Raw genomic sequence first — 144,179 nt, forward strand, 5'->3', positions numbered from 1 at the left:
TGGCTGCTGCCTCGCTTTTCCTTCAGGGTGGGGCTTGTTATTGCGGTCTCTTGGCCGACCCTGCCTCACAGCAGCCGCTACGGCACCTCGCGAGAAGGAGGAGGCGGCGGCGGCGGCGGCGGCGGCGGCGTGTGCAAGGGAGAGAAATGCACCTCGCCGTTTTGCCTTGACCCCGCGCTTAGGTTCCTCTCCGGGAAGCGAGCGCGCGCCGCCGAGGGTAGGTGGGCGGGCTCGGCTGTCTTGGCACCAAGCAGCACCCCCCACCCCGCTTTTGTCCGGCGGGGCAGCGCCGACAGGCCTGGGCAGAAGCAGCAGCAGTAGTAGTAGCGTGGCGGCGGCGGCCTCCTCCCTGGGCAATCCCGCCCCCTCCGCCTTGTCTCTGTGGTTTCGTCCCGCCTTTTCCCTCGCTCCAGCCCCGCGGCCGACCAGCTTTGCGCGCCCTAGCCGAGGCCCAGGTGAGTCCTTGCTCCGCCTGGCCAGGCGCTCCTCCTCGGCGGCTGCGGCGGCGAGAAGGGGCGGGGAAATTGAGCCGAGCAGGCCCGGCCTTGCGGCCTCGGCAGGCTTTTGTTTCTCCCTCCCCCGCCTCGTGCGGGGCTGCTGCGGCTTCCCCTCCTCCCTGGAGCTGCGGAGGTAAAAGCGGTTCTTGGGGGTGGGGGGCTCGTGGGAAGGGTGGGCGGGCGGGCGAGTGCGGGGTGTGTGTGTGTGTGTCCAGGGCGTCTGTCCCCAAAATGCATGCCCCGTGGGACGGGGCGGGGGGCCGCATCCATCCCTCGCGAGTCTTCTCCCTCCCTCCTTCCTTCCTTCTCTCCTTCCTTCTCTTTCCAAACGCTGCCTCCATTTTCCCACCCCAGGTTGACCATTTGTGCCCTGTTGTTTCTCTTTTCGTGGTGGCAGGCGAGGGTCCGCATGCAGCAGCGGCGGCGGGGCTTCTTGCTCTCTTCTTCAGCCCAGCCTCCCTCCTCCTCAATTCCCCATCTCTCATGCACGCCGCTATGAATCAAAGCCCGTCTTTGAGATCAGAGCAACAGGTTTCTTCTTGCAACTTGCATCTATATCCATGTATATTATCCGTCCTATGAAGCGCGGCGGGACAGAGTCTGCCTCCCGCCTCTCCGCTGCTTTTCCATTGCTCCCAGGTCTCTCCTTCTTCTTCTGTATTTCCTTTCCCTTTCCCTTTGTGTTGTCACTTTCCCAACCCTGCCTTGAGTGCAGGCGGGTGAGTGCCGAACGGCACCAGCCGATCTCTCTCTCTCTCTCTCTCTCTCTCTCTCTCTCTCTCTCTCTCTCAGCATGTTCTGCTTCTAAAAAAACCCAACACATTTCCTTCTTCCCTATCCAGACTTTAAGCTGGGTTGTGAAAAGAAACGAGGAAAAAAAACAACAGAGGGAATAGTTGGTTTTGAGAGAAAGAGAGCCTTGCTTCGGGGGAGAGAAGCTTGCATCGTCGGTAGCCTGGAGGTGGCTTTTTAGGAGACCTTCACTGTGACTTGCAACTGATAGTAAAAATATAACCCAGAGCACTATTCTCTGGCCATCTTGTGACTTGTGGTGTAGTAGTCAGGGCTTTGTCATCCTTTTGGTTTTGCAGAAGAAATGCATGACTGGTGCGGTTGATTCAGCACAGCATTCAGTGTTGCGGTTACTGCTATAGCCATTGGTTTGGGAAAGGTCCATTATTTTTACAGTTTTGTCTTCCCACTTATCCTACCTAGTGAAAAGGTGGTCAATTTAAAGCTCTTTGAATGCATTTCCGTGTATTGTGTGGCAAATTGAAAGACAAGAAAGGTGTATGTGTGTGCATATGTGTATTTCTTTAAAGATCTGGGATAACACCAGATCTTATGACTGTAATGATTAAAGCCAGGTCTGTGCTCCATGTCAAGCAGCAAATTTGCCTGTCTCCTTACTCTAAGAACAGGTAACGGAGCTTTGCAGTCAAATGAACATGTAAAAATGGTGGCTCTGCAGAGACCTCCTCATATCAGCATTTGTGTTGTAATTTAGTGAGCATTGATTTTCTTCTCCCTTTGCTTGCTCCATAATTGTTGAGGGGAAACCAGTTACAACTACCTTGTTCTTTCATTGCCATGGTGAAGTTTTAGTTTTGCACTAAATAATTGAGTTTTCTAGTTTGCAGAGGGCATACATTGTAAGATGCATTGTAATGGATACATTATAAGAGGAAGGTTGACTGCAGGTTAAAACTGAGAAGCCATTTTCAAAGGCCTAATCCTGATGTTGCATTGGAGATCATACCATGTTTTTGCACAATCCACTCCCCACATATGCATAGGTAAGGTTTGAAAGCATATAAAATTATGCAGATCATTATAAAAGTCCACATTGTGATTCCATGCCTTCAATATAACTACAATGTAACTTACCTTGGGTTAAGAACTTAATTCATTCTGGAGGTCTGCTCTTAACCTGAAACTGTTCTTAACTTGAAGCGCCACTTTAGCTAATGGGGCCTGCTACGCTGCTGCTGCACAATTTCTGTTCTCATCCTGAAGCAAAATTCTTAACCTGAGGTACTATTTCTGGGTTAGCGGAGTCTGTAACCTGAAGCGTCTGTAACACGAGGTACCACTGTATGCCTCTAGGCCTTGGGATCTGGTCTGCACCACAATATTGGATCACATTCTTGGATAAATTCTGTGCCCTTTTAGGTGTTGAGAAAGGTAGGAAACGCTTCATGGAGAATTATGCTTTATTCAAACATTTAAATCAACAGAAATCTGAGCTTTTTCTTTTCCTGAAACTTTAGGTATAGATAATTCCTCATTGAATTTGTAGGCTGATATTTGCAGTGGTGCTCACTTCAGTTGCTTATTTGTAAATAGCTGGAGGCATCAGGATGACTTCAATGCTAGGTGATCAAAAGCGAATAATCTTGTACATCTCAGTTTGCTGCTTCTTGAGATATCTTTTTTCAAGCCACCAACAGAGGAATTGGTCAGGAAGAGAAGAAGTTATGAGTAGGCAAGGAATAGCAAATGACATAGGGAAGAAAACAGTTGTAAGTGTCAGATATGACAGAGTTGGAGTTCTGATACAGGAGCAAAGAAGTGCCTCTGAGCAAGTTGTAGTACTTTGTACCACTTAAACCTTTCTAGGCTGCTTTTTGGTGTGGGTGGGTGTGACTTTTTGAGTGGGTGGGTGTTTCTTTGGTGAAGGCCAGTCTATTAGACTACTTTTGCATACTTCTTCAAGCTCTAAGGTTAAGGGTGCAATCAAGACTCTAAAGAACATCAGGAGAAGCAAAATTATCAGTTCCTTTATCCATTCCTATGGATCTGGGAAGCAGCATTTCTATAAGTACAATTTAGGCTTGAATCCAGGGACTAGAGCCTTCTGGGAGGAGAAACTAGAAGTATAGGTCAAACTGATGAATTTACTGAACAGAAAATTATTATCCCTTGCCATAGTATTTTTCTGTAGCGTTTAACTTTTGTTGCATTTGGTAAGCTTTGGAGGTTTATACTTTGATACAAATCAGCCTTGCATTTAAGCACTTGCCTGGTAACTACTACAGACAACAAGGAATTCCATGCAGGCAGGTCCATGGAATTGTATGCAGGAGAAGGAGTTAGCTGGTGGAGGAGGAATAGAGCACTGTGTCCATCCTCTATGCCCAACATAGATACTGTGGGCTGCAAGAGGAAGAAAGCCCCTTCCTCCACACCCTGCACAAAAATGCAGTGGACTATTTATAGCCTAGTATAGAAGGCCTATTGGAGAATTGTACCTTCTCTTTTTTATAAAAAAAATCAGACTCGGTTGGGGAAAAATCATTATCGAATGTTATTCATTTAGCAGACAGACTTTTTAAACGCGTTGTGCTTCATATTCTATGCTGGAGAGCGTCCTAGCTTGAAACATGTATGGAATTAAAAGGTAAAGGTAAAGGTACCCCTGCCCGAACGGGCCAGTCTTGACAGACTCTGGGGTTTGTGCGCCCATCTCACATCTATAGGCCGGGGGCCAGCGCTGTCCGGAGACACTTCCGGGTCACGTGGCCAGCGTGACAAAGCTGCATCTGGCGAGCCAGCGCAGCACATGGAACGCCGTTTACCTTCCCGCTGGTAAGCGGTACCTATTTATCTACTTGCACCCGGGGGTGCTTTCGAACTGCTAGGTTGGCAGGCGCTGGGACCAAGCAGCGGGAGCGCACCCCGCCGCGGGGATTCGAACTGCCGACCTTTCGATCGGCAAGCCCTAGGCGCTGAGGCTTTAACCCACAGCGCCACCCGCGTCCCCATGTATGGAATTACTTTCTATGAAAGGAATTTTGATTCTCATTTACTGAATTATTGTTATTGCTCCTATTTTACAGCTGTCTTCAAAGCTACCATCCTTTGTTGATAACTCCCCAACTATCCTCTTTCCTTCCTCCATAGTCTTAATGGCCTGATAATAATTTAGTGTGCTGGCCCAATTTTACTTAGGTTTGTGGGCCAGGTAAACATTGGAACCCGCATGATTGGAACCTTACAGGCTGATGTGTATTTACTGTGCCCTCTGTTGAGACTGCTATAGACACTGAGTTGTCCTTTTCTAAGATGTTAGTATTTAAACCAGGGGTCAGCAAACTTTTTCAGCAGGGGGCCGGTCTACTGTCCCTCAGACCTTATGGGGGGCCGGACTATATTTTGAAAGGGGGAAAAAATGAACGAATTCCTATGCCCCACAAATAACTCAGAGATGCATTTTAAATAAAAGGACACATTCTACTCATGTAAAAACACGCTGATTCCCGGACTGTCCACAGGCTGGATTTAGAAGGAGATTGGGCCGTATCCGGCCCCCGGGCCTTAGTTTGCCTACCCATCATTTAAACCCATGATTGTATTCTGTTGTAAAAGTGGACTCCTTGCAACATTAACACATAAGGAGGTGCAAATGTGGCTGTAAGCTGTTGTTGTTTAGTCATTTAGTCGTGTCCGACTCTTCGTGACCCCATGGACCAGAGCACGCCAGGCACTTCTGTCTTCCACTGCCTCCCTCAGTTTGGTCAAACTCATGCTGGTAGCTTCAAGAACACTGTCCAACCATCTCGTCCTCTGTCGTCCCCTTCTCCTTGTGCCCTCCATCTTTCCCAACATCAGGGTCTTTTCCAGGGAGTCTTCTCTTCTCATGAGGTGGCCAAAGTATTGGAGCCTCGGCTTCAGGATCTGTCTTTCCAGTGAGCACTCAGGGCTGATTTCCTTAAGAATAGAGAGGTTTGATCTTCTTGCAGTCCATGGGACTCTCAAGAGTCTCCTCCAGCACTAGCATCCAGTTATTTCTGTAGTAAGAATTGGCATGGTATCTTCAAGATTGGGACTAGAAAGCCACATGTAAATTCAAATTCTGTATCTAGCCCTTAGCCACTAGTGAGTATAACTACTCTTAAAACCGTTTTTATTGTGTAGGGAAATGTCATGAGGGAATTGTGATGCCTGTGCACCTACTTGGTTTGCTGATAAAATAGCAATCCGAAACCACTGATTTAAGAACGACATTGAAAGGGGTCTTTATTTAAGGCTCTACTGCTTAAATTTAAGACGTGTTTGAATGGAGTGCCATCTGTTGATTTGCGTCCTAGCGTGAACTTGGCTTGGAGGAAGAGTTCTGAGGTATTCACTTTCACTTCTGCTGAACTGCTTACCTTTTCCAAACCACGGACTGTAGTTTAACACTCACTATGGTTAGTTTCAGCAAGCCAGACTAATAGCCTGTGATTTGAAGCTGGTTTGCTTTGGCACTAACCATAAATGGTGTTAAACCATGATTCCTAGTTTAGATGTGTGCTTCCCCTTCCTTCTTCCTGCTCGAGCAAGCCCAGGTTCATTCAGGTAGCATTAAATCATCAAATCAAAGTGAATACTTTGGGAAATGCCTTTTTGACAGTAACTGTTATAGTTTTCAATCTGCTGTGCAGCTTTTCCCACCAGTTCCTATCACTTGAGAATCTGGAAGCAATGCCTGGCTCTGAAGTGTAAGAAAAGTTTCCAAACAAATCTGTACATTAAACTGTGAGAAGAAAGCACAGTTGTAAAATTCTAATTTAAATCCACAGGGCTTGAAAAACTGAATCAAATCTGAAAACGATTTTGTCAAGGGACATCAATGTTTCCGGATACCACAACAGACACAGTAAGTAAAACCATTCACATTTTGAAGCCTTCTTTCGTTGTGTGGGATTGGCATGGGAGTATAGATATGTTCAAAATATCTAACTCAAATCATGCTACAGCAAGAGATGTATTTGTGTAATGTGATATCTTCTCAATTGATAACACAGACTCCCTCTCAGCTTAAAGCATTTGTTTATGCCAGCCAATGAAATTTACTAGCCTTGCATTGCCTTGTGTGTAACCCAAGTTCTTTAGTTCGAATTTTGTTGTGAACAGGTATATTAATAACTGACACCACAATTGTGTGTTTAAGAAAGTCCCATTTTGTTCAGTATGGCTTACACTCAGTTTAGAGTGCATAGAATTGTGATGGAAAGTACTTAATGAAAATATGAGGCATTATGTAATGGATTTGGAGTGTAAAGGCACAAAGCTCATATTTGGCTTTTTTAATTCCTCAGGGGACATTTATTTTTCTTCCATCCTTCAGTATAGATGTGTTACTTTTATTTTTAAAAGGACCCTCTGTGAAGTAGCTTAGGCTTGCAGGTAATACTAAAATGGTGGATGAAGAAAAGCCTAGGTATAATGAATTGTGTTGCATACTCTATATTATGATTTAGGCCAGTGTTCCTTTTAAGCTGAGAAGGAGTTCCTCAATGGGAGACTCAGTACAGTGGAACCTTGGTTCTCAAATGCCTTGGTACGCGAACATTTCGGCCCCCGAATGCCAAAAACCTGAAAGTAAGTGTTCCGGTTTTCAAACATTTTTCGGAAGCTGAACATCCGATGTGATAGTTGGCGATTGCTTCTGGGGCACCTGCGCCAATTGGAAGCTGTGCCTTGGTTTTTGAACGTTTTGGAAGTCGAACGGACTTCCGGAACAGATTACGCCCAAGAACCACAGTACCACTGTAATTGTAAACAGGCCATACTGGGAATATGGTAGAATTACAGTCGTGGTTCACGTGGTGAGGCACAACAGATAGGTCAAGGGTCTTGCTTGGCGCGTGGCTTCCCCTAGAACCTTCTATAGTATGCATGGTTTCTATGGCAGATATTTATTGGAAGATAAGTCAGTGTGAAATGTTTCCTGGCAATAGAAAATATGAAGACCACCAATTTACATAAAATAGCAATAAGAGTTGGAAAACCAGGCTGAGGGATCTGAGGCATTTACAGAGGATAGTATTGAGTGTGCATGTTTCTAGCAGTCGTAATGCCTCAGGGATTTTAGAAGATGTCTGGTTTGGACGGACATGGGCAGATGTAGTCATGGATGCAGGAGAGCCAGTTGGCTTTGTTTACCAATGATGCAGTCCTAAGATTTCAAGCAAATAAGTGTTTGGAACATTGCGAAATGCTGCATTGACAGATCACTGCAAAACACGAGTGTTGGCTCACAGATATCTAATGCTAGTGCAGAAAAGTGTATGACAGTACAGTGGTACCTCAGGTTAAGTACTTAATTCGTTCTCGAGGTCCATTCTTAACCTGAAACTGTTCTTAACCTGAAGCACCACTAACCTGAAGCTAATGGGGCCTCCTGCTGCTGCCGCGCGATTTCTGTTCCCATCCAGAAGCAAAGGTCTTAACCCAAGGTAATATTTCTGGGTTAGCGGAGTCTGTAACCTGAAGCGTATGTAACTTGAAGCGTATGTAAGCCAAGGTACCACTGTAGAAAGAAGAGAACTAGCATTTAATTTGGACTGTGAAGTTTGTCTTCTGTAAAGAGATAAATAGGGGGTATTGTCTTCTGTTTTTAGGTGAGAAGATGAGTAACTACGATTCGGAAAAACTGAAGTTTGCGATACAGTGGTACCTCAGGTTACATACGCTTCAGGTTACAGACTCATCAATTGATGCTGCAACCATGAGGTGAATACAATGGTGCTGGTTCACATGAGGTCATTGCATTGTGTTTGCTATACAGTGCATGCTCTTGATTCATCTTTGCTATGTAGGTTCAGTATGATACTTTTCCTTCTTGTGGGAGTTTATGTGCAAGGCATGTTGAGCAGTATAGAGAATAAAAGGGTCTGTTCTCATGAAAAATTAGTCCATTCGCGGTTGGTTCTTAATTATGTGCCTAGGGATATGGAAAAGATTTAGAAAGTAAGTGAAAATTATGGATATATTCAGAATGGTGTTCTGATCCCAGTTACAGTATGGACTTCATTAGGCAAGTCTTTTATCCTAAAAATAAAAATGTCCAGGGTTCAAATTAATATGCTGGAAAAGTCAGCCTTCATTATTTCATAGGATTATATAAGTTTGGCTCCTATCTTTTGGTTCTGTGAATGGAAAGAACTGCTTACAGAAGGAGGGTTGTGCTTATGAAAGAAGAGTTGCACTTGAAAAAGTCCTTCCAGGAGTGCAGATCGTCTGTGAAGAGAGCGAAAAGTTAGGATCAAAGACATCAGGTTGGCTCGAGACTTAGTTGTGCTTAGAGTAGACCCACTGAATTTAGCAGGGCTGAAGTTACTCATTTGCACCACTGATTTCAGTAGATCTGGATCCAATTATTGGCGTATACAGCAATAGAAATGTAAAGTTTTACTTTGATCTGGAAGTGGTTTGAAATTTAATAAGCAGATAGTGGAAAATAAACATTTTAAGATGTCAGTGCATCTGTTGAATGTTTTGAAGTGGACAAACTTCAGATTTCACTAGGTTGATCCGTGCATCTATAATTATTGGCATTTTGTTCTCTTCCTGATTACAAAGAACCGATGCACATATCATAAATTTCGCGCATGAACAGGAAGCTACCATTGAGAAAGGAGCTTTTAAAAGTACAGAAGGTCTCTCAGGGCACTAGCTGAATTGCTCTTGAATTATGTATACAAAGAAATGCAGTAATAGGTATCAAAACCCAGTGCTGTTTATACTTGCACTCGGCCTTCGTGCCAATCAGGAGAGTCAGATTTTCTTGTTCTGTTTCTGATTTTATCCTCTCCCCCAAGGATCAACATTTTACATATCCCTGTTGAGACTAATGTTGGCCCGTGTCAGAAACAGACTGCTGGACTTAGAGGAAACTTCCATCTGATCCAGCGGGGGCAGTTCGTATGTTTGGGATTCAGCGTATAATCATTGGCTGCAAAAACCACATTTCATATTGTTTCTGGAAACAGTTGCCTGAACCAGAGTCGTACATGATAAGGACATTCAGCTTCTACGTGGGTATGAGTGTTAAAGCAAAGGCGGAGAACTTTTTTTCAGCCCAAGGGGCTTATGAGCAACCATCCAGGAAACCAGAGGCAAAACCGACTCAACATTTGTACAGTAGGTTGAGTAGGAGAAAACAAGAGCTTTCTATACACATGGTCCCCACCCCTTTTCACATTTCTCCATTCAGGCAAGCAAGAGTCGTCATCACTGCTCAATGACTCATTCTAGCCAGGCAAAAGCACTCAAGGGTGTTGGGTAGTGTTGGTTAGGAGCATGTCCTGGGGGAGTCTTAAGGGCCAAATAAAGGCCTAGAGGTCTGCATTTGGCTCCTGGCCAGGGGTTCCCCAACCCAGTGTTAAGGGGTAAGGTAAGCATTAATTTTAGTGTGGGTATCTGATCTGCATGTGGAAGAGAATATGCATATGGCTTGGATCTCGGAACAGATTGTTTGGAATAGGACAGGTTTATATGCTTCATTGTACCTGGAGAATTATTAGTTTTATAGAAGTATTTCTGAAGACTGTGTTTGAAGCCAGTGCACCCATTTTCATCTGTAGCAAATATTCATTTACTGTGTTTATATGACTGTGTATCAAAATATGTTTTCTGGATGGCTTATAAATGACAATAAAAAGCAATACAGGATTAAGATACAATGCAACAATAAAACAGTACAAATACAGTGGTACCTCGGGTTACAAACGCTTCAGGTTACAGACTCCGCTAACCCAGAAATATTACCTCAGGTTAAGAACTTTGCTTCAGGATGAGAACAGAAATCGTGCTCCGGTGGCACGGCAGCAGCAGGCGGCCCCATTAGCTAAAGTGGTCTTCAGGTTAAGAATAGACCTCCAGAACGAATTAAGTACTTAACCCGAGGTACCACTGTAGAAAAATAGAGCTGGAGAAAATCTCTTCCTTTCTGGCAGCATATTCCATGTTTTTACTGTGTGGTTTGTTCGTTTTTACAAATATATATCTTTCCCATTGTAACATGATTTCTTGCTGTCAGTAACCAAACTTGTTTATATTTTTGTCTTTCTCCATCAGTGGATGTGCTTAGGCTTTTGTGCTATCTTTGCCGTTCCCCCTATTCAGTCTTGCCCTCTGTTATTTCACTAGGACTTTGTGGCCTCCCTTAATCATTTGGGTAGAAAGATGAAGGTTTAAGGTAGATTACTATGTAGGGTGATCTGTGTTATTTTATCATGGCCTTTCATTTTCCCTTTCTTTAAGTACTTTTAAAAGACATAATGTCTTTCAAGGACATAATGCCAGTAACACACAATGGCTTCTTCAACAGGGTAGCAAAACAAGAACCGTCTTTGTGAAATATAGAGGATATCAGTCAATAAATATGCTTATGTAATGGGCATTTTGGCTGCTGATAGAAGAGCAAAAGCCACACAGGTATAAGGCAAGTATTATGTGTACTCAGCAGCGCTTAAAATGCCCTTAGCAAGTTCATTCTTATTGCTCAAACATGCATAAACCAAAAGGGATAAGGCAAGAGAGGACACTGTGGAAGGTAGGAGATGAAGACTGATAAAACAGCTGGGGGTTGGAATAAAATTCTTGCTCTCCAGCCTCTTTCCTGAAACACTGAAGCTCCAAATTTACACAAATAATGCGTAAAAATGAATATGATAATTATTTTGGCGTGTGCTTACTTGAATTTGGGGCAATATGGAGAAGCTAGGTAATCAAGATAGAATGGAGCACAGAACAGTCGTTTAGCAGTATAAAAAATGGAGAGAAAAATTGACTTCTTGCAAAAAAAAATACTTGGAAATACTAATTGGAGAGATTGGTTGGGTATTTAAGGAAGGCACGCTATAAATGTTAACATTATTTGTTTGTTTGTTTGTTTGTTATATAAAACATTCTGAACTTCTTGCTAGGAAGCAAGCATAAATCTCTCACAATCTGACTCTTGAGCAGCTTTAGTGGAGCACAGTAAATGATTGCCCTTGACTTAGACCCTCTGACACCAACTTCTTGTGTTTCAGAACTCTGAAAGTTAACTGAAGGCAAGATGGATGCTACAGTGATATTACCTATTCTGAAGAAAAAGTTAGCCTTCCTTTCAGGTACAGTTTCCTTGTTTTTTATTCAGTTTCATTGAGATGTCTTGTTACTTGATTCCTTCCCCATCCTTCCTGATAATGTGCCACAAATATATTGTACACCTCATCCATGCTGAAGCTCAGGCTGTTAGTTATTGTGGATACTCGGAAAGTAAGTTTCTTTCTCCATCTTGGATGATTAATCGTCTGTATACAGGTTTTGCTTTGTTATTTTTCACTTTATGTATAATACTGATAAGTAGTGTGAGATCAAGGATCTGCTTACACCTGGCTGGTAATTAATTCTAAAAACACAGGAGGTTCCTGACATCTTTTTCTCCAGACGCTGACCAGAATGAGATTCTCCCTCAGGCTAAACTACTTGGATGTCTTCTCTTATGATGTGCTTGACATCATAAGACAGACAGAAGTACTGTTCTTGGGGGACAGAAGGCGGGCAGGTGTGGAGGATTCCCTGGTCCTGAATGGGGTAACTGTGCCCCTGAAGGACCAGGTGCGCAGCCTGGGAGTCATTTTGGACTCACAGCTGTCCATGGAGGCACAGGTCAAATCTGTGTCCAGGGCAGCTGTTTACCAGCTCCATCTGGTACGTAGGCTGAGACCCTATCTGCCTGCGGACTGTCTCGCGAGAGTGGTGCATGCTCTGGTTATCTCCCGCTTGGACTACTGCAATGCACTCTACGTGGGGCTACCTTTGAAGGTGACTCGGAAACTACAACTAATCCAGAATGCGGCAGCTAGACTGGTGACTGGGAGCGGCCGCCGAGACCATATAACACCGGTCTTGAAAGACCTGCATTGGCTCCCAGTACGTTTCCGAGCACAATTCAAAGTGTTGGTGCTGACCTTTAAAGCCCTAAACGGCCTCGGTCCAGTATACCTGAAGGAGCGTCTCCACCCCCATCATTCTGCCCGGACGCTGAGGTCCAGCGCCGAGGGCCTTCTGGCGGTTCCCTCATTGCGAGAAGCAAAGCTACAGGGAACCAGGCAGAGGGCCTTCTCGGTAGTGGCGCCCGCCCTGTGGAACACCCTTCCAGCAGATGTCAAGGCGATAAACAACTACCTGACATTCAGGAGACATCTTAAGGCAGCCCTGTTCAGGGAAGTTTTTAACGTGTGATATTTTATTGTATTTTTGGTTTTTATGGAAGCCGCCCAGAGTGGCTGGGGAGGCCCAGCCAGATGGGCGGGGTATAAATAATAAATTATTATTATTATTATTATTATTATTATTATTATTATTATTATTATTATTATTTTTAACTGTTTAACCTTTGAAATTATGCACTGAGAAGAGAGCTGACTTGGTAATTTGAAAAGCTGTGAATTTCTGGTTAGTACTTGATAAATTTTGTACTACTGAAATTAATGTTGGACCCTGGAGTGCTGGCTAGCTGCCTAACTGTCTCGCCGGCTTTGTTGTAGAGAAGAATTGTTCCTGTAAAGCAGTTTTTTATTTGATAATTGAGACCTTGTTCATTCCTAATCATTCCTTTTGAGCACGCACAGAAAGCTTTCCTTTCTCCCTTAGAACAATATATATATATATTATTAAACATTTTATGAAATATGATCTAGGCTAAGCATTTGTTACATTGTAGTCCTAGAAAAAAAATCCTCAAGGTTTGCATTATATCTGATTACTAGTTCATTGCTAAATCAGCACATCATGAAACTCTGTCTAAGGGAATAACTCAACTACCATTTATACTTTTGTAGTCTTTAAGGCTATGGAAATGTGTAACTGGTCCCTAAGTGCTCATTAATAGTTGTAAAACTTACTGCATATTTAGAATTACTGCATATACTAAGAACTTTCTCTTGCCTTCAAATGTCTTAGCAGATAGTTATGTAGTTGATTATTCACCATATAGGCTTATGGTGTTGGTGCTTATATAGTGTTGGTGCTGACCTTTAAAGCCCTAAACGGCCTTGGTCCAGTATATCTGAAGGAGCGTCTCCACCCCCATCGTTCTGCCCGGACACTGAGGTCCAGCACCGAGGGCCTTCTGGTGGTTCCCTCACTGCGAGAAGCCAAGTTACAGGGAACCAGGCAGAGGGCCTTCTCGGTAGTGGCACCTTCCCTGTGGAACGCCCTCCCACCAGATGTCAAAGAGAACAAGAACTACCAGGCTTTTAGAAGACATCTGAAGGCAGCCCTGTTTCGGGAAGCTTTTAATGTTTGATGTATTATAGTATTTTAATATTCTTTTGGAAGCCGCCCAGAGTGGCTGGGGAAGCCCAGCCAGATGGGCAGGGTATAAATAATAAATTATTATTATTATTATTATTATTATTAAGGATATGTTGCTGAAGTAAGAAGTTGACTGCATTAAATTCACATATATATATATATATTTGTGTGTGTGTGTGTGTGCGCGCGCGCATGCTTAATGGGCCCCAAGCATTCCCAGCCCCTATGAGCCAGCAGGCACATTTTGAAATGTGTGGGTGCCAGTCGCAACATGACTGCTGTAATGGGTGTAATATAACAGCTTGGCTGCTGTAAGGGGCATGAATGAATGAATAAATTCCTTGCACTCTCACAGCACACACCACAGACACACATGCACCTCTCTCACAGACCACAAATACGCAGGCCACACAGTCATACTCTTAGCTCAGTTGGTAGAGCATGAGACCCTTAATCACGTGGTGGCGAGTTCGAGCCTTGGGCAAAAGATTCCTGCATTGCGTGGAGCCTTCATGACCTCTTACAGCTATGCTTGTTTCTGCCCAAGTGCATTTCTCTCACTCACAGAGCACGTGCCCCCCCACAATTTGGAAAAGTCCCTTCACAGGCAAAAGAAGTGCCTGCCATTTCTAAACAAAAATTCACAATGCGTACCAACCTAGTGCCAGATGGCACCATGATGCCCAAGTCTCGAAGGAAGGCCTTCCTGGGCACCTATGGGTGAATGGTTGGCAATCCCTGCCTTAAGAATTGTCAAGGTGTCAGGTGTGGGCAGTGGCATTGGTCTTTCCTGCTGCCCAGCCTCTTCCGTCTGCTTAGAATATTCTCTGCCCACCCCACTGAAAAAGAAGGGGCTTGAGAAGAAGTGATGGCTCACCTAGTCTACTCCTAATTACTTTAAAACCGTTAAGGGATTAAACACTTGGTTCGCACCAGCCCCAACTTTAAAAATAAACCATTCCGGCCTCATAAGTAAATGCTTAAAATTTGAACTGCACCTCAAAGCAGGAAAATTCCATTGCCAACAACAGGGTTTATGTCGAAGAAATATGTACAGAATTGGACAAGTGGAGTTTTTTGGGGGGAAAGGGCAGAGGAGAGCATTGCCAAAATACTACTTTGATTTCTGATGAAGTGAAATTTCTTTTAGACTCAATTTTGGAATCCACATAGCAAACAAACAGAAGCTGACATGTTATAATTGAGTAATAACTCATTAATAAAAGTTACAGAAAATGAGGAGCAACAATAGAGTAAAGGAAAGAATTTACCAGCAGGGCATCTCTTTCCTGGCAGAGAATTTTTACAGTAACTTTTCCTGGAAGCCATTAAATGGACGTTGGGCAATCATTTTAATTGCAACTGTGAAATATTTCACCTGTTGCAAACGCTTCACTCGACATAAGCTTTTTACTGATGTCTTTAAAGGCTATTTTCTAATGCATATATTATTAATATTTTGCTGGGTTGCGTTCATTGGTGGGTGTGCACTGGCAGAAAGTGCTTCGGACCATACAAGATTGGGTACCAAATCTTCCCCCGATCCCCTTTACTGACTGCAGCCCTCTGTGGCATGTCCCATTAAGTTCCAGGTGATCTATCAACCTTCAGGAGCTGGTAGGGGGGAAGGGGATAAGAGGGCAAAAGCCAACAGTGGATACAACCCATTAGTTATTATTTGGATCTAGGGATGCTTCCAGATGGGTACTGGGTGCTCCTTGTGAATGCACTTTACAGTGGTACCTCTAGTTACGAACTTCATTCGTTCCGGAGGTCCGTTCTTAACCTGAAACTGTTCTTAACCAGAGGCGTGCCTTTGCTCTTGCTGCTGCTGCGCCGCCAGCACACAATTTCCATTCTCATCTTGGGGCAAAGTTCTCAACTCGAGGTAACTCTTCCACGTTAGCGGAGTTTGTAGCCTGAAGCGTTTGTAACTCGAGGTACCACTGTGCATTGGTACCTCGGGCTACAGACGCTTCAGGTTACAGACTCCGCTAACCCAGAAATAGTACCTCGGGTTAAGAACTTTGCTTCAGGATGAGAACAGAAATCGTGCGGCGGCAGCGGGAGGCCGCATTAGCTAAAGTGGTACCTCAGGTTAAGAACAGTTTCAGGTTAAGAATGGACCTCCAGAACGAATTAAGTTCTTAACCCAAGGTACCACTGTATTTTGACTGCATCCACACAATGTTGTTTGCCTTAAAAATGCCAACGTTCATTCCCAATCTAATCCAGGTCTCCCATTTCTAAGAACAAACATGCTCTTGTTGGGGTGTTTCTCCTCCCCCAGCTCTGCCAGCTAAACTTCCCACCCACTGCGAATGGAGTGACAGGAGCATCACTCCATTGGTGCTGCAGCAGAACATCCAAAATGAGATCTTCCAAGGGCAGGCAGTAGGAGAGACTGAGGCAATTTAGGACTCATTGAATCTGAATTCTCAAGCCAGTTTCACTGCTATCATGTGATGGATTCGGGCTCAATCATTGACCGTCTACAAGCTGGCAGAGTGGTTTTCCTTTCTTCTTAGAACCATGTTTGATTTTACTATAAGCATGCTTTAAAAAACACACACAACATTTTTCAAGCTGGATGGATGTCCTTCTAAAATAGTGGTTTTTTCCCCCTATTGTTAAACTCTTGTCTGAACCTTTCTTTACTTCATGCACCTCCCAGAAGCAAAACCACGTGAAGGCGGGGGGTGGGGGATTCCCATTGTCCAAAAAGCGCATATTAAATAGGAAAACATAACATTATTGCAAATGGTACAACAAGAGGAAGGAAAGTACCTTCTCCTTAAGAGGACTCAGCTGCTTCAAGTTAAAGTATGAATGTGATCTTTGTATTCTCCTCAACAATGCTGAGTCATTTCCTCTTCCTTCACCTGCTTCCTTTTGTGTCCATTTATTCTTGGCTGAGTTCCTATTCTGTGGGAGAAGTACTATAATGGCAAACTGTTTGCAGTTTCTGATGCAAAGGCTTGGAAGCTTAAGTCTGGAGAAATCTCAATCACTAGCCTACTTTGTTGATTATTGATCCAGGAAGAGGGGATTGATAGTGTGAGGGAGACTTCTGCATCTCTATACTAGGTGTAGCAAAAGATGATACAGTTGTACCTTGGAAGTTGAGCAGAATCTGTTCTGGAAGTCCGTTCGACTTCCAAAATGTTCAGAAACCAAAGCGCGGCTTCTGATTGGCTGCAGGAAACTCCTGCAGCCGATCAGAAGCCCTGTTGGACGTTCAGCTTCCAAAAACAGTTTGCAAACCGGAACAGTCAGTTCCGGGTTTGCGACGTTCAGGAACTAAGCTGTTTGACTTCCAAGGTATGACTGTAATGGTAAGTAAAGGTAAAGGGACCTCTGACTATTAGGTCCAGTCGTGGCCGACTCTGGGGTTGCGGTGCTCATCTCGCTTTATTGGCCGACGGAGCACCGGCGTACAGCTTCCGGGTCATGTGGCCAGCATGACTAAGCTGCTTCTGGTGAACCAGAGCAGCGCACAGAAACGCCGTTTACCTTCCCGTCACACTGGTACCTATTTGTCTACTTGCACTTTGACATGCTTTCGAACTGCTAGATTGGCAGGAGCAGGGACTGAGCAACGGGAGCTCACCCCATCGCAGGGATTCGAACCGCCGACCTTCTGATCGGCAAGTCCTAGGCTCTGTGGTTTAACCCACAGCGCCACCCATGTCCCTGACTGTAGTGGTAGGGACCTGAAAAATAAAATCAGGTTTGGTGTTTACCAGTATTACTATTCATATGTGGAAGTGGAGCCCATCTACATGTTTTGAAAAAGCCGGAGTCTTGTGGTAGGAGCAGTGGAGATTGGTCCATTAGGGCAAAAGGGGCTCAGCCCTACCCAAGTGCCCAGTAATTTATTTATCCTTCCACAATCCATTTCAAGATCCCGGATATTTTCCCTTCAATCTTGTGTTTCGTAGCCAATCCGCGTTCTCACCATGCAGCTAATCTCAGTCCAAAAAGATTGCTATGATTAGACGATTCCACCTATCTGTCTGACTATCATGTCTACCAGCGCTTTGTTCTGGCTGGGCAGTTTTACGATTACCACAGCACTGTGTTGAACTCATCCCAATGAATTTCTTTCTTCAAACGCCATAGAAATGTTTCCAGTTATGCCAAAATCAGTTGCTGCAGAGGATAGAGAATGATTTTTGTTCTATATACTAGCCATTACAGATTGCTTAATGAGCCATTGAGTTCACCTACCGATGAAGTCAGAAATGTGAGGAAATAAAGTGGTGGCAAAAATAGAATCCCTTTTCTTCTACTTCCTTATAGAACTTGAAAATATATCCTGTGCCTTGCTAAAAAATCTACCTATACACAAAGCTGCTTTAACATAGTTTCTGGTGAAGGTTAGAAATGGAGATTATTAAATCGTCAGATTGAATAAGCTGTACTTAAATACATCTCAGAGAGACACTGGTCCTCTACAGCCTCGGTATTGATCCATATATGGCAAGCTGTAGCCTCTTTCTCTTGCCAATTTATGATGTATCTAGTCATGGAATATAATTTGTTCTCAGCTACAAAAGGCTTGGAAACTGTCCCCCGCCTTAATTTAAAGTTTAAAATTAGTAATGGATGAACTTGTTTTAGAAAATATATATATATTATTTACTGAATAATTTACTGAATTTTTATACTGCCCTGTACCTGGAGGTCTCTGGGTGGTTCACAGAATAAAATCAAAATATAAAACCACAGAATACACAATCAAAACAAAAACAACCTAATAACCCCCCCAAAAAAAAAACTCCCCACAAATTAAAAGGGCATAGGATATATGCATTACATCTTTAAGCAGAGCAAAGCACACCCAATGGGGGATTTTTACCACTGGGGAACTGTGCGTAGCCCCAGAGAAGCTTTATAGCCTTGGGAGAGAGGGAGCTGTGGAATCTTTGAGCATATCTCACCAAGCGCTAGGAAACTTCTCCAACAAAAATTCCCTGTAATTTTTGCAAAGGCTCCCCCCCCCTAATCTTTTAGGTCTATGGTAAGTCCCAAAAAACTTTCCACCTAGAAACCACAGTGTTTTAAAATGCAAATTACAGTTTTCAGACGTTTAGGAGGTTTTTCTGTTGCTGAGTGGTTGGTCATCGTCTTCTGCTAACCAAATAGCTTTTTTGGGTTTACACATTTAACAAAGCTTTGCCCTTCTTATTTATTATCTATACTTTCTTTTTAAGTTACAAACCAGCGCACAGTTAAAAGCATCAAGTATGTAATGTGATCTCAATGTATGTTCTTTTTGAAGCCTATAGGGGAGAATGTGCATTTCATTATGACTGAGTTGTGCACAACATAATGTCCTAAATAGAGTGTCTTGAATGATTATTTTGCTGGCGAATCTTTTGGCAATTTAGGTTATGTGCTTCAGTACACTTGTGAATAATTAAACAGAAGTTAAGCCTGATTTGGAAACATGTGATTAAGTTCGCATATAACTTCTATTTTAGCCCAGTATCTCTTTCACTTGCGTGTACTTTTGCTATAATGCATCCATAGAAAAAGGACACGTATCATATTTCATTACAATATTTTTCAAAAACTGTTCATTTTTTCTATAAAAAAGAAAAACGGTTTTAGTGCCAATTGGTTAATAGTGAATGTTATTTTTAGTTCAAACTAACAATTATTTTATTTATTTTACAGGTGGGAAGGATCGAAGAAGTGGCCTCATTCTGACAATTCCATTATGCCTTGAACAAACAAATATGGATGAGCTGAGTGTTACTTTAGACTACCTGCTAAGCATACCAAGGTGGGCATGCCCTTTAAAGCACCAAATAGTATCATTTTGCTTCTAAACTAAATGGTTTTTTTGATAGATACCACCATATTTTCTTGAGGGGGTGTATCTCATTATGTGATATATGACTTAAATAAAAACTGTTTGCAAAGCTCTTGGAAAGAGCAATGAGTGCCTCGCTAAAGCTTAAGCAAGTAAATAGATGGTGATATATGACGTGATAACTGAACTATGCCTTTTATGTTTTGAATGTGTGTCTTTTTTGCAGTGAAAAGTGTAAAGCTAGAGGATTTACCGTTATAGTGGATGGTAGAAAATCTCAGTGGAATGTTGTCAAGACTGTTGTGTTAATGCTACAGGTAAGATGCCTTCATGAATCTGTAGTGAAGAATTGAGTTCTGTGGAGGTTAATCTGTCTGTATTATAAGACGTTGTGCTTACTTTCTGGGAAAGTAGACCTTGTGTGATTTTACATGTTAAAAATGTAGAGTCTGATTTTTAAAACATATCAGCAAATCATGGTACTTTGATACATTTGAAGCTGAAGTGAGTCTTGAGCTCTTTGCATGTAAAGGGAAGAGTTGATGACCTTTTCATTTGCAGTTTGCAACAAATCAGTTTCCTATTTTGTCCAAGTGCAGGAAACCATGGTTTGTAGGAACTGTGACAAACCAACGTTTTAAAAATACTGCTTTGTGAACAAACCTTGAGAATAAGCTTCCCATCTCTCACGCATAAGGAATTCTGTGATCCTGAGGACGTCCACAGCTTGAAGAAAGAAAAAAAACATGGCTTGTTGCTGCCTCTGAACTGAGTTGTAGTTTGGGAAATTTTTTGAAAGCGTTTTGATTCCCTGGGCTCAGTTCTTAGCTTCAGTAAGGCTGCTGCAGGTATAAGTTAGTTTTTACACCATCCCTAGAAATCCTAGAATTGCCTCTTAACAGTGCAACCCATAAAGGAATAGGATTGGGCTTTGACGTTTATTATCTCAACTCCATGTCATTTCTTTTTTCAATTTCTGGAATAGCATGTGCAATTTCCCCCCGGGATGGCTAGGTTTTAACAGGGACTGAACCTCATTGTGCCAGGTCCTGCCTTTTGGATCACCTGGCCGATAGCAGTCTTGCTGGAATCATCCCTGGTTCTTTTTAATATGGCCTTTGCGCAATATGGTGTGTTGTTTTTTTGTTTTACAAACCAGTTTTTATTGACATGTTATTGGTGCTTTTATTGTTGTTTTCATAGTATTATGTTTTTATGCTGTGTACCACTTTTGTTATATTTTCTATGGAAGTACGTACATAAAATTGGGAAGAGGGAGCAGCAGGTGAGGCTGCATTGGAGATATGACACAAGAGTTGCTCATTATTATTTATTCTACTTGAATGAACTGTCCTCTACTTGAATGTTGCTATTTCTAAATAGACCATCGTTAGAAAGCACTTGGCTTTATGAAAATCTTTAACAGATGTTGCCTTAATGAGATTTGACATTTTGACCCCAAACCATTTTTTGTCAAGTGGCAAGAGATACTGCTTTCTTCCTTTTAGTTCTGTATGAATGCACTTTTACAGGATGTGTGCTGTCAAGGTCATTGAATAATAAGCACTTTGTTCCTGCCGTCTGTCTATTTAATAAGTTGTGTGTGTTTCCTCATAGAGAGGCAAAATTATGAAGGAACTTGACAGGCAGAGGAAACAACTGTGAATCACAAGGAATTTTTAACAGTTTTCATTTGCGAAGAAAGGCTATCCTGTTGCTTAAATGGGTGGAATATAGAATCCAAACTGCATAAAGAAAACTGTCCTTACCATATACAGTCGTACCTTGGATCCCAAACGCCTTCGTACTCGGGACGTTTTGCTCCTGAATGTCGCAAACCCGGAAGTGACTGTTCCGGTTTGCGAAAGATTTTTTGGAACCCAAACGTCTGATGGGGCTTCCACAGCTTCCGATTGGCTGCAGGAGCTTCAGCCAATCAGAAGCCGCGCTTTGGTTTCCCAATGTTTTGGAAGTCAAACGGACTTAAGGAACGGATGCCGTTCAACTTCCAAGGTACGACTGTAATCTGTCATATAGAACAAATCATCTTATAGTTGATACTTAAATGAAATTCATTAAGTTTGAAGGTCTTGGCCTCTTTCAAAAGAGACATTTATCAGACTCTGATATTGAGCGGACTTAGGCTTCACTTATCTGGGAATAAGTCCAGCTGAGCTCAATGAATCTTGCTCCTGGGATAGACATGTATAGTGTCTAACATACATGTTAGTGTATGTCTTGGGTTGCTTAAAACTTTTCTTTAAGGTACCAACTTATTACCAGTTACTTTCTTAGATGTGTTGAGTGGTCCATAAAGACCATCTAGCATTGATGTTGTCCACAGCTTCTGATAAGTGCCAGATTTGCTATCACCACTGTTTCTGTTGCTAGAAAGTTTCCTGTACATCTAAATGCTATCTGTGCAGGTCTAGGTTACCACACAGTAACTAATGAGTTGTACTTCATTTAAGGTTTTGTATCTTTCATCTTCTTAGAACGTTGTTCCAGCTGAGGTATCACTTGTCTGTGTAGTAAAACCGGATGAATTCTGGGACAAGAAGGTTACACATTTTTGCTTTTGGAAAGAGAAAGATAGACTTGGCTTTGAGGTATGTGTGTCTGCTTCTTCATTTGTCAGATGTGAACACCAAAGTTGCACATGCAACTGAGTAAAAATTGATCGCTTATAATAGCTACTAATCTACAATGCAATTACCGAATGATTCATTTGGCATCACAATAAAACTCACTACAGTGGGTTCGCAGTACTTTGTTGTATTAGTTAGTAAGTGTAATTAGTCTGATCATTAGTTCAGACTTGATCATTAGTTCAGACTTACCACGAGACCTTCAAAACATTTTCAATGATTATAGAACATTATCACTTGAAAGATAATACTTTACTGCCATGAATTTAACTAACTCCTGTTATTAACCTATATTATAGTTACTCAGAATATTTAAGGTGGATTTTAATTTGTCTGCATCACAGTTTATTGTAACTATTTCTCACTGAACAACTCCTTGTACCAGCACTTTGTCTTTTGATATTAAGCAAGTGCAAAAGATTTGGACAGATCAAGAACTGAAGCATGTTGACTTCAGACAGATTCAAGTCTTGCTCAAACCAAAGCAGGACTTCTCTGGCAGACTCCAAACCAAAGCCGGGATTGCCAAAGCGATTTGGGGAGATTCAAATGTGCAGACATTGTGCCTGCTAAAAGCAAAACTTTTATTTCCAGTCTTCTCTAAAAGGAAAATGCCAGGGTGGGGAAAAGATGAGGGAAAGTTCCTTTTTGACTGACAGGTCTCACATTTAATCAGAGGGAATGGGTTGTGTGTGTGTTGCTGTGTTGTTGTTTTTTACTAGAGCTGTCCAATCACAGTGCTTTGGGGAAGGGATGCTGAAATAATACATTCCTTGTTCTTGTATGTTCTGTTCTCTTTGCTAGTTTTGTTGGTGGTGCTTGCTTGGCAAATGCTGGGCATTCAAGTCCTTCTGCCTCTATGCCACATACCTGCACATCTACTCTTGCCAAATCAGCTTTGAACTTTTGTTTCCTTGAGTTTCAGTGGCATTTGGGTACCATTCAAGCCTGAAGCTTATTTTTTTCATTGATCATACCCCTTAGCCCCGGCACTTAGCCTTCTGAAATTTTGCAAGCTACTTTCCTAGGGGCCCCTGGGATGCAATTTTCATAATAAAATTGTTTCCCACAAAAAACCCAGGGAGTAGAGTCCCTTTTTGTTCTCTCTTCACACTTACCCCACCCCTAAAAAATCAGTTTTGAAGATGCTAAGCACAAAACCTCATGGAACTGTTGGTGCCTAACTTCATGGGCTTCTTAGTTGGAGAACCTTTCTTATGTATGTTCCCTTCATACAAACAGAACAACAGGAGAGATTCAGTAAATCCTTTATAATTACCCCAGTAGGTTGCAAAGCCCTAAAGTCTATCTCTGCAGAAAAACTGTTGCAACTACCCTTTCGACATGTGACATGATTGATGCTCTTAGAAGATACTAAGAAGCTTCTGTCAGAAAAAAGATGTCGGGCTTGCTTTTTAAAGGTGCCTAGTCAAAAAACCCCGGGACCTGTATCTCTTTAAATTGGCAGGGCTTTTGCACTCGCAAGGGGCTGCTATGCCTGTGAATTTCACCTAATTTCATGAAAAATAATAAGAAATACAAACATTAATAATAATGAGGAGGGAAGTTATAGCATTTTTAAAAAATTAAGCTTCCACGTACAGTGGTGCCTCGCAAGACGAAATTAATCCGTTCCGAGAGTCTCTTCGTCTAGCGGTTTTTTCGTCTTGCGAAGCAACCCTATTAGTGGCTTAACGGATTAGCGCTATTAGCGGTTTAGCGGCTATTAAAGGCTTAGCGGATTAGCGGTTAAAAGGCTATTAGCGGCTTAGAAAAAGGGGGGGAGCGGGGGAAAAATCGGAACACTTGCAAGACGTTTTCGTATTGCAAAGCAAGCCCATAGGGAAAATCGTCTTGCGAAGCAGCTCAAAAACGGAAAACCCTTTTGTCTAGCGGGTTTTCCGTCCTGCGAGGCATTCGTCTTGCGGGGCACCACTGTAATAGTGAATGGGGGAAGCACAAAGCTTAATTTATCTGAATCTGGATTCAGACTCAAACCTAATTAGGTTGTTTTCTGAAATGCTGAATTGGGTCTGACAACATCTGGAATGCACTGTGTTGGCTACCCTTGTCAAAGTGAAATACATATTTTGAAGTTGTTTTGTGGAGGTGTATCTAATGTCATCTGGGCCCTTGGTTTACTTGTAATAATTATAAAAATGGCAACCTTCTGTAGTTTGAAATTTACTTCTGATAAATGTTTTCCCCTATGACTGATCTGTCTCCTACTATGTCTTGGCACTGACAATGTTCCAGACATAATTAACAGAATGCTTGAAGTAAAAATCTGGTGTACTAATGAGCCTGGGATAATATCCAGATTCTAGCACTTTTAAGAAATGTGGGCAGTTTTTATTATTTGACTTGAAGGTCTAATTCAATATCAGTCACTTAATCATAAAAATGTATTCAATTAAATTTATAATGGAGAGGCTTTTAATTGAGAATTTTCAGTGGCCATGTGGATAATTTCTGCCGCTGTAGCTGAACCTCAATTATGAAGATAAAACCTTGTAAGTTTAAATGATACAAAATTACTGCACTGAAATTTACATGTGTTGGTTTCCGTAATTGAGTTCTACTATAGTCTGTTGAAAATGCAACAGGAAACTAGGGAACTAATTGGTGTGGTCTTTGTCTTCATAAGAATGTTACAAATGGATGTGATATGTTCACAATAAGGGATTTTCATGGCTTGAGTATGAACTTGTGACTGCAGTATAAATAGAAAGAAAAATGCTTTCACTGGACCTACTTTTGTGATGTTTGTGTAGATAAGCTTGCTGAGGTAATGCATTTCATATTATCTAGTACAAAAGTGTATCCAATTGTTTTCTAGTGTAAGAAATGTCTATTCAGAATTAAGTCCCACGGGTATTGTCTTCAACAACATCCATGGCTTATCCGATGATGGGGCAGTCATTAACAAAATTGACAATTGCAATGATTTTATGAAATTTCCATTTCTTTCAAGGATAAAGAGCTTGCTTGCTATTTCAGCAGAATTTCATTAACATGAGCGGAATTGCAGCTGTCTGTTGATATGAAGCTCTTGGTAGAAAGAAGGAAAACCACTGGGGAACTGAATAGAGCAGGGTTAAGCCCTATCACCACCGTTCTTGCTAGCCATGAATAGCACCATAGGGGTGGCCATAAGAAGCCAAAAGGGAAATAAGAGCCCTCAGGCATAAATTATTGATGCTGTTTGTCTATACCACCATCTGTCCAGTTATATCTTGATTCTCAAAGAAGCTTCATCTTTTCACTATAAATTGATATTGCACCCAAGTCTGTTGCCAAATAAGCCATTTGCACTCAGGTGTTTTTTCTTTTTCTTTTCACGAATCTCCCCACCCCAAAAATTAATGTAAGAAATGGAAACTGTAATATTGTATATAGCCTTCCTGTTGTTGACACTAAAGCATCTTCACATCTTGTGAAAGGAATGTATAAATTCGCATAAGGAGAAGGAAAAAGCATTTGGCGTGAATGGCTTCCCTTTGGAAAAGATAAGCTCTGGTATAATAGCAGTGGTTAATGTAATTTCTGAGGGGAGAGTAGCTTGAGATGCAGATGCAAAAGATAGATCAAACTAAAAGCTTTTAATGCCTAGGGCATTGTTAACTGAACAGTTTGGAAATTATTTTTAAAAAGCAGCATGGTGTCCAAATTAATTTTTTTACCATGAATATGTTTAAGGATTAATTAGGGGGGAAGCATACTTTCTGATCTGGGACGCGGGTGGTGCTGTGGGTTAAACCACAGAGCCTAGGACTTGCCGATCAGAAGGTCGGTGGTTCAAATCCCCGTGACGGGGTGAGCTCCCATTGCTCGGTCCCTGCTCCTGCCAACCTAGCATTTCGAAAGCAAGTCAAAGTGCAAGTAGATAAATAGGTACCACTCCGGCGGGAAGGTAAAAGGCATTTCTGTGCGCTGCTCTGGTTCGCCAGAAGCGGCTTAGTCATGCTGGCCACATGACCCGGAAGCTGTACGCCGGCTCCCTCGGCCTATAGAGCGAGATGAGCGCACAACCCCAGAGTCGGTCACGACTGGACCTAATGGTCAGGGGACCCTTTACCTTTTATACTTTATGATACAGTCACACCTTGGTTGTTGAACGCCTGTACACATACGTTTTGGCTCCCAAATGCCGCAAACCCAGATGTAAGTGTTCCGGTTTGCGAACATTCTTTTGAAGCCGAACATCCAACTCCACGGCTTCTGATTGAGTGCAAGAATTGGAAGCCGTGCCTTGGTTTTCAAACTTTTTCGGAAGTCCAACAGACTTCTGGAACGGATTCTGTTTGAGAACCAAGGTATGGCTGTGTATGCAGCCTGGCCGTGAAAAAGGGGAGACCATTTGAACTATGAAACATTTTGCTGATGCAGGTTACTTGTAATTGTATTTCACAAGAAGGGTTCCACCTTGTTATGAAGAATTGCTTTCTTTGATCGGGCCAGTTGGTACATACTAGTGCTGGGTCACGTAATAGATTTTATTTTAAGGAGGCTGCTGAAGAGACCATCTTGGCTGTCTCTTAGTGCAGATCATTGAGCCTGAGCTTCCACAGCTGCCGCCCACCATTAAACCGCCATTGGCAGGATTGGCAGCAACAGCAGCAGATACGTTTTGTGCTTATGATAATATTTTCTTCTCTTGTTAATTATGCTGTTTTAAATGTGCATTTTACATTTGACTTCCTTTAGTAATGTTTTCTTTTGAAATCACACACACATACATACAAAGAGAGAGAGACACTGGAACCTCTGTTGTCGCAGGTAATCTGTTCTGGAAGACCGTTCGACTTCCAGAAACATTCGACAACTGAGGCGCAATTGCCGGTTGTCTTCCGACTTCTGAGGCGCATTTGAAAATGGAAGCATTCACTTCCGGGTTGTCGGTTGTCTGAATTGTTCGGCTTCCGAAGCGTTCGACAACCGAGGTTCCACTGTAGTTAACTTTGCTGCATTGAATGTGCATTCTGTAGCTGACTTCCTTTGTAATGCTTTATTTTGAAACCTTGTAATGTTTTATTTTGAAATTCTTAAGATAATATTTTACTTTCCTGTCAAGTATGTTACTTTGAATGTATACTTTATATTTGACTTTCTTCAGTAATGTTTTATTCTGGATTGTTTTATTTGATGGTTGATTGTATTGTAAACCGCTTTGAGTTTTTTTTCTTAAAAATATAAAGTGCCGTAGCTTTCCTGCTGAATTCATTGATAGCAAGGAACCAGAGCAATACTAATGCTAGCATCTCTTACAAATGAAGCGGAATCTTTTATATCACAGAAGTATTCAAAGTGCTTTCAACAGGAAAACGCTTCATTAAATCACTTTTTGTAAAAAATAAATTTAAAAAATCACATATTGTTTGGAGATGTTTAATTGCTACTTAGTGCACATAACTAGAAATTATGATAATATAATTTGGGAGCGCAACATATCCACTAGCCATGCACATGGCATGTACTCTCTTTATGCAGGGAAAATGCAAATCAGTTGCTACCCTCAAGGTTAGCCAGCATTTTCCCAGGTGGTCCTCTCCTCCTTTGAGTCTAACAAAACTGTACTGTTGAAACTTAATGAAGATAAAAACTAGGCTAAGTGTAGATTGCTAATGAAATGTATTTTTAATCATGATCAACAAGTCATTCTGAAATGGCCAGGTGCTCAAATTGGAATATAACAGATCTTGCGTATTACCATATTGGCCTGAATATAAGTCGCACCTTTAAAATTCGGGGGGGGGGGGAGAGAGAAAAAAAGCCAATACCCGAATATAAGCTGCTCCCCTAAAAGTCTGCAGGCACTCACACCCATTCCGTTTTACCGTATGTCTGTTTCAGCAGCGATACCACAAAAACCCACTTCTGTAAGGTTGTGAATTTAAGCCACACTTTAACTTTTCATGGTCGGAATTTTTTTGGGGGGGAGTGCGGCTTATACTCAGGCCAATAGGGTACAACTTCAGTCATCTTGGACCATTGGCCATGTGAACTAGGGGTGATGGATGTTTGTTTACACAGCATCTGCAAGACATCCCCTTGGCTTTCTCTTGAATACATGGTAGCCCTTTTCCAAGGTTAGATTAGATATGTCTGCATAGCTGCTTTCATTATTTTCTTGTTTTATTAAAAAGCCACCACAGGGGAGGGTCTGAGCAGAATTGGGGCCAGGAAGGGGCACTAACCTTTTTTTCTCCTGTTGTGGTCCCTATTGGAATTGGGACACCCTCAGTTCCGACTGTTTGCCCATGGGATCTTTCCTTCTGTCGTGAATAGCAAGGATGGGAGGGAGACGGTTTGATTCTATTTCAGAGAGTGTTGGGAGTACCGAATTACAGATGGGCACATACACTAGTGGCCAAAATTGTGTGGAAAGTTGCATTTCTAAGGTTTGATGGCTCATAACATCAATCTTTTTTTAGACTAATACCATAAAACAATAACATACAATTATATATCATTAGACCGATAATTTAATGCAGAATACAATGCTATAAACCATATTGAATGATCTTTGTTCTATCAAAAGTTATCGGCAAATAACCTATATCGTATCTAGCAAGACATGGAGCGTTGACTAGTCACCTAGAAAGTGATGTAATAGCCCTGACTTGAATCCAATAGAAAATCTGTGGAGCCGATTAAATAAACTTGTCAGTCAGAAGCAACCAAGGAATAAAGCACGTTTGATAGAAGCAATCATACAATCTTAGTTTCACATCAACACCTGGTGAACTTAAAATCCTTGGGTTCACTCCCTGGGATGCTGTTGTAGGACTTTAATTGTGGCAAAAGGTTTCCACGCCACTAACAGAAACGGTGAGAAGTTATGAAAATACCCCTTACCATGGTTTTCTATGTATAATTTCTGGTTATTTGGCTATAATTTTTGATAGAATAAAGGTAATTCAGCACAGTTTGTTGCAATATATTCTGCATTAAATTGTTTTTCTAATGATATATATAATCTGTGGTATTCTAAAAAAGAATGATGTTATGATCCACCAAACCTCAGAAACACAACTTTTTGTAAAGGTTCCCACAGTTTTGACCACTTAGTGTCTGTTGTAGCCTTGGCTTTGTCGCAGTCCCCATCCTCGCTATTTTAATGAAAGAAACAGAAAAGCTATGCAACATCAAACTATGTGATAAATGTCATTTCTTGGTCCTCAGTGTATATATTTGACAGGAAGATTAACTTCAGTAATATTCTAATTGTTGAGTTCTTTGGTCATGCAAGACAAAGGCTAGGCATATCCATCCAATTTCTTGTATAACCTACGGCTCCTTTAGACTGGAGGAATGTTCAAGTTGTCAGAGTGGTTTTTGTATGACACAACTGAGTGAGGAGAGAGAACAATTTCCATTTTTTAATAAATGAATGTTGGGATTCTGTCAGAGTCTTGCCATTACTGGCGGTGGTTGGGGGGGTATGGGAATAGGTTTCTCTCTGTTTCAGAAACACACACACACTTTAACACTGTAAAAGCAACACATTTTTTTAATGTTTGTCTCCAACAAAACTTGTTTCACAATCCGTGTATTAACATACTGAAATATTCATACTTAAATTTGCTTATGCTTTAATTGTAAATATTAATAATGAATCATGGGCACACAACTGAGAGCTAGCAAACTGTAGCTCATAGTTATTTAGTACAAAATGATTCTTTGTATACCGATCAGTAAATGAATTTAGGGATTGTAACATTTCAGGATGGAGAAAAGGGAAGGTATTGACCAAGGCTGGAACTAAATCAGCCCATGGGTCAGCTTATGTTTTGAAACTTTGGCATATGTTTCTCTGCTGAGCTGAATGGACCAAAGGCATTTTGTAGGGGGAAAAGCAGATGATGAGCTACTTACCTCCCCCCGTCCCCCCCAAGATCTCCTCCCCACTCCTGCCACCCATTCCCCCCCCCCAGCCGCGTATTTTTGATAGGAAATACATGCCTAGAACAAGATGGATGTGGAAGATTCTGAGGAAAAGCAATAAAGACAAGCATCACTACCACCCGTCTGCCACTTCCTCCTGCAGGTTGCTACTCCTGATGTTATACTGCATGATTTGGCTGCAGAATCTGTAGTTCCTAACTAAAGTTGCAATCCTAAATGCACTTACTGTTGAAATCAGTGGGAACTCTTTCTGAGTAAACATGCTTTTTGGACCACCAATCAGTAGCCACTGAGTTGATTAAGTGAGTGACATTGTTGTTGTTGTTAATGCCCATTTTAATTTACTTATACAGGTTATTTTAGTATCTGCCAATAAGCTTACACGATACATAGAGCCATGCCAGCTGACAGAGGATTTTGGAGGGAGTCTTACCTACGATCATATGGACTGGCTGAACAAGAGGCTGGTGAGTTGCTTGGCAATTTTTTGTCTCTTCTTTTTCAGTACACTTTCTATGGGAAAGTGGTGGTTGGAAATATTAATAGCTGTGTTAGGTGTGTCCTAGCGGCATCAAAATGCTGGGGCAAAGAATGAGTCACCTGATATCACTGTGATCCCGTTCCCCACTCCTAATATACATCAATTTCAGTCTGACTTCAGTCTTGATTTTGGGATGGCAATTGCTTTGATTGCCCTAGTTGAATTGCCCTGGGAACTGGATAGGAGGAATACATCTCTGTTGGTTCAGCAGTTTTCAATACATCAGCTACAGTATCTTTCTGGATTGGCTATAAAATACGAGACATTATTTTACTATGGTTCTGGTCCATCTAGGGGAGTTACTTTCTGAAGGTGGCAGTGTTCAATAAGCCCCATTGTACCTGTTTCCGGGAAGGTGTAACCAAACCACAGCCACTGATGTTTTGCTTAAATCAGTATTGGACTCGTGTACAAGGAGAGAACTGCCTTTGAAGGGTCTTTGGGAGCTAACAGTCCAAAAAGTAGCAGCAACAGTTCTTTGAGAGCATAAGATGTCCATTTTACAACATGTTCTATGTTGTTTGTATGTGCCTTTGTAACTCGTTATTAAACTGCTATGCCTTAGAGATGATTTCCCAGTGTCAGGGTTGGAGCACTCAGACAGGCAATCCGTCTTCAAGCATGAGACTGTAAAAGTCAATTGCAGTAATGGTAACTCTAAATATTTTACATAGGCATTTGAAAAGTTTACAAAAGAATCTACATCTTTATTGGATGAGCTTGCCTTAATCAACAGTGGAAATGATAAAGGAAACCAACAGGAGAAGGACAGGTAATTATTTTTCTTGTTTCTGTTAACAATTTATTAGTAATTAAATCCTTTGACTATAAACTATAGCTCACGGAAGGGACATAGGTGCTTTCAAAAGCAACATTGGAACGGGGATACTGAACTTTTTAAAAATACAAAAACAAAACACCTCTGTCATACAGAAATCCAAAACCCAGCATCCTAACTTATCTTTCATGTGCAGTGCCAGTCTAGAATTGTGGCTATTTATCTCTGGCTTAAAGCTAGCCAGAAAGTAGGGTTGCTTTTGTCTACACTGCTAAGAAAGTGCTTCAGTGCGGCTGTTGCCTTCTCTGCATTTGTGTTCTATTTTCTGCTCTTTCTGGTGTCCCCAAATTTGAATTTCTGTTTGTATCTACAGGTAGTGTTTATCACTCCCCAGGAATCATTTGTCACTCCCCAGGAATGTATAGCTGTAGTTTCTAGTTCCTGTTATCTTCCTAGGTCTCCTTAAAATGCAGTATTTCGGTCTCTGCCAGGTTGTGAGATGTGTGGCAATGACACTTGCTTTTTCCATGGAGACTACTGGGGTTCCATTTGTGCAAAATATTATTTATTTCTCCTTGCGTAATTGAACACACACACCCCAGCACATCTGCTGCATCTGTTTTGGCAGTCCCCCTGACCCTCCAGGGGTGGTGCAGCAGGAGGAGATGTGGAGAATCTCCTTGAATTAAGCACTAATCCTTGTGCTAATGTAGAAAATGTAGTTGAGTACTGCTATCAGTTAGGTGTGTCTTACTAGTTGTTGTTTTTCAAGATTGAGAATGCCTGGGCTATTTTTATCTTGTATGAAAAGTAACTGAAAAGAAAAATAGCCTACGGTGTCAAGTATGCCAACATTTCTGAAACTTCGATCCCTCTTTGCCTCTCTTTCTTTTTTGACATTGCCAAATATGGTTTTGACAAAGAAAATGATGCCAGGTAAAGAAAAAATGTGAAATTTTATTAGAATGTTTTAGAGCCAGTGTGGTGTAGTGGTTAAGGGCGGTAGATTCGTAATCTGGTGAACTGGGTTCGCGTCTCCGCTCCTCCACATGCAGCTGCTGGGTGACCTTGGGCCAGTCACACTTCTCTGAAGTCTCTCAGCCCCACTCACCTCACAGAGTGTTTGTTGTGGGGGAGGAAGGGAAAGAAGAATGTTAGCCGCTTTGAGACTCCTGAAGGGGAGTGATAAAGCGGGATATCAAATCCAAACTCCTCCTCCTCCTCTTCTTCTTCTTCTTCTTCTTCTATAAAAGTCAAGAAGCTATGTACTTGTGTTCAATGCTTGAAACTTCAGTTATCAACTTTAAGTAAGTAACAGCCATTTGCCTTTCTATTTCAAGGTCTATAGACTTGAATTTCCTTCCATCTGTTGATCCTGAAACTGTTCTGCAGACAGGTATACCCACTATGGCATCATTTTTCTTTACTTCATGGGTTTTGTGAATTGTTGTGGATATGGATAGTGTATAATGCTAAAGCTTTGTTCTTGGTGTTTTAGACTTGTTCTTGGTGGAGGAGTGTTAACGAAACAGAATAATAAATTATGAATATCTTTCTTATCTACTTAAAAGTACATTTCCCTCCCTCCCTCTGCTGTTCTGCTCTTCCATTTCTGGGAACCGCAGCTGTAGAGAAATATTCTGCTCTCCTTTTCTGTTGGAATTACTAATCAAGCTCTGAGAACGCCAAGAAGACAATTAACAATTTAAGTTATTTTATAAATAATCAAGTGGGAAGCATAATGGGGAGCATATACCTCAACATATGCTTACTTAAATTTTTTATTATGGAAAAGAAAATGTAGACTTTGGGCCTACATTAGTTTCCAGTGCAATAATTTTTTGGCTTATCCATTCCTTAGGATCCGGGTACCATTCCTCAAGGAAGTACACTTGTTTATTTAGGGATTGTTTCATTTTTGCAGCAAAAGTTAAGCATATCTGCAATTGGAGTCAGTGGGAACGTTAAACGTTAGCTCTTTATTGTTGTAACTGGTGCTCAGTATCATTTTTTTAAAAAATTTCATATGATGTATATCCCTTGCTTTTACATTAATGGCTTACAAGTTTAAGAAAAGTAAAGAATAAAAATGTTGTAACTTGGACTGCAGCTGTGTGAATGCCTAGGTACCCACAGGATAATGTCTTTGACATCACTGATCAGTGTATCTTCTACCCAGTGTCTCCATATTATACCCTCGCTGAGTTACCATATTTTTCGCTCTATAAGACGCACCAGACCACAAGAGGCACCTAGTTTTGGAGGAGGAAAACAAGAAAAAAAAATATTCTGAATCTCAGAAGCCAGAACAGCAAGAGGGATCGCTGCGCAGTGAAAGCAGCAATCCCTCTTGCTGTTCTGGCTTCTGGGATAGCCGCGCAGCCTGCATTCGCTCCATAAGACACACACACATTTCCCCTTACTTTTTAGGAGGGGAAAAGTGAGTCTTATAGAGCAAAAAATACGGTACATCTCTCCAGTGCAAGGGTTACTGCAAATTTGTGAACCGTTCCATATTTTCATATACAGGAGATTTTTTTTATCATGCTGTTACTGTCACTCCCGAGGGAAAGTTGCATAGGATCTGAACGTGATTTATGATAACCCATAATACAAACAACCCCCCTTTCACTTTTAGCCTACCACAAGCCATCTTCCTTTTATCTCAAGTCTTTTACACCCTAGCTCCTTTTTTTAACCTGACTATGTCACATCTGAGGCACCATTTGAATGCTCAGTTTTCATTCTTCAACCATTCAAGGTCACGAGCTGTTATCTGAATTGCAACAACGCCGCTTTAATGGTTCGGACGGAGGGGTTTCGTGGTCTCCCATGGATGACGAACTCCTTGCTCAGCCCCAGGTTATGAAGCTGCTAGACTCGCTCAGAGAACAATATACACGGTACCAAGAAGTATGCAGGCAACGGAGCAAGCGCTCTCAGCTAGAGGAGATTCAACAGAAGGTAATGCAGGTAAGCTCCACTTGGTTTATATCATTTATTGTTAACTGGGCATCCAGTTGACTTGGTCTAGCAGATTATCTTACTCTTCTGCATCTTCTTCTTCATATGTATGAATACAGCCACATTATAAGTATCGGTAGAGTTTCCCCAATCTCACTTAAAACTCTGGCTGCTCAATACATTCCATTAAATAAGCGGAAGTCTAGCAGTCTATTAAATAAGCGGCAGTCTTGCAGGGACGCGGGTGGCGCTGTGGGTTAAACCACAGAGCCTAGGACTTGCCGATCAGAAGGTCGGCGGTTTGAATCCCCACGACGGGGTGAGCTCCCGTTGCTCGGTCCCTGCTCCTGCCAACCTAGCAGTTCGAAAGCACGTCAAAGTGCAAGTAGATAAATAGGTACCACTCTGGCGGGAAGGTAAACGGCGTCTCCGTGTGCTGCTCTGGTTCGCCAGAAGCGGCTTAGTCATGCTGGCCACATGACCTGGAAGCTGTACGCCGGCTCCCTCGGCCAATAAAGCGAGATGATCGTCGCAACCCCAGAGTCGGCCATGGCTAGACCTAATGGTCAGGGGTCCCTTTACCTTTACCTAGCAGAATGCACTGAGGACTCATGCTACTAGATGTGGTCAGTAGCTTGGAAATAAAGGCTTTTAGCTACCCGTTGTGTGCGCGCGCGCGCTTATACTGCCCATCCGTTTCTTTATTTAGACAGTCTCCCTCACGACATAAGAGCTACAGCCTTGCCGCTGTTGGTCTTCCCCACTTCCAGGTGTGACTTTGTTCTGTCATGTGAGGAAGCAGGTTACCTATAGCTCAGCATTTGGGCTGGTTTTGAAGCTTCCTTACATTGTTGGGATATTACAGAGCAGTCTCAATTGCACCCACTTAACTTGTGGTGTTGTCAAAGCAGTTAATAATGCTGATCTGTTTCTGGTAGATTTTGGGTTCAACTACCAATAGAATTGAACGGAAGCAACTGCAAGCTAGCAAGGCAAAGGTCGTTGGGTGGCTCTTCTTCTTTTAAATAATGATTTAATATAAACAAGATAATTAGTCTGTCTTGTGATTAATAGATAAATAGGGTTAGCATATCCATTGATCAAAATCCAAAAGAACAGTTGTCATACAAGGCTCTTCCTGACTAGAATGAGTAAAAACCCGTGTAATGAATTGTATGCTAGAAGGTCATGAAGGGCTGGGCTGGTGCTTTGGAAATCGGTATGTAATTGATGCTTTCAACACTTCTTCAGACAATGTCTCTGTCGAGATAATAAAGGAAATGAAATCAATTCATTTATTTCCCCAGGCCTATTATTTGAAATTGAATGTGTTTATATTTTAGGTGCTATGCACATGAACCTTCACCCTTTTAAATACTGGAGAGGCAGGAAATCAAAATATTCCACTTCACAGTATTCTAGAATAATCATTTCTTTCACTTTTAAATCTCTTTTTAAGTTTTTTTTTTAAAAAAACAGTCAGACATGGATATTACATAGGTATAAAAGAAACAAAATATTATAACTTGAGCATTCGAGTTATCTGAGCAAATATGGGCTGATTGGAATGAGGTTTATAACCTAGTTTGGCAAACTGCCATCATTAATGCATTTAAATAGACTTGTTTACTGGGGCATCAACCTCAATTTGCATCATTCTGATTAGAAATTGTCATCCATTTGCTCTGCCTGTGTTACTGAAGCTGCATGGTAAATGAATTGAACTTTTGCAGGCAAAGAAATTGAGCATTCATCTGTGTTTTTATTTAGAAGATATCTGCAGACGATATCTAAATGGGGAGCCAGGAGGAAGACCTTTTTTTAAAAAAAATAATATTCTAAAGATCTTTGGAGCAGAAGTGATCAAAAATCATATTGTTAAGCTAGCTGCCCAGGTATATCAGAAGTATATGTCTTCTTGGTGATAAAAAGAAGAAACTGAACTAAGAGAAAGAGAAACAGGACGATGCCAAGAGATGATTTGCAGTATCATTTGCTAATTACTGCAGTAGGAGTTTTCATTCTTGTTGTTTAGTAACTGTAAAATAGATAATCACTAGCTTAGACTAACTGTCCACATATCAGGTGTGTGGTTGAAGTGTCCTCACATGTATTTTTGTTGTGCAAGCAAGAAAAATGCTAGTGGTTGCCTTATTATTACTATTACTATTACTATTATTTGTAGCCTGCCCATCTGATTTGGTTGCCCCAGCCACTCTGAGAAGCTTCCAACATAATACACAGAAACAACATAACAGAACATCACATCACACATTAAAAGCATCTCAATACAGGGCTGCCTTCAGATGTCTTCTACAGGTTATATAGTTATTCATCTCCTTGACATCTGATGGGAGGGCATTCCACAGGGTGGGCGGCACTGCCAAGAAGGCCTTCTGCCTGGTTCCCTGTAACTTCACTTCTCACAATGAGGGAACTGCCAGAAGGTCCTCTGAGATAGACTTCTGGCTTGTATGGCAGCTTTTTGACACTTCCCCCCCACCCCTGCTTCCTTATTAGTAGTTTCTCCCTAGTTCTGATTGTAAAACGTGTGGAAGTTTCAAAAGTACACAGTGCAGGATGCTGCTGTAGAAGTTGGCGAAGGTGAAAAGAATCAAAAGCTTTAGGCCGTATGTTCCTACCAGTAGTGGTGGGGCAGTGGTGCTTACCTAACTTCTGATTGGTGGATGCTCCTTACCTGGAGGTAGGTGAGCAGGGGTGAGGTCGTCATGGTGCAAACAGACCCACGGGAACACCAGATTGAATCCGCCTGTGCATTTGGGCAGTCTCAGGTGAGAACAGCCACCCCACTACACTGACAGCTGCCAGTGCCAAACCTCACAAATGCGCGGAACAGCCTTTGTCATCCATTTTCCTTTCCATATTTAGGAGATACAGCCTGCATGTTATTAGTGTCCTAGTGTGTTTCCTCTTGAACACCTTTATCTCTTGTGTGTCCATTGGTTGGAAGCTGATAGTTCTCATTTTCTGTTGCCATACATGTAGGTTAGGCCAGAAGGATCATTATGATGGCTTATGTAGTGCAAGGTAGGAAGCCATCGCTCCGAAACCAATTCTGACAAATATTTATCCAGCCCCATCTGTTCTGTTTTGGCACCTGCCATTTAAGACCTCTGTTAAGCAACTTGCAAATATCCTGTAATAAAAGAGCAGCAAATAGTGTAGCAGATACTGATATTTATCCCTAAACACACAGTCAGGTGCTGTAGTTCTGCAAGTTAGAACAATTTAGATTTCAGCAGGGGAACTAAAGAATCCACACACACACCGGCTTTCTTAAAGAAGCCAGCTTTTCATCTTACCTACTAATACAGATATGAATTGACAAAACAGTGAATGAGCCAGATATCTTCATGCTCTGTTTCTAATTAAGGTTCACAAAGAAGACATTCTTCCCCCGAAAAAGCATTGGGAAATGTTTGATCAGCCTTGCCTGGTCTGCTAGCTTATGCACCTAAAAGGAAGTAAGGACCCCTGCTGCCTTTATTTATCTTGAGGTAGCAAGCACGTTGCCGTTAAAAGCGAACTTTATTTTAAGCAAAATCTGAATAACAATAATTTCTTTTAAAAATCAGTCTCGGCCGCGTGGGTTTAATTATTTGCTGTGGTGAAAATGTTGCTGTTTTGATCAACAGGTAGTGAACTGGCTTGAAGGACCTGGCACAGAACAGCTTAGAACCCAGTGGGGGATAGGTGATTCAATTAGAGCCTCACAAGCTTTGCAGCAGAAACATGAAGAGATTGAAAGTCAACACAGTGTGAGTTTTCATTTTCCCGAGGAAGTTACTGCATGATTGTTCTTATATATAATTCATTATGTGCAACATTTTCCAGTGACATTTTTCTAGCGAATTTTAGGCAGTGATTTATGAGCTATATCAAACTGCACCTATTCTTCTGCAACAGACTGTGTTGGTGATCTTAATCATTGTTAATTAAATTCTAATGTCATGGCAGTATACTAATTTTTATACTTTTAAAGGAGAGCGATCGTGTTTCTGATGAGATTGGAAACACAAAAAGGAAGCATTGATTTAGGAGCAATATATGTCATCTTTTCTTTCTATCTGGGAGCCACTTATTGTAATTACTTGAATGCTCAGTTTTAAGATCATACATAATCTCGGAGCATAGATTGTTTGATGACTGGCAAAGGCAGATTTTGTTTTTCCAGGAGTTCAAACACTGGACTATAGAACATATTGGGGTTAATGTGAACTGAATGGAGAATTGGTAAGGAGGAGACTACTCTGACCACTGTCTACATTCAAAAGACATCATGTTCTCTACTAGGAGGATGTAGGGAATGGCATTCATTCTCCAGTCAGTGTGTATCACCTCCATATCATTGTGAATGACAGTAGCATTGCACACACTGACCAGTAAACATGCATCATCTTGCATTGAATTATATGCATAGTGAGTGGACAGTGTGTGATATACCCTGTTAGTATCCAGGGATCTTTATATGTTCTTGTTGTTGTTTAGTCGTTTAGTCACATCCGACTCTTCGTGACTCCATGGACCAGAGCACACCAGGCACTCCTGTCTTCCACTGCCTCCCGCAGTCTGGTCAGACTCATGTTGGCAGCTTTGAGAACACTGTCCAACCATCTCATCCTCTGTCATCCCCTTCTCCTTGTGCCCTCCATCTTTCCCAACATCAGGGTCTTTTCCAGGGAGTCTTCTCTTCTCATGAGGTGGCCAAAGTACTGGAGCCTCAGCTTCAGGATCTCTCCTTCCAGTGAGCACTCAGGGCTGGTTTCCTTCAGAATGGAGAGGTTTGATCATCTTGCAGTCCATGGGACTCTCAAGAGTCTCCTCCAGCACCATAATTCAAAAGCATCAGTTCTTTGGCAATCAGCCTTCTTTATGGTCCAGCTCTCACTTCCATACATTGCTACTGGGAAAACCATAGCTTTTACTGTACAGACCTTTGTTGGCAAGCTGATGTCTCTGCTTCATATATCCCACATCATTTCACTGAGCAATACAAAAAATGCCCTACTGGTTCTGTTCATCCACATTCTCCACAACATCGAGATCACATGCCGGTGGTCAGTTCTACCATTTTATTTCCTGTCTTTGGAAAAAAGTTTAAAATTTAATATTGTTAAAGGTTGGTATAAAATGTCAGCTTGTTATTCATTTACTGAAATGATTTTTAAAAATTGCAATGCAGTTAGTTGCTGACCATAGCACCTCACAGTAGCTGAAGCCTTGTGGTCTGTGGCACCAGTTTCACAGTGACTAGAAAACGTTTTGCAATCCACAGCAAGTTAGGTGGTTCATTCTTATTTAGTCACCTGGCTCCTAACTTGCCTGTGAAGGTGTTGGATGAAAAGGAGGTTCATGGCCACAGACTGCAATGAAGCATCGTGAATTGGAGGTTTTGTTACTCCTGATATACTATCCCAAGTGTCTCCCATTTTTCAGCCTGTATGGCCAGCACTATTTTTTTCTATCTTGTGCCTCGTTTACTCTTCTCTGGAATGAAGTGATCAGACCAGTTCCTGAAATCACAGAGCCAGTTTCTTCTTGGTACTTTGCCATAACAAAGAGAGATTCAAAGGTACCCTTGACCTTTTGAAGTAATAACATTTCATAAAGCCCAATAAATTGCTGGTAGTTTTCTTAGCCAATAATATTCCTTCTGGGCAGAGTTTCTCCCTCTCTGCTTGTTCAGCAGCAGTCAGAGTTGCTAACCTTTTTTGACACAAGGCTTACATTCACTTTTGGCCACTTACTAGCATGTGTGGTCAAGACACACAGCCCCACCACCTCAGCTGATTGTACAGATCAGATCAGGAGGGTTAGCGCATCCGCCCCACTCAACAAATAATCAGTATGACTGGGTTGGGGTAGTTTCATCCTAATCAGAGTGCTCAGCTGAGTCTCCTACTCCTTTTTTTCCTTTGCTATTCCCAATATTAGTGAGGTCTTAAGAGGTAAAATAAAAAAAATTGGGGTGGGGCTGATCCAGTCCTCATGCCAAGACTTTTTAATTACTTGCTTATTTATTAAATTCGGAGTTGTTTCCAACTAACTCATTCCATGAGTGCAAGGATTTTTGCTTGCACAACAAAACTCTGTGCCATCCAAACCTGTTCTGGGTTTTCCCCCAGCCACATGGTGCAGATTTGGTGAGGGTGCAGCGCACGTGAGGGAAGGGGGAGTTCTGTTATATTTCTGCTGACAGAACCAATTGATTGGATATTGCCCCTTATTTCCCGCCCCTCCTCCCAAAGGGGTTATCCTCTCAACCAATCAGAGTCTGATTTGGACTACATAGTAGATCCAGTTCATTACTTAAAATACTCAAGATGGGTTGAGTGAGGATTAATGTAGACTCCTTTGTTAGCTTGGTCAATAAATTATATTGTTTCTTTAGAAGTTGTGTTGCATCCAGTATCTTGTGTTTTTGTACTTCAATCGACATTAACTGCATTGATTTTTGTAAAGTGAGTTCTTAAGATACTGTCAAGTTCTGACATTGCATTTCAGCATGACCATTAGTAGACACAATACTTATGTCACAATACTTATGTCATCAGGGACTCATTCTGCTGGGGCTGGGCTTCCAAGTTTGATTCTGCTGCTAATCTCTTAGTGTCAACACACTCACGGTCAATGATAGCAGTGCACAATGTTCTGCCCTCTTCTTTTTGTACTTTTTGGGAAAAGGTTATCATGGCTACCAAACTTCGCAATAAGCAGGGGGGCTTCTTGTTGTGGGCCTACACAAATTAGTGAGAGGAGAGTCCCATGGACTGCAAGAAGATCAAACCTATCCATTCTGAAGGAAATCAGCCCTGAGTGCTCCCTGGAAGGACAGATCCTGAAGCTGAGGCTCCAGTAGTTTTGCCACCTCATGAGAAGAGAAGACTCCCTGGAAAAGACCCTGATGCTGGGAAAGATTGAGGGCACAAGGAGAAGGGGATGACAGAGGACGAGATGGTTGGATAGTGTTCTCGAAGCTACTAACATGAGTTTGACCAAACTGCGGGAGGCAGTGGAAGACAGGAGTGCCTGGCATGCTCTAGTCCATGGGGTCATGAAGAGTCGGACTAAACAACAACACTGAGGACAATACTTCATAAAATCATTTGAAATACAAAACACTAAAAGAAATCACTTTCACACACAAGCATAAAAATGCAGCAGATTAAAAGTTGAGTCTTTTCACCTTCTCTTAATTCTTTTTCTTTGCGATGTCAGCAAACACCAAATCTTCTGCAGCCAGGAGATGTCCTAATGGAGGGGAACATTTTTGTTTTTTGAAGAATCTACTTCCAAAAGTAGTGCACACAGTGTCCAGAGATCATGTCAGTTGTGTCCAAATAATTTTGTGGTGGCCCCAGCAACCTTGATTTATCTCCATCCAGTTATTATAGCAGCCTATTCCTCTCATCCTTGGGACGCGGGTGGCGCTGTGGCTTAAACTACAGAGCCTAGGGCTTGCCGATCAGAAGGTCGGCGGTTCGAATCCCCGCGACGGGGTGAGTTCCCGTTGCTCGGTCCCAGCTCCTGCCAACCTAGCAGTTCGAAAGCACATCAAAGTGCAAGTAGATAAATAGGTACCGCTCCAGCGGGAAGGTAAATAGCGTTTCCGTGTGCTGCTCTGGTTTCACCAGAAGCGGCTTAGTCCTGCTGGCCACATGACCCGGAAGCTGTACGCCGGCTCCCTCGGCCAGTAAAGCGAGATGAGCGCCGCAACCTCAGAGTCGGTCACGACTGGACCTAATGGTCAGGGGTCCCTTTAGCTTTATTCCTGTCATACCTGCAACAAAGTCCCCCAGAAATGCTGGGAAACTATCTAGATCTGGAAGTCTTCGAGGAGGAGCATCGTAACAGGTCCCCTATACCTACAGAGACCTTTACGCAGCATATATACTGAAAGTGACAAATGTTAAAGTTACACATTAGGTCCATCCGTTACCTTCTCCATTATGGATTTATAATGGCGTTAGAGGACCACCAGGGGAAGTCTTTGGAACCTCATGAATTTCTAATTGTTTCAAAAGATTCCTTAGTAAATAAAGCATTATGGCAGCATCAGTCAATCTGTCTCTTGCTGCCAGATTTTGGAAATTGACACCAAGGCTACGCAAGGCAGCAATTAGAAGTTACTGCCTTTATATACATAAAAGCTTTTTAAATAACTCAAGTGTTTCTTTAATCTGCTGTCTCATTGATTTACTAGCTGATTACTTTTTAACTGTGTTTACTAAAAAGGATTCTGACTTTATTGCAGGCAATAGTCTTACTACAGATGCCATTTATTCCACTGGCACTGCATAATAGTTTAAATATTCATTTAACACTGAGTCATTGCCTTCCCTTCCACCTTTTAAAGGCCTGAGTCATAGTCCGTTTCGAAAAGTGACATTATTGCTATTTACTGCCTAGCAATTTTCAGACAGTGATTAAGTTCAAACCATGATAATGAGTGCATATATAAGACAGGCTTTCCCCAAAAAAGATTTGTCACTAGAATATGTGACTAGACAAAACAAAGTAGAAAAGTGATTAAGAACGCACACAGAAGTGGTGAAATTTTACCACTCTAGCTGGAAAGGGAAGTCAAGGCACAACAGCCTGTTTGTTTGTTTGTTTGTTTGTTTGTTTGTTTGTTTGTTTGTTTTCTGTTTGTCTGAAGGGCAGCAGTTGAAGAAGGAGCAAAAAGGGTTTTCTTGTGTGTGTGTGTGTTTCTTTGTGGCTGGTTAGCTGTTTTCCCTGTGTAAAGGTCAGAGGGGGCAGGGTTTCTGTTGAGGCAGGGGATTAGCTGTGGGAGGAGCTTATCAGAGTCTGAAGGGCAGCAGTTGAAGAAGGAGCAAAAAGGGTTTTCTTGTGTGTGTGTGTTTCTTTGTGGCTCATTAGCTGTTTTCCCTGTGTAAAGGTCAGAGGGGGCAGGGTTTCTGTTGAGGCAGGGGATTAGCTGTGGGAGGAGCTTATCAGAGTTTGCAGGGCATCAGTTGAAGAAGGAGCAAAAAGGGTTTTCTTGTGTGTGTGTGTTTCTTTGTGGCTCATTAGCTGTTTTCCCTGTGTAAAGGTCAGAGGGGGCAGGGTTTCTGTTGAGGCAGGGGATTAGCTGTGGGAGGAGCTTATCAGAGTTTGCAGGGCATCAGTTGAAGAAGGAGCAAAAAGGGTTTTCTTGTGTGTGTGTGTTTCTTTGTGGCTCATTAGCTGTTTTCCCTGTGTAAAGGTCAGAGGGGGCAGGGTTTCTGTTGAGGCAGGGGATTAGCTGTGGGAGGAGCTTATCAGAGTTTGCAGGGCATCAGTTGAAGAAGGAGCAAAAAGGGTTTTCTTGTGTGTGTGTGTGTTTCTTTCTGGCTCATTAGCTGTTTTCCCTGTGTAAAGGTCAGAGGGGGCAGGGTTTCTGTTGAGGCAGGGGATTAGCTGTGGGAGGAGCTTATCAGAGTTTGCAGGGCATCAGTTGAAGAAGGAGCAAAAAGGGTTTTCTTGTGTGTGTGTGTTTCTTTGTGGCTCATTAGCTGTTTTCCCTGTGTAAAGGTCAGAGGGGGCAGGGTTTCTGTTGAGGCAGGGGATTAGCTGTGGGAGGAGCTTATCAGAGTTTGCAGGGCATCAGTTGAAGAAGGAGCAAAAAGGGTTTTCTTGTGTGTGTGTGTGTGTGTGTTTCTTTCTGGCTCATTAGCTGTTTTCCCTGTGTAAAGGTCAGAGGGGGCAGGGTTTCTGTTGAGGCAGGGGATTAGCTGTGGGAGGAGCTTATCAGAGTTTGCAGGGCATCAGTTGAAGAAGGAGCAAAAAGGGTTTTCTTGTGTGTGTGTGTTTCTTTGTGGCTCATTAGCTGTTTTCCCTGTGTAAAGGTCAGAGGGGGCAGGGTTTCTGTTGAGGCAGGGGATTAGCTGTGGGAGGAGCTTATCAGAGTTTGCAGGGCATCAGTTGAAGAAGGAGCAAAAAGGGTTTTCTTGTGTGTGTGTGTTTCTTTGTGGCTCATTAGCTGTTTTCCCTGTGTAAAGGTCAGAGGGGGCAGGGTTTCTGTTGAGGCAGGGGATTAGCTGTGGGAGGAGCTTATCAGAGTTTGCAGGGCATCAGTTGAAGAAGGAGCAAAAAGGGTTTTCTTGTGTGTGTGTGTTTCTTTGTGGCTCATTAGCTGTTTTCCCTGTGTAAAGGTCAGAGGGGGCAGGGTTTCTGTTGAGGCAGGGGATTAGCTGTGGGAGGAGCTTATCAGAGTTTGCAGGGCATCAGTTGAAGAAGGAGCAAAAAGGGTTTTCTTGTGTGTGTGTGTTTCTTTGTGGCTCATTAGCTGTTTTCCCTGTGTAAAGGTCAGAGGGGGCAGGGTTTCTGTTGAGGCAGGGGATTAGCTGTGGGAGGAGCTTATCAGAGTTTGCAGGGCAGCGGCGCGCGCCTAGCGGCGCGAGCAGTTAGATCCATCTTTTAGATTTAGGGGAGCTAGTCTCAAACGTTTGTTGGGGGAGATCTAGGTGCTTTTTTGTGTGGGGGAAGTTATTTGTCCTGTCTTCAAGCTTTCTATGATGGAGGACCTCTGTAGCCAACCCCAACAACACGATCTCAAGATGGAAGGGGAGGGAACAGCTGCAGTCGCCTGCGATTCCTGCGCAATGTTTGCCATCTTGCCAAAGGTTGCAGGCAGCTTTACCTGCAGCAATTGCATGTTGATTGCCCTCTTAAAAGACAAAGTCCAGCAACTGGAGGAACGTGTAGCTACGCTCCAAAGAATTAGAGAACTGGAGCTCTTCTTGGAAGCAACAGAGCACACCGTCTCCACCAAGGAGGAGACAGGGGACTCCCCTGAGAAGGAGTCTAGTTCACCAACACAGGAGCCAGATATATGGAGAAACGTGACTCAAAGAAGTAGGAGGCCCAGGGTTCACTCTGATTGCTTAGAAATACACAATCGCTTTGAGGTCCTCTCCCCTAGCATGGAAGACGAAGAGCAGACTCCATTTGAGGATCTCTCCCTCATTACAGTCGATCAGGTATATGAAGACGAGCAGCAAAGTCAGTCCTCAGGGATTGTGCAGGCGACCTTGGAACGGACAGCTCACGGAAGAACCCCGACCAAACCCAAGAGGAGGCGTGTAGTGGTGATAGGGGATTCCCTACTGAGGGGAACAGAAGCAGTGATCTGTGGGCCTGACAAGATGTCTCGGGAAGTGTGCTGTCTCCCCGGGGCTAAGATCCAAGATGTAACTGAACGACTGCAAGGAATCATAAAACCCACTGACGAATACCCCTTCCTCTTGGTTCATGTGGGAACCAATGACACTGCAAGCAATAGCCTCCAGAAGATCAAAAGAGACTACGAGGCTCTCGGCAGGAAATTGAAGCAACTAAATGCACAAATTGTCATCTCATCTGTCCTCCCAGTTGAACGACGTGGCCCAGGGAGAGAGGGGAAAATAGTGGAAGTGAACAGCTGGCTTCGCAAATGGTGTAAACAGGAACGGTTTGGATTCTTAGATCACGGACTGCAGTTTCTTGAAGATGGACTTCTGGCAAGTGATGGGCTGCACCTCACAACGATTGGGAGAAATGTTTTTGCCAAAAATCTCAGAAACCTCATCAGGAGGGCTTTAAACTGACTAATGTGGGGGAGGGAGACAGTGCTCCTGAAGGTAGGAGTCTATCAATTAATGAAGATGATCATCCAAATGTCATAGACCAAATGGAGCAAACAGCACGCGGACCTAGTGGTGGGAGGAAAAAATCCTTAAATAAGAGACACAGGGGAATGATTAATGGACTTCAATGTCTGTACACTAATGCGCAAAGCATGGGAAATAAACAAGATGAGCTTGAGCTCTTGGTACAGCAAACTAAATATGACATAATAGGCATCACTGAAACCTGGTGGGATAAGTCCCACGATTGGAATGTAATAATGGGGGGATACAATCTATTTCAGAGAAACAGACCAGACAAGAAAGGAGGAGGAGTGGCGTTATATGTCAGGGATGTGTATACCTGTGAAGAGATCCAAGATTTAGATCCTCAAAGCCAAAGTGAGAGCATTTGGGTCAAAATTAAGGGAGAGAAGAATAACAGAGACCTCATTGTGGGAGTTTACTATAGATCCCCAAGCCAAACGGAGGACATAGATGATGCCTTCCTGGAACAGATGGCCAAGCATGCAAAAGGAAGGGAGATAGTAGTAATGGGCGACTTCAATTACCCGGATATTTGTTGGACGTCAAACTCAGCCAAGAGCATAAGGTCAAACAGATTCCTCACTGGCCTTGCAGACAACTTCATTGTCCAGAAAGTGGGAGAAGCAACAAGAGGAACAGCCATTTTAGATCTGGTCCTAACCAATGTTGATGACCTGGTTAGTGGGGTAGAAGTGGAAGGATCATTAGGCGCGAGTGATCATGCTCTTCTGAAGTTTACTATACAGCGGAAAGGAGCAGCCAAGCATACTAGGACTCAATTTCTTGACTTTAAGAAAGCCGACTTCATAAAACTTAGGGAAGTGCTGGGTGAGATCCCATGGACAACAATACTAAAAGGAAAGGGAGTTCATGATGGCTGGGAGTTTGTTAAGAGGGAGATACTAAAAGCACAACATCAGGCAATACCAATGAGACGGAAACATGGAAGGTGCCTAAAGAAGCCAGGGTGGCTATCTAAAGAACTTTTAACTGAATTAAGATTAAAAAAGGATGTGTACAAAAAATGGAAAAGGGGGGAAACCACCAAAGAGGAATTCAAACAAATAGCCAGCACGTGTAGACACAAAGTCAGAAAAGCTAAAGCACAGAATGAACTCAGGCTTGCTAGAGAGGTTAAAAGCAACAAAAAAGGCTTTTATGGGTATGTTCGTAGCAAAAGGAAGAACAAAGAAACAATGGGATCACTCAGAGGAGAAGATGGTGAAATGCAAACAGGGGACACAGAAAGGGCTGAACTACTCAATGCCTTCTTTGCCTCAGTCTTCTCCGATAAAGAAAACAATGCCCGACCTGAAGAATTTGGAGCAAATGATTCAGCAAAGGAAACACAGCCCAGAATAACTAAGGAGATAGTACAAGAATATTTGGCTAGTTTAGATGTATTCAAGTCTCCAGGGCCAGATGAACTGCATCCAAGAGTATTAAAAGAACTGGCAGATGTGATCTCAGAACCACTGGCAGTCATCTTTGAGAATTCCTGGAGAACAGGCGAAGTCCCGGCAGACTGGAGGAGGGCAAATGTTGTCCCTATTTTCAAAAAGGGGAAAAGAGAGGACCCAAATAATTACCGCCCAGTCAGTCTGACATCAATACCAGGGAAGATTCTGGAGCAGATCATTAAGCAAATAGTCTGTGAGCACCTAGAAAGGAATGCTGTGATCACCAATAGTCAGCATGGATTTCTGAAAAATAAGTCATGTCAGACTAACCTGATCTCGTTTTTTGACAGAATTACAAGCCTGGTAGATGAAGGGAACGCAGTGGATGTAGCCTACCTTGATTTCAGCAAGGCATTTGACAAGGTGCCCCATGATATTCTTGTAAAGAAGCTGGTAAAATGTGGTCTTGACTATGCTACCACTCAGTGGATTTGTAACTGGCTGACTGACCGAACCCAAAGGGTGCTCATCAATGGTTCCTCTTCATCCTGGAGAAGAGTGACTAGTGGGGTGCCACAGGGTTCTGTCTTGGGCCCGGTCTTATTCAACATCTTTATCAACGACTTGGATGATGGACTCAAGGGCATCCTGATCAAATTTGCAGATGACACCAAACTGGGAGGGGTGGCTAACACCCCAGAGGACAGGATCACACTTCAAAACGACCTTGACAGATTAGAGAACTGGGCAAAAATAAACAAGATGAATTTTAACAGGGAGAAATGTAAAGTATTACACTTGGGCAAAAAAAATGAGAGGCACAAATACAAGATGGGTGACACCTGGCTTGAGAGCAGTACATGTGAAAAGGATCTAGGAGTCTTGGTTGACCACAAACTTGACATGAGCCAACAGTGTGACGCGGCAGCTAAAAAAGCCAATGCAATTCTGGGCTGCATCAATAGGAGTATAGCATCTAGATCAAGGGAAGTAATAGTGCCACTGTATTCTGCTCTGGTCAGACCACACCTGGAGTACTGTGTCCAGTTCTGGGCACCACAATTCAAGAAGGACACTGACAAACTGGAACGTGTCCAGAGGAGGGCAACCAAAATGGTCAAAGGCCTGGAAACGATGCCTTATGAGGAACGGCTAAGGGAGCTGGGCATGTTTAGCCTGGAGAAGAGGAGGTTAAGGGGTGATATGATAGCCATGTTCAAATATGTAAAAGGATGTCACATAGAGGAGGGAGAAAGGTTGTTTTCTGCTGCTCCAGAGAAGCGGACACGGAGCAATGGATCCAAACTACAAGAAAGAAGATTCCACCTAAACATTAGGAAGAACTTCCTGACAGTAAGAGCTGTTCGACAGTGGAATTTGCTGCCAAGGAGTGTGGTGGAGTCTCCTACTTTGGAGGTCTTTAAGCAGAGGCTTGACAACCATATGTCAGGAGTGCTCTGATGGTGTTTCCTGCTTGGCAGGGGGTTGGACTCGATGGCCCTTGTGGTCTCTTCCAACTCTATGATTCTATGATTCTATGATTTGATAATACTGCATTTCCATTAAATTATTGGGGCAGGTAACAAAACAACAACATGAAATTATAAAAATATACAATAAAACCTAAGCTTGCCTGAAATAAAATAGTTTTTAGGTTGCTCATTTAAATGCAGGATAGAGAGCTTTGGTAGGCTATTGCAGGGACAGGGCCAGCTCACACATGAGGTCAGGCCAGAAGACCGCCTCAGGCCGCAGGATCCACAGGGGCCACATATCTCAGTATAGATCTTTATCCCTCCCTTGTTCCTGATGTACACCTTGACTCACTCCTTCTTCCCTGGCAGGGGTGGGGCACCATTTGGTGGTTCGCTTCAGGTGCTGAGATGTCTTGGGCCAGCCCTGTGCAGGGAGGTGGGTACCCATCAACCAACTTTTCATGATCAGACCTCTGAGGAACGTCCTAAGCTGGCGGGTTCATATGGGAAGGGGTGGCTCTCAAGGTATCATGTTCATCCATTGACAGGCTTTCAAGTTAAATTCCTAAATTGGGTGCTAGCAGCATAGCTGCATGTAGTAAAAAGTGCAACGGGTGTGTGATTGGGAGCCTGTATGGCCTGATGGTTTGAGGATATCAACCTAGAAATTCCACCTTGGGTAGAGGCTGTTGGAAGAAGAGGAGCTTTAGAATAAGGCAACACCCAGAAGACGATGTTCTTTTGTGTTTTTTGCATGTTCACAGATCTCACGCAGGGTAGAAGTTCAAAAGTTGTATGCGCCATACATTCGCACTGGCGTGCAAGGGTTATTAGAGCAGAAGTGTGGAGGCGCTTGTCTGCTTTTGTCCTGTGTATCCTGTTGCTTCTCTGGGCCCTTGGTTGCATCAGCAAGTTATCCGTGAGCTAAATGTGATCAGTGGTGCACAGTGTGCTGAAGTATAGAAATGCCGTATAAATAATAAACTAGTAAGATAACTGATGTGCGCTCCTGATAATACTGAAGGAAAAGAGGCTGCTGAAACTCTATGAAGCTGCAGAGGCGATGGAAAGGAAAGTTGCAGCAAGGAGGGGAGGGAAGAGGGATGTGATCAAGGGAACAAGAGAAGACGATCAGTTGAATCATGTTGCTGTGTGCTAAAAATTTTATTTTTTTAAAAAAAAATATTATTTTCACATTACAAATTATTTCAACAATTATATGTGTGCTAAATAGATACAAGTTTGTTTTTAAAAAGCCCACTGGGCTAAAGAACAGGATATTGCAGAAGGGGACAAATTAAAGAGACCGGATAACGGCATAAGCTTACAAAATGAATGAGAGGCTAGATTTTGGCAAGGCGGCAGGGGAACACCCAGAAATTCTAAGATGATGAGGAAAAGAGGACTTGCTGAAAATGGTTCCAAGGGTCCACGACTGATTTTCTAAATGACAGAATTGCTCAGTTGAAAAAGACATGACATTTTTTACTTGATATGGACGGAGACTTGAGCAGGTCTGTGTGCTACTGGTTTTAATGCATTACTGTTAGACAGAATCATATGTCAACCTGTGTAGTAAGTTGGTTGAGTGTGCGTGTGTGCGCACACAATGTCTTAAAAAGAACATTAAAAAGCATTGCAGTTCTGATATACTTTCTGCTTTTCTGCTTTTGCAGGAGTGGTTTGCAGTGTATGTGGAACTTAATCAACAGATTGCAGCTTTGTTAAATGCCGGGGATGAAGAAGACCTTGTGGAACTGAAAGCATTACAGCAGCAGTTAAGTGATGTTTGTTACCGGCAAGCCAGTCAGCTGGAGTTCAGGCAGAATCTGTTGCAGGCAGCACTTGATTTCCATGGTGTTGCCCAAGAAGTAAGTCAGTATACATTCTTACTCACTGTACAGTCTTGCTGTGTGATGATTACTACAGATGGCCAACAGGTTTTTAGGAATGAACAAATTCCAAATTAACTTTCAGTAGCTAAAGCCTTCTGTTTTATGAGGATTTTTTTTTGAATGAATGAATGAATCTTTATTTGCATCAGCCATTGGCTATAGCAATAAAAGAACAATATGATATACAAAGAATAGAAATACAGTGGTACCTCTGGTTACGTACTTAATTCGTTCCGGAGGTCCGTTCTTAACCTGAAACTGTTCTTAACCTGAAGCACCACTTTAGCTAATGGGGCCTCCTGCTGCTGCCGCGCTGCCGGAGCACAATTTCTGTTCTCATCCTGAAGCGAAGTTCTTAACCCAAGGTACTATTTCTGGGTTAGCAGAGTCTGTAACCTGAAGCGTATGTAACCTGAAGCGTCTGTAACCCGAGGTACCACTGTAAAAAAGTCAGTTATATAGGGTTTTGAATCAGTAGTCAAATAGCGGATCTTACTCTGATTGCCCCAACTAAAATTTATTGCAATGCTGTAGAAAGATTCTGATGTGTCTATTACTTATGCAAAATTGAATTTATAGTCATTGAGGGGGACTTATTTTTATTGCTCTTGAGAGAAGACATTGGGCATTGACTACTGTAGAATGTTGTGACCACAGTGCTTAGTGTCTGTGCTTATCTGACATTTTAAAGCACATCCTGCTTCTCCTGTTTTGTAATGCTCAGAAGTGATGACTTTTCTTCATCTAAAACTATTGGCCCTCTTCCACTCTGTACCTGGGGCCCTTATCGATGTCTGCACACACACAAAAAGAGGCATATCAGGTCTTGTTGGGAGTCCACATCTTGATCATTGGAGATTGGTAGAAAGTGTGGCAGCAGCATTCTTGATGAAGGGTGCTTGGTGAGGAGTGTCTGCTGTTCAGGTCATCTGCCTGTGAGCTTCCCTATCCCCTAGGTTTATCTCCCGTTACAGCTCGTGTGTGTGTGTGTGTGTGTGTCACAGGACACCCGGCCATTGCAGCATATCCTTGGTGGAAACATGAGAAACACAGGTTTTTGAAGTAATATGATACCTGGGGTTTTTCTTGCTGTCTTTTTCAGTTGTCTCAGCAACTAGACGGCCTACTAGGGATGTTGTGTGTCGATGTTGCACCAGCAGACGGGACGTCAGTTCAGCAAACTCTAAAGCTACTGGAAGAGAAACTGAAAAGTGTTGGTAAGCCCAAACATTGTAGAAACCTCAAAATCTATAAAACAGTGAACAATTGGGAAAAAATAAATTTTAAAGTATACATTGATGTTTCTCTCACGTTCGTAACTAAGTATAGAGGGGAAAACGGACCTTTCTGGCCACAAGTCAGCAATGCATGCAGAAGAGATTGGGTGAGCATGGCAGGCCTTTTCTCAGATTTTTCTCAAATCCCTTTTGTTCTCTGGGGGATAATTACAATTCCCTTTCTTTTAAAAAACAACAACAGTGCAATGGGGGAGGCACAAGCCTAATTGAATAATTGGATTTGCTTTACAGTTGTTTGGATTTTGGATGCAAACTCTTGGCTTCCTTTTGCAGTTGGCTCATATACTGTTGGGACGTAAAAGTCTTAACAGTACATTTAAATTCCTTTGATTTGCAGCAAGGAAACATCATAAACAGTGTACGTGAATCCCTGAAAAGCCATCTGCTTCCAAGGCTTACGAAGCTGCTTTCGTGTATTAAATCGCATGTAGAGAGGGACGCGGGTGGCGCTGTGGGTAAAAGCCTCAGCGCCTAGGGCTTGCCGATCGAAAGGTCGGCGGTTCAAATCCCCGCGGCGGGGTGCGCTCCCGTCGTTCGGTCCCAGCGCCTGCCAACCTAGCAGTTCGAAAGCACCCCCGGGTGCAAGTAGATAAATAGGGACCGCTTACCAGTGGGAAGGTAAACGGCGTTCCGTGTGCTGCGCTGGCTTGCCAGTTGCAGCTTTGTCACGTTGGCCACGTGACCCGGAAGTGTCTCCGGACAGCGCTGGCCCCCGGCCTCTTAAGCGAGATGGGCGCACAACCCTAGAGTCTGTCAAGACTGGCCCGTACGGGCAGGGGTACCTTTACCTTTACAGGGAGTCCATGTGTTGAGACTGGACATTGCAGATGGGCAGCCTCTATGCATAGACCTCTTTACATTTTGGACCTCCATGCAGTTGGGGTTCCAGCTCTCTTGGAAGTTGTGCATGTAAAGGTCTGTGCATTTAGGCTTCCCTCTTTCAGACACAAGTGTTCAGTGTTTGAACATTACAGTGAGGGTGGAAAAAAACACACCACATGTCTTCAGCCCGCTGCCCCTTGTGATCATATGGATCCCCTTAGCTTAATTAACAGTTATCATGTGGAGGACGCTTATGATTAAGCTGCATAATATGTCCAGACTTGGAAGATTTGTGCCAGTATTTACAGAGCTTTAAGAAGAAAACTAGGGATGTGGATGGCGCTGTGGTCTAAACCACTGAGCCTCTTGGGCTTGCTGATCAGAAAGTTGGTGGTTCGAATCCCCGCGACGGGGCGAGCTCCCGTTGCTCGGTCCCAGCTCCTGACAACCTAGCAGTTCGAAAGCATGCCATTGCAAGTAGATAAACAGGTACTGCTGCGGCAGGAAGGTAAACGGCGTTTCCGTGCGCTGCTCTGGTTTCGGTGTTCTGTTGTGCCAGAAGTGGCTTAGTTATGCTGGCCTCATGACCCGGAAAAATTGCCTGCGGACAAATGCCGGCTCCCTTGGCCTGTAAAGCGAGATGAGTGCTGCAGCCCCAGAGTCGTCTGCGACTGGACTTAACTGTCAGGGGTCCTTTACCTTTACCTTTTAAGAAGAAAACTAATCTCTTTCATTTTGAAAAACACCTGTTAAATGTAAACTGAGATAATGCATACAATAGTCAAATTAAGAAAGAGGGGAAACTTCAAAATCCCTGCTATGTGATAGCAGTTCATAAGACTGGAAGGGACACAAATAATTAACATATAAAGCTGCCTTATACTGGGTCAGACAATTGGTCACTGTCTTCCACTGTGTTTCAGTCTTTCTTAGCCCTTAGTATTTCTTGTTTAACTGGTGACACCAGGGTTTCAACCTGGGTCATTCAGCATGCAAGTTGTACGTTTTGCTAGTAAGCTGTGACCTCTCCCCATAATAAATACTAACTTTGTGACTGTAAGAAATTATACTTTAAAAAAAAAGATGCAATAGGAAACTACTAGCTATCTATATGTTTGCACAGTTAGGGTTGACTGGCAGCTTTTGATTGCCAAACTTGCTCATTTTGAAGTCTAGTAAGTTACGTGACATATCATTTATTGAGTGAAATCACTGCAACTAAACTTGCACATGGATGAAGAGAGAATTGGACAGAAATTAATGAGTAGAGGGAATATGTCATTTGTTCACATTTGCACCTGTTTGAGGGTGGGAAATGTACTAGTTCTATGAAACAAAGAATTTGGGTTTTTTGTACCTTAGACTTAGGTCTGCAAGGTTTGCGTGAAAAAGGTCAAAGTCTTCTTGATCAAATATCTAACCAGGCATCTTGGGCTTATGGAAAAGATGTAACCACGGAAAACAAAGAGAATGTTGATCACATCCAGGGAGTGATGGAAGACATGCAGCTCAGGAAGCAAAGGTAATAATTATGCTGCCTAGCAGCCCTGAAAAGTTCCCTCTAGCTGAGAAGTTCTCTTAACTATGCCATTTTGTGTGAAAATTCTGTATGACTTTAAAATTGCTTTAGTTCACTTGATGCCTTTTGATAACTCAGCAACTGCAGTTGTGGTATTCCTTTTAAAGAGAACATTAAGATGTCATAATGTGCCATATAGTACTGCACAAAAGACCAAAGGATCAGGCTGAAAACGAATAGAGTTAATCATGAAAGAGAATAACTTAATAATGAACAAAACCCTGATCTGCTTATATCTGAAAACTGAAAAAATGTATTCTTTACAAGTTATGACAAAGAAAATGAACTGAAACCAGTCTTGAAAGTCCTTAGGATTTATCTATCAGATGATTATCTTGTAGTGTTTAAATATTAAATCTTTCTCCCCTGATATTAAGACTCAGAGGCTGCCAATCTCAGTCTCCATTTCCTGCTTCTCTATGAGCAAAACAGGCTCTGCTGCTGCTACTTTGTCTTAACCCCAAGAAATGTCCACTGCAAAAGCCACACAGAGATGGAGGTTGGCTCCCAGCAGAAAATTAAAAGCACAAGAAAATGTCAAACATTAAAAACTTCCCTAAACTGGGCTGCCTTCAGATAGTTGTTTATTTCCTTGACATCTGATGGGAGGGAGTTCCACAGGGTGGGCGCCACCACTGAGAAGGCCCTCTGCCTGGTTCCCTGTAACCTCACATCTTGCAGTGAGGGAACTGCCAGAAGGCCCTCGGCGCTGGACCTCAGTGTCCAGGCTGAATGATGGGGGTGGAGAGGCTCCTTCAGGTATACTGGGCCAAGGCCGTTTAGGGCTTTAAAGGTCAGCACCAACGCTTTGAATTGTGCTCGGAAACGTACTGGGAGCCAATGTAGCTTTTTCAGTACTCATATGTTATATGAGAATAGCAATAGCTAAAAGAAATTATATCCCTTCACAAGGCAATGGTTTAGGCTTTCCCTCCACCTGCCCTGGATTGTGTGCTATTAATTCATGATAAGTATTTAAGTGACCAAAACTGGATATGGACAATTTTTAAAAGGTCAGTTTTTTTGGGGGAAATGCAGTGTTTTTGTTGGGCCAGAAACCTCAGTTAAACTAGCAGTACAAAATACAATACGATAACAGTACTTACATAGGTATATCAGGTGATACCTAATATTAGTCATACTAAGATTAGACCCATTGAAACCAGTGGACTTATTCAACTATATTGTAACCCCAGAATATTGCCCATCGTGTATGAAGTTGGAGAACTATGTTGGCCAAGAAATGATGGTGCTTATCAAAATTTTGCTGATTTTTCAAACAATTCTTTTCATATATTTATATATTTTCATGGTACGTTGTAGTAATATTTTTACCCAACCTTAGGGTTGCCATATGTCCAGAATTTCCCAGACATAGCCAGGATTTTTGGCCATTGGAAAAATTGTCTGGGTGGAAAATCGCTAGATGTGCAGGAAAATCTGGATGAATGGTATGTTGGAAGTGTAGTTTTTGGCAAATTTCCTTAAAAATAACTCAACAAGTTTGCCCCAAAAAGCTCAACTTTTTCACTTTTTGAAATATGGCAACCCTACCCAATCTTTAGTGGCACATGAAAGAAAGAAAGAAAGAAAGAAAGAAAGAAAGAAAGAAAGAAAGAAAGAAAGAGGAATTGTTCATGTGTTGCATCTACGATGGGAGTGATGGGTTGAGTTCTAGGCAATAGTGTTTAGCTTTCTGATCTGATGTGGTTGCTTATTATTCCGGCTTTCACAGATGTGAAGACATGGTAGATGTCAGACGATTGAAGATGCTTCAAATGGTTCAGCTCTTTAAATGTGAAGAGGATGCCGCGCAGGTGAGATTGAGCTGCATATTTATTGTGGCCAGTGTTGTTCATATAAACTTGCTGCAAAGGGAGAGAGAGTGCGTGCCTAGTCAAACATGTTTTGGAAATTTAATCGTTTTGGGTGTTTGGGCACCCCTGTAAAATACACTGCAGACTTCTTATTACTTATTGAGCACATCTGTGACAGATGGATTGTGTTAGTTTAAATGTTTTCTGTTTTACAGTCTGTTTCTATTCTTCCCTCTAGGCAGTAGAATGGTTAAGTGAATTACTCGATGCTCTACTGAAGACCCATACCCGCCTGGGGGACGATGCTCCAGAAACCAAAATTTTGTTGGAAAAGCATCGGAAATTTGTTGATGTAGCACAGGTATATGAAGGGTTTCTTTCACTCTGTAAGCAGGCTAGGTGGGTCACTAGAAAGCTGCCTCTAAGCCTTCTCATTGATATTTAAAATTAGCATTTTCATTTAGACTATTTGCTGAGCTTGTTTTCTGAGTACAGTTCTGATTGCCAGAAACCTTGGCTAGATCTGACAAGATTATTCTATTGGAACATCCCCTTGGGGACAACCACAGTCCCCCCCCCCCTTAAAGTGTTTTCATGCGTCATAAAATGTACAAGATTGGTTTTGAAATGCTTGAATTCACTTCATATCTGACAAATGTGGAGTGGTTACTCCATGTACCCTGGGCAATGCTCTGCATTATTATTTTTTTAGAAGTTACTTCCCTGATCAGCTATTTGATTTGATAAAGGAACTAGTGTGTTCAGACAAGTAAATGATAAACAATAGGACTACTGTGTCCAAAAGCAGGGGACCAAAGGTTCTGGCATGGTTTTACTAAGCAGATGTTAATTGCTGTGCAGATCCAGAGAAGGGTGTTCCTCTGTTGCTACTCAGGGCTTTTCCGGGGGGGGGGGGGCACTCTCCGCACCTTAATGACCTTCTGGAAAGGCCCAGCAGGAAGAGGGGGAGACAGCCATAGGGTCCCTTTTTCATGAAAAACAGAACGGGGACAGGAAGCGAAGACGTTTACCCTGTCACTGTGCTCCTTTACTCCTTTGTAGTTCACAGAGAACACAAAGGTGGCAGAATATGGGATCTTTGTGCTGAATATTTGAGACCTAGGCAGGGGTGCAGGCCAGAGAGTCTGGTACAGTCACACCTCGGGTTACATATGCTTCAGGTTAGATACGCTTCAGGTTACAGACTCTGCTAACCCAGAAATAGTAGCTTGGGTTAAGAACTTTGCTTCAGGATGGGAACAGAAATCGTGCTCCGGCGGCGCGGCAGCAGCAGGAGGCCCCATTAGCTAAAGTGGTGCTTCAGGTTAAGAACAGTTTCAGGTTAAGAACATACAACGGACCTCCGGAACGAATTAAGTACTTAACCCGAGGTACCACTGTACTTGCTGTTGTTGTGCAGGCGAGTGGGTTTTTTTAAAAAACAAGGTGGGCTTAGTGAGGGGAGAACGTTCTCTGTTCTCAAAGCACCTGTATGGGTTTGTGCAGCAGGTCTCCATCCATAAAAGTGTGTGCATCCCCTACCTCCCAAGTCAGTTGTTCAGACCAAGCAAACAAACCCCCAAAGGGTTAGCTTTCTGTTTCCCTCGCCTTTCATCGTTCAGTTGGATTTCCCAAGCAAGGCCATTGCAGTTCGTTCCTGCGTTTGGAAAAGTAGGCCGATGTGTTAATAGTCAAATGAAGTGCAAGAACGCCTTGTGACTTACATTTGAGGAATTTTTGTTTCTTGCCGCTGTGTCGCTCTTCTGTAGTTAGATCTGTCCAAGGATTTGAGATTGAAATATTGCATCTTTCTTCTTTTTCCTTTTTATAGAGTACTTACGATTATGGAAGGCAGTTACTACAGGCGACCGTCGTTTTGTGTCAGTCTCTGCGATGCACTTCTAGGTCCTCAGGAGACACACTTCCAAAGCTGAACAGAGTCTGGAAACAATTCACTATCACTTCCGAAGAGCGAGTAACTAGGCTGGAGATGGCTGTCGCTTTCCATTCAAATGCTGAAAAGGTTAGTTGCTACCAGCTACCAACATATGGATGTTGCTCTGTTGTTTTAAGTGAACTCTGGAAGCAATTTTCTTTTTCTTAATACCACTTTGTTACAGGTTTTGCAAGAATGCCCAGACCAGCCTGAATCTATAAATGACCAGGAACAATTTGATGAGATTGAAGCTGTTGGAAAATCACTTCTGGATAGATTAACAGTACCTGTTGTTTATCCTGATGGGTATGTAGCTTATCCTTAGAATATGATTATTCTAAAATGTTTTAGTTTGCAATACAAGTCAAACAGATTTTACATGAGGGAGACATACAAATACTGTAGCTGAAATATTCAGTTTGGAAAAAGAACAAGTACAGTGGTGCCTCGCAAGACGAAATTAATTCGTTCCGCAAGTCTCTTCGTCTTGTGAGTTTTTCGTCTTGCGATGCACGGTTTCCCATAGGAATGTATTGAAAATCAATTAATGCGTTCCTAGGGAAACCGCCTTCAGACCAGGGTGAAGGCTGGGGGGGGGGACAAGGGCTTTTCTTCCCACCCCCAGCATTTAAAAAAACCCCGGGACAGCGGAGGACTTCTCCGCTGTCCGGGCGATCTTAAAATGCTGGCGGGCGGCATTTTAAAATCGCCCCGGGACAGCGGAGGACTTCTCCGCTGTCCAGGGCGATTTAAAAGCCCCTGGGAAGGCAGGCAGGGGGGACAAAGACTTTTGCGCCCCGCCAGCCTTCAGAAGAGGTCCTGGACCTCTTCTGAAGGCGGGCGGGGGGCGAAAGTCTTTGCTCCCCCTCGCCTGCCTTCAAAAGCCCTCCGGGACAGGCAGGCAGGGGGGAGCAAAGACTTTGCCCACAGGAGCCCCACTTGACTCCTGCGGGCTTTTCGACCAGGAGGGAGAAGGGACTGAAAGGGCCAGTCAGTCCCTTCTCCCTCCTCGGGAAAAGCCCCCAAGAGCGGCACGCTCTTTAAAGGGTGCGTGGCTCCTGCAGGCTTTTCTAGGAGGTGGGGGAATCCCCCCCCTCCTAGAAAAGCCAGCAGAAGCCGCGGAGCTCCTTTAAAGAGCGCGTGGCTTTTGCCTGCTTTTGCGGGAGGTGGGGGACCTCTTCTGAAGGCGGGCGGGGGGCGAAAGTCTTTGCTCCCCCCCGCCTGCCTTCAAAAGCCCTCCGGGACAGGCAGGCAGGGGGGAGCAAAGACTTTCGCCCCCAGCCCGCCTTCAGAAGGTGTTCCCTCCCCCCCGCCCGGCTTCGGAGCACCGGGAGAAGCGATCTCCCCGCAGCCCCTTGCTTCAAAAGAGGTCCGGGGGCAGCGGGAAGCGGTTCCCGCTGTCCCCGGACCTGGGGCTGCGGGGAGAAGATCGCTTCTCCCCGCCGCCCCTTGCTTCAAAAGAGAAGACCCGCTGTTCCCGGGGCAAGCTTCGTTTTGCGAAGCAAGCCCATAGGGAAATTCGTCTTGCGAGGCAACTCGAAAACGAAAAAACCTTTCGTTTTGCGAGTTTTTCGTCTCGCGAGGCGTTCGTCTTGCGGGGTACCACTGTAGTCAGATGCTATAGCAAAAAGTTAAATATTTTTTAAAAAATTATTTCTTTACAATGTTATCAAAAGGTATCTTTAAACGAGATGCACGCTCATCAATTGCTTCACAGAGTAGAATTAAATGAACAAATGGAATGTTTATTGCTCATAAATTGAAGCTGCTCCAAACAAATCACATTAGTTTGAATATGTACTATCAAAGTTTTGAGTCTGGTGTAAAAATAATGGTGGCATAACATCCATATTCATCAGTCAGGTCTGGGACCTCATCCTAAGACAATTCAGTACTGTACTAGCCAGGTGTAGTGTAAAGTACTTGTGCATGTGTTTTTTAATCAAATTGGTACCCACTGAGAACAAATCCCATGCGCCTTGCTTGTTTTTCCTTTGTTTTAGTACTGAACAGTACTTTGGGAGCCCGAGTGATATGGCTTCTACAGCTGAACACATTAGAGAGAAGATAAAGCTGGTTTGTTTGAAAAAACAGCAGCTGAGACAACCAGAAGTCTGTACAACAGAGAGCTAATAGTGTCCATTTGCCAGTTCATAAGATGTCTCTACGTTACCCAGCATGTCATCTGCATTCTGCGCCTGCCATAATACTTTAAAACGCATTTCTACAGCTGTTATGAAAGAATCCCGTCCTTCTTGAAGTAAAAACTTACTCTACATCTTAACAGTGTATTTCTACCAAGCCATAATTATTTAACATGCTATGAAACCATAGACTTTAAATATTATCAAAAGGAACTGAAAATATTGCACTGAACCCTTCTTTCTCTGAAGCTTCCCCCCCAACCAGTCGGGTGCTTCTTTGCCTAAGCAGCTGAATCAAGCTTTGAATGGTGCTAATAAGTACAAGTTCCGCACAGAATAGTAATTCTCTTTATTCTTCAGATGATGTAGTATTTTTAGGCTGTAGGCAAGCTATCTGTTGTTTAGACAGTGGCGACCCTATAGTTATAATTTGTATTACTTTTCAAATGGTCCCTTTTATTGTGCCAATATACATCCTGCCCATCAAATCTTTGAAATTCATTATAGTTGGTTTCCCCCCACCCCCTTCCAATTTGTATGGACAATGTATTGAAAGCTGTTTTGTGCTTAATAAAATCCATCTTTTTAAAATCTTACCATCTTTTATGCAAGCCTGTGTTTCCTGATGTGTAGCAGAGCTCCATCTGTAGCAGTGGGAAGGGCAACCCCTTCCTTTGCCTTCCAACTTCGGAACAAACATTCCTCCAGTCTGCTTCTCTCTTACAGCGTGAAATGAATGTATAGTCTGGATCGGGGTGGAAAAAAACATCTTAATAGATGAGTCCAGAAGGAAGTAAGCCTCACATTTCTTCTGTTGACTAAATTCAAAAGTTCTGAGCCAAGCAGAAAAGAGAAGGGAGGCGCTTATCACCAATATTGGTGCTCAATTTCCTCCTGCCTTCGTGAGAGGTGTGGCAGAGAATGTACATCTTTCCTATGTACAGCTCTCTGCAGAAAGGGCAGAAGGAGATTTGAATGTTCTAAAAAGAAAAGCTCGAGATATAAGGAAGCAAGTGAAACAATTCAGATAATGAATGATGAGAGGGTTTGTTGGGGTGAGTTTCCCCTCCAACATGTCATTCTTTCCCCCCCTCCCCACTTTCTGTACCAGTGAACATTGCAAGTACAGTGGTGCCCCACAAGACGAATGCCTCGCAAGACGGAATACTCGCTAGACGAAAGAGTTTTCCATTTTGGAGGTGCTTTGCAAAACGAATTTCCTATGGGCTTGCTTCGCAAGACGACAATGTCTTGCGAGTTCCTGCTGGTTTTTTTCCCTCCCCCCCCTTTTTCTAAGCCGCTAAGCCGCTTATCAGCTGATCCGATCAGCAGATAAGACGCTAAAAGCCACTAATAGCACTAATCTGCTAATCCGTCAATGGGCTTGCTTCGCAAGACTAAAAAACCGCTAGACGAAGAGAATCACAGAACGGATTCTTTTCGTCTTGCGAGGCACCACTGTACGTTCTTTTAGTTAATGTGCTCTTTCCTGAATAAGCTCGTGTTAAATAGGTAGTTGATATGCAGTTTCCCAAATCGATAAATGCTACATATTGTAATAAAAATTTATTACACATAAGGCATAAGATTAAAGCTAATTATGTGTATTTGCTCTTTCAATCTGCAAAAGCCAAATAAAAAAAATATTTTATATTTATGCAGTGTGGGATTTTCAGTGTTTTTTAAAACTCGTAGAAAGGCAAGATTATAGCAGGATGCAGTTTTACATGCCACTGTGTTTTTTTTAGCTACCCTGTGTATAAGATGCTCAAAGTGCTCTGTCACCTTGGCTCTTAAAAGGAGCAAAGTTTTATACTAATGCTGCTGCTTTGAAAAGCAGGCTTCAATTTGGGCATTAGGAATGTAGCTCGCATACGACTCCCTTCCTCTCATGTAGTCAAAGTCTGTAGGGGCTACCAAACTGGCTCGGATATGGGAATAGTATTTAGAGGCTCCTTGCCGAAGACACGTGGCCTGATAAGATGGGTAGCAATCTGCTCTGAGTGATTTTACACATACATATTATAGGTGGGGGGCGAGGAGAGTGGGCAGTTCCCACACGTAAACATGAATTATTGCACTGATGAAACCAGTTACTTAAAGCTGCACTGGATGCAACCCTTGGTTAAACAATCTCTGTTTAGTCCAAAGTGTGCTGAATTGTACCACTGGCATCATGGAAATTCACTGGTAGTTTCTTGCTTCCCATATTTTCTTTTTCAAGAAAATGGGGAGGGCGCAGATATATGTTGGAAGGTCGCAATCCTTCCCCTTAACAGCTCACGCACAAACACAGACACACCACATCCCTCACCTTACGCAGATGCCATTGGAGACGTCACAAGAAATTGGTCAGGAGAGCTTGCAAATGTGAATTTTCCCGCTTGTCTTGATCCTTTGTGGGAAATCGGAAACATCCCCGATGGTAGCCTGCTGAGAGAAGGGAGCTCAGGGTTATGCCTGTCAAAGCTGCCACATCCTCATCCTCCTGTTGCCTCGGGAAACTTTCCTAGGGCTGCAGGGGCAAAAGACATTCTGCACCGCCAGCCTACAGGCTGTCTCATTGGTGGGAGAAAATGCTTTGTACTCCAGGAATGCTGGGCAGAAGGTTCCTGGGGGCCTTCACTGCTTCAACATCATTTGGAGAGTCTTCTCTCATCAGGGATGTGTAGCTTCACCTGCTCCCTGGTGAGAGAGGAGTTGTGACAGAAGGATGCTAAAAGGGGTTCCTTTTGAGTGTTGCTAGGGCACAGAGCATATCTCCTTGGAGACTGGGCTACAGGAGTAAGCTCCAGCCTGATCTGCAAAAACAGATGTTCTACTTTCTCCTTGCCCTAGGTATGCCTTTGTAGAGGAGGGTTATCGAGTAGGGAGAGAAGGCAGAGTTGAGCATCATTCATACGTTCAGAGTGAATGCACGGAAAGGTCGCAATCCATTGTGAGTAGTAGCTTTGGCCACTTGTGAAGGATCTCACCCTTCCATGGCAAAGAGTGAGAAGCTCATGCATCCCTAAATGTCATTAGACATTTCCCACATACTTCCAGTGAAGCTGTTACCATTATAGGTGCTAGAAATAGTCTTTTTTAAAAAAAAAAGTCATATGGCATAATAGATCTGGAGCCCTGTGTTTAATTGCTTGCATTGGTTGGAAAGCAGAACAGGTTAATGGTCTCCTGATTTTTTGTTTTCTAGAAAACCTTCATGCATATGTCCATAATCTGTAAGTGATTTCTTCTCTCTCTCTCTCTCTCTCTCTCTCTCTCTCTGCTGTACTCAACTAAGCTGCTTACGCATAATTGAAATTGTCAAATCTGTAATGATTCTAGTACAGTCATTGCAGACATAATCTCTCAATGCTCTTTGGCAAGAAAACTATAATTACATTTAACGTGCATTAATAAATGTAATAAACCGCTACATTTCACTTACTTTTGCAGTACATTTATGTAATTGAAAATAAGGTTTACAGTACATTGCAATGAATTGATCTTTCTCCGCTCCCTGTAGAAATTTGTAGAAACTCTGCAAATTTGAAGTAGAGTTTAGAAGTTAAAGTTCTTCTTTTAACTCCTTTGGATCAGATTATTGTACTCAAAAGGAAGAATGGTTTTGAGCATGCGGTAACAAGAAACAGCAGCTGCTTTGCCACCTAGCAGGGCTCAGCCCCAAGCAACAGAGGACACAAACATGACTTTGAAGGCTAATGAATGCACTAAGTTCAAGCTACACAGTTCACTGGGGGTTAGGCACAGAAGCGTGGCAAGGCACTATCTGCTGAGTTTGCCCAGTGCGCACATCTCTGACCTAGCCTAGTTTCATCTCTCTTGAAAGAGAGTAACATTTGAACCACTGTGGTAAGACATTTCAGGGGCAATTATTAGTCTGCTGTAACAAGAACAAAGACATCTATTATAAGTTGCTTTGGGTTACCTTAGTCAAAAGAAGACCAATGCTTTTTTAAAAAGTCCTGTGGCATTTGTCTTTGAGTGTGGGGCACGGAGTGGAATCTCTCTTACACACAAACACCCCGCTTATTTGGGGGAGGGAATATGTATTTGAGTCATCTGCCTGCAATCCTACCAGTAGCTCAGATGTAAAAGGATGTTGTGAGTGGTGTCTAGCTCTTCTATGTGGGGGAAGCTTATGGCTTCATCTTGAACATGTATTTAGGGGTTTAACCTGTCCGGCCTACTTTAAAAGAGACACCAAATCAAAACACTTCGAAGACTGGTGGGGTGAGCACACACAGAAATACTGAAGGCAAACATCATTTAATGACATTTGAAGCCCAGGAGGACTTCTGCTCTTGCCAAATGCCATTTCCATTTCAAGCACTAGAATAGAAAACATTTGGGAGGCACTTACGTCTAACTTCCAGGGGGTGGTACTGCTCTGGAAGGAAGAAGGCAGAAGCAGCGTTGGGTCACTTTTGTCCTTGGTCCTTATTGGCTTATTTAGCTATGACTCCCTTCTGCAAAACAATAAAACTTCAATAGTATTTATCCGATTGCTAGCCTTTCCTTACATCAACAATTAAGTATATGGATGTGACGGTCCTGTAGCAGTGCTTATTTGTAAATTTATAAGCGACAGGTACCAGAGACTTATTTCCAGATGTTAAACAACCATTTACTCCGTCACAACTAGAGAAGCCATGTAGAGGCAAGTTGCTGCTATCATTCGCAAAACCGTAGTGCTGTAGCCCAGAGTGTGTGGAATAATAATAATAATAATAATAATAAATTTTATTTATATCCCGCCCTCCCCAGCCGAAGCTGGGCTCAGGGCGGCTAACAACAATCAAAATAATCCAACATTCTAAAAAAAATCATTATAAAATTAATTAAAATCAAATTGATGGCAACCATTAAGCAAAATTCTGTGCAGATTGCCAGAGGAGGGGGTCAGGCTGCGCCCTGACCAAAGGCCTGGTGGAACAGCTCTGTCTTGCAGGCCCTGCAGAAAGATGTCAGGTCCTGCAGGGCCCTAGTCTCTTGTGACATAGCATTCCACCAGATTGGAGCTGCGGCCGAGAAAGCCCTGGCTCTAGTTGAGGCCAGCCTAACCTCTCTGTGGCCTGGGATCTTCAGGATGTTTTTATTTGCAGACCGTAAATTTCTCTGTGGGACATACCAGGAGAGGCGGTCCCGTAGGTACGAGGGTCCTAGGCTGTATAGGGCTTTAAAGGTTAAAACCAGCACCTTAAACCTGATCCTGTACTCCACCGGGAGCCAGTGCAGCTGGTATAGTACCGGATGAATATGATCTCACAGCGAAGACCCCATAAGGAGTCTCGCCGCGGCATTCTGCACCCGCTGGAGTTTCTGGGTCAGTCTCAAGGGCAGCCCCACGTAGAGCGAGTTACAATAATCCAGTCTGGAGGTGACCGTCGCGTGGATCACAGTGGCTAGGTCAGGGCGAGAGAGAAAAGGAGCCAACTGCTTAGCTTGGCGGAGATGAAAAAATGCCGCCTTTGTTATAGCTGTAATCTGCGCCTCCATAGAGAGGGAGGTATCAAAGATTACACCCAAACTCTTAACGGACGGTGCTGGCACTAATTGCACCCCCGCAAGAGATGGGAGTTGCCCCCTCAATCCCATATCGCCCCGTCCCAGCCAGAGGACCTCTGTCTTCGAAGGATTTAACTTCAACCGGCTCCCACGTAACCATCCATCCACAGCTTCCAGACATCTGGTCAGTGTGTCTGGGGCCGAGTCAGGATGGCCATCCATCAACAGATAGAGTTGGGTGTCATCGGCATACTGATGGCAACCCAGCCCAAAACTCCGGACAAGCTGGGCGAGGGGGCGCATAAAGATGTTAAAAAGCATCAGGGAGAGAATTGCACCCTGAGACACTCCACACACCAAGGAGTGGCGCAATGACAATTTCCCCCCAAGCGCCACCCTCTGTCCCCGACCAGAGAGAAACGAGCGCAGCCATTGAAGGACTGTGCCCTGGATCCCCACGTCGGCAAGGCGGTGGTCCAGGAGTTCGTGATCGACCATGTCGAAGGCTGCTGACAGGTCTAGAAGAATCAGCAGCCCCGACCCGCCTCGATCCAGCTGCCCACGGAGATCATCTGTTAGGGCGATCAGAGCCGTCTCGGTCCCATGACCAGCGCGGAAGCCGGACTGGAATGGATCCAGAGCCGATGTTTCATCCAGAAACCTACCAAGCTGTTCAGCAACCGCTCTCTCAATCACCTTACCCAGGAATGGAAGATTCGAGACCGGGCGGTAATTGGATAGATCTAAGGGATCTAATGATGTTTTCTTTAAGAGCGGATGCACCACTGCCTCCTTCAGTTACCCTGGGAATATCCCGGTGCCAAGGGACAAATTGATGATATCACCCAGGGGGGCCCGCACCTCGTCTGGGCACGCTCTAATCAGCCAAGACGGGCACGGGTCAAGAGGACAGGTGGTGGGCTTTCCAGCTCGGAGGAGTCTGTCCACATCGGCTGGGGATATCCGGTCAAAGTGGTCCAATACTGGACCCGAGGACAGTCGAGGGGCCTCCAGTTCCTTTATTGTATCCAAATTGGCAGGGAGGTCATGGCGGAGCAACAGGACCTTCTCCGCAAAAAAGTTCGCAAATGCCTCACAGCTGTGTGTCAAATTGTTATTTAAATTTGGCTGTCCTTCAAGGAACGTTAAAGACCTAATTATACTAAATAATTGCACCGGGCTCTAGCCGTCTGAGGTCCCGCTTCATTTTCCAAAGCTCCTCGGTAAACCAGGGAGCCCGGTTTCTGCGGGGTCACAGAGGGCACCTAGGTGCGATCTCATTGATGGCTGCTAGGAGCTGGATATTCCAGCCCTCAACAAGCTCAGTCAATGAGTCGCCAGGGGGAGCAAGGTCCCGCAAGGCCTGACGGAATCTATCAGGGTCCATCAGCCTCTGCGGGCGAGCCCAAATTGGCTTGCCACCTAAGCAGGGTGGGGGTGGAAAATCAATCCTGGCTTTCAGAGTGTAGTGATCAGACCATGGCACCTTCATTGAAGGAGACATGATCACATCTATACCGGCCCCAAAGATCAAATCCAGCGTGTGGCCTGCTTGATGTGTGGGGCCTGAAACAAACTGGGAGAGCCCTAGTGTCGCCATGGAAGACACCAGGTCCAGAGCCTGTGAGGAGGGAATGGCATCAGCATGGAAGTCCCCCAATACCAATAGGTTAGGGAACTCCAAGCCCCAGCCGGCCACCGCCTCCAGCAGGCCTGACAGGGTGGCTGCTGGTGCGCTAGGTGGCTGGTACACCAGCCCGACAGCCAAGCTCACCTCAGAGCCCCACACTAGGCCAACACATTCAATGCCGGGGATCGATGGCGATGGTAGAGCCCTGAAAGAACAATCTTCCCGGATTAATAATGCCACCCCTCCCCCCGGCCCACAGTCCGCAACTGGTGGAGGACGGAGAAACCCGGGGGCGCCATCTCTCGTAAGGTAACAGTTTCCCCTTTGCGCACCAGGTCTCTGTCACACAAGCCAGGTCAACCCCCTGCGAGGTGAAGAAGTCTCGCAGGGTGGCGGTTTTGTTGCCTATAGACCTGGCATTGCACAACACCAGTGACGGAGGTGAGTAATCCTTGTTCACCCTACCTTCGTCCCTCGGGATGGGGCACAAATTGGAAGGGATACGAGCATATCCGTATCTCGATCCCCTTCGCCTATGACATCTGCCCCCACCGCCATACCTCCCTCGCCCCACTACAGTAGCAATCCCAAGCCTCAAACCAACCTCCATTTACAAAATAGAAAAACAAATCAAACCAAAAACAATTGTACCAAACAAAACAAATCCCCACCCCACTCACTATCCAACCCCAAACCAACATAAAATGGAACAAAATAAAAATACATCAATACAAACCACTGTTCACGGTGGTACAACAAAGTAAAAAGCAATGGAGGAATAGTGTCTCTCCTTTGATCTCTCTTTTAAATGCTATATTTTATTTTGCGTATGTGCCTAGAAGGACACATTTCTAAACATCTTAATACACAAGTCAATCTTTTTAAAAAAGAGCACTTAAGTGTCTCCCCCCCCTTAAATCTAGCCATAGGGCCAGTACTTTTTTCCTGAGGTTATGCTAAACATTTTGTGAATCTTCGTACTTTTGTCCATTTACTGTATTTATTTCCCCCAATGTGAACTATAAAATGGGTGATTTTCTTGAATCAAAATGAGAGTACCCCTAAACATTTTTTTAGAAAGCACTGCATATGACTAATATATCAAAGTTTCCAGTCCAGCCATCCTTTAAGATAATAGAATCATATAGCTGGAGGCATCCTGAGAATGATCTAGTCAACCCCGCTGCAACCTTGACATTATCAGCATTGCGCTCTAACCAACCGAGTTATCATGCTTTATTGTCCAGTGCTTTATTAAAAATTAAAAACCATATAAACACCTTTCCCAGGTCTAGTATGGACCACAGTACTGGAGTGTGTGTGTGTAGGGTTGGCCATACAGTTATTTTACAGATTAGACTGTGCTTGATCTTTCTTTTTATGCCCACAGACATGCAATTTCCCAATTTCAATGCCTTGCCCATTATTTGAATATTACACCCCAACAATGCTTTTTGCTACAGTCAGTTAATGGTCTGTTTCGTCTTCCTTGAAATGTTCTAAATTGGGGGTTGGCTACTTGGCTATCCACACATTGACTCGGCCTTCTGGTCCCCACGCCACCGACCCTCCTGTTTCAAGCTTCCTTAAAACACCTTGGAGGGAGGGATGGAAGGCTGTGCAAATGATGAGCAGGTAAATTATCCTCCCATTGCTATGTGCTGGTCTTTTTCTTCATGCCAAGGATGCAGTCAACCAGCACTCTCCATGTCCCACCTTCTATAGCAGCATGCCCACGTACACCCACCTGGACGGTCCTAAAAAAGATTGTTAAACATCTAAGCTTATCACCCAGAACTACAGCATCCGGGTCCACCTCACCATTCAGAAAGGCAGTTTCGTGCATTAAAATTTTGTAGCTAAGAACGGATGTCTGAACAAGAGAAAACACAGAAATGCAGTTCACTTATGGAAATTATGTATATAAATTGCGGGTTTTGCCAGCCAGAACAAATTACGATTAATGTATGTCCAAATGACAAGTGATTGTGGTGTCTGCACACGGCCCCGAACCCAGAAGTGACCCAGAAATGTCATGAAATGCGTCACAAAAATGGTGGAATAGGAGTAGGGCAGAATGGGGTGCTCGTACACATGCCACCGATGCACATGGGTTGGGAAGGGAATCCCTGTGCAAAATGGTCATTGACTGTATATAAACACAAGGGACATCCATCTTTTCATGTTTACTGTTCCTGTATACAGTTTTGTAGGCAAACATATAAATATAAAGATATAAAACATATGTGAAGAATCCTTCAGCAGTTGAATGCACAGCATTCTAGATCCCAAGGTGCATAGTGAAAATATATAGACCCTCAACAGATAGACAACACTTGTCGGTCTGAATTTATTTTCCAGGGTCCTCTGGTGGTGAAAATACCAAATGTCATGAGCTTGTGAGGATTAGCGTCTTGCAGTGGAGACTTACAGTCTCCGGAAATGTGTGTAAAAATAAGTAATGTACAAAAATAAAAGCAAGGAGCCTTAATCCCTTCTTTCCCTATTTCTGGCCTTGCTGGGAGTTTGGGTTCTATGTTGCCGACTTGACATTCTGTCTTGGACGCAATCTTTTGCAGGTAAGAAACCTTTCATTTTGTGCTACCTCCCACTGTCCCAGTGATTTAATGTATTCCAAAATGTGAACACTGCAAGATGTGCAGCACAGTATGTTCACTCAGCAGTAAATCTCAGGGAGTGGAATTGGGCTTGCTCTCAGGTACTGTAAGTGGCTATAGCATTGCAACCTTAAACCAATTTATGTGGCTGAAAAATGCATTTATTTTTGTGCAATTCAAGCATGTTTATGTGCAAAATATATATTCTACATTACCAAGAGATAAAGTTGTGGAAACTGCCAAAATGCAACCACAACAATTTAACCATAGTGGAAAATTCAGACTTTTACAAATGGAAGTTATGCCCCATAAACTTTTACTGAGTGACTTCTTAGCAGTCTGGGGAGAATTTGGTATTGAGAGTTATTTTCAGTGTAAGTCAGAAGAAAGCAGTAAAAAAGCAGCCCTTCCAGCGTGCTGAAAGCAAAAATCACCAGAATTTGTGTGCTTTTAATGCCATGCTTTCCTTTATTCATATTCCCTCTGCTACAGCAGTCCTAAAAATATCTTTGGGGGGAAAACCACAAAAACGTATGATGTGAAATTCAGGGATTTTTAAAACACCAATTTCTTGCTGTATGCAGCCTAAGCACTTAAGTTTGTTGATTTCACATTCTCTCTGTCTTGGCAAGGGTTATAAATACTGGATCTGTGACAACATATCCCGAGTATCGCTGCTGACTTTCCAAGCATGCACGGATTGCAGTTGAATCTCATTCCAAACTGGACAGAGCTGGGCAGTATGGAAAATCCTTGCATTTGTCATTCATGTTTCATAACAAATGCAGAGAGGAATTAATCCACATAATGCAAGTTTCATTTCTGCCCACTCATTCTATTTGTGGCAATTAAGGGTAACGAGTGGGTGGGTGGGCTCAGGATCCTGCTGCCTCCAGAGACGGGTTGAGTCAGCAGCAGTGGCCAACACAAGCAGCCGCTCCTGACATTTTTGTTTTGTTTCCCTCAGAATGCCTAACCACACAGTAAGTCCAGGCACCTGAATGGAAATGACAGCTGCTGGACACAAAAAAAGTTAGTCACTACAGGGGGGGGGGGAGAAGTTTTTGAAAGGAGAAAAATAGACCAGAAGAAGAAAAAAACATAAGCAACCAAAATACCTATAGTATACCCACCAAAATACCCATAGTCATAAAAAAGCAAAACATACATAAATATGTAAATACAGAAAAATGTAAAAATATTTTTTTAGTCAGACCCAGGGCCGGATTTAGGTTTGATGAGGCCATAAGCTACTGAAGGTAATGGGGCCCTTTATATATCCAGCTGTCCTTTGTCAACAAATTGTCGCTGTTTTTTGTGCTGAATATATGCTATATGGCAGGGGTGTCAAACTCAAATTCATCAGGGGCCGCATTATTTATTTCGGCTTCTCCCAAGAGGGCCACGAAGGATCAGAAAAGCTGAAGAAGAGACCCTTCCTCAGGGGAGGCAGGAGACTACCGGACCCGCCGAGGAGGGGAATCCGACCGCCTTTCCCTCCAGAGGCTCCGCTTCGCCTTTTGCCCCGGCCAAGTCGCGCCGAGGGCGCCTTGAGGGCTCTGTGTGGCTTCAGGTGGAGCTCCAGGAGCAGCTTCCCAACCTGAAGGGCAGGCTGCGCGCGGGACCCCGCCACTCTCGGGGCACGATCCAGACCCGGCTGCCGTCCGCGGCCAGCAGAGGTAGGCCGCCGGCTTCTAACCCAGCGGAACTCGGGCGTCCCGGGCGCCACACCGCGCTTCCCACTCCTCCCGCCCCACCCCGGGCGAGGCTGTCCGGCCAAGCTCCCCGCCCCCTTCTCCCGGGCACCCCTCCCTCCTTTGTTCCCCGGGGCCCCGCCTCCCCCTCTCCCCCAGCTCGCCTATTGGTTCGCGCAGCCGCCACTCAGGTGGGGTCCCGCTTTGGCCCCGCTCCCCAGCCACCGAGAGAGAGCGGGAGCGCGCGGGGCTGGGCTGGGCGGCCGGGCATCTCCTTCCCTGCGCTGCTTCAGTCGCGTCTGCAGCCGCCGCAGGACCAGGCGGGAGGCCAGTCCTGCCCAGACGCTGCCAGCCGCTCGGAAGGAGCCGTCGCTCCGCCGGGCAGCGCCTGCCCGCGCGCCCCTCGCTCCCTGCGCCGAGGATGGCGGGGGCGCCAGGTGCAAGGCGGTGCTGAGGCTGCTGGGCAAGCGGCAGATGCTGATGCACTTTGGGGAATTCCTGTCACAGGGAGCAAGGCAGGAGCGGAGGGTGATGGGGCACGTTCCCCGGGAGAGCGGGGCCGCGGCTGCCTGGCCAGTTTCGTCCCATGATCCTGGAAAGGCTACACGGGCCACATGACGAGGTCTGGCGGGCCGGATTCGGCCCGCGGGCCTTGTGTTTGACACCCGTGCTATATGGTCATTTATGGACCTAATAGGTATCTGAAGCCATTTGCACATGCAGAATGTAGGCACCCTATATATAGAAATGAGCAAACCAGTGATAGTTTAAGGAGCAGGCTAGCAGGCGGGGCCCATGACTTACATCACAGGAGCCTGCACAACACAAAACACACTTGCTGTATGTAGGTTTTATTTTATTTGTTTTTTATCTTATATTTTGGAAATGTACATCCAGTTTTTCCCCGCTTTAATTTTTTTTTGGGGGGGGGCCCTATAGCTTGTTTAGCTTATACGTAAATCCGGCACTGGTCAGACCATTGGTCCATTGGGCTCAATACTGCCAACACTGACTTAGCAGCAAATCACCTGGATAATAACCTAAAATGGGCCTGCTAGATCAGACCAAAGGCCCATCTTAGTCCAGCATCTTGTTCTTGCAGTGGTTGACTAGATGCCTATGGGAAGCCGGCAGCACAGGATTTGAGGGGGGGAAACTGAGGGGAAGTGTTGGGCTCGCCTCAATTTATTCCTCATGGGGTGCGGGAAACGCTCCTGGGGGATCCCTGGAACCAGGCCTGCCTGCCAAAGGCCAATCTGCAGGCAGGCCTGCAAACCTCGCCAACCTGCTGCTGGATTGCTGGCCAGGCCCATGGCCTGGCTGCAATGCCACCTGACCGTTTAAGGTAAGCGCACTTGAGCAGCATTTTCTGTCCACCTGAGATTCCCAGCAACAGGTATCCAGAGGTCTTTCCCAATCCTAGCTGGAGTGCTAGCTTGACTATGCTTCTGTGAGATGGACAGCTCACAGAAGAACCCCAACCAAACCTAAGAGGAGGCGTGTAGTGGTGATAGGGGATTCCCTACTGAGGGGAACAGAAGCAGTGATCTGTGGGCCTGACAAGATGTCTCGGGAAGTGTGCTGTCTCCTCGGGGCTAAGATCCAAGATGTAACTGAACGACTGCAAGGAATCATAAAACCCACTGACAAATACCCCTTCCTCTTGGTTCATGTGGGAACCAATGACACTGCAAGCAATAGCCTCCAGAAGATCAAAAGAGACTACGAGGCTCTGGGCAGGAAATTGAAGCAATTAAATGCACAAATTGTCATCTCATCTGTCCTCCCAGTTGAACGCCGTGGCCCAGGGAGAGAGGGAAAAATAGTGGAAGTGAACACCTGGCTTCGCAAAAACAGGAACGGTTTGGATTCTTAGATCACGGACTGCAGTTTCTTGAAGATGGACTTCTAGCAAGCGATGGGCTGCACCTCACAACGGTTGGGAGAAATGTTTTTGCCAAAAATCTCAGAAACCTCATCAGGAGGGCTTTAAACTGACTAATGTGGGGGAGGGAGACAGTGCTCCTGAAGGTAGGAGTCTATCAATTGATGAAGATGATCATCCAAATGTCATAGACCAAATGGAGCAAACAGCACGCAGACCTAGTGGTGTGAGGAAAAAATCCTTAAATAAGAGACACGGGGGAATGATTAATGGACTTCAATGTCTGTACACTAATGCGCAAAGCATGGGAAATATACAAGATGAGCTTGAGCTCTTGGTACAGCAAACTAAATATGACATAATAGGCATCACTGAAACCTGGTGGGATAAGTCCCACGATTGGAATGTTATAATGGGGGGATACAATCTATTTCAGAGAAACAGACCAGACAAGAGAGGAGGAGGAGTGGCGTTATATGTCAGGGATGTGTATATCTGTGAAGAGATCCAAGATTTAGAACCTCAAAGCCAAAGTGAGAGCATTTGGGTCAAAATTAAGGGAGAGAACAGTGACCTCATTGTGGGAGTTTACTATAGATTCCCAAGCCAAACGGAGGACATAGATGATGCCTTCCTGGAACAGATGGCCAAGCATGCAAAAGGAAGGGAGATAGTAGTAATGGGGGACTTCAATTACCCGGATATTTGTTGGATGTCAAACTCAGCCAAGAGCATAAGGTCAAACAGATTCCTCACTGGCCTTGCAGACAACTTCATTGTCCAGAAAGTGGGAGAAGCAACAAGAGGAACAGCCATTTTAGATCTGGTCCTAACCAATGTTGATGACCTGGTTAGTGGGGTAGAAGTGGAAGGATCATTAGGCGCGAGTGATCATGCTCTTCTGAAGTTTACTATACAGCGGAAAGGAGCAGCCAAGCATACTAGGACTCAATTTCTTGACTTTAAGAAAGCCGACTTCATAAAACTTAGGGAAGTGCTGGGTGAGATCCCATGGACAGTAATACTAAAAGGAAAGGGAGTTCATGATGGCTGGGAGTTTGTTAAGAGGGAGATAGTAAAAGCACAACATCAGGCAATACCAATGAGACGGAAACATGGAAGGTGCCTAAAGAAGCCAGGGTGGCTATCTAAAGAACTTTTAACTGAGTTAAGATTTAAAAAGGATGTGTACAAAAAATGGAAAAGGGGGGAAACCACCAAAGAGGAATTCAAACAAATAGCTAGCACGTGTAGACACAAAGTCAGAAAAGCTAAAGTTTGCTAGAGAGGTTAAAAGCAACAAAAAAGGCTTTTATGGGTGTGTTCGTAGCAAAAGGAAGAACAAAGAAACAGTGGGGTCACTCAGAGGAGAAGATGGTGAAATGCAAACAGGGGACATAGAAAGGGCTGAACTCCTCAATGCCTTCTTTGCCTCAGTCTTCTCCGATAAAGAAAACAATGCCCGACCTGAAGAATTTGAAGCAAATGATTCAGCAAAGGAAACACAGCCCAGAATAACTAAGGAGATAGTACAAGAATACTTGGCTAGTTTAGATGTATTCAAGTCTCCAGGGCCAGATGAACTGCATCCAAGAGTATTAAAAGAACTGGCAGATGTGATGTCAGAACCACTGGCAGTCATCTTTGAGAATTCCTGGAGAACAGGCAAAGTCCCGGCAGACTGGAGGAGGGCAAATGTTGTCCCTATTTTCAAAAAGGGGAAAAGAGAGGACCCAAATAATTACCGCCCAGTCAGTCTGACATCAATACCAGGGAAGATTCTGGAGCAGATCATTAAGCAAATAGTCTGTGAGCACCTAGAAAGGAATGCTGTGATCACCAATAGTCAGCATGGATTTCTGAAAAATAAGTCATGTCAGACTAACCTGATCTCGTTTTTTGACAGAATTACAAGCCTGGTAGATGAAGGGAACGCAGTGGATGTAGCCTACCTTGATTTCAGCAAGGCATTTGACAAGGTGCCCCATGATATTCTTGTAAAGAAGCTGGTAAAATGCGGTCTTGACTATGCTACCACTCAGTGGATTTGTAACTGGCTGACTGACCGAACCCAAAGGGTGCTCATCAATGGTTCCTCTTCATCCTGAAGAAGAGTGACTAGTGGGGTGTCACAGGGTTCTGTCTTGGGCCCGGTCTTATTCAACATTTTTATCAACGACTTGGATGATGGACTCAAGGGCATCTTGATCAAATTTGCAGATGACACCAAACTGGGAGGGGTGGCTAACACCCCAGAGGACAGGATCACACTTCAAAACGACCTTGACAGATTAGAGAACTGGGCAAAAACAAACAAGATGAATTTTAACAGGGAGAAATGTAAAGTATTGCACTTGGGCAAAAAAAATGAGAGGCACAAATACAAGATGGGTGACACCTGGCTTGAGAGCAGTACATGTGAAAAGGATCTAGGAGTCTTGGTTGACCACAAACTTGACATGAGCCAACAGTGTGACGCGGCAGCTAAAAAAGCCAATGCAATTCTGGGCTGCATCAATAGGAGTATAGCATCTAGATCAAGGGAAGTAATAGTGCCACTGTATTCTGCTCTGGTCAGACCTCACCTGGAGTACTGTGTCCAGTTCTGGGCACTGACAAACTGGAACGTGTCCAGAGGAGGGCAACCAAAATGGTCAAAGGCCTGGAAACGATGCCTTATGAGGAACGGCTAAGGGAGCTGGGCATGTTTAGCCTGGAGAAGAGGAGGTTAAGGGGTGATTTGATAGCCATGTTCAAATATATAAAAGGATGTCACATAGAGGAGGGAGAAAGGTTGTTTTCTGCTGCTCCGGAGAAGCGGACACGGAGCAATGGATCCAAACTACAAGAAAGAAGATTCCATCTAAACATTAGGAAGAACGTCCTGACAGTAAGAGCTGTTCGACAGTGGAATTTGCTGCCAAGGAGTGTGGTGGAGTCTCCTACTTTGGAGGTCTTTAAGCAGAGGCTTGACAACCATATGTCAGGAGTGCTCTGATGGTGTTTCCTGCTTGGCAGGGGGTTGGACTCGATGGCCCTTGTGGTCTCTTCCAACTCTATGATTCTAAGATTCTATGAGTTGCTCATGTTCTCCTGTGCTGTCCCCTTTATAAAGATCTGAGGAATGAGATCATCACCACACTCTTACTTTCCATCCCAGGCTGCCCATCTGCGGCCACATTGTTCTTTCTTTCATCAGACCAAAATGATCAGACAACAGCAAAGGTTTCTAGGTTTATCGAGGGTGCAATGAGATGAAGGGCCACTATGTGAATGATAATCTTGGTCATTTGAATGCCCTTTTTACCCATTGTTGTCTTTTTAATTGTATATATTGCTTATGTTGCTATGTTGGCTAATGCGAATAAAGTTTATCTATCTACCCTAGCTGGAGCTGCTGGGATTGAATCTGGGATGTTTCTGCATACTAAGCAGAAGTTGTACCCCTGAGCTACAGCCCTTGCCCTACTCGGATCAGGCGAAAAGGCCCGTCTACTCCTGCCTCCTCTTCTTGCAGCAGCCAGTCGGGTGCCTGGGGGGAGCTAACAAGGAGGTGCTGAAGGCAAATGTCACACCCTTTCTCGCACAGGGAAGTCGCTGCAGCCCCTCAAACATTTCATTTGGTCTATAATAAGTGCTGGAAATGTAAAGAAACTGAAGGTACCTTTTATCACCTTTGGTGGACGTGCCCGAAGATTAAGGCTTTCTGGGAAATGATCTTTGGTGAAATGAAAAAGGTACTTAAATGTACTTTCCCCAAGAAACCAGAAGCCTTTCTCTTGGGTATGGTCGGCCAATTGGTGCTAAAGAAAGACAGGACTTTTTTTATGTATGCTACTACAGCAGCAAGAATTCTCATCGCAAAGTATTGGAAGACACAGGATCTACCCACTCTGGAAGAATGGCAGATGAAGGTGATAGACTATATGGGACTGGCCGAAATGACTGGCAGAATCCGAGACCAGGGGAAAGAGACGGTGGAAGAAGATTGGAAGAAATTTAAAATTTATCTTAAGAAATATTGTAAAATTAATGAATGCTAAAATGTTGAGGTTTTAGAAAAAAGGGGATTACAGCTGTAAAAGATCAAGTAAAAGAAAAGAACAAGGGAAAATTTGATAAAATCAAGGGGGAGGATTTGCTGAAACAAATTTGGAAATTGGGATGCAGAAAGGGGAGGTACGGGGAAGTCAGTGAAGTAAGGTTTAAGAAAAAAGGATTTGAAATTATACATGTTTGTTTATGTGTTTGTTTGTTTGTATTGTGTATTGTCTGTGTTTATAAAAATTGTGAAAAACCAATAAAAAATTTATATTAAAAAAACCACAAACATTTCATTTGCTCTTTTCTGAACCATCTCCGGCTCTAAAATATGCCTTTCTGGGGTGAGGCGCCCAGCACACCACACAATATGGCAGTCCCGGTTGCAACACGGATTTGTATAACGATATTGGCAGTTTTATTTTGAATTCTTAATGGTGCTTAATATGGAATTCGCCTTTTTCACAGCTGCTGCACGTATTTAAGTAGGGCCCCGAGCTGGGGGGGAGGGGGGAGTGCACACCCTTATTGCTTGCTAGAAATCCTTTGCAAAATATTGCTTATCTTTTAAGAGAAGGAGGTAGGGAGAGTGGGAGGGGGGAACCCTGCTCATACACTTGTAGTCAACTTCACACACTAAAGTTTTTTAGTTCTGTTTGATGTCCTCACATTTTTGGCGTGTCGCAAATCCCTACTTGCCTTTATCCTCTGCTCCATAGGAAGCTGCCTTATCAAACCATTGGCCCATATAGCTCAGCAGAAGCTACATGGACTAGTGGCAGCAGCTGTCCAGAGTTTTGGTCAGGGGTTTTTCTTACTCTTATATCTGGAGATGTTGGGGACTGAACCTGGGCCACGTCCACGTTAGAGCAAAAGGAAAAAGAGCAAACGCCTCTCAAAAAAGAGAGAGAGAGAGAGAGTACAATAAGGCAGCAAAAGGAAGAGAAATTTCAGAAGGATTTTGGGATGGGTTTCTGGAACCGTGTGCAGAATAATTTATGAGCCTCAATGCTGCAGGAGACAAATCACATAGAATGGAATTCTTATTTTTTCCTCTTTCTTTTCCCCTCTCATTTGCTTTATCATATTGGGATCTGTTTAAGTATTTATAATTGGGGAAGGGTAGTATCTTTAGCTGGGCAGAGAGAGAGAGATTTGTACAGCACTTTCTTCCTTCCTTCCTTCCTTCCTTCCTTCCTTCCTTCCTTCCTTGCTTTCTTGCTTGCTTGCTTGCTTGCTTGCTTGCTTGCTTTCCGATCCATTAGAACCCAATTATATTAATTTAAAGACTACCAGCTTTTAGTACAGTTCCATGCGGTAGGTTCAATACATGTGCACAGCAACAGATAATCACTATCATATATAAAGAATAAAAGTTTAGGCAGTTAAAGGGAAAGATTGCAGTGGAGAGTTCTGCAGAAGCAGAAAGCAGGAGATAAAACTAAGATGACCTAGGTAATGTATTAAGCCTGAGTTCCCCAAAGCTTGTTTCAACAAAATGGTTTGTTAGGGGAAAACACTATGGAAAACACTTGTTGAGAATTCAGACTGGAAAGTACAGCACTTTCTTCATATACAGAATAGGGTGGTCCTGCATCCTATGTTACAGTGGGCATTCCCCTTTTGAAAGCATCCTCTGTTTGAAGGGCTATCTGGTCCAGAGATAAAACCACCAGCATCCCCTCTCAACTCACAAATAGAGCGTCAGAAGCCAGAATTTAAAGTTTAGTGTAATGTGACCGAGAAATATGAGCTGCAGGATGGAAAGCTAGAGAGGCAAAGCACAATGCTTGGTTTCTGCTTAAATCCAAGACTGCAGCTATGGTACAAGCAAGACCCTTTTGGGGTGTGAGTGCTGTCACACACACACACACACACACACACACACACACCCCGGTCATAGTCTCAGGTGTATATATGTGTAAATAAACCATATATCCTAAAGACGCTGCAGTCTCAACTGTGCAACATCATTTATTTCTACAGGGCAGCAAGGAGATATTCCTACACCAGGGGTGGAGAACCTCAGGTATGGGGGAGGGGGGAGCATATGTGGCCCTCCAACTCTTTGTATCTGGCCCTAGGTCACAGCTCCTCGCCTAGCCACATCCCTGGCTGTCCCTGTACTGTGCTTCTGACTGCCTTGGCATGTGTTCTAGAACTGCAATGCTGCCTCTTGTTTATGTGGATGGAGAGGTCTGAGTGTGTTGAAACCACAGACGTTTGCATAGCATAGCCTATGTACAAAGTTAATAATCACACTTACATACGAATGTAAGAATTACTTCTGGGCCTATCAACCGCCGGGTATACTGTAATGAGGGAAAGTGGCCACAGGGCAGAAAAAGAGCCTGAGACTCTTAATCTCAAGGTCATGGGTTCAAGTCCCACCCTGGGTGAAAGATTCCTGCATGGGGGGGTTGGACTAGATGATCACTGTGGTCCCTTCCAACGCTACAATTCTATGATTCGACCTCTGTTCTAGAAGTAGCAACTAAAAATGTGGCTTAGCATTTGAGTCTCTGAATATTATGTCTGCTGACTGGGAAAGGTTGTGGAACACCGGTATTAAATTTACGGCATGTAATGCTTTAAAGGAAAATGTGATGAAAATGATCTATAGGTGGTACATGACCCCAGTTAAGCTAGCAAAAATTTACCATTTGCCTGATAACAAATGTTGGAAATGTAAGGAAACTGAAGGTACTTTTTATCATCTTTGGTGGACATGCCCGAAGATTAAGGCTTTCTGGGAAATGATATATAATGAAATGAAAAAGGTATTTAAATATACCTTCCTTAAGAAACCAGAGGCCTTTCTCTTGGGCATTGTCGGCCAATTGGTGCCAAAAAAGGATAGAACTTTTTTCATGTATGCAACAACAGCAGCAAGAATACTGATCGCAAAGTATTGGAAGACACAAGACTTACCCACCTTGGAAGAATGGCAGATGAAAGTGATTGACTATATGACACTGGCGGAAATGACGAGCAGAATTCGTGACCAGGGAAAGGAGACCGCGGAAGAAGACTGGAAGAAATTTAAGATTTATCTTAAGGACTATTATAAACTTGATGAAGCTTAGAATGTCGAGATTTTACAGAGAGAAAGGGTTGCAGTAATATAAGATTAGACTAAGAAAGGACTATGATGAATTAGGACGGGAAAAAACATTTACAAGTTGCTATAAAAATTTGGACATGAGGATGCAGAAAGGGGAGGTATGGGGAAGTCCGAGGAAAGAAGTTTATGAAAGGACATTATGAAATTATATTTGTTTGTTTGTCTGTTTTTTTTATGTTTGTTTGTTATAAAAACTTTTGTAAAACCAATAAAAATTTTATAAAAAAAAAAAAAAGCATTTGAGTCTCTGACTTGGATTATGCTATGAGCATAAGGACCTGAAGCTTTTTTTAATATATTAGCTTGCCACTGCCAGAAAGCTTGGATGTGTTTACCCAATCCTTTAAAAATCCTCCATCTTGAAGCATTATAATGTGATATAGTCCCTCACCCACCAAATCTCCATTCTGTGTCATTGGCCAATATTATTTGCCTTCTAGGTGTGCGATCACCCAAAGAAAGTCCAAAATGGATGGAATCCGAAATAAGAGTAGCTAGAATAATTAGCAAGCTCGAGTGGCTTGAATTTTGAGCAAGGAAACAAAATAGTTCTGGTCTGACTCAGAAGCTAATATATAGCCTGGAGTGGAGAGATAAGGAAGCAAATATTTCAAGGGTGTAAACACTCAATATGGAGAGGAACCGTACAACATGGTACAATAAGGTATCATAAGTTTTTGAAAAATGTGTGGAGTCCATTTCTAAGGAAAGGAATGCAAATTGTTTGCTTGAAAAATATATGATTCCACTTGTGTGGGGAGAGGTGTCAAATCTGAAAAGATATCATAGGAATCAATTATTTACTGGCAAAATAACAGCAGGGAATGGGGATTAACCCTCCTCAGATTTTCAAAAGTCATACACTTGACGAAGGTTCATAGCACAGAAGGAGGAGTTGGGGTCAAATAACTTGCATTAATTGGATTGAAATCAAATACTCCAGTGAAGGGTGTTATTCAACCTTTTAGCAACCCAAACAATTAAAGGGTTGGAAAAACTCCCCTGTGAGGAAAGGTGACAACATTTTTTCATTTGGAGGAAAGGCAAGTTATTTTGTACATTCTAGAGATGTACAGTGGTGCCCCGCAAGACGAATGCCTCGCAAGACGGAAAACTCGCTAGACGAAAGAGTTTTCCGTTTTGGAGGTGCTTCGCAAAACGAATCTCCTATGGGCTTGCTTCGCAAGACGAAAATGCGGTTTTCCCCCTCCCCCCTTTTTCTAAGCCGCTAAGCCGCTTATCAGCTGATCCGATAAGCCGATAAGCCGCCAAAAGCCGCTAATAGCGCTAATCCACTAATCCGCCAATGGGCTTGCTTCGCAAGACGAAAAAACCGCTAGACAAAGAGAATCACAGAACGGATTCTTTTCGTCTTGCGAGGCACCACTGTATAAAATTATCTGTGGTGTGAAGAGAGTGGATGGGAGAAGTCTTTCCACCCCATACTACAAGAACTCGGTGGCGTCTCATGAAGCTGAACTTTAGAAGATTCCTGACAGACAAAAGAAAGTACTTTCGCACAGCACTTAGCTAAACGATGAAATTTGCTCCCAGAAGATGTGGCGATGGCTACTGAGTTGGATGTCTTTAAAAGGGGGCGAGTTCATGGACAGCATCAGTGGCTACTAGCCTGAGGAGCCAGTGTGGTGTAGTGGTTAAGAGCGGGAGACTCGTAATCTGGGGAACCGGGTTCGCTTCCCTGCTCCTCCACATGCAGCTGCTGGGTGACCTTGGGCCAGTCACACTTCTCTGAAGTCTCTCAGCCCCACTCACCTCACAGAGTGTTTGTTGTGGGGGAGGAAGGGAAAGGAGATTGTTAGCCGCTTTGAGACTCCTTCGTGTAGTGATAAAGCGGGATATCAAATCCAAACTACTACTACAACAACAACAACTACTACTATTCTTCTTCTTCTTCTTCTTCTTCTTCTTCTTCTTCTTCTTCTTCTTCTTCTTCTTCTTCTTCTTCCAAAGAGCATTGAGGGGGCCCGATGCAATGTCTTGATGTCACTCTGTGCCCAGTTCCGCATTGGGCCTCAACAATCGGGGGTGGGGTAGGGGCTCAGAAAAGAAAAAAGATTGCGGGGGCCCTCAAGTGCCTCAGCCTCCTGGAGCTAGCACCTATGCTACTAGCCATAACAGCCTTCACCATTGGAGGAAGTGTGTGTGTGAATTACAAGTTGGTAGGAATTACAAGAGGGACGCGGGTGGCGCTGTGGGTTAAACCACAGAGCCTAGGACTTGCCGATCAGAAGGTCGGCGGTTCAATTCCCCATGACGGGGTGAGCTCCCGTTGCTCGGTCCCTGCTCCTGCCAACCTAGCAGTTCGAAAGCATGTCAAAGTGCAAGTAGATAAATAGGTACCGCTCTGGCGGGAAGGTAAACGGCGTTTCCGTGCGCTGCTCTGGTTCGCCAGAAGCGGCTTAGTCATGCTGGCCACATGACCCAGAAGCTGAACGCCGGCTCCCTCGGCCAATAAAGCAAGATGAGCGCCGCAACCCCAGAGTCGGTCACGACTGGACCTAATGGTCAGGGGTCCCTTTACCTTTACCTTTTAGGAATTACAAGTGCGCAGAATGCTGCCAAATGCATATCCTGCATTTCGCCTTCTGCGGACCTCTGGTTGGTCAATGTGAGAACAGGATGCTGCCCTGGACGGACCATTGGCTTGATCCAGCAGGGCTCTCCTTGTGCTATTAGACACATTTGTCCCTGGGTTGCGAATAACGGCATTTTTTTAAAAAACGAGCAGCCGCCAGCGTATTCTATGATACTTAAGCCCCATGCATTTTATTTGGTTAAAAGACCAGAAGGCGTCAAAACCTGCAATAGCTATAGCAATCTTGGCTGAACAACTCGTGCGCCTTTAAAAATAAGAAAATAATAATAATCTGAATGATTATAACTAGCCTGTTCAGAATAATGAAAGTATCACAGCACGGTAGGCTTCAAGAGAATTTGTACTGTCTATTGATGCAAATTGTTAAGAAAAAGCACGAAGTGGTAAGATTTAATGTGTGCTTAATGATCCTTGTTAGCTTGATCAAAACAGAATAGTCTAGGGAGAGTTTTCAAAACCTAACTGCAGATTTACAAAAACACACACAATCGTGCTGGCTTTTAACGTAGGATATTAGTATTACAAATGATTTTCTCTTGCATAGGATTTCTGGGCCAGGGAGCCACAGTCTAGAACTGAATACATTGCTACGCATTAAAAAACCCTCATAGAAAATTGCTGCCCGTTGTGGCACTGGCAGTAACCCGAATTTCGGTATAAAATTTGGATTTCAGTGGGGCAGCTTGGACAAGCTGTGCTCATGGCGGGCTCCCATCTTCCAGTGGGCTGGCCTTCATCCTTGCTGCCAGTGCCATTGTTAGGGAGAGAGCTGGTGAAGAAGCAAGGGACAGCAGCTGTTGCCATTATCCTTGTGATTGTGTGGCTCATAGTTTCATCCCTTCAGGGCCAAAAAGGGTTGGGGAAATACAGTGGTACCTCAGGTTACATACGCTTCAGGTTACATACGTTTCAGGTTACAGACTCCGCTAACCCAGTAATAATAATAATAATAAATTTTATTTATATCCCGCCCTCCCCATCCGAAGCTGGGCTCAGGGCGGCTAACAGCAGTCAAAATAGTCCAACATTCTAAAACATTCATTCTAAAATTAATTAAATCAAATTAAAATCAAATTAATGGCAACCATCAAGCAAAATTTTGTGCAGATTGCCAGAGGAGGGGGTCAGGGTGCGCCCTGACCAAAGGCCTGGTGGAACAGCTCTGTTTAAGTGCTTCAGGTTAAGAACTTTGCTTCAGGATGAGAACAGAAATCGTGCTTCGGTGGTGTGGCGGCAGCAGGAGGCCCCATTAGTTAAAGTGGTGCTTCAGGTTAAGAACAGTTTCAGGTTAAGAACGGACCTCCGGAACGAATTATGTACTTAACCCAAGGTACCACTGTAAAGAGGCTGAAACAGGAGGAGCAACAGAGCCAGCAGTCTCTCAGCTATGGGCCCCTTACTCAGCAGGTAAGCAATGGTGCCAAGGCTCAGTGCCTGCCTAGAGTTTCAGTGTGAATCTCAGCTTTTGTGATTTTAAAAAATTGCACATTATGGCATGAACTGGTAGGACTACGGGGAGGAGGAAGAGGATCCTGGTGCGGGGTGTAGCCGGGATGCTAGGGCTGCCAACTGTCCTGTATAATACAGGATTGCGTCCCGTATTTCAATGCAAAACGCCATGTCCTGTATTGACACAGTTTTGTCCTGGGTTTCATAGAATCATATACAGTGGTATCTCAGGTTACATATGCTTCAGGTTACATACACTTCAGGTTACAGACTCCGCTAACCCAGAAATAGTGCTTCAGGTTAAGAATTTTGCTTCAGGATGAGAACAGAAATCGTGCTTCGGCGGTGTGGCAGCAGCAGGAGGCCCCATTAGCTAAAGTGGTGCTTCAGGTTAAGAACAGTTTCAGGTTAAGTACGGGCCTCTGGAACGAATTAAGTACTTAACCCGAGGTACCAATGTAATTGTAGAGTTTGAAAGGACACCATAGGTCATCTAGTCCAACCCCCTGCAATGCAGCCCCCCCTCCCCCATGCTAAGTCAGGGGTCCTCTTCGAATGGATGTGTTTGAAAAGGTATGTGAAAGTTCATGCATTTAAGCTCTGGGTAGCCAAGCACAGACAGATTCACAAATTCGTATTTATGTGTGTGTCCATGAGGGTGTGTGACAAATGACAGAGGGTGCCGTCCTGTTAGGCTGCAGTAGACTGGAATGATTGTTTTGAAGTCACTTAAGCACCAGATGGGGGATGCCCCCCCCCAACTGCTCCATCCCCCCCCCCCCGTCCTGTATTTTGCTAGAACAAAGATGGCAGGCCTAACTGGGACAAGCTGGGGATGAGGAAGGAGAGAGTAGGAAGTACTCACTAGATGATGAAGGATGACGTGAGGATGGGGGTCAATGCACAGGAACCAGAGCAGCAGGACCTATCACCAGAGCTGTCTCCACGAACACGGTGGGCTCTGAGGAGTAGGGAGAAGCAGGCAGGGTACTCCAGGAGGATGAGACAGACAAAGGCCCACAGCCCAGCTCCGTAGCTGGCCAGGTGGGGCTCGCTAGCTCTGGGAGGAGGAGTGTGATTCCTCCCTTGGAGCAGGTGAGAGTCATCTGCCTCATCAGGCCCAGGTGCTGCAATCAGCCTGCAAAGTCCAACAGGGAAGCAAAGCTGAGATGCTCGTCTCCTCAACTGCCCATGTTGATTGACCTCAGCTTGGATCCTCCAGGATCTCTGCGGGACTGTGGTTCAGTTTGAACTTTGAATGCTGGACTTCGGACCCATAGATTGACGCTGGACAGGGGACTTGACATACTGACTTGCTGCCAGGTAGGCTAGGGGTTCAAGACATATAAACAAAGAGAAAACTGCACTGAATTTAAAAAAACAACAACCCAAAAACCCAGAATATAGCAAACCAACTTGTAGAAGGGCAGTAACGCGACAGTAACACATTATTTGGGGCTCTCTTTGAACCTGTCTTGAGTTATTTTGCACCACTTTAAAATACGTTTAGTTGTTGTTACAGCATGTTTGCAAATTGCAGCGAGGCTCATTTGGCAGCTGACTCATAAATTAATAAAATTAAAGAGTAGCCCGCTCCTATATAAAAAAGCATCGGTGATAAAGTTGGATGAATATATGCATGAAGTGAAGTGGATCGAAACTGAGAGTGAAGCGAATTACATATGCTTGAAGCACCAGTAACGTATTTATATTGAGGAGGGGCATGTTCTTTCACTTCCAGGATCTCAGAAAATGCAAAGATACCAAGCGTGTGGTAAGAGGCTTTTGATCCTATTCACCAGAGGGTTTAGCTGCACATAGTTGGCAGGTTAGTTCATACATAATTGTGGCTTCTACCCACATTTTGGCCATTCCTTATCTTCAAAGCCCTCCATGGCATCTCCAGAGGCAGTGTGCGGTGACTCTGGCTGCGCTCAGTACTGGCATGCAGCTTCTGAGGCGTTGGAGAGAGAGAGTGGAGGTTAGCTCTGTATAAGGTGAATTCAAAACCTTTTAGCTGCCTGCTGTTTGGTGATAGCTAAGCAGCCAACTTTGAAAAGTCGACTGGCCTACATGTGGCATCGAGCCTTTGCCAGGAATTCACTGCCTTGCATTTGTTTTTGCAGTAAATGTTACATTGACAGGATTCGTTCAAAAGCCAACCATAGGCATTTTGTTGCCTGAGGTCCCCCCCCCCCACCTTCATATTACACTCACAGAAGCTGACTGGACTAGATAGCACACCCTCCAACATTTCTCTGATGTAAATAGGGTTAGATTAATATTATTATTTTATTTTATTCATACCCCACCCATTTGACTGGTGGTTGTCCCAGCCTCTCTGGGCAGCTTCCAACATATATAAAAGCATAATAAGACATGGAAAATTTTCCCTATACAGGGCTGCCTTCGGATATCTTCTCAAGGTTGCGTAATTACTTATATCCTTGGCTCGGGTGTGTGTGTCTCGCATAACTCCATACCCTCCAACACTTACTTGATGAAAACAGGGATGTCCGAAGGAAAAGCAGGACATTCTGGGATCAAATCAGGGTTTTGGATTTAAAAAGAAAGAAACCAGGATGGCTTCTGTAAATCCAGGACAGTCCCTGGAAAATAGGGACACCTGGAGGGTCTGGGATAGTAGTCAGTGGTGATGGGATAGCCTCCTTCATCACACATTAAACAGCGTGTCAGATTAGGGAACCCAGGACATGTGGCAACTGGAAGGGGGGACTCAGGGGAATGGACAGCTGCTGCTGCCACCCCCCCCCCAGCATCTGCCACCTAAGGAAGTTGCCTCTCTTTGCCCAATGGTAGGACTTGGTTTGGCTGGATTTAAAGTTTCTCTTCCTATTAAAAGGTAAAGGGACCCCTGACCATTAGGTCCAGTTGAGGCCGAGTCTGGGGTTGCGGCGCTCATCTCGCTTTATTGGCCGAGGGAGCCAGCGTACAGCTTCCAGGTCATGTGGCCAGCATGACTAAGCTGCTTTTGGTGAACCAGAGCAGCGCACGGAAAAGCCGTTTACCTTCCTGCTGGAGCGGTACCTATTTATCTACTTGCACTTCAACATGCTTTTGAACTGCTAGGTTGGCAGGAGCAGGGACCGAGCAACGGGAGTGCACCCCGTCATGGGGATTCAAACCTGCAACCTTCTGATCAGCAAGTCCTAGGCTCTGTGGTTTAACCCACAGCGTCACCCACGTCCCTTCTCTTCCTTTTACAGAAGTATTATTATTATTATTATTATTATTATTATTATTATTATTATTATTATTAAATGTGGGTTTTTGGGAGGTGGCTATTGGGTTGCTGTTTTTATTTTAATTATATATTTTGTTGTTTTATACTTTGATTTTGTTCTGTGAATCACCCTGAGACCTCCAGGTATAGGGCTGTATATAAATACAATAAATAATAATAATAAATATTATTATTATTATGGATAGCTAGCTACATGCCAGTCTGTCTGTTGGTACAACAGCTTGGCTAAGAAAGCTGGTCAGAAAGCTGGGGGTCATTGTACTATGAAGAGCAGAGAAGGAATTACTTTGATAAGTAAAATAATACCCTGCTATTGTTATGTGGATTTCAATCTTGTTATATTATGCTGGGCAATTTAACAGTGGAGGAGAGAGGGAGGGGGTCAGTGGGGCACACTTGGTAGATGCTTCCGGCAAGAGATTGGGCAAATGCCTCACGTGTATATCCTAGCTCGCTAAATAGACAAACCGAAAAAACTCCCAAAAATGTTACACACTTGCTATTAGCAGAAGTCCTTCTCCTTGGCACAAACTTTGAATAAGCTGCGCAGAGCAACACAGAGCTAGCTTTGTTTTAAACATGATCTTACTCTGTCCGTATATCATCTCTCCCCCCCCCCCACTGTAAAGTAAGAGTTAATTATAAATCCAGAAAATACCCTGCTGCTATTTAAGGTTGTTTTTTTAATGTATTCAACATTCCTCGTACTCTGGCAATTAATTTCATCTGTGAAATTAATGTTTGTAGAGTAACATCCTGTAAAGATTCCTGTAGTGGAGTCTATATGTCTCCTCTCATCACCCCCCCCCCCCAAAATAGGATTCTAAAATCTGATTCCACAGAGACAGCTTTCCATCCATTAAGGAATGTGGCTTTCTTGTTTTGCTTAGTGTGCCTAATTTTTTGCTTTGTGTGCTTTTGTGTTTAAGTGCACAATCTACATTGGCTGGCAAGGCATATATGCCTGCACATTAAATGATTATTTAATAGCTCATTTTTTGCTGCAAAAAACAACAACTCTGCCTACAGAATTATTTATCCAGGTATAAATACCTTGACCCTTTCGTGGTTAATGAAACAAAATCACCATGTAAGAGGTATGTGATTTGCTGTATTGCTTTTCTTTTTAATTAAAGGAATGATATTATACAGTATTATTTCTTTCATCCTTTGCTGACTTATCGCTTTGCCCAAAGTGAAACAGAGATCATATTTAATTATAGCACTGTCCTAAGGACCCTGCTTAAAAAGAACAGCGCTATAGCTGCAAATAGGTCATGGGAAGTAACCTTCTGTACCTAGCTCAGCCTCCTGCTCAGGTTATCATTTCTGACCCTCCTAATCTTGAAGAGATTGAAGGAGAAGAGAGGTTTTGTCTGCCGTGTCATGCATGCTCAATCTTTGACATAAAGATGTCTGAAGATCTGGATTTATGTGAGAGGGCAGTTCCTCAGTGTGTTAGGGTGTGTGTGTGTGTGTGTGTGTGTGTGTGTGTTTAGCATCAGACTGGTCAAAACAAGTTTCCCATGGAGAGAGCAAAGCCCAGGTGCAATGCAAAACACCAACACTACTTCTCCAATCTTAAGGAGTGTTGTGGCTGGGTTTCCGACACAATGAGCTCTGCTGCTGCTGTTGCTTTGCAGAGGCTACAAGTGAAAAATGGCCGTGTGGTCTTAGGTGGCCCACGCATGTGGAATGCACTTTCTATTTTCTCTCTCTTCTTCGGTCAAGGAACCCTCTCCTTGTTTACTCCCCACCACAACACTATGCCTGCTAGTAAACGCTACAGGGACCCAGAGGATTCAGCTCTCTCACCGGTTCCCAAACAATCTAAAATAGAGGACTTTTTAAACAAACCTGCTTTTATGGTTCCAACAAAAAATGGTTTTCTCCCCTTAAAGATGATTGTGAATATGAGGTGAATACTCAAGGTGAGAGCATAGAACTGGATCCAACAATGGGGCCAGTTGATCCTGTGCCTCTAAGAAAGGAAGGAATAACAAGTAGGGAGAGCACCCAATTAACTGCAAGAACGGTTGAGCATATCTTCTGTTAAGTTGTGGGTTGACATAGCAGCCGGCACAGTGATTCCTTCAAATAGCTCTTTTATTCTGGTAAGCTGGAAATAAACTGACAGCGAACAGCTCAGCCGGCCTGTATTTATAGTCAGCCGGCTGTCAACATTGTAACCATAACAGCTCAGAGTTCCCGCCTAAAATAACGGACGCGGACCTGAGTGAAAACTATCTACAGACCTGAGTGAAAACTATATACAATATCCCCCTGTTGGCCCAGGGTGAAACTACACTACATAACACCCCTCCCCACCGAGATAAGGCGTTAGTTACAATCGTAATGGTTTCCTTATATACAGCTCTACGCGTAATGATTCAATTAGGCACAAAAGCATATCGGTTACATTTCCCCTACTTAGACCAACAGTGATACCTGTCCAACAACATAGTCCTTTAAATAAGTTGGGCGCTTGGAAACTCTGCCAGACCGCCGGGGACTGGTAGCCAAGTCCGGAGGGCCACACAGTTCTCGCTGAGGCTGTGGTGCGACCCTAGGTGGCGTTGGGACCAACTCCCCTGGATCCGCTGCTGTGGGTGGAGCCTCCGCAAGTGGAGTGGTCTGAGTCTGTTCTGAAACGGCTTGGTTCGGCTCCACGCTGGCAGTTTGCGAGGGAGGTGTAGGTGGGGCCTCGCCATCTGTACGTGTCTCTTCCGGAGCCGCAAGCGCAGTTGGGGGCACCTTGGTAGTGTCCAAGTCCCCAACCCTGCGCCTAAGCTGATCTATGTGCCGTCGCCACAAGCGTCCGTCTTCGAGTGCCACCTGGTATGAGCGAGGTCCAGTGACTCCCACTACTGTGGCTGGCACCCAAGGGATGTTCCCCACATAGTTCCGGGCAAAGACCTGGTTTCCTGGGACAAATGACCGTGGTGCGTTGGCACAGCCTGGGGGTTCAGCCACGGCAAAGTCTGGGTGTAGCCGGTCGAGCGGTGACCTGAGGCGGCGGCCCATAAGCAGTTCAGCAGGGCTCCTCCCTGTGGCCGCATGAGGGGTGATGTGTTGCACGAACAAGTATTCGGCGACCCGCTCATGCCAGTCTCCCCGGTCCAGGCGCGCCAGTGCCTCTTTTGTCGAGCGCACCATTCTTTCTGCTTGCCCGTTGCTGGATGGATGAAAAGGTGCCGTTAGGGCATGGCGGATGCCCAGTCCCAAAAGATACCGTTCAAACGTGCCTGACGTGAACTGCGGTCCGTTGTCAGAGACCAGGACATCAGGACACCCATGCGTTGCAAACAGGCCTCGCAGCACCCGGATGACAGCTTCGGTAGTGGTGGAGGGCATCAGGGCGACCTCCAGCCATTTGGAATAGCCACCACTACTATAAAGGTCCGGCCGTGAAAAGGGCCAGCCAGATCGATGTGCACCCTCGACCAGGGTGTCTTTGGCGTCTCCCAGGTGTGTCCCTTAGCTGCTGGTGGTGCAGGCCTCGACTCTTGGCACGCTTGGCAGGTGGACACCCAGGCAGTGATGGCATCGTCCATATTAGGCCACCAGACGTAACACCGAGCCAACGCCTTCATTTTGACAATTCCCGGGTGGCCAACGTGCAGAGCCTCCAGGACGCGCTGACGGAGTCCCTGGGGAATCACGACGCGGTCTCCCCACAGCAGACAGCCGCGATGAGCTGAGAGTTCATGTTGTCTGGTTGCGAAGGGCTGGAACTCCGATGCAAAAGGCCCTTGTGGCCACCCCCTCCACACCCAGTTGAGCACGCGGCTGATGGTGCGATCCTGGGCAGACGCGGAGGCCACAGTGGCAGCCGATACAGGCGCTGTCGGAAGATCCTCAATCAGAAGGAGCGATGAAGCTGGAGCCGGGTCTTCCACAAATGCTGGAAGAGGGCAACGGCTGAGGGCGTCGGCATGGCCCATCGATTTCCCCGGGCGATGGATGAGCCGGTAGTGGTAGGCAGCCAGGAAAACAGTCCATCGCAGCATGCGTGGTGAGAGGACCGGTGGAGTTGGACGATCACCGGCGAGGAGGCCCAGGAGTGGCTTGTGGTCAGTGATGAGGTCAAAAGTCCTGCCATAGAGGTATTCATGGAACCTCTTCACTCCAGCCACAAGCGCCAATGCCTCCTTGTCGAGCTGGCTGTAATTCCGTTCCGTCGGAGATAGTGTCCTGGAAAAGTAGGCGAGCGGTGCTTCTCTTCCATCTGGAAAACGGTGACTAAGGACAGCACCGATGCCAAAAGGTGAGGCGTCGCAGGCAAGGACCAGCGGCCTGGATTCACTGTACTGTACCAGCACACTGTCTGAAGAAAGGAGAGCCTTGACCGCGTTGAAGGCCGCCGTCTCCCGATGACCCCAGGCCCAAGGCGTCTTAGTGCTAAGGAGTCGGTGAAGAGGCTCAGCCACTGTGGCTTTGTGGGGCAGGAACATGTTATAAAAGTTCAGCAGCCCCAGGAATGCCTGCAACTCCGTTTTGCTTTTTGGGGTGGGGGCCTGCTGGATAGCGCGGATCTTGGATGTGGTTGGATGAAGGCCGGAGGCATCGATAAGATAGCCCAGGAACTCTACCTGTGAAACGGCAATCTGGCACTTCTCCCTCTTTACCTTGAGCCCGGCCTCCTGGAACCTGGTCAGCACGGCACGGAGCCGCTCGAACAGCTGCTGGTGTGAGTCTGCAGACACCAAGACGTCATCAAAATATGGTACCACGCCCGGAAGCCCTTGCAGGAGACGCTCCATAAGGCTTTGGAAGATGCCAGGAGCCACACTCACCCCGAACTGCAACCGGCGGCAACGGAATGCCCCCCGGTGGGTGACGATCGTCTGGGCCTCAGCAGTGGCATCATCGACAGGCAGTTGTTGATAGGCTTGGGCAAGGTCCAGCTTAGCGAAGACCTTACCCTCACCCAGGGAATGCAGCAGGTGGTGGACAACAGGAACCGGATAAGCGTGCTGCTGAAGTGCCTTGTTAATCGTGCACTTGTAGTCAGCGCAGATTCTCACCGACCCATCTGGCTTGACAGGCGTGACGATGGGGGTTTCCCACTTTGCGTGGTCAACCGGCTCCAAAACTCCTTGGGCGATCAGTTTGTCCAGTTGTTCGTCCACCTTAGCCTTGAGAGCAAAGGGAACCCGGCGTGGCTTTAGCTTGATGGGGGCGACTTGTGGATCAAGGCTAAAGGAGATGGGCGTACCTGTATATTGCCCCAAGGTGCCGTCAAAAACCTCGGCAAAGTCTTTGACCAGACCCTCAGTCTCTGCGTTAGAGATGCAGTTGATGCCGGTGATTTCCAGGCCGAGGGCATCAAACCAGTCTAGCCCTAGGAGGCTTGGCCGCTGACCTTCGACCACCACCAACCGGAGCAGGCCCGAAAAATCCTTGAAGGTGATCCGGAACCGGCCAATGCCTACCACGGGAATGTCGTTTCCCTAGTAGTCTCTCAGGTGTACGCGGTGAGAGTCGAGTTGCCTTTTGGACACTCTGGGTACCAGTCTTTTGAGGGTGCTCCATGACACGATGGACAGGGCAGACCCGGTGTCGATCTCCATGTCGCATGGAGCTCCTTCAATGAGCACCGTGACGTTCAGCTTGCGTCGCGTCGACGAGTCGGTTTGGCCAATCGTGGTTCCAGACGGGCAGCGGCAGTTGGTGAGAGCGAAACAACTTTCCTTGGCAGACTGGAGTGAAGACTTGGACTTGCGAGTCGATGAAGGGGGGGTGTCAGACGGAGCCGATCGGCAGACCTTAGCGATGTGGCCCCTTCTGGAACACTTCCTACAGATGGCGTCTCTGAATCGACACTTGGCACGGGAATGGTTGCCTCCGCAGCCAGCACATTCCGGTTGGCCCTTGGAGTTCTGTTGGAACTTCCTGCGCTCCCGCTTTGTCTGGTGCACATCATCGTCTTCACTGGAGGATGCCTCATCACTGCTGGCCTCTTCATGATGCACCGGAACTGGCTCCCTAGCAAGACGCGGGCTGCTGGACTTGCGGATCTCCTGAGCGGAGCGTTCAGCAGCTTCTGAGGCCACAGCCTCCTCAATGGCTTTCTGTAGCGTGAGGTCTGGCTTGGCTAGGAGACGCCGTTGCAGATGGATGTCCCGGACCCCGCAGACGATTCGATCCATCAGGGCATCGTCTAAGTCTCGGAACTCACAGTGCATTGCAGCCTGTCGCAGGGCGGCGGTGTAGTTGTTGATTGACTCCCCCTCTGCCTGGTTCCGGTGGTAGAACGCATGGCGGGCAGCAATCTTGGACGGCTTTGGTGCGTAGTGGCTGCGGAGCTTCTCTTGGATCGTGTCCCATGGTGTTTCCTGGACTGCTTCAGGCGCAACCAATGCTCGGGCCGTCTCAAACACCTCAGGCCCACAGAGGCTGAGGGATAGGCCCCGCTTCCGATCCTTTGATACCGCTGTCAGCTCGTTGGCTTGGAGGTAGCAGTCGAACCGAGCGAGGTAGGAGTCCCATGATTCAGATGCTGGCGCAAACGGCGGTAGAGGCACAAGTGAAGCCATGATTCCGATGCCAGCGTGAAGGGCGATGGATGGAACACAGTGCTCCAGCCAGAACAGTCAGCTCTGAATTGGTTCTGCCCAGTGATTTCGCTCAGTGATTTCGCTCAGTGATTTCGCTCTGTGATTCAGCTCAGTTCAGAGGCTGGCCGCATCTGGCTGTGCTCTGATGTCCATCTATCCCACCTTCGTCGCCAGTGTTAAGTTGTGGGTTGACATAGCAGCCGGCACAGCGATTCCTTCAAATAGCTCTTTTATTCTGGTAAGCTGGAAATAAACTGACAGCGAACAGCTCAGCCGGCCTGTATTTATAGTCAGCCGGCTGTCAACATTGTAACCATAACAGCTCAGAGTTCCCGCCTAAAATAACGGACGCGGACCTGAGTGAAAACTATCTACAGACCTGAGTGAAAACTATATACAATATCCCCCTGTTGGCCCAGGGTGAAACTACACTACATAACATCTTCCAACAAATTAGAGGTATTGCCTCTCAAATAACCCAATTATCCCAAGAGGTCCACAGTTTATCACTTAATAACAAGCAGGCACTAACAGAACACCCAAGTACCCAAGTGAAATGGCGACAACAAGAGCAGACCCCTAAGCTCAACATAGAATGCATGTGGAATGGATTGCACCACTTCCAGAAGTACTGTTCCTGAACGTCCCTTCATGTAAACCATCTTGCAAGTGGAAAACTAGCACATCAAAGGAGAAAGGGAACTAGCTTAACCCGTTCACTGCTGTTCCAGTTTTCCATTCACAGGGAGTTTTTAATGTAGGGAAGCAATCTTAAGCGTGAACCTCGCTTGAAGTCTAAAGTGGTACAGTCCCCCTCATTTTGCTGCCCATGTGTGGCATGCTTGTGTATCATAATGGGGTTGCATTCCATTTTCATCACCAGCAATGCAATCATTTTAAGCCTGGGCAGTCTCAGGGTTGTGAGTTCAAGATTCCTGAACTGCAAGGGTTGGGCTAGGATGATCATCATAGTCCCTTCCAACTCTACAATTCTATGATTCTGTTATTCACCCTAAGCCCCCAGGGTGCGTTGCAACTATTAAAACCTACAGAAATGAAGTGGGTCCTAAAAGTTTTCAATTAATGGGAGTTCCCTTGGAAGAGGGACTGATTGTTAAACCACCCTGAGAACTGTAGATCTTTGAGGGGAATAAGCGGCTCCTACAAACTCTCAACACTCTTAACAAACAACAGTTCCCAAGATTCTTCATGGGACACCAAGACTGTTTAAAGTGGTATGATACTGCTTTATATGTACAGAGCCTCCAAGTGTCTCTATTTTGCAGGGACATCCCTGATTTAGAGAAGCTGCCCCGGTTTCTGATTTGATCCCAGAATTTCTTTAGGACATCCCTATTTTCATTGGAGAAATGTTGGAGGGTAAACAGTAATCTGAAGGCAATCCTGTATAGGGAAGTTTTTTTTTTAAAGTGCTTAATGTTTTATTATGTTTTTTATATTCAGTGGTACCTCGGGTTACAAATGCTTCAGTTTACAGACGCTTCAGGCTACAGACTTCACTAACCCAGAAATAGTATCTCGGGTTAAGAACTTTGCTTCAGGATGAGAACAGAAATCACATGGCGGCAACAGCAGGAGGCCCCATTAGCTAAAGTGGTGCTTCAGGTTAAGAACAGTTTCAGGTTAAGAACGGACCTCCAGAACGAATTAAGTTCTTAACCCGAGGTACCACTGTATGTTGGAAGCTGCCCAGAGTGGCTGGGGCAACCCAGTAAGATGTGTGGGATATAAATACCATACTTCACCGTATAAGATTAGGTTTTTTAACTAAGCAATTGTTAAGAATTGAGGGTCGTCTTATACATGGATAGTGCATAGGGCGGATGTGGGATTGGTTGCTGCCGCAAGCCGGAGATTGTCAGTGGCTATTTGGCGTGTTATTGGTGGCTGCGGCAAGGGCTGGTGTTGATTTACTGTTGCTGTGGCAACTGGGCGGCGATTGGCAGCTTCTGCCAGCGAGGGGACAGACGATAGGTGGCCTTTGTGATGTGTGTGAGTGGCATCGTAGGTCAGGCGGGTGAGCGATTTTCTGCAAGCCCCCCCATAAAAGCTCAACAACTCTGCCCCCCCAAAAAAACTCAAAACTATGGGCAATCTCCCCCCATTTTATTAATTTGGAGTCCCCAAAAATAGGGGGTGTCTTATACATGAGGGCATGTTATACACGGAAAAATATGGCAGTAAGATTATCATTATGGAATGGGGCGTCCCTATATTCATTGGAGAAATGTTGGAGAGTACATGTATGTATGGTCCAGATGAGGCCTAAATGTGAGGTGTTGGCATTCTCTTCCCAGTTTGATCTACTTTGGCTTTTTGGCACTGCTTCTGTGCATAGCTGCATTCAGCAGTAGCTCATTTGTTGTCTCTGTGGCTCTTTCATGGGGCAGCCGCTACATCAATAATTGGAAAATGCAACTGTTAAAACCAATAAACTCCACAGTGAGGCTCAACATTGGCACAGCTACTGAAATCTCCTTTAGCTCTCCCCCCCCCCAATGCCCAAATAGCTGTCAAATGTCTCATGTTCCCTTCAGTAATTTTGCTATCACATTTTCCAGAAGTCTGAGCAATTCCTACAGCGCCTGCCTTCTTCAAAGCAGATGTGTTTGATTCTGCCACATTTTAGCAATTCAATCATCCATTAGGCCACATACTATTTATGATAAGTTTGTCTTTAAAAAAGAAAAAGGAAAAAAAAAAACTTCTGTGTGTTCTGTGTTTCCTTTTATATCTCGGTTCAAAATATTTCACCAAGCTCCATGGTGATAGATGGAACTATTTTAAACAATCCTTTCACAGAATTATAAGAGAATGTTTACCTCAAAAAAAAAAAAGAGGAGAATAATAAAACTCGGCACCACAAACTTGTGATTGGATTTGAAAAGAACTCCAAGGCTGCAATCCTGTGCACACCCTCCTGACAGTAAGTTCCATTGTGTCCAGTGGGAGTTACTCCTAGGTCAACATGCATAGGATTCAGCAGAATAAGTAAGGGCCCCTGACCATTAGGTCCAGTCGTGACCGACTCGGGGGTTGCAGCGCTCATCTCGCTTTATTGGCCGAGATTGGTACAGCTTCCGGGTCATGTGGCCAGCATGACTAAGCCGCTTCTGGCAAACCAGAGCAGCGCACGGAAACGCCATTTACACAGTAAAAATGAGCCTACCCTTTTTTCACTTTCTGAAACATTACACAAACAGCCATCCTTTGAATTCACATTTCTCTGAATTTTTCAGTGCATTTCTCTAGCCGGGCAATGTTTACGAAATGCATATGCACAAGGGTAAAACTATTGTCAGGGAACTGACATCGGAGGAAAGGGAAGTGGTAAGGCTCCCAGAGACTGGGAGAGAGTCAACAGCCAAAGCAGGGACCAGCAGGGGGAGCGCCGGGTCTCTGGAGGAGGATCTCAGTAATGCTGAGAGAGACGCAGCAGCCCAGGCAGGAAGCAGCAGGGGAGAGAAAGGGGTGAGAGACACTTCGAGCGAAAATAGCGGGGAGGTGTCAGAAGCAGCTGCAGGGAGACCCATGCTGCGCCGGAAGCTGCCACGTCGTGAGTCCAGGAGACGCGTTTCCGTTAAGGAACTTCTTTGCTGGAAGCGCTTCCGCAGACAGCCACTGTCAGACTCTACTAGTGACTAGAGCAGACATGTCTGAGGAGCTCTGTCACACACAGAGGTTTGTGGGGCCGCACAAACTCTGAAGGGGCACTATTTTAAGCACAAGCAGCTAATCATCCCCTGACAACTATGTATTAAAATACATAGAATCATGAAAATGAAGTTCAAAATGCATTATTTTAAGAGTAAGAGCGCTGTTATCTCATTGACTTGAACTAGCCCCATTCCTGAACTTGGGATGGCTGGGTAACAGTGTGACCTGCAGAGCAGCAGAAATGTCAATCAGATTGTCCACAGAACACAGGAAGTTATCCTATACTGAGCCAGGTCATTTGTCATTAGCTCAGTATTGTCCAGAGATGCTGGGGATTGAACCGGGAACATTCTGCATGGAAAGAAGGGGTTATACCAACTATAGCATTATATAGTTATATAGAATGTCCTGAGGGAATCAACTCTGTGTTTTGGATGTACAATACTAGGGTGTTAGTACAGGCTCCCAAATGAATTGCACTGTGGAAGTTTTATTACTCTCTTATCCATTGCTTCCTTATAACTGTACTTTTTTGCTATAACCATTATTTCCCCCTTTACATGAGTCCCTTTATGGATTGTTTATCTTACTGCACACAACTTTCTTGAGGGGAGGCTTTGATGCCAGTCAAATGTTTGGCTTCCTTGTTGGTTCTCTGAGTCATGCTGTTCAAGAGAGGCTGCCTTGTATTTGGATTAAGTCTTGCATATTTCTTTAACTACATTTTCCCAAGATCGGTTCATGGTTATTTACTGAAAGGCTGAAATGTTTGGTCCAGAGTTCCTTCAATATAGAATCTGATCAGATTCTCTTTTTGCTTTCACATCCGTTTTTAGGTCATAATTTCATGCCTGGGTTATTTTTCGGGAGTACGCTACTTATCAGATGAACTTGCATTGACCACCTTGTCCAACCTCTGTTGCTTCTCCATAAGCACTATAGGGAATCCCATGTCATAAACAGTGGTCTTTAGAAGATTTAGAGCAATGATCATGGCCCAGGGTGGATGTGCTATGAAACTAATGAAGCCTAAGCTTCAGGGACCCTAATCTTGGAGGGGCCCTAGAAGTGACTTTAATGCACATTGCTTAAAAATTTGGGGTCCAGTAAACCCAATTTGAGATGCACAAGTCAAAAACTATAAGGCCTGGGGTGTTTTTATTCACACCAGTGACTTTGACATGGGAGATAATCCAGTACAGCAGTTTTAACCAAAATCTGAGATGTAATAATAATAATTAATAAATTTTTATTTATACCCCTCCCCGGCCAAGACGCGGCTAACAACCAATAATAACAACAAGTTGATTAAAATACAATTTTTAAAAGAGTAAAATACAACATTAAAACAATAGGATGCAGCCTCTTCACAGGAGGAGAAAGGAAAAAGAAAAAGAAAAAGGGGGAGGGAATCAAACCGATTCTAAGCCAAAGGCCAGGTGGAACAACTCTGTCTTACATGCCCTGCAGAAAGAAATCAGATCCTGCAGGGCCCTGGTCTCATGAGACAGAGCGTTCCACCAGGCCGGAGCCAGTGTTGAGAAGGCCCTGGCTCTGGCTGAGGCTAATCTAACTTCCTTAGGGCCCGGGACCTCTACATGAACTTTAAGGTCCTCCGTGGGGCATACCAGGAGAGGTGGTCCCGTAGGTACGAGTCATTATTTTTATGATGATTATTATTAAATGTGGTGATCTGTTGCATTGAAGACGTTAACAGTGGTTACACAGACCTCATTGCTGGTTGTGAAGGGACCCCATAACAGTCCAAGCTTCAGGACCCCCAAAATGTAGGTCCACCACTGGCGATGATACCCAGCTCTGTTTTTCTGCAGCAGTCAAATCAGGAGAGGCTGCACAAGCTTTGAACAGATGCCTCGACTAGGTGGTGGACTAAATACCTACACATAAACACATACAAGGCTATCTTATTTGCATTAGAAAAATGCATGGCTTGTTCCCGTGCTTTCTAGGCATGGGTCCAAGTGTTTTTGTTCTTGCCTTGCCCCATTCTCTGGGAAAACCTGCTCTTTAGTATTAAACCAGAGCAAAGGCCAATCCAGAGAAAACTCAACAGTTGTTTGCTCTGATTCAGTAGTAAAGGTTGGGTTTCCCCAGGGGAAAGCGGTGGGGCAAGGGCAAGTCTGGTTGAGCCCCCTTACAGTCCACAGAGGCTTTTCAGGAGCTGCAGAACAGAATAAGAAAAGAAGAATCAGTTGCTTAAACTGCCTTCCATTAGCACAACCATTGGAAACAACTCAATGGTGATATCATGCTTTTAAGCACTTCTCAGCACCAGCTCTTTTCCAGTTCAATACGTACTAGAGCTAGAACAATTGTGGTATCTAACATCACCTTTCCCTGCAATAAATTAGACGTTATAGATGATAATGCCTTTAAAACAGGGGCTCTCTAAATTATGTTAACTTCAACTCTCATCAGCACCAGCCAATGTGGCCAATGGTCAAGCATGACAGCACAGCACATCTAGAGGACCACAGATTCCCCATCCCTTCTTTAAAGGAAGGGCTGGCTCACACATGCACAACCTGCTCTTGCAAAACCATCAGATCACAGATAAATAGACAGAAATTTAATTCTGCTTTTCGTCTTCTCGTACACATTTCTTTTCATGGCAGCGAGTTCGTACCTTCAGCTGCTAGTCGCAAATGGATGATTCACACATGCGCTTGTTTGATTTCTCTGCACTTAGTTTATTCTTGTGCCCTTGATAACTGGTAACTGGCTATGCGGACTCGCTCCATCGAAAAGCCTTGCATTTAAGGAGATTATGACAAGTCCTGACTGTATGGCAAATCTGTGTTGACATTGACCTGAAGTTGTGGACGTTGAGCGATAACCATGCATGTCAGAACCAGTCCCAATGCACAGCAGCCACATGCAGAGAAATCAAATGATGGACATGCATGTGTAAACATGAGCTGGGAAACTATTACGATGTTTGGCTTTGCAAAATACAGAGGGATTCTTTTTCTTGTGCTTTAGTTGTTGTTTTTAAAAAACCCTGGAATATATTTGTATGAAAGGCAACACACAACTATTAAATAATAAACAGAAGTATTAGCAGATGAGTTGCAGATTCCAATCCCATTCAGTGTCTGCAGGGTCAGGATGTCTAACATAAGTTTTCTTATATGTCACCAAAATGCGTGATTGATCTATGTACATATACATGCCCCTGATGGGGCATGGGGCTTCTTTGATGCGCACGCTGTCATCTGACAAGCGACCTGCGGCCTTAAACGCCAGTCTCACTTTCTCAGCTGTCCTGTCACTGGGAATCAAGACAGCTGTTGCCTCATACCGCAGGCTGTTTCTGGCATGCTCTGTGTTTCTAGCAATAGATTTAATGTACTGACCCCATGGCATGGTTAAAACACTGTCTGTGATTTCCCCCTGCACTGAATAAATGTTCTTCCTTGCACCGTGTTTCATTCCAATGAGCCCCTTTGAAACGCCTTGATAAAGAGACATCACATAAATTCAGTCGTGCTGTGTCACACGCGGGAGTATTTGTGTGTTCTGAATACAGGCTTTAACCATTCATTATTACTATTTTTTTAAAAAAGTTATGTACTTGAATCGCTGCAGTTGCAAATTAAAAAAAAATAAATGAAGAATAAAAGACCCATCGAAATTGAAGGGTCAGCCCTGAGCAGGTACACAACTCGTAATAATAATTATAATAATAATTTATTATTTATACCCTGCCCATCTGGCTGGGTTTCCCCAGCCACTCTGGGCGGCTTCCAACAAAACACTAAAATACAATAACCTATGAAACATTAAAAGCTTCCCTAAACAGGGCTGCCTTCAGATGTCTTCTAAAAGTTTGGTAGTTATTTTTCTCTTTGACATCTGATGGGAGGGCGTTCCACAGGGCGGGCGCCACTACTGAGAAGGCCCTCTGCCTGGTTCCCTGTAACTCAGGAAATGATTGCCAGGGTTAGTAATACTCAGAGAAGACCCATTGATTTCAGTGGGTCTGCTCTGAGCATGACTTAGTTGGATTTCACCTGGTGTCTCCACCCCCATCGTTCATCCCAGACACTGAGGTCCAGCTCTTTGGGCCTTCTGGCAGTTCCCTCACTGTGGGAAGTGAAGCTACAGCGAACCAGATAGAGGGCCTTCTGGGTAGTGGCGCCCGCCCTGTGAAACGCCTTCCCATCAGATATCAAGGAAATAAACAACTATCTGCTCTGTTTAGGGAAGTTTTAAAGATTTGATGCTTAATCACATTATTATTATTATTATTATTATTATTATTATTATTATTATGTTGGGAGCTGCTCAGATGGGCAGGGTATAAATAATAAATTACTATTTTATGATTATTTCAGGAAATACAGGAGTTACTTTCTAGGAAGTGAAGTGCTGAGTGAGTGTCAACAATTGACAACAAATGGTTATTTACTTAAAACATGCATGCTCAGCCTCGTATGAAAGCATCTTGAGGCAATTTATAAACCCTATACAATAAAATTTAGGGTCACCATTTTCAGCAGGTGGGGGGGAGATGGTTGTGTTTGCACACATGGGGAGAGTCACCACAACTTTCTGAGGTGTGATGGAGGATATATTCAGAATTAAACTCTCAAGAACAAAGACGCAGTGCCTTTTAAGAGTATTTGTTGTGGGTGGTTTTGTGGTTTTTTTGTAATGCTCATAATAAACAGAGATATAGGTAACGCTGATAAATAATCGTTCATGGTCTGAAGCTGGGCTAAGGGAACTATAGCTATCTCCTCTCTTCCCCATCCTTGATAAAATGCCACTAAATGCCTTAATCTCAGGGTTGTGGATTTGAGCCCCACGTTTGGCAAAAGATTCCTGCATTGCAGGGGATTGGACTAGATGACCCTCGCGGTCCTTTCCAACTCTATGATTTAGAATGTCTCTTTTGGATCCAAACTCTTTGTACTCAAAGGTTTATCTGCCTTAGGGCATCTATGTTGCTCCCATTAAAAAAAAAATTATTATTACTATTATTGCAGGACAGGGTGATGTTTTATTATTTATGTAGTTATTTAATCTATTTCTTGCCTGTTCTGCATTACTAAGAGTAATACCAGTGCAGTTTATATCAGAACGATAAAACAGATAACCTTTTTCCAAAGCAAGAAAATAAATAAAACACAGCACAGCATGCAGTTAAGCGCACACACACACACACACACACATGCTTAATAGATTTATGCTTATATATGGACATTGTTTGAAGATTTTATCACACTTGGATGATTGTTTGGTCTGAGGCATAAGGCCTGAGGCACAGTAGTTATTAAATACTTGGAGAAAGCTATTTTTTCTTTCTTTTATTGAGTGTGTAGCACTTCATTACTAGCAAACAGAGGATGTCAGAGTCTTACAAGGCATTTTATAAGACTGATATTTATAGGGGCCAGACAGCAACAGCAGTTTAAAGCTACGAAACTAGGGGTGTGTCACCTCTCCTCTCCCCCCCCTCCCGTCCCAGCCTCTCTCAAGAAAGATAAACTCAATGGGGGCGTCTATTTTTAACCTCGTGTTCTTTCCTTTTGGCAGAGCAATCGGTGTTAGCTGAGCTCTTTTGCGGAATGAAGCCAAGTACCCCTGTTCGTTGCCTTTCGGAATGACCAGCCGATTCACACAGCTCCAGAGACGGAACCTTTTTGCATGAAGCCCGGTTCTGCTACTACTACAACAACAACATCATGTCAAGCAATGACAGTTCTGACGGCCCGCCTTCCACGACAACCGTTAGTTCGGTTCTGGTTCAGGCTGGAGACTGCAAAATCATCATAGCTATATTGAAGGTAAGCTTAAGGGCTCTAAACACTTGAGCTTATAGCTCAGTACCATTGACTAGCTCAGAGTCTGATCATTTCAGCTTTGATTTCTGCACAAAGTGGTTGACACGGGGGAGTGTGCTGCACACACAATCCCAATCAAGAAGCATTATTTTTCATTACAAAGGATGGGAGAGGGGAGGTTTCTAAATTTTTTGTGCATAAAGTAAGCATCACTGAAATAGTCTTGGAGAAAGTGTATAATTTTCATTTGAAGAAAACAGAACTTTAAATTAAAACGAATTCAACAAACAGCCTGGTAACATAACGAGGACAATCGTCATTGATTTGTAACTGTATTGATTTGAAATACGGGACTCTGGTTTTGTTTTCTTGTATTATTTAAAGATTGCATCCAGAATATACAAAGTGCATTTGATCTGACTTGGGAATTCTTTGAAGGAATTGTTCTGATGTTAATGCATGGACAAATAATTAATGCCCCTATGTTGCACATGTCAATCTCCACTTCAGAAATTGAAAAGTCGTATTGAAAATCTTTACTTGAACAATTTAGCTTCACACTGAAGCACTGCGCCATTTTCAACACAAGTAATACAACAATATAGGAATACAGGAAGCAGTTGTACACCGAGTCAGACCATTGGCCCATCTAGTTCAGTGCTGTCTACACCAGCCTTTCTCAAACTTGGGTCCCCAGATGTTGTTGGACTACAACTCCCATCATTCATGGCTAGCTGGACCAGTGTTCAGGGATGATGGGAGTTATAGTCCAACAACATCTGGGGACCAAAGATTGAAAAAGGCTGATCTGCACAGCCTCTCCAGGTTTTCAGACTGGGGACATTCCCAGTGCTACCTGGAGATGTCAGGGATTGAACCTTCTGCATGCACAGCTGATGCTGGACCACTGAGCTATGGCCTTGCCCTATAGATCTGAGGGGCAGAGAGGATGTTGCATGCTTCCTTTCCTAAAACTTGGTTGATTAGAGCTTACAAGCCATTTCATGGATTAAATCAAAAGACTAGACTTTACTAAGTGCTTGACCGTTAGTTTTTGAGTTGGATCATGCACACACACACACCATACAAATATCTGGAGAAATTGTACTTAGGACAATGTTTCTGTTTGCGTTTTTAGTGTGGGGATTGGGTGCAGCTCCAGCTGGCTGAGTCAGTACCAAATTTGTTAGAAATCGGCAGCAATCAGGAAGAGACCAAAAAATTACTACAAGATCATGAACTTCTCCTGGCGAAGCTTAAGGTAAGACATGCGACGTGAACTTTCTGGATTATTACAGGTCGCGTTGTAGCCTTGTTCTGAAAGTTGTAAACGACTGTTGAGTGCCCGTCTTCAGACCGCTTAATGCTTTGTAGGAACGTTTCATCACAAACAATCCATGTGGGGGAGTTCCTAAGGGTTGCTAAAAGAGGCCTCACAAAGCAAGCAAGAAATGACTCCATCCTTGTTGTGTGTAATAAGACACCCAGTTATAATGACAGCCATGAGTTGCTCTTGGCTTGCCCATGGCTTGCTTCCCACATGCCTTTGCTACGACATGCAGGATTTAACCACATGCAGGATTTAACCTTCAGTGTGTCGTGGCAAATGTTAATGAAAGTTGTTCTTGTGGTGGCATGCCAAAGCTTAATCTGGCAACTAGCAGCTACTACCGCCAGGCATAGAATTGACTGCAAGCGTGGAGCAGATGAGCTCAGGATTGTCAAGAGTGTTCCTTGTAGCTACTAACTGTAATGGCTGCGGTAAGACAATATGACTATGAATGAACCAGAGCTTACTCTTAAGCACAGTGTTCCCTAGTGGGCTGGTGGTAAGGAGCCCACCCCCACCAATCAGTGCAGGTGAGGAAGGTAACATAAGTACAATGATCCACTGCTGGAAACAGGAAAAGGATGACAGGAGGTCTATCTTCTATTGCATGGATGTCTGGAAAGTGCGTGTGTAGGTGGAAGAGTGTTTTGAATCCCAAATGTGGGTCATTATCTATCTATCTATCCACAATTGCCAGCATCTTTGTGGAAAAGGAAAGGAAATAAGTCATTAATGGCTCTACAGTAAACAAAGGCATTTATATAGCTCCTGTTTTCTAGACAGCACCATTAATCAGATAAGCCGTCACAGAGCCGCATGGGTATTCTGAGGGAAGAGACATTTGTTTTTTGTGCAGATTACTTTTTAATGCACTAGAGGCTCAAACAGTATATTTTAAATTTTGTACATATACAAGTCATGGCCATTTATTTATTATTTTTGTACCGTGTTAAGCTGTGCTGATATTTAAAATAAAATAAATGGTCACCACAGCCTACATATAGTGTTGGTGGAAAAAATGTTTAACACTTTTTTTTGGGGGGGGTACTAAAAAGTTTAAAAGAATCATTTCTTTGTGCTTAAATGTCATAAACTGATGTGAATAGGGTTTTAAAATAAGGGTCAGTTAAAGAAGATTTGTAAGTTGTGTAGCTGAAAGTACCAGGGAGGAATAAAGAACATTCTTGGAGGCAGAATATTATTGAAGGACATTCTCAAGAAATGCATACCCTCTGAGACATATGCTTTCATTTCAGTGCAATGCATATGAGAAATCTGATTTCAGTGCCACTCATGACGAGAAATCACGTTTTGAAGTAATCTTGAAACACACTTGCATGGGTAATAAAATCAGAATTGGGCTCTGCGTTTACAAGGAGGGAATCATGAGGTAAAACTTTGAACCACTTTAGAATGGAAGTGGGAAATTACACTATCGAAGGCTTCCTCTTTGGGACAAGTCAATGGTAATGAAGAGGTAGCAAAGACCACCATTAGGGGAGTAAGGATTTAATCTGTTCTTTATACCCTCCTGACTGATGATTGGGTGAGTGAATAAGGGTGGCAGGGAATGAATTGGACTGTCCACCTCTTGAAATCATCCATATCAGATTTCTGCATACCATACCAATCTCTGAGCAGTGCAAGATTCTAGGGGTTCCTTCAGAGTGAGGGACAGTGGGGACTGTGGTATCTTAATGTTATACGGTTTATTTACACATATATACAACCTGGACCTGTGTTGGAAGGGTTCACAGCATTAACACCCCAAGAGGGTCTTGCTTTGCTCACAGCCACATCCTTGGATTCCAAAAGAAATCGGGCATGGTTCTGTCTCCCAGCTGCCCAGCCTGCAACGATCTGGCTTCTTGTTTCTAGCTCACGCATGCAACTCTCCACTCTGCCCTTCGTCTTTCTAACTACCAGTGAGTTGAGGGAGCGGGGCCCACCTGTTTACTATCTGGCACAGAGCCTCACCCTCTGTTACCATAATAGCCCAAACCTAGAGGGCCATTACCAATAAACTTGCTTGGCTCTTTCAACAATTTGAATCCCTGCTTAGATTTTGACATTTTCTGGATCCGGGAATTAGAAGGGACTCAGGCATACAGCCTATCCCTTACAAACTCATAACAATATATATTCTGCACAGTGAAAACAAGATGCCCGCTGAACAGTTGAAGCTTAGCAACAAATGCTTTTGTGGGAAGTAAAAGTTATGTAACCTGCTTTGTGAGAGCTATGCCTTAAAAGCCACACACACACACCGGCCTCACAAATCAATTAATGAATACATAAACCAATTACATCATTCAGCTTGTCCACTGAAGTACATAGGAATGAACCACACCAATAACAGTTCCAAAGGCATTTAGGCAACTAAAGCACACTTGAGACTAAGGATGAGGAAATGTGTGGTCTGCCAGACTACAACTCCCATTACCCTGTGCTGGCTGGGGCTGATGGGAGTTGAGAGTCCAAGCACAGCTTAAAAGGCCACCAGCTGCCCATCCCTGCTTAAGCCTGTTTCAAACAGTAAGTGGCCAGACCTCCAGGTTCAAGAGTGAGGACTGGCTAACGAAGATAAGGCCTCTTGCTTTAGTCTGCATGCCCCACAGACCTCATATCACAAGTACCTGGCATCTGCTTCCTTCTTCAAAGTACGATTTTGCTTTGCAATTATGCAGTCTTTCTATAATCACTTGGGTATCTTTGCTTCAACAACCTTTCTACTTGAATACTAAGTAACAACTGTAGGTAATAATACTGATGATGGGTAACAATACCGTGGTACCTCGGAAGTCGAATGGAATCCGTTCCGGAAGTCGGAATGTTCGGAAACCAAGGAGCGGCTTCTGATTGGCTGCAGGAAGCTCCTGCAGCCAATCGGAAGCCACAGAAGTCGTGTTGGACGTTCAGGTTCCAAAGAACATTCACAAACCAGAACACACACTTCTGGGTTTGCAGCGTTTGGGAGCCAAAACGTTTGACTCACAAGGCATTTGGGATCTAAGGTACGACTGTACTGTAATTGAAGATAACCTTGATGATTGTAAGTGAAGATAGTGGAATGAATATTAGCTTGATGACAGTTAACATCTATCGACAACAGGAAATCTGAGGTGCTGTCAGTATTCTGAGGACGGTCGTTTTTATTTCTCCTTTTCAACAGAGCTAGGTGAAGTGAAGGCCTTTAACAGATGGGTTTAACAGAGAATAGGCGATAGTTAACTGGATTTTATTCAGAGTGGACCTACTGCAATTGATGAACATTACTAATTTATTATTATTTTCAATGGGCCTACTATGAGTCAAACTTAGGTGAATGCCACCCAACCTATTTATGGAGCATTCAATCTGATTTGTTTGCAGGAAGATTAGGCAATACTGGCTATTTAGTAAGTATTTGTTCTGATTTGTTTGTGGAGAGGTTATACACAGTGCCATTTTTCTAGAAAAAGAGGTGCCAGAGCTCATCATGAGCTTCTCCCTTGTTCTCCTAGAGTGACAAGGGTGCCCACCTGAGAGGTGCTGGTGCTGAGCTCCAGTGAGCTCCGGATGGAAGAAAAAAAAGCCCTGGTTATACAACATAGAGTTAATAAATTCTTATGCCACACTATCCAGCACATTTTCTTGTCATCTTCCTTCCCGCAGTGAAAGTCTTTAATGAAAGTCTGACCTTTCGGAGAAGTGGGTTTGTTGCACAAGTCCTCCAAGTCAAAGAGAATTGTGCAACCTGAATTTGCTGGTCTGCGATTGAATTCTGCCCCAAAACAATCAGGAAGCACCCAGTGATAGATTGGGTGGGGACGAACAAACTGAAGCTCAGCTCAGAAAAAATGAAGATGTTGCTGGTGGGTGGCCTGATTAATTTAGGGTTTTGTGGTTCACCATATCTCTGTAGGGTTGTACTTCAGGGTTTGGAGATGTTCTTGCACTTAGTCTTGCTGCTGGGATTCCATGTAGCACCATGGTCAGGGCATTTTTCACCAACTTATGATGGTGTACCAGGCTGCTGTCCTCCTGTTGAGGAGTGACTTGACCTTGGTGACCCCCCAGGAAGAACTACTGTAACGTGTTCTATGTTGAGCTGCTTTTGAAGCCTGCCTGAAAATTGCAATTCATTCAGAACCCAGCAACCCACTTTTAGAAGAATACCAATGGAACCATACAACACTGGCTCTGAGAGAATTTTGTTCCCAAGTTTGTTTCCAGGCACCATTCAAAGTGCTGCTTGTGACATTTAATGCCCTAAATGACCAGAGGAACATATACCCTAGTTACGCTGAAATCGGATTACTGCAATGAATTCTACATGTACTCTTCAGAAGCTGCAGTTTGCCCAGAATATGGAAGCAAGTGGGTATATGCCCACAGGACCATATCAGACCTGGCCTGAAGGCCTGCACTGGTTGCCAATTTGTTTCTGGGCACAATTCAAAGTGCTGATGATTTTTAAGCCTTAACTGGCTTGGGCTTTAGGTGTCTGAAGGGCCGCCTCTTCCCATACCAACCTGCCCATGCCTAAATTCAGAAGGGGGACCTTCCTCTGTGTCAAAGCTAAGGGAAGCTCTGAAGAGAAGCCAGAGTATCTTCTGTGTCAAAGCTAGGGTGGAAGCATGGTTGGTAGTAATAGGAGAGAGGGCCTTTTCAGTGGCTGCACCAATATTGTGGAAAAGCTTGCCCACTCTGTGGATGTCTTCTACCAGTTTAAAGAAAGTCTTTTTATGTTGGACAGGCTTTTGCCTTGCCAAGTAGACAATGATTTTGAAGATTATGGTTGTCTGCTGTGCCTATCTTTGTGGTATTAGTGTGAGCAGTCTAGCTGTATATCAGTATGATTTTAATCATAGAAAGGTACTCTGCATAAAAGCACAAGAAGCATAAAAGCACAAAAAATGTTATATTTTTAAAAATGCCCCAAGTTCTGATTACCTTAGGAAACATCTTCTCTATGGATAAGCAAATCTGCCAATTTTGGTTTTTCTCAGTTTCCCATTTTTCCAATCTTAGCGTCATATCTCCACATTCCCACATCAGTTTGAGATTGTAGTCCTTGTGAAAATTCATCACCATTTCAGGGCAGGTTTCTCTAAACACACACATTGTTTTTGTATGAGATTCCCCCCCCCCCCCCAATACACACATTTTTACAAAGCAATTTCCTCATATAAATATAATTATTAATTAATTAAATGTCTATACCATCTTTCATCCTAGGAGTTTTTAAAACAAGGAGTTTTAATATATAACAACACAATACTATACAGTGGTACCTCAGTTTATGAACTTAATCCGTTCCGGAAGTCCATTCTTAAACTAAAACCGTTCTTAAACCGAGGCATGCTTTCCCTAATGAGGCCTCCGCTGCCGGTGCCCTTCCACCATTCGGATTCCGTTCTTAGACCAAGGTAAAGTTCGCAAACCGGGACACTACTTCTGGTTTTACGGAGTTTGTAAACCAAATCGTTTTTAAACAGGACTGTTCTTAAACCAAGGTACCACTGTAGTATATTGCACTTTTTCACTTCTATGTGGATTTATATGCACACTTCAATATATACATTTTTTCACAGATTGCTTTGCTGGAGAAGTAGCATTGCAAAATTTGGCAAAGTCTAAGATTTCAAATGGACAGCTGTGTTTTGATTCACACACTGCTTTTTCAAAGTGCAAATTAGGTAAATTCATCTTTAAATGTGAACCACATTGATTTCTTCCCCCATCTCTAAGCTTCTCCTATATGAACTTCCATGGAGCACTGAGATCCTCCGTAAAGACCTAGCTCTAAATCCCTTCTTTCCCTATAACTAGATTAGAAGAGATAGGAGGATCTCCTACATACCCCTCAACTGTCCTGCTTTAAGCGGGACATTCCAGCTTCTGATTGGATCCCAGATGTCCTGTTTTGGCTCCCACGAGAACATGGCCCCCAAAGGTCATGCTATTGTGCAAGTCACCTGGCTCACATACGAGCCTGGGCACCAAAACAGCCATGTCCCGATTTTCCTTTGTAGCATGTGGGAAGGTATGTGGCTATGTTAAGGAGTTCCACTCCTTGATGGGATTTGTATGGCTGACTCTATGCATTTTGGAGAGAGAGAATCACAAAGAAAATTCTATTTGGGCAGTCCTTCTGGAGCTTGTGATAAATGTTTTAAAACTGCTTCATTGGTTGCCACTTAGCTTGTTTTATGCTCAGTCGTTTCATGCTATCCTATTTTTGTTTGATTCATTTTAGTGTTTTTAGATATTTCTTTAGTAAGGCACACTGGACAGATAGTTAAACAAACAAATACTGCAGTAGCCATAGCACAGATGCTGCAGTAATAACCACTACAGTGGCCCAGCTAAAGTGAAACACTTGTGCAGAACAAACCTGTGCACCTTTACTCAGAAGTAAGTCCCTCTGTGGCTAATGAGTCTTACACCCACGTTTGCAGTCCAAGTTCTCTTAATTGAATGATTTTCACAGATGCACTGTGAATGAATTAAGGGGCTTCAATGTGCTTAATTTTGTCTGGGTAGTACACCACATTTTCTGTAGATAAGGTAAGGTAAAGGGACCCCTGACCATTAGGTCCAGTCGTGACCAACTCTGGGGTTGCAGCACTCATCTCACTTTATTGGCCAAGGGAGCCGGAGTACAGCTTCCCGGTCATGTGGCCAGCATGACTAAGCCGCTTCTGGCGAACCAGAGCAGCACACAGAAATGCCATTTACCTTCCCGCTGGAGCGGCACCTATTTATCTACTTGCACTTTGATGTGCTTTCGAACTGCTAGGTTAGCAGGAGCAGGGAGTGAGAAACGGGAGCTCACCCCGTCGCAGGGATTCGAACTGCCGACTTTCTGATCAGCAAGTCCTAGGCTCTGTGGTTTAACTCACAGCGCCACCCGTGTCCCTTATAGATAAAGTAAGAAGAATTCAATACAAAAAAGTCCTAGTTTGTAACTTGCCTACCTTAGATTCATATTCTTGAACTGGACTGTGACAGGGGAGAGGAAGACATTTGGCTCCAGAGAGAGTTGTGCTTTCGTCCCTTTGAAATCAATGGCTTTTAAGTTAGCGGTTGCTATCTTCTCCCAATGAGCTCCATCAGACTTAAGAATAACTTAAAGCTGCAACGTTATAGACACTTACCTGGGAGTAAGTCCCATTGGACTTGTTGGGGCTTACTTCTTTGAACCGACATGCATAGGATTATGCTGTAACTTTCTCTGTGTTTTCTCTTTCATTTCACAATGCTTTTGTGTCGTAACAGACTCAGGCATTTCTGAGAAATAAAAACTGATGATCTTATCCTCTGTTAGAATACTTTACAGGTGCATTATGAAACATGTACATTTAATACTAGAACCATGCCAGTCATCGCTAAGGTGTTCTTTGAAAGCTGTTTGTTGTATTTCCTGCTCTGTGATTAATCTGGATCAAGCTCTGGAAGATCCATGTAGACGCAACCGTACATTCTTGATCGCTTGCCAAAGTCCTGTTCTTTGTCATAATAAAGGTCACAGTGAAATGTACTGGAGAACCTGGAACTATGCAGGGCTAACTTTTCTAGAAAGAAAGAAAGAAAGAAAGAAAGAAAGAAAGAAAGAAAGAAAGAAAGACATAAAATTTGGTATTCATTCTTTGAGATGCATGTTGATAGCTCTTAATTACTTTATTTGCTCCATTTGTTGAAACGAAATTGCAAAACGGTAATTTATATGCAAATATTCAAGGGGGAAACAAAACAGGAAAATATTTCTCTTCGGCATTTCTAATTTTGAATTGTTGCCTTTTGAAAAAAGAAATATTTGGCCTCTCAGTAGCTCTAACCTTTGAGTTGTCACCTTTATTTCTTTTAAATGAATTTTTTGGCTCTTGGTATATTATCTGTTAATCTTGGTGCTAAAGGTTATTTCCATATATTAATTATAGAGGTGCTTCTCTTTGCCACTAAAGCTGAAAGTCTGGGCCCCCCCCCCGTTATGGGATGCTTTTGTCAGCAGGATAAAGGGCTGTTATAGTTATAAGAATGACTTTTATTGTGAGGTTATGTAAGAACGTTTCATTTCACAAAGAGATTGCTATAAAGGAAATCCTCGCTCCTGATTTTGTTTCTGTTGTTAACTTCGTAAGAATATAAGCGGAACCTGCTAGACCAGGCCAGTATCCTATCTGGTACACCATCCTGTTATCACAATGGTCGGGCAGATGTCTGTGGGATGCCTTCAAACAACAACATTCTACCGTCCTGTAGTTTCTGGTACTCAGAGGCATGATGCCACAGACAGTGGACCATCTCTCTTACCCAGAAATGACCAAGACAAGCAGAACAATCTTATCTCTCAATCCATGCTGCCAGAGGAGTGGGGAGTGGGGAGAACAGGTTAGGCTGTGGTGGAGGCTTCCTTCCACCCTTCCATGCTGGGCTTTGATGCCATAGCTGTTGCCAGGCGACCACCAATGGTAGTCAGTGTAAGACCCCGCAATGGGGTGGAACAGGGCCAGAGCTGAGCCAGTCATGCATCCATCCCACTGGATCCTAAACTGGTCACCATCCAGAAAGGGCCCAAAATGTGTTTTGTGTGTGTGTGTGTGGGGGGAATTATTGGGGGTTTTTTTGTTCTTATTTTTACTATGCATTTTGCGTTTTTTATATTGCGCTTTTATGTCGCGAGCCACCCAAGATCTGCGGATGAAGTGCAGTGTACAAATGTAATAAATAATAATAAAATAATTTTTCAGGGTTTCATGCACAATGCACCCCAAAGCCTAGGGCTGCCATACATCCAGGATTTCCCGGACATGTCCGGGATTCGTCTGTTGGAAATAGTGTCCAGGCTCAACAATGTTTTGTGTCCGGAATTTCGAGCTTTGAAATAGGGCAACCTTACCCAAGCCAGACTTGCGGAAGTGCATCTTGTTTCTGCTTCCAGAATGAAATGCAGGCATTATATACTTCTGCGGCAGGAGCAGATTCCTATTAAAATAAATGCAATGCTTACAGCTCAACCGTATTGCATGTCTTCTCAGAAGTAAGTCCTGCTGAGTCCAGTGGGGACTAACTCCCAGGGAAAGTCTGTGGGGGGGTGTATAGGTAGACTTAAACTGCTCTGGGCTCAGTTAGGAGAGGAATTTAGCAGAGGGATGACATGAGAGAGCACTCTGCCGAGCATGTGTGCAAATGGATAGTGTGAATGATGCAATAAGCTTGATGTGGCATACAGATATTGGCCCCACATCTCAGCCACTAGATATCTTATCCCTTATTTAAAACAGATGTATCAGCATGAGAAGCTACGGACTCCGAATTAGAAAGCAACAAGAGACATGCTTAATTTTCACTGCTGCAAGCACCCTTTCTGCACAGAAACGTTAATTACGCAGCATCTGTTCCCTATGTCTCTCATATAGTTGTATTTCAGTATATTATTTCAGTATGCAGAATCAGTGATCGCCATAAGGAAGCGTTTCTCAGAGTTCAGCTTGTAACTCAATAAAACTTCCTTTACTAACCTTTTTAGGGAGGATTTACACAATAAAATAAAAATAATGGGTTTTGTTTTAGTATCTTTAGTACTCTGTAGCTGTAGTAGCAGTTCGGGAAACGTTAATAACAACATAATGCCACTCTTCTGGAAAGCAGCCCAAAGCAGAAAGGAGAATAAAGTGCAGTTAAGGTTCAGTTGTTTCAAAGAATCTTGGCAAATGCAAGAAAAGCAAATGATTATATGGTTATATGATTATATGGTTTGAAGCAATATCAGACAATATTGTAGCATATACTATTGTGGGTTTTTTTGCATGGAAAGAGAACTGTCTGCAGCAGAGGTTCTCAGCTCAATGTCTGTGGACCTCTGTTAATCCTTTCAGGTGGGCTGTGGAAAGAACAGTTGAAAATATCTATACTGGGCCCCACAGTTGACTTTTTTTTTCCTGACAAGGAAGATTAAGCCATTTTGACCAGCCTAGCAAAACACTGGCCTAGGGCCTATAATATTCATAATATAAGGCTAATACATTTAATCATTCTCTTCCTTCTCCCACACACCTTTTTAACCAGTGACCTTTCTTGGCAGCCAGGCTTAAGGCCCATGATTTTTATAATATGGCACAGGTTTTGACCATGAGGCTAGTATTAAAGGAGGGGGGAAGATTATTAGGTGGTCCAGCAAGACCACTTATAGTTTTCAAGTGGTCACTGGGGGGGGGGGGAGTTTCTGCTGGTCTAAAGGCATGTAACACGGAGACTATATATTACATACACATTTAACAGAGAAGGGGCCATAGTTCACACATACCCTGCATTGCAGGGGTTTGGACTAGATGACTCTCAGGGTCCCTTCCAACTCTACAATTCTGTGATTCTATATCAAGGTACAGTCCGTAGCATTTCCAGGCGCGGGTGTTCACCTTCCACTTTATTCATTGTGTTGTGACAGAACGCTGTCTCCCCACCCCACCCCCATTACAGAAGTGATAGTGTCCATTATGTTAAGATAAGATTATTTTATTCCCTCACGTCCATATAGGTCTCAAATATATTCTGGGGAGTCTGAGTAATTTTTTACTTAGTGATGGTGTTTGGCTGTAAACCTCTAGCTCAGCGGTTGCCAAACGTTTTGGGCTCTTGGGCACATGCCACAAATTGGCTGCCGCGGGGCACTGGCGTAACACCTGCCGCATCTGAAAGGGCAGAAAAAAGAGAGAGGACCACAAAATGGTGAAGGCATGCTTCTCCCCTCCTGCTCTTTGCACCTCTCCTCCGTTCAGGACAAGAGAGAGAGCAGACATTGAATTGTGGGGCCCAGTGGGCACGTTGAAGGGGTCACGTCCAATACTGAAGAGGCTGAGCTGATTGTAAACAAGAACAAAGCAAGCAAACAGTCTCTTGTGAAAGGTGTATTTTTGAGGGGATATTTACTGAGGTATTTCACAGGTGCCATAACAGGTACTCGTGGGTACCCTGGCAGTCATAGGCACTGCTCTATCCAATAATAATAATAATTTATACCCTGCCCACCTGGCTGGTTTTCCCCAGCCGCTCTGGGTGGCTCCCAATATTAAAAACACGATAAAACATCAAATATGCTGGACGGTGAAAAGTGCAGACTTTTAATCTGCATATACTTTACTGTGCAGCAGCCCTCAAACATAGTAGATAGCTGTCTGTTATAACATAAAATGTACGTACTCTCTGTGACAGTGCAACTATCTACTGTGGTCAGGTGTGCCAAATGTAAGGATACCAAAACCAGCCTATTTCAGATCCATGCCACTTTCACATTGGTTCATTCACAGGGCCATTCCACTCCATTTCCAGATCTAAATGGTATCTAAACATGCATTCTGAACATATTTGCTCTTGAGCTATGTATTTCTAGCAGAAGTGGTTTACCAGGTGGGCTGGAGCCGCTATGCTTACTTCCCACCAGGTGGGTTGCTGTTTTTTTCTGGGAGGGAAAGGGAGACGGAGAGGCAGCAAGGAGGTTGGTGTTGTGTCATATGCAATTTTGGCCTAAATTTGGACTCGCATGAAATAAATAGGCTTAAGGAATCCTAACCGTGTGCCAGACTGTGCTGTGCTCACACACTACAATATTGCATACTAAGTTGGCTTGCCCAGGATAATGAGTTTTCACACAGCTTGCAAACTAAATTCTTGTGGTACAAGCCATTACAAAATGGCTTGCACCATCAGACAGTGAACCTGGAAAATGATCTCTTAGGATAACTTCCAAGTGACCTTGTGATGGAGCTTATGTTATCGCTGTGCAATGTGACCCCTGATGGCCTTCTGTACTGTAAAGATATTTTAAGCAGTTGCAGTCCAGGCCCTATCAGTGGTCACTGGCACATGTATGCTAGAGAAATGTTTTCCAGGGTTGAGTGTGTGGAAAACCTAATGGGGGAGGAGGTGTCGTGATGGGGAAGGAACAGTCTGAAGGAAAGAGATAGAAAGCAGGGACAGTACAGAGGCCCTCCACAGAATATTTTGATTTGAAAGCCAGTCCACCCCCCAGTCCTTTTTGAGATGTTTTTGTTCTCACAGGTAGAACTGAGGGGCCATTCATAACAATTTTCCTTACAAAAACATAAAGAGATTAGGCCTCATGGCAGTCACAGAGACCACAGGATAGATTTTCCTTTAAAACAATAACACAAGCAGACATATGTACAAAGTTCTGCGCAGTCTTCCAGAAAGAAACGGCAGCCAATATATTTTTGTGATGTCTTTCTCGGGAGTGATATACACATCGCATAATGCCTCCATTCTCAAAACAAATTGCTCATACCCCCTTTAAGGAATAATAAGCACAATGCAGTGAAAAATAACTGACTGTTCAAAGCTTGCATGAATTCTCATGATTTCCAGAGACTTTGTACTTTGCGCATATATCATACCCTCCAACATTTCTCCAATGAAAACAGGAGCGTCCTATTCCATAATATTAAAATTCTATTATTTATACCTCGCCCATCTGACTGGGGACTCAGCTACACTGGCAAAGGACAAAACACTTTATATGCATTGTTTATGCATTCTAACACTGTGACACCAGATGGTGCTGTGGAGTTACGTTTTTTGCTAACCTGATTTCTCACACGAAGTTTGCAACACCTTTAACTGAAACACTCCTTTGGTGTGTCTAGAATCCAGCCTGGGTTGCCCCAGCCACTCTGAGCAGCCTCCAACATATATAAAAACATAATGAAACATTAAACATTTTTTTAAAACTTCCTTCAGATGTCGTCTAAAGTTGCCATATGTCCTCTTTTTCCAGGACATACCCTCTTTTTCATGGGTAGAGTTGTCATAGCAATCCATAGTTAAAAGTAGCACATGGCAAATGCGTCTTCTTTTTTCTCTCTTCAAAATATGGCAACCCTGTTAACCCTCCAACATTTTTCTGATGGAAATCAGGACATCCTAAGGAAAAGTGGGACCTTCTGGGATTAAATCAGAAACCAGGACGGCTTCTGTAAATCCAAGACTAAGCCTGGAAAATGTGGACACTTGGAGGGTCTACACCAGGGGTCAGCAACCTTTTTCAGCCATGGGCTGGTCCACCGTCCCTCAGACCAGGTGGGGGGGGCGCGGACTATATTTTGAAAAACACAAATGAACAAATTCCAATGCCCCACAAATAACCCAGAGATGCATTTTAATTAAAGCACACATTCTACTCATGTAAAAACATGCTGATTCCCGGACCATTCGCGGGCCGGATTGAGAAGGCGATTGGGCTGCACCCGGTCCCCGGGCCTTAGGTAGCCTACTCCTGATCTACACGTATACAGGGATTCGCCAGTACATTCACAGGACATGCCCCTGGATGAAATATACTACAGTGGTACCTCGGTTTAAGAACTTAATTCATTCCGGAGGTCCATTCTTAACTCTACTTAATTCTACTTCTGCCGCGCCGCCGGAGCACAATTTCTGTTCTCATCCTGAAGCAAGGTTCTTAACCCAAAGTACTATTTCTGGGTTAGCGGAGTCTGTAACCTGAAGCGTCTGTAACCCGAGGTACCACTGTATTTGTATGGATTGAAGCAACAGGATCATGGGCAATATCTTGGGAACTTACTGATTCAATAAAATGTTCTGTCTTGCTCTCTCTTTCTCACAACTGGTTTTTCCTTCCCCCCTTCACTGGCACTCTTAACAGACCTGCTTGTTGCACTGGAGAGCAAATTGCGGAGACATGGAATATCGAGCAACAGCCTGTAAAAGTATTTACAGCGCCCTTTCCATTTGTACTAGTCTGAAATGTGTCTAGAGCCTGCCCTTGAGCGAATATACACAGTAACAAATGCTTCCATCTCTTACAGAGAATGGCCTTTAAAATCCTCTTGTGGACAAGCTAGCTATGGCTCCAAGATCCTTTTTTTCTGGGTGAATCAATACCTAGGTCCTGTTTCAAAACCACATAAATGTCAGCGATAGACTTTGCTCTGTGCGCGAAACGTAATGAATGGTAAGAGGAACAGCTGGCATTGGAAACGAATTGGCTGACTTGAAATATATTTATTGAATTCATAGGCTGTTCTGCCCAACAAGAGGAGAGCATAATGGCCAAGCGCGCCCATTTACCTATTGGCAAATAGCTTCCAATTAAAAAACAAATTGCTCATTGAGATTCAGCTTGCCAGAAGCTTAGAAACAAATTTATTAGCATAATTAGCAGCATCAGAAAGAAATAGCACATTGGGAGCTTAAACGCTGATTTTACCAGCATAATATAACAACCATTGTCAATGCGGAATGGATAGCCTAAACTACTTTTTATTATGGTGAATCTGTATTTTTTATTGTTTGATGAGGAATGCCTAAAACCGAAATAATCACACGCCACTTTCATAACGTGGCTGGAGTCTAATGGTACTCAGTAGTCAGACAAGACTTCATTGGTCCATTTAGGACCAAGCTTCATGGGTGCTTTTTAAAGGGGGCCTTCTATCTGGTGATTGATGGATATGTAACCCATGCACGGTATCTGTTTTTCTGCCATCCTTTGCTGGCAATCTATACCAAGTTTTCTATGACTTTCTGGTAGACCTGGCCAAGTATTTATAAATAATTGCCTCAACAACAAATGCCACAATTAAATGTGAAATTCACTGCTACAAACATGTTTCTGGGTAGTTGCTTGGATGGTCTTAAATAAACAACGATTGCACAAGATCATAGAAGTTATGTTTGTCAATGCCTACTAACTATGATAGCTAAATGCAACTTACCATATATACTCGAGTATAAGCTGACTTTTTCAGCACATTTTTTATGCTGAAAAAGTCCCACTTGGCTTATACTTGAGTGAGGGTCCTTTTGGGCTGCTCCTCCCTCCTCCTCTGCCTTTGCCGCTGTCAGCAGCAGCGGAGGAACGAGCAGCCCGAAAGCAGCCCTTTTGGGCTGCTTGTTCTTCCTCCGCCGCTGCCGCCGCTGCCACCACCACCAAGTTTGAGGTGTGGTGAACTGGCTTATACTTGAGTCAATAAGTTTTCCCAGTTTTTTGTGCTAAAATTAGGTGCCTCGGCTTATATTCGGGTCGGCTTATACTCGAGTATATATGGTACACATACAGAAGCAGTATATCTCTTAATATCAGGCACTGGGGACAAACAACAGAGAAAGGCCATCACCTTTGTGGCCTGCAAAGGTCTCCCCCATGAGAGGTCTGGAGGGTGGCAACATGAGAACGGGGCCTTTTCTTCAGTGGCTCCCCATCTGTGGAAAGCTCTTCCCAAGGAGCTTCACCGGGCACCTTCATTACATAATTTTAGGCACCAAGCAAAAACGTTTCTCTTCAACCAGGCGTTGGGCTGATTAACATTTTATGGCCTTTGAAATGTATCTGTGGGAAGGAGTTTCTTGTTTTGTTTTACTTTCGTTTGCTTTATTATTTATATTGTTTTTATTTTGCATTCTTATGTCTCTGGCTTTTCAAAGTTAGAAACAGAATGCTGAACAAAATGGACTTTGATCTGCTCCAGTAAGGACCAGACCAAGAAGTACTGGAGTACAAATGTTCAGTGTTTTTAACAGAAATATTAAGCCTTCAGTCCCACTTAGCTGGGAGAGTAAGTTCCTTTGAACTTGCTGGAGCTTACTTCTGAATCCACAGGACTCTGTTTTTGATTAGGCATTCTGTATCATTCAGCAGCCTTTTCATTCTATGGAAATGTACTTTTTGGAGGACAACCATTTTCGAACCAATGTGTTATCTACCACACATTATGGCCCTTCTCTACTTGACGCAAGCAAGCAAATTCATTCATTCACTGGAGCTACCTGTGAAGGTTCTGTAATAATAAGTACATTCTTTTCTAATTCCTCAACTAGGAAATGATAACAGAGATACAAAGCCCTTGTAATGGGAACTCCCCTCTCTTTTAACATATCTCTGATAATAAAGTCATCAGTCCTTCTGGCAGTGTGAGAAGATAGTTCTCTTTATGGATAATAGAAATAAATATTAAGATATACAATATTAATTAAATAAAATTTAAAATGACAAATGACATTAGATAAATATTAAGAAATAAAAATATCCCACTGGGGAGAAATATAGCAACTGATATAGAACACTTAGGAGTCTCTGGTCCTGGGTTGCTGAACAAGACAGGAAGCAGCCTGCTATTATAGGTCAAATAGAAGGACCCTTCTTTTCCCTGGCATGTTCCTGATCCCATCTCTCCCTCCCCTAATCTGGTTCGTAGAAAATCTTGGCAGCACCTGAATTTTAAATAAAATAACTACATGAAAGGGGACGCGGGTGGTGCTGTGGGTTAAACCACAGAGCCTAGGACTTGCCGATCAGAAGGTCGGTGGTTCTAATCCCCGCGACGGGGTGAGCTCCCGTTGTTCGGTCCCTGCTCCAGCTAACCTAGCAGTTTGAAAGCACGTCAAAGTGCAAGTAGATAAATAGGTACTGCACCGGTGGGAAGGTAAACGGCGTTTCCGTGCACTGCTCTGGTTCGCCAGAAGAGGCTTAGTCATGCTGGCCACATGAGCCGGAAGCTGTACGCCGGCTCCCTCGGCCAATAAAGCGAGATGAGCGCCACAACCCCAGAGTCGGCCACGACTGGACCCAATGGTCAGGGGTCCCTTTACCTTTACTAACTACATGATTGAATCACAGCTCATTCTGTTAGGCAATACAATACACTCAGTTCTCCCTGAGTGACTTCACTCTATGAATGATTCTAAAAGTTGGCACTGCCTGGAAGTCCGCGGACCCATAGGCAAATCCCTTCAGCAAGCTGGAATCAGCTGGGAACACTCTTCCCCTCCTTCCTCCTGACTTTCTTTGGTTCCTCTTGGCTAGGCTTCCTCAAACTCAGCCCTCCAGATGTTTTTGGCCTACAACTCCCATGATCCCTAGCTAGCAAGACCAGTGGTCAGGGATACTGGGAATTCTAGTCTCAAAACATCTGGAGGGCCGAGTTTGAGGAAACCTGCTCTTGGCAGCTGCCATTTCATGGCCAATGCATATGCTCAGTCCTTAGTGGAATATTTTTGTTTCCCTTTATTTTTCCGCAATAAGTAAATGACAGAAACAGTGGAGTTGCCACAGCCAATGTGGGCCATTGAAGGCAAGGAGGATGAAAATGGTGACGAGAAGCAGCAGTCAAGGGAACAAACTCAGGGTTGGAGTTTTATTAAACCCTTGGTGGTCTTTGGCATAGTCAGGGCTTTTTTTCAGCTGGAACTTGACAGGACTCAGTAGCAGTGGCTACATTATTACATGAGCACTGTTCCACAGCATTTGATATTTTTGTTTACATACATTCATTCAAAATAAGATGGGTTTATGAAGCAATTCTATATCCTCCCACCACGCTGACGAAGAATTCTATGAAACAGTAGTCAATATCCAGAATCACTGTTTAGTGTTGGACATTATATTTGCTGAATACACAAAGCTTCACAGCTTGTCTTTCATCGTACAAAGTCTGGTACCTCGCTTCATTTCAAGATTTTCAGAGACTTTGAGACTAAAGATTTCATTTTGGACTTGTTATGGTTTGAAGGAATTCTGTAAAAGATTGTTTATTGCGTATGTACATGGTCTTTGTGTTGCCTAGACCAGTGTTTCCCAACCACTGTTCCGCGGCACACTAGTGTGCCGCGAGATGTTGCCTGGTGTGCCGCGGGGAAAATTAAAAAATTCGAAAGATTATTTTTTTAAAGTCAAATTTTCGATTGGGGCGCCGTCACTAGATGACCCCTGGGGTTCCCTCCCTCCCTCCCGCTCTGCGCCTCCCTCCTTCTCCTCCTCCTCCGGGGAGGCCCTTCCTGGCTCTCGGCCAAGGCTTGGCGGCTGCCACTCACTCACTCGCTCGCCCACCCGTCCCTCCATCCCTGCACCCGGCCTCTCCCCCTCCGTCCCCGGCGCGGGGGCTGCCGGGATCCGTAGTCCCCTCGCCCTTGGGCTCCGCGCCCGCGCGGGGTGCGCGAACTACGTTTCCCAGCGTGGCCTGGCGGGCCGGGCGTTTTGTTTGAAGCGCTCTTCTCCCGGCCATGGAATGAGCGCGGCGGCGGCAGCCGGGCGGGCAGGGGCTCTTCCGCGCAGACCCCGCGCAGCCTGCCTGCGCCCCCGCGGAGATCGGGCGGCAGGATGGAGCCCGGGGATCCCCGCGGAGGCGGAGCGGCGGAGGCAGAGGCTGCCCCCCAGGTAGGGCTGCGTCGGGGGGGGGGTTATTTTTGCAATGCTGCATCCGCGCCGGAGGGGACGCATCGGACTGCGGGGAGACCCCTTGGCGGGCGTGCAAGACAATGCGGGCGTGCAAGGCAATGCATGCGTGCAGGCGTTGCATGGAGTGCAGTGCAATGCAATGGCAACGCGGCGCCCTGCATGCATGCATGCAACTTCCACCGGCGCTCCGGACTTGGCAGGTGAGGGGGGTCCCCAGTGGGCGGCAGAGAGAGCCGGGAGGGCGAAGGGGAGCCGGGGGGGAGCAGCGCTGCTCCCCGAGCCAAGCCCGGGGGGAAACTTCGGCGTCGTTGCGCCGGGTGTTGGAAGCGGAGGCTGGCGGGGGCCCCTCACCTGCAAAACCTGGTCGCCTCTCATATATTTCGTGCATTGCATTCATCACCCGCTTTCTCCTCCAAGGAGCTCCCCGGGGCGCGTGTGGTTCTCCCCGTGTTATCCTCGCAACAACAGCCCTGCGAGGTGGGTCAGGCGAGTGGCCCAAGGGAGCACCCAGGGATTGTCCTGGCCAGGTGGGGTGATTTGAACCCTGCTCTCTGCCCAGTCTTCGTCCTCATTTAGCCCCCACATGTGCATGACTGTGCATGACTGAGGTTTTTCCCCCTCGTCTTGGCTATGGTGTGAGTCTGTGCTGTTAATTAATGGGGTTCTGCCTTCGGAGAAGATGAGCCAGCCCTCAAGGAGGTGATTATGTAATTTGCTAGCAATGCATGTCCCTCCCGGCGTGACGCTGCGCGCTGACGTCACGGGGCTGTAATGGTGGTGTGCCTCGAGATTTTTTTCATGAAACAAGTGTGCCTTTGCTCAAAAAAGGTTGGGAAACACTGGCCTAGACATTGCTGAAGAAATCAGTTCTGGCACCTCTCAGGTGGGCGCCATTGCCATTATAAGAGAACGAGGGAGGCATTCGTGGCGAGTTTGGCACTTCTTTTTCTAGAAAAATAGCACTAGGGATTGTGGTCACTAGTGCTCATGTAAATTTTCAATAACTTCATCCCACCACCACTCATCCCCAAGATCTGATGGGGAGGCAAGGCTTAGCCCTCATCATGAGATCCAAAGGACAAGTGAAGCACCCATGAAACAGATGCTTCTATTATCCAAAAAAGTTACCAGGGAAACCCCTAACGCTTGTTGTTGTTTAGTTGTGTCCGACTCTTCGTGACCCCATGGACCAGAGCATGCCAGGCACTCCTGCCATCCACTGCCTCCTGCAGTTTGGTCAAACTAACGCTAAGGACATGTGTTTTGTTTCCAGTACATTTTAATGCCCCACAGATAACAATATTCAGAGGAAATCTTTGTAGCAGCTTCACAGAACTCTGTATTTACTTGTTTTTGTTTATGCATGATTCCTATTTCAAATGCTAATTATTAATTAGTGACCCTTTCTTCATTTCCCCCCCTGACAACTATTAATATCTCTTTTTAATTAAGGAATAATAGTTCCATTATTTTCTGAAATGTGTTTCTCAAAAGCTTTTCTTTGAAGAAGGGCAGATTAACAGCCTATTCAGATGCAACCCATCACCGACACAGAGGATAACGTTGGGTGGTGTCTTGGGAGAAACCGGGAGATTATGATTCTGAGTTTAGCGCAATGATGAATTAGTGTTCTATTATTTCCTATTCTCAGCTCAGCCTCTATCAGGAGAATTTCAGATTTTCCTATCTTCGGTTCTGATTACAGTCTGTATCAGGAGAATGAGTTATCCTGGACTTTAATTTGCCTATTACAGGTTCCTCATTTCATTATACATTCTTACTGATAGCAGCACCAAATGTAACAGCAGAAATTGGCACTCCATTCATCCATTGTCACGATAAAGACTCCAGATGAAAATAGCCAAACATAAATCAGGTCTCTGGAAGACACTCTGAAGATTTTAAAATGAAAAGAACATGCAGCATTTGTTACTCTTTATAGCAAAGACAGTAAAAGAACAGAAAGTGAAAGGACTTGTTCAGAGGCAAACTTACAGACTACTTTAATTTGAACAATGAATAAATTAGAGGGTGTTCCCTAACACCTTTCACTGTTGCAGGTATTACTGTAACTAAATGGAAAAGACCCTGATGTTGGGAAAGATGGAGGGCACAAGGAGAAGGGGACGACAGAGGATGAGATGGTTGGACAGTGTTCTCGAAGCTACTCTAATATGAGTCTGACCAAACTGTGGGAAGCAGTGGAAGACAGGAGTGCCTGGCGTGCTCTGGTCCATGGAGTCACCAAGAGTCAGACACAACTAAACGACTAAACAACAACAACAACAGCAGCAGCAAATGCAAAGGAGAACAGAGCTTCTGTATATTTAACCATTCTGAGCATATGATGCAGATTTTAGATGTAGATGTTCTTCAGTGTAAGTCACTTGGAGACCTACTTGTGACAAAGACAAGAGACTGTTTGTTGTTTAGTCGTTTAGTCGTGTCCGACTCTTCATGAGCCAGAATCTTCCAAAATGTAATTATAACCAAGTCCCATTGAAAGCACTGAAATGAAACTTGTCCATGATTAACAAGTCCCATGACTCCAGTCTCTCTATTACATTTCATTTAATTGTTTCCCAGGTAAAGAAAACAACTCTATTGAGATCTAGAGCAGGCTTCCTCAACCTCGACCCTCCAGGTGTTTTGAGACTACAATTCCCAGCATCCCTGACCACTGGTCCTGCTAGCTAGGGATCATGGGAGATGTAGGCCAAAAACATCTGGAGGGCCAAGGTTGAGGAAGCCTGATATAGAGGGCATATCAAGGGCCACTTGTTCCTCACCTACTGAGGTTAGGTGAGTGGAAAGAGCACATCAGGCCTCCTATTGCTACCCCAGGTCTGGGCGCCTAAGCCCTCCTCCCAGGAGCTTTCAGCACCAGGTGTAAACAGGTTTACATTCTTGGAAAAACCTAACCAACAAATAAAATTTACTGGTGCAATTTTGAGCTCTGTTGACAACAAGACTTGCACATATAATGAGGTGGGGTGCCATCCATGGTGTTTTAAGAATTTAATTTCTGATGGGTTCATGTTCTCTGTTCTTCCCTTCTCAGCCTTTGGAAGAACAAGTCTGGGACCTGTTGCGCGAAGCGGACAAGACTGCAGCTGAAGCCAAAGATAAAAGCCAGGTGTATGATGCTATGGCAGAAACCATGGGAGATGCATGGGATTCTCTTGTTATTGTCCTGGAGAAGCGCAAGGCGCTTTTGGAGCTGACTTCTGATTTTTTTGAAAATGCGCTGGAGGTTCGTATGTAGAAAAAAATAATTGTAAAATTATATTTTTTAAAGTAACATATAAAACAATATATTTCAGTTTGTTTGGTTAAAAAAGCAACAACAAAACACCATTCCAACTAACCCACAAAACACTGGGCTGGTATGTTAGACCTTGAAGCCCTTTGGTCAGATTCAGCAGAGCTCTTCTTACTTGCCCTGAGGGAGAATCACCACTGCTTGAACTTAAATAAGATCCCAAAGCACGATGAAATCCATGACTGTTTTGTGGTTTGTTTGTATTTATGCTGAGCTTGAAAGTGGGTCATTCTCTGTAACACTTAACTCTAAAGAAAAATCTTTTGTGGGCAGAATTCAAGCATGTGCCAGTAATTTAGGTTTACACCGCTTAAAGTGGATTAAATTGCATCCTGTCGTCCTGGCAAGATAAATTCACTTGTTTTGGTTTTTTTTTTTAGAAAACTGTCTTTTTGCCGAGGAACTTCACTGAGAAGTGTAGGATAGATGAATGATTGACAGAAAGACACCCCACAAGCAAGTTACAATGAACGTTCAGTGTTGTGTACTTGCCCAACAAATCAGAACGAATGCCAAAGATCAGACATAGTCAAATCTCTCCGTAAGCTTTGTGGAAGCAAATCAGGATGAATGCTGAATAAACAGGTCATACCTTGTTTACAACATTTCATTACAATAGAAAGAAATGTATGATAAAATCAGGCGTGCTTCTGCTTCAGCTGAAAAGGGAATGATCAGGACAAAATCTGGAGTGAAAATATCTGGGGAAAGTATTCCAGTATTGTGGTATCTTACCTAAGGATAATCTAAACATATAGATGTTGTAAAATTAGATAGCTGCAAAGGTTATTGATGTGTTGGGAGTCACCTTGAGGAATATCAGAGCCTCCAAATTCAGCTTGAGATGCTGCATCATCTGAAAGTCTGTGACAATTTAGGGACGGGTGGTTCCTTTCTTTAAAAGTACTCACTCAGCTTATTGAAATTACCCTAGATTCCTGGGGATTATTTAGGAGCCATTTCTGATTCCTTCTGTATTCCTTATATGTTTCACCTGTTTAGGAGTCTTCAAATTTGCCTTGATAATGCTAAATACTAGTTTTATTTATTTTTATAGCGGCATCCCTGCGTATGCTTCTTTACAAATAATATTGTAAGGGGCTTACGATCTTCAAAACAGATTTGAAGACATAAGAGGTGGTATTGGGACTGGCAGCGGACCTCAGGCCCCCTGGGCATGGTTCTAACAATGTGTCACTAATGGATTTGGGGCAGTGCTTTTGAAAGGGAGCTAAACTTGGCTCCAATCCATGGTGGCCATCTGCCGTCTTACGTTACCCAAAATCCAGTGCCCTGACCCATAGATCTATGCAAGCCATAGTCCTACTGAAACTACAGACGTATTAATACATTTCATAGATCAGTGGACCAGGGCATTACATTGCGGGTAACTTAAAATGGCAGGTGGCCACTGCAGATGGGAGCTAAGCTGTTCAAAAGTGACCCTGTCTACTGAGAAGTGCCTCTAGTTTGGACACCGTGCTAAGCCAGGGATTGTGGCCTGCTGCTTCTGCTTGTGCTGGGGAAGGAGCAGTCCTGGCAAAGTAACAGAAGAAGGGAGAAAGCAATCTGAACTGAACAAGAAAAGCATTTTTATCCCCTCCAGCATAATGCCATTTCCCTGTAACCAGGCTGTGGGGAGGTTGGACACTGCATGAAAGGAAATGGGGCAGAAGAATGATTAAGCACTCCTCATGCTTTGCTGGTTTTCCCGGTAGTGATGTATGGCAGTGAGAGCTGGACCATAAAGAAGGCTGATCGCCAAAGAATTGATGCTTTTGAATTATGGTGCTGGAGGAGACTCTTGAGAGTCCCATGGACTGCAAGAAGATCAAACCTCTCCATTCTGAAGGAAATCAGCCCTGAGTGCTCACTGGAAGGACAGATCGTGAAGCTGGGGCTCCAATACTTTGGCCACCTCACGAGAAGAGAAGACTCCCTGGAAAAGACCCTGATGTTGGGAAAAGATGGAGGGCACAAGGAGAAGGGGACGACAGAGGACGAGATGGTTGGACAGTGTTCTTGAAGCTACCAACATGAGTTTGACCAAACTGGCAGTTGAAGGCAGTGGAAGACAAGAGTCCCTGGCATGCTCTGGTCCATGGGGTCATGAAGAGTCGGGCACGACTAAACGACTAAACAACAACAACATGCTTTGCTTATCTGCTACAAGTTGCATCCTTTTCATGAAGAAGCTTCAGCAAAGATACTGGCTTGTTTGATGCTGAAAATGTACATTAGCCAGGTCTATAATTTCCCCCCTCTCCCTTAGTTATGCACACCAGCCCTTCCCTTCCCTTCCCTTTCCAATGGCCCATTAAGTTCATTTCAAAAGAAATTATTTCACTCCCAGAGCCTTCTGGTGGTTCCCTCACTGCGGGGAAGTGAGGTTACAAGGAACCTGGCTGAGGGCCTTCTTGGTAGTGGTGCCCACCCTTTGGAATGCCCTCCCATCAGATGTCAAGGAAATAAGCAACTTTCTGAAGGCAGCCCTGTATAGGGAAGCTTTTAATGTTTAATGTTTTATTTTGTTTTTATATATGTTGGCAGCCGCCCAGAGTGGCTGGGGCAACCCAGTCAGATGGGCGGGGTATTATTATTATTATTATTATTATTATTATTACAGTGGTACCCCGCAAGACGAATGCCTCACAAGACGGAAAACCCGCAAGACGAAAAGGTTTTCTGTTTTGGAGGCGCTTCGCAAGACGAATTTCCCTATGGGCTTGCATCGCAAGACGAAATCCCATAGGGAAATGCTGGCAGTCGGGAGCAAAGACTTTCGCCCACAGCCGGCCTTCAGAAGAGGACCTCTTCTGAAGGCCGGCGGGGGGCAAAAGTCTTTGCTCCCCCGCCTGCCTTCCCCCCGCCTGCCCCGGGCGATCTTAAAATGCTGGCGGGCGGGAGCGAAGCGTTCGCTGCCGACCCCCAGCATTTTAAAATCTCCCCGTGTCCCCCGTGTCGCTCCCGACCTTCAGCATTTTAAAACGCTGTTCCGAAGGGGGGGGCGGGAACACCTGCCCCAGCCGCCCCACTTCGGAACGCTGTTCCGAAGCGGGGAGGGGGGGCGGGAACATCTGCTCCAGCCGCCCCGCTTCGGAACGCTGTTCCGAAGCGGGGAGGGGGGGCGGGAACATCTGCCCCAGCCGCCCCACTTCGGAACGCTGTTCCGAAGCGGGGAGGGGGGGGCGGGAACATCTGCCCCAGCCGCCCCACTTCGGAACGCTGTTCCGAAGCGGGGCTGGGGGTGGGAACACCTTCAGAAGGCGGGCAGGGGGCGAAAGTCTTTGTCCCCCCTGCCTGCCTTCCCAGGGGCTTTTAAATCGCCCCGGACAGCGGAGAAGTCCTCCGCTGTCCGGGGCGATTTTAAAATGCCGCCCGCCAGCATTTTAAGATCACCCGGACAGCGGAGAAGTCCTCCGCTGTCCCGGGTTTTTTAAAATGCTGGGGTGGGAAGAAAAGCCCTTGTCCCCCCCCCAGCCTTCAGAAGAGATCGGGGGACAGACTGTCCCCGGACCTGGTCTGAAGGCGGTTTCACTGGGAACGCATTAATTGATTTTCAATGCATTCCTATGGGAAACCGTGCATCGCAAGACGAAAAACTCGCAAGACGAAGAGACTTGCGGAACGAATTAATTTTGTCTTGCGAGGCACCACTGTATTATTATTATTATTATTATTATTATTATTATTATTATTATTATTTGCCTCTTCTCTAGCTTGGGGAGCAGAGCAAGTTCTCATCTCCACCTTTCTGTTATACTATACCAGCTTTGAATCATGACCCAGTGTAGGAAAAGCAGCAATATGTAAATTCCCAGGTGTTATTTATGGCACCCGCTATTGCAATTCTGGATTGAAGCAAATACCTCTAAGAAGAACACAAAAAAGTGACTAGCAGACAGTTTGTTAGAGCATTGGGTTTTTTGCTCTCAGAGTACTGTGAGGCAGCAGGAGTGGGACCAAGGATCAGGCCTCGTGTCCTGAAACATCCAAGCAGAGGGGCGAATGGGAAATGTCATATTGACTTAAAATGGAAATACTGGAAAATTCTCACTGAAATGTTTTGCTTTAAATGACAGAATGTGATTATGTGTAATCTTTGTTTTATTATGATAAAGTGCAAGCCTCATCTCTGGGATATTCTTTAATGAAAATCAGAAGTCAAATCCCAAACGTTGAAGGATAATGGATTTGTTTTATATCGTAAAGAGCATTAAAAAAAAACCCAGGATGGAACATGTGAGGAAAAGCAGGCAGAGCAGAAGGCTTATTTCTCATCATCTTTCTTAATTTCATCTGAAGTTTCTGCACCCCCAACTTCTGAGATTTGCCTGATTATTTATTTATTTCACTCCGACAGTTTCAGCCCACAGGATATTTGCCCTACTTAAAATGCAGCGTGAGATTTAGAAAGAAGCAAAAATGATGCCAAGGTTGCATGTTGCTTAAATACAAACTTCTAATGTTCACTAAACAAAAAAACAAAAACCGTTTCCTTTTGCCCCTGCCATATTTGGTGGGCTGGACTGTGTGTGTGTGTGTGTGTGTGTGTGTGTGTGCCCCCCAACGTGCCCCCAGCCCCACCCCCAAACAATAGGAGGCAATGCTATTATAGCAAAATGACTAGGAAAATCTAGTGAGGTGCCTGTCAGCCATGCATGCATGCATTGCCAATTTCCATCTTAGATGTATACTCTATGTGGGACTACCCTTGAAGGCCATTCGGAAACAGCCTTTAATCCAGAACGTCAAGGTTATAGGCTAGTACTCACTGCCTGGAGCAATACAGGTCCTTAGGCCACTTTATTGGTTCACAATTAGTTAACAGTTGTTGCAGTTCTGAGTACTTGTTTTGATATTTACAGTCCTAAGAAGTTTGGACCCAGGGCACTTAAAGGACAGCATGCTCCCGTAAGAACCTGCCCATTTGCTTAAGTTATTGTTTGATGTCCTGCTGTACGTTCTTCCTCCTTCTGAGGATAGGATGATGGCTGCTAATGTGTGAGGTCTTTTCCGTGGTGGTCCTTTGGTTATAGAACTGCATCTTCAGGAAGTTCTGTCTGCTATTCTTCTACCTCTCCTTCAGGAAACAGCTTAAAAGATTCCTATTCCGGTGGCATTTTGAGCTGGATGTGGCTTGAGTATTTATACTGATGTGATTTTGTTTGTTTATCTTGCTGCTAGGTGTTACAATTTGAATCGTTCTCGGTTGGATTTCAAGGAGTGGCTTATATTTTTGTCTTTTTGTAATTGTATGGATTGTCAGCCTCCTTGGTTTTGGGTAGAGCCAGAAGACAGGGTATAAACATGTTGTTGTTGTTGTTGTTGTTACTACCTTCTGCCTTTGAGTATATGGCTTTTCAGGGTTCTTTCTTCTATGATTCTCTGCCTCCTGAATGTAAATTGGAAAATTGATGTGCTTATTATTGAGTTAGAAGTTAATGTAATTTGCTTCAAGCAATAGGTTGTATTCAATTGTTTCCATACACTGGCAGAAGGTTCGTTCCACTAGAGCTCTGGGTTAGCTGAATCCTGGCTGTTAAAACTACACAGAAGCTGCCTCTGTCTGGCATTTCCTTCAAAATCACCCTAATTCATGATGATTTGTCTAAAATGCATGTGTATCTTCCATGCCAGCAGCAGCTATCACCACAAATGTACATCACCGGGGTGGAAGCCCTCCATGCATGTAGTGCTATAAACCACATAATGAATATGCTGCTAGACTTTACAGCCCCAGGATTCAGGGCTCTTTTCAGCCCCTGCCATTTGGCGTCTCGTTAATGTGTTAATTGGTGCAAGGACACTAAACAGCAGAAGTTCAATACAAGGCGGCGTAAGCCTTTGCTGGCTATATGCAGCCTGTGAGGCTTACATTACTCTCCTGCCGCTCCTTCCCTTAAGAGTATTGTGACAATGAAGATTGAAAAGTTAGGGCTTGTCCCAAAAATACCTCAAGATGAGCTTCCTATTTTAATCTTAAAATTTCAAAGCGTTATTTTAAAGAGATTGTTTTGTTGCATGTTTTCGCTATAAATGTTGATATTTTTTATATTCTAGTGGGATGGAGTCATTCTGAATTTTCATTATGGGTGTTTAAATGTTAATGCTTGTACTTTGTAAGCTGCTTAGAAGCCTGTTTGGCTTTAAGTGGTATATTAATTGTTGTCCTCTTCACTCTGGTTCTTGTCGTATTCCGATTCTTGAGGACTAATGGTTTGGGGCCACGACTTCTGGTCCTGTCGCAGCATCATATCCTTGGCTGGCTCTGCCCTTTTGAGCTGTGTGAAGGAACCTATGAGTGTATAGCTGGCTTGTTACCACTGCCAAACACATGTGGAAACCAGAGGAACAAAGCCAAACAGGTGAAGAAGCTGCAGACATGCCATTGTCAAGAGCATGGAAAGGAAGCACAGTCCCACTTCCACTCCATTCATTAGAGCTCCACATGGATGGCTAATGGGTGAATAGGGCAGCGGGCTGCAATTGCTCCTAAAACATTGGCTGGCCCCTACTCATCCAGAGGCACATAGGTGGCAGCCATTGTGTTCTGCATGGTGAATGCTGGCAAATCTTTTCCTTTCTGCTCTTTGGCAACTTAACAGGCCTCACTTAATTGAAAGTACACTCATTTGGAATCAAAGGGACTTTCTTCCAAGATGATTGCATTTGGGATCATGGTTTATTTGATGGCTACTGGCTAATCTTGGCTATCCAGGTGCTGATTGACCTCTATATAAAGGCCTTGCACTTGCAATGCTGAGAGCATAGTGAGCAAGGGGTGCCAAGCATGCCCATTTCTGTTAGATCCAACAGTTCTGATTACTTGTTTAGGGTGGCAGGACTGAATACATCAACAGACAAAGCTGTCCTATACAGGATTGGTAGATCTATCTCAGTACAGTGGTACCTCGGGTTACAGATGCTTCAGGTTACATACGCTTCAGGTTACAGACTCCGCTAACCCAGAAATAGTACCTCAGGTTAAGAACTTTGCTTCAGGATGAGAACAGAAATTGTGCTCCGGTGGCGCCGCGGCAGCGGGAGGCCCCACTAGCTAAAGTGGTGCTTCAGGTTAAGTACAGTTTCAGGTTAAGAACGGACCTCTGGAACGAATTAAGTACTTAACCCGAGGTACCACTGTACTAGCTGTGGCTCTCTAGAGTTTCAGGCAAAAGTCTTCTCCAGCCCTCCCTGGAAATGCCAGAAACTGAAGCCGGGACTGTCTGTGAGCAAAGTATGTGTTTTTGCAATAACTGACCTACAGTTCTTCCTTTAGTTACCCCATTTCCATCTCCCCTCCCTTCCATTGGGTGATCAGTGCCATTTGCTCTGCAAAGAGATCCTCATAGGCAGCAGTGCAGTACACATGCAGTCCAGTGCTGTGCATTAGGTTAGACTCCTTGGGCCAGAACTGTAGACACTAGCACTGTTCATTCCAGTGGTTTTCACCAAAGAACCCAAGGCTTTTTCACAAGTCTTCTTCCCTACCCAACCCTACCCCAGCATTGGTGCACATGGCTGCCATGACTGTTAGAGCTGGAAAACAGATCAAGTCTACTAATTCTCAAAAAGACAATTGCAGGATAAAGGATATGCTGGGCCATCACTGTAAATGCTTCCCACCTTTCTGAGAGCTTACACTAAGACCTGAGATGAGACTTTTCAGTTGGGATGTTGTCACGTGTAACTAAATTGTGTTTTCTGTCATCCTTCTTGGCTCTTCAACAGTTTGCAATCAAAATCGACCAAGTTGAAGATTTCCTGAAGAATTCCCAAGAGTTTGAGAATCCAGAATCTCTGAGAGCAATCTTGCATCAGCATGAACAACATACAAGAGGTACAGATGGGTATTCCCCCCTTCTTCTTTAATTTAGAAGATTCCTAATTATTACATATTTAGAATTGGGTCGTGGATAAATGCTGCTTACAACTTCTGTTGAAGGAAGTGAAAGTCTAAAGTAATTTTTCTGGACTGCTGTTCTAATTTTACTAGTACTTGAAATTATAAACATGTAAAGGTTTGCCTACCTTTCCTTATTCTATTTTCATTTCTTTCCTCCCTCCTCCTTTCCTAACTTTTTTTAAAAAAACAGTTCCATTTCTCCCTAGAGCCCAGTCTTGCCTGATTTTCAGTGTAGTCTATCATAGGAAAGAAGTTGAGCAGTTGGGGGAGTGGTGCAGGAAAAACAACATACTCCTTAACTTAAAGAAAACAAAAGAGATTATTGTGGACTTTAGGAAATGTAAATTGAATATTCAGCCACTTATTATTGAGGGGAAGTGCGTGGAACAGGTCTCTGTGTTTCGATTTCTGGGAATGGGGAGAACTGGAGAGAACTGGAGAGAAAACAGCAAAGACCTGATGAAGAGAGCACAATAGAGGTTATATTTTCTGAGAATCCTCTGGAAAAATAATCTCTCAAAGGACCTGTTGATGGCATTTTACCATTGTACTGTTGAGAGTGTATTAACACGTGGTCTGTGTGTGTGGTTTGGGAGCTGCACGGTCAGGGAAAAAGCAATGTGGTCCAGGGTTTTAAAGACTGCGGAGAGAATAATTGGGTGCACTCTCCCTACCTTGGATCAAATCTATGCTTCCAGGTGCCATAAGAAAGCTGCAGAGATTGTGCAGGTTAGTGCGCACCCCAGTAATGATCTCTTTCAGCTTCTGCCTTCTGGAAGAAGGTACAGGGTTATAAAGACTAGGACTAGCCGCCTGAGAAACAGTTTCTATTCAAATGCGATTTTGGTTTTAAACGCAGTGTAAGGTAGTCTCTATGGGAATATATTGTATTTAATTATGGGGTATCAGAGTTTTTAGGGGGCTAACCAGGCTGGGATAGCAGGCTTGTTGGTTTTTGAATGTCTGATGTAGATTTTCAATTTTGTCGTTCTGTATGGGACAATGGCAATATCGTATCATAGTGGGTGGGAACCTGTGGCCTGACTTCCTGTGAGTTGGAAGTCTGGAGAAGAGAAGGAGTGGGAAAGGGAGAAGCTTAATGTGTGGAACAGCAGAAGGTCTGGGCAAAAATCCTTCTTCAGCGAATCAGTTCAGGCCTCTGGCAAGAGTGATGTGTCCCTCCCCAAGCGAGTGAGGATGAAGTAGGCGTGAGCGAGCCCCCCAAAAGCTTAAGGGTCCTCAGCAATAGTGTGGAACATATGGGGCAATAGATGAGGGTGCCCTCCCCAAAATCTATAGATGAGGGTAGTTCTCCCAAATCAAATGGAAGGTACTTTCTGCAGCCATAGTAGAGCCTGCTGAAGACGACGTAAGCCTGATTTCCCCCCTCCTCCAGCAGTCCATGTGCTCCATCATACTATTGAGGTTCCCCAGTTCTCCTGTTCAAAAGGCTTTTCATGAGCTTTAGCAGAGAGCAAAGGGTTGAGAATTCCCCAGCTTCAGTACTCCTTGTACTTATAGTAGGTTGGATGCAATCTCAAAGGAGATGGGTAAAGTAATTACAATTGCATAGGGCAGCAGGATAGCATCCGTCTCCAAAAACGTATCTTAAAAAGCTTGGGGCTTCCTTCTAAGTAACTGTAAAAGACAGGGTCAGGTCAGCCTCCTGTTTGGAGTAAGGTGCTAGGAATCTAGGTATTCCTGCATATGCTATGTTCTGCACCAGTGTGGTCACATGGGAGAGGAAGGAGCACTTGAGTGCTGCCACTGCTGATGGCTAGAGGGCAGTATTGTGGCTGCAAGTTCAGGGCAAGGGGCAACTGGCAGGAGGGCAGTAATAGGGTTTCCCTTAGCTGTATAAACCAGCTGGCATTGGCTGCTTGGTCTGAAGAACTATTTGCTCAAATGATGACAACTCTCATCCTACCTGTGATGCACACCAACTCATTTGGTTTGCCCGATCACTCGCTTGCCACCCTACCTGCCAGCTCTCAGCTCAACTACTAGCCAGCCTCGCTTCCAGACTACCAGCCCTGATGCTGGAAAGCAATCTGAAAGCGGAACCAAAAATATGCCACAATTCAGAAACGAAACGAATAGTCCCGGGGGAGTGGACATTGGATGAGTTTTACAGTTTTGCCTGCCGCAAATATGCAATTGGGTATATTCCAGAGGAAATGGAATGATGGATTTTTACAAGGCAGTAAGCGTGGCTTCGTGGTGTTCAGCCCCAAATATTTATGACAAGTTTTGCATGGGAAAACAAGTATGTTCCAAATTTCAGTGTACGCTGCATTTCAGGGAAAGGACATTAAAAACAAAACAAAAAACACCCAGCAGCAAATCTTGGAAGCTTGCAATTGGTGTGAGCCAAGCCACCTGGCAGCTGGGCCTAGTTTAGTGGGACTCATCTTGGCATACATTTTTCTGGGAAAGACAATTACCATGACTTTGGAGACCTGCGCTCAAAATGGTATCTGTCAAAGTAGTTTTAAGCAGAGCTGCACCATTGGAACATGGAAGGATAGGAGCCAAAGACATTGGAAGCAAGGTCTGTCAGGGATGACCAAGCCTTGGTGCAGGACCAGTGTTGAGGGTTGGTGTGGTGGAATATATGCCAATGGCTCACAGTCTGGGCAAGGGACCTGCTGCCAAACGCCACCTGCAGTGAGGAGGCAGACTCACTGAGGGAGGACAGAGAGTCCAGGGATGGTATCTCTCCGATTGCATGGAGCCCGGACAGCCCCGTGGTTTTCCACGGATCTGAGGGCAATGAAACAATCGTTGAGACGGCTAGAGCGCCGGTGGCGGATAACTCATTCAGAATCTGACCGGACACAGGTTAGAGCTCAACGTCGAGCCTACCAAGTGGCGATAGCGACGGCGAAGAAGAATTTCTTCACCGCCTCTATTGCATCTGCAGAAAACAGCAGCAGGAGACTTTTTCAGGTGGTTCACAATTTAGCGGAACCACCTGCAACATCGGGGCCCAGTACGGGCCACATGTTCTCCTGCAATGATTTTGCAAAGTTTTTTGCAGATAAAATCACTCAGATTCGGGAAGAAGTAGACTCCACCGTGGGAGCAGGACCGGGGCGGGAGAGTGCTAGAGTTCTGTCTAGTCAAGTTGAGTGGGATCAATTCCAATCTGTTACCTCCGAGGATGTGGACAGGCTGCTTGGACGAGTGAAACCAACCACCTGTCTCCTGGATCCTTGCCCATCCTGGCTTATAAAAGCTAGCTGGGAAGGGCTGGGCGATGGGCTTCGTGGGGTGGTGAATGCTTCCCTCCGTGAGGTAGCCTTCCCAGACCCGCTGAAAGAGGCGGTTATCAAACCGCTTCTTAAAAACCATCTTTAGATGCGGCCACGATGGCCAACTATCACCCAGTCTCAAATCTTCCATTCCTGGGCAAGGTGATTGAGCGAGCGGTTGCCGAACAACTCCAGGCACGCCTGGAAGAAGCGGACCATTTGGATCCCTTCCAGTCGGGATTCAGGCCTCATCATGGGACTGAAACTGCCTTGGTCGCACTGGTTGATGATCTCTGGCGGGCTAGGGACAAAGGTGAGAGCTGTTTCCTAGTTCTGCTGGATCTCTCAGCGGCCTTTGACACCATCGACCATAACATCCTTCTGGACCGTCTAGAGGGGCTGGGAGCTGGGGGCACTGTCATACAGTGGTTCCGCTCCTTCCTCCTGGGCCGTGTCCAGAAAGTGGTGGTGGGGGATGAGTGTTCAGACCCCTGGGCTCTTACTTGTGGGGTGCCTCAGGGTTCTGTCCTCTCCCCCATGCTTTTCAACATTTACATGCAGCTGCTGGGAGAGATCATCAGGAGGTTTGGGCTGGGTGTTCATCAGTATGCGGATGATACCCAGCTCTACCTCTCTTTTAAATCAGAACCAGTGAAGGCGGTGAAGGTCCTGCGTGAGTGTCTGGAGGCGGTTGGAAGATGGATGGCGGCTAACAGATTGAGGTTGAATCCTGACAAGACAGAAGTACTGTTTTGGGGGGACAGGAGGCGGGCAGGTGTGGAGGATTCCCTGGTCCTGAATGGGGTAACTGTGCCCCTGAAGGACCAGGTGCGCAGCCTGGGAGTCATTTTGCACTCACAGCTGTCCATGGAGGCACAGGTCAAATCTGTGTCCAGGGCAGCTGTTTACCAGCTCCATCTGGTACGTAGGCTGAGACCCTATCTGCCTGCGGACTGTCTCGCCAGAGTGGTGCATGCTCTGGTTATCTCCCGCTTGGACTACTGCAATGCGCTCTAAGTGGGGCTACCTTTGAAGGTGACTCGGAAACTACAACTAATCCAGAATGCGGCAGCTAGACTGGTGACTGGGGGCGGCCGCCGGGACCATATAACACCGGTCTTGAAAGACCTACATTGGCTCCCAGTACGTTTCCGAGCACAATTCAAAGTGTTGGTGCTGACCTTTAAAACCCTAAACGGCCTCGGTCCAGTATACCTGAAGGAGCGTCTCCACCCCCATCATTCTGCCCGGACGCTGAGGTCCAGCGCCGAGGGCCTTCCGGCGGTTCCCTCATTGCGAGAAGCAAAGCTACAGGGAACCAGGCAGAGGGCCTTCTCGGTAGTGGCGCCCGCCCTGTGGAACACCCTCCCATCAGATGTCAAAGCGATAAACAACTACCTGACATTCAGAAGACATCTTAAGGCAGCCCTGTTCAGGGAAGTTTTTAACGTGTGATATTTTACTGTATTTTTGGTTTTTATGGAAGCCGCCCAGAGTGGCTGGGGAGGCCCAGCCAGATGGGCGGGGTATAAATAATAAATTATTATTATTATTATTATTATTATTATTATTATTATTATTATTATTATCTTGCCCAATGGTCTTCAGAAAAACTGAAGCCATCCTTGATTGGTGGCAAGAGGCAACTCACAGTTTCCTAGGGACTGTGGCTTACACAAACCATTATGCTTATACACACCCTATATACCAGTCAAATCAGATGGCTTGGGTGTTCGCCAGTCCGGATTTGAACAATCTCTGGTTGAACAGTGCTCCTTTGCCGGCCTGTCTGAAGCCACTCTGCATGGAACTATAGAACTCAGTTTCTGATTCCAGAACCCAACAGCATTATTTTAATGAGTGCATACCTTCATTTTGCTCCTCTCCCAGGTAATGCCGAAAAACGTGATCAGTTTCTGGCACTGGGCAATTGCGTGCTGTATAGGTTGAGTGCTGTTGTCCATCATTGCTGGGAGGCTGGATTAGCAGGATAAAAAGGAAGCCGCAGGCAATGATCCGGCAACATGGAAAGGAAATGTGCAGCAGTCACATTTCCATTTTATGTTGTATCTAGGTATTTAGGATGACTCCGCCCTAGGCAACTGCTGTTTGGTACACCATCTGAAAGTGTCTGTTTCTGTAAAAGCTGCAAAAATACAGCTCCAAGGCTCTTGGCTGCCAAAAACTACACAGAGAAGCTGATGGGATATTTAAAGGGCTTTAAAAAAGCAATGCTAGTTTTAGCACAGTGATGCCAGCAAGCGGCAATTGGGTACAGTAGAAAGAAAGCTCACAAGACACCTTCAGTGGCAATATGCAGTTAAAGCATACACCGTCCAAGAAGTTTAGACCCAAAGGGTGTGTGGTTTCTAAAACAGCTCCTTGTGTATTTCACTCCCTCAATTCTTATTATTTATTACAAGTGGGACCTCCAACGAAATGTTGCAATGTACTCTTACCTTCTAGCATAAATGCAGCAGTTTATTGGAGGTCCCACCTGTGATAAATATTAATAAAATTGGGATATCAAGGAGGGCTTTCTCCCCCCCCCCACCCCTGGATTCTGTTTTTCTTTTTTGCCTGAGGTGCAACATGCCATGGTGTCTGAACATACTGAATCCTCATTGGGCGGCTGTTTTGGGGAGGGGGAACATGACCCCTTAGGGTTTTTTTAAAAATTAAATTTGTTCTTGTGCAAACATCAGGGTTTACCTGAACATGTTGTTTATATAAAGCCTTTTGGATACACAGGCCAACTCTTATTGCTAAATACCTAGCAGTCTAAAGATTTTTTGTTCTAGCGGCTACCTCAACCTTCCAGAGCAGATTTACAGGGGGTGTGGGGCAGAGTGGGGGCACAGGGAGAGGAGAAGGAGGGAAAGTTTTCATTGTGCAGTTAAAACTCATTGCACTAATTTAGCTGGATCCCACCCAACATATTTAAGTAACCTAGGATTTGCATGTGGCACACATTTCCTTTTGAGTGACTAGGTTTGTTATCCAATATATGGATGTTGGTTCAACAAAGTCCTTGCATGCTTTTCGTATTATTTAAATGAGTATGTAACTGTAAACATCACTCCTATGGATGTTGGTTTTCTGCTTTTGAGGGAGGAAGCTATCTTTCTATGAGAAGATTTAACGAAGGGTTAAAAGGGAAGGCTATTCTTAAAAAGAAAAGAAAAATATAGCAAGATACAACCAAGAGTATGTCCCCCAACTGTTAGAGCTTGTTCAGAGCTGTATCTCTGTAGGGTAATGTACAAAACAGCCTAGCTAGGGAACAATTTGTACAGGTTCTTAAAAACTGGAGTCAGCTTTACCACCTAAAACCATTTGGTCACTACTCTTAATTGTGATCTAGAATACATACCAGTTTTCCCCAGTCTGGTGACCTCAAGAGGTTTCGCTGGCTGGGGCAGATGGGATTATAGCCTAAAACATTTGGAGAGCACTAGGTTGAGGAACACGGGTGGCGCTGTGGGTTAAACCACAAAGCCTAGGGCTTGCCGATCAGAAGGTTGGCGGTTCGAATCCCCGCGATGGGGTGAGCTCCTGTTGCTCGGTCCCTGCTCCTGCCAACCTAGCAGTTTGAAAGCACGAAGTGCAAGTAGATAAATAGGTACTGCTTTGGCGGGAAGGTAAACGGCGTTTCCGTGTGCTGCTCTGGTTTTGCCAGAAGTCATGCTGGCCACATGACCTGGAAGCTGTACGCCAGCTCCCTCAGCCAATAAAGCGAGATGAGTGCCGCAACCCCAGGGTCGTCCGCGACTGGACCTAATGGTGAGGGGTCCCTTTACCCTTTACCTAGCTTGAGGAAGGCTGGGATACAGAACCTGGTTCTCTCTGTAAATGAGTTTAACATAGAAACTGAGTTTGATTTCAGTGGAGGTGTAAAATAACAACAACAATTTTATTATTTATATGTCGCCCATCTGGCTGGGTTGCCCCAGTCACCCTGGGCAGCTTCCAACAAAGTATTAAAAAACAGAAAAACTCAAACATTTAAAAAATCTCCCTATACAGGGCTGCCTTCAGATGTCTTTGAAAATTCAGATAGCTGTTTATTTCCTTGACATTTGATATATTTCCAGGCCTGAATAAACTGATATGTTTTAATTGCTATAAAAACAGTATTTCCATACAGTGATCCCTGCCGTATAAACATTACAAATATGACACTAAAGCATCTTGTGGAAACTAAGGACAATTGAAATGTATTTGAAAAGCCTTTCTAATCCTTCATGAGTTTATTGCTCCCCACTGAGATTTAGACATGTGGTTTTAGTCAAATGTTATTTTTACAATAAATTTAAATTGCAGTTGATTGTTTGATGCAACAGTAACTACTTTCGTATTTTTTAAATCTCTTCTCTCTCTTTTGCATGGTTGAGGCTAGTTGGTTCAAAAGCTAGTGGCTTGAATCGTATGTAATTCTGTTCAAGACGACAGACTAGTGAATTGAAGCCTGGTCACTTTAATATGAGTTTGGTGGTCTCAATTCAATCTCCATTGGTGTGAAGTGTTCATCATCACACAGCAATTTGGCCTTGGAACAGTTGATAGTGATTGATTGCCATTGCAAAAAAAGAGGTCCATCACTGAAAACAATCAAATGAAATTGTTTGCCACAAGGAAAACGGTCTTGAAAAATATGGCTTTCTCCCAAAGGGGCAAGAGTTTCTATCCAATACCATTTATTCTTTGTTTTTACGTCTTTTCAGAAAGATAAGGATTCAGAAGTGGGTAGTTATGTATGTAATTAAAATTGTCTTTTGTTTTGTTCACTTTGTGGTGTGGGCAGCTGAATCAGATTTCATGAACAGGTAAGCAGATGAGAAGAAAATACTCCAGTCATTAATGAAGTATAGCCATTACCTCAGTCTTGCCAAAACCAACCTTCCTTCCTTCCTTCCTTCCTTCCTTCCTTCCTTCCTTCCTTCCTTCCTTCCTTTCTTTCTTCCCACCTTCACTAAACCTTTAAAATTATATCATTAAACAGCCATGGCCTGCCACAAAGAATCATGGGAACTGTAGTTTGCTTGGTGCTGAAAAATTGTTAGGAGACCCCCTATTCCCCAATTGGTCTCCCTTCCCAGAGCACTCTGGGAAATGTAGCTCTGTGAGGTGAATAAGTGTCTACTAATATGTTTCAGCACCATGCAAACTACAGTTCCCAGGATTCTTTGGGAGGGTAGCCAGCACTGTTTAAAGTAGCACGGTGCTTCTTTTAAATGGGGCCATATTTTCTTTCTTGATATGTCTGGTGGTATTTTTCAGTTCTCAACTCTGTCCTGCTGGCCTGAAATTAGATAAACAAGTGAGGCATGTATAATTTGGCCGCTCTAACCCCTGATCATGTTTTCCCCGTGCCTTTGACCTAACCCTGCCCATTCTCCCATTAGCCTTGACTTTATTGCAAAATGTTGGCTGAATTGCTTCTGGGGATACAGCTTAAGGTATAGGTCATGGGATGCGCCAAGGTGGCGAACCCTCCAGGTGTTTGGGCTCCAACTCTTATCAGCTTCAGCCAACATGGTTGATGGCGAAGGATGATGGGATTTACAGTGGTACCTCAGGTTACATATGCTTCAGGTTACAGACTCCGCTAACCCAGAAGTAGTGCCTCGGGTTAAGAACTTTGCTTCAGGATGAGAACAGAAATCGTGCTCCGGCAGTGCAGCGGCAGCAGGAGGCCCCATTAGCTAAAGTGGTGCTTTGGGTTAAGAACAGTTTCAGGTTAAGAATGGATCTCTGGAATGAATTAAGTACTTAACCCGAGGTACCACTGTATAGTCCAAAAACATCTAGAGAGCACCTCACTGGCTACCCTGGGTATAAGTGATTCAGCGCTGCATTTCACATTCAATTTTTGACAGATACTCTCTGAGGAGGAACACCTTTGTCAAAGCATTTATGTATTATCATTTTGACATAAAATTAACATGCATCTCAGGGGCATTTCTCCTGAGCAGGCACAGATTTCTTTCAAAAGCAGAGCAGTAAGATGTCTCTCCCTCCCCACCCGTTCCCAA

The 144,179-nt window shown here is 44.3% G+C and overlaps 2 protein-coding genes and 2 long non-coding RNA genes across 9 annotated transcripts in view; 2 read left to right on the forward strand and 2 right to left on the reverse strand.

The window, feature by feature from the left end:
- Positions 1-298: 298 nt before the first annotated feature.
- On the forward strand, positions 299-60,850 carry SESTD1 (SEC14 and spectrin domain containing 1). Of its 3 annotated transcripts, none has more exons than XM_082200944.1 (19): positions 299-455; positions 6,062-6,138; positions 11,303-11,383; positions 19,257-19,365; positions 19,622-19,712; positions 21,891-22,004; positions 30,305-30,418; positions 31,167-31,264; positions 32,611-32,666; positions 34,032-34,234; positions 37,891-38,013; positions 50,440-50,634; positions 51,761-51,875; positions 54,141-54,300; positions 56,093-56,174; positions 56,413-56,535; positions 58,006-58,197; positions 58,295-58,416; positions 60,114-60,850. In XM_082200944.1, exons 3-19 carry the CDS (start codon positions 11,329-11,331, stop codon positions 60,241-60,243), a joined length of 2,082 nt encoding a protein of 693 aa, XP_082057070.1. In that variant the 5' UTR covers positions 299-455; positions 6,062-6,138; positions 11,303-11,328; the 3' UTR covers positions 60,244-60,850. The 3 variants fall into 3 exon arrangements, with proteins under 3 accessions (XP_082057070.1, XP_082057068.1, XP_082057069.1); XM_082200942.1 differs by having other exon boundaries at positions 300-455; positions 34,032-34,243; XM_082200943.1 differs by lacking the exon at positions 299-455 and adding an exon at positions 487-630 and having other exon boundaries at positions 34,032-34,243.
- An 870-nt stretch (positions 60,851-61,720) lies between these two features.
- On the reverse strand, positions 61,721-73,039 carry LOC309519975. The gene is made up of 3 exons (XR_014214093.1): positions 72,736-73,039; positions 64,621-64,726; positions 61,721-62,687 (listed from the first exon to the last, which is right to left on the reverse strand). It is a non-coding gene; the product is annotated as an uncharacterized lncRNA (long non-coding RNA).
- A 30,849-nt stretch (positions 73,040-103,888) lies between these two features.
- CCDC141 (coiled-coil domain containing 141) overlaps positions 103,889-144,179 on the forward strand; it is a 97,134-nt gene continuing 56,843 nt past the window's right edge. For all 4 annotated transcript variants that reach the window (XM_082200747.1, XM_082200749.1, XM_082200750.1 and 1 more), the window contains exons 1-4: positions 103,889-104,139; positions 105,275-105,397; positions 126,721-126,912; positions 134,716-134,824. In XM_082200747.1, coding sequence (XP_082056873.1) covers positions 104,038-104,139; positions 105,275-105,397; positions 126,721-126,912; positions 134,716-134,824 — 526 coding nt within the window. In that variant the 5' untranslated portion in view covers positions 103,889-104,037. The remainder of the gene's footprint in view (positions 104,140-105,274; positions 105,398-126,720; positions 126,913-134,715; positions 134,825-144,179) is intronic.
- LOC309528704 lies at positions 112,784-113,892 on the reverse strand. The gene is made up of 2 exons (XR_014217881.1): positions 113,765-113,892; positions 112,784-113,025 (listed from the first exon to the last, which is right to left on the reverse strand). It is a non-coding gene; the product is annotated as an uncharacterized lncRNA (long non-coding RNA).

The sequence above is a fragment of the Podarcis vaucheri genome, assembly GCF_965113315.1.
Source record: "Podarcis vaucheri genome assembly, chromosome: 1".
Taxonomy (NCBI): Eukaryota; Metazoa; Chordata; class Lepidosauria; order Squamata; family Lacertidae; genus Podarcis; species Podarcis vaucheri.

Bases quoted from the DNA above. Each gene is read 5' to 3' on its own strand.
- SESTD1 (XM_082200942.1), top strand. From the start codon at position 11,329: ATGGATGCTACAGTGATATTACCTATTCTGAAGAAAAAGTTAGCCTTC. The intron at 19,713-21,890 runs GTAAGATGCCTT...TCATCTTCTTAG, and splicing joins CTGTTGTGTTAATGCTACAG to AACGTTGTTCCAGCTGAGGT. The intron at 56,175-56,412 runs GTGAGATTGAGC...TCTTCCCTCTAG, and splicing joins GTGAAGAGGATGCCGCGCAG to GCAGTAGAATGGTTAAGTGA.